Source organism: Oryctolagus cuniculus, chromosome 4 (assembly GCF_051225735.1).
Source record: "Oryctolagus cuniculus isolate XC-2025 breed Fujian yellow rabbit chromosome 4, ASM5122573v1, whole genome shotgun sequence".
NCBI classification, from domain to species: Eukaryota; Metazoa; Chordata; class Mammalia; order Lagomorpha; family Leporidae; genus Oryctolagus; species Oryctolagus cuniculus.
The window spans coordinates 129369986-129505867 of record NC_142870.1 but is presented as its reverse complement, the minus strand read 5'-3'; the positions used below and the strand labels follow the sequence as shown (position 1 = coordinate 129505867).

General features: G+C 38.0%; 3 protein-coding genes across 6 annotated transcripts; all 3 read left to right on the top strand.

Annotated features, from left to right (window-relative positions):
* Positions 1-32176: 32176 nt before the first annotated feature.
* Positions 32177-57873, top strand: LOC100347254 (deacylase AADAC). Its single transcript, XM_002716284.6, has 5 exons — positions 32177-32338; positions 44870-45092; positions 47545-47614; positions 48618-48789; positions 55202-57873. The coding sequence occupies exons 1-5, from the start codon at positions 32201-32203 to the stop codon at positions 55796-55798; spliced, it is 1200 nt and encodes a 399-aa protein (XP_002716330.1). The 5' UTR covers positions 32177-32200; the 3' UTR covers positions 55799-57873.
* Positions 57874-76170: 18297 nt separating this feature from the next.
* LOC100348001 (deacylase AADAC-like) lies at positions 76171-111088 on the top strand. 4 transcript variants are annotated; one of them, XM_089331065.1, is made up of 7 exons: positions 76171-76355; positions 82148-82321; positions 84172-84493; positions 91888-92110; positions 95790-95859; positions 97835-98006; positions 110928-111088. In XM_089331065.1, the coding sequence occupies exons 3-7, from the start codon at positions 84356-84358 to the stop codon at positions 110964-110966; spliced, it is 642 nt and encodes a 213-aa protein (XP_089187191.1). In that variant the 5' UTR covers positions 76171-76355; positions 82148-82321; positions 84172-84355; the 3' UTR covers positions 110967-111088. The 4 variants fall into 4 exon arrangements, with proteins under 4 accessions (XP_089187191.1, XP_089187189.1, XP_002716333.3 ...); XM_089331063.1 differs by lacking the exon at positions 110928-111088 and adding an exon at positions 102108-105120 and having other exon boundaries at positions 76177-76355; XM_002716287.6 differs by lacking the exons at positions 82148-82321; positions 110928-111088 and adding an exon at positions 102108-105120 and having other exon boundaries at positions 76177-76355.
* Positions 110962-129514, top strand: LOC100349258 (deacylase AADAC-like). The gene is made up of 5 exons (XM_089331066.1): positions 110962-111249; positions 117667-117889; positions 120143-120212; positions 122017-122188; positions 128607-129514. The coding sequence occupies exons 1-5, from the start codon at positions 111112-111114 to the stop codon at positions 129201-129203; spliced, it is 1200 nt and encodes a 399-aa protein (XP_089187192.1). The 5' UTR covers positions 110962-111111; the 3' UTR covers positions 129204-129514.
* The last annotated feature ends 6368 nt before the right edge of the window (positions 129515-135882 follow it).

The following is a 135882-nucleotide window of genomic DNA, read 5'->3' as shown; positions in this document are numbered from 1 at the left end:
GACATGATAGATCTATTTTCAGATATATGAGGGCTTCCCATGCTATCTTCCATATGGTTGTACTAGTTTACATTCCATCCAACAGTGCATTATGGTACATTTTTTGCCACATCCTTTCCAGCATTTTTTTTGATAATTATGGTGAGGTGATATCTCATTGTAGTTTTCATTTTCATTTACCTGATGGTTATTGATCCTGAGCATTTTTTCATGTGCCTGTTGGCCATTGTATTTTATGCTTTGAAAAATGCCTCATCATGTCTTTTGCCCCTTTCTTACCTGGATTGTTGTTTTCTGAATGTTGAATTTCCTGAGTGCCTTCTATCCTTTATCATATGTATAGTTCACAAATATTTTATACCATTCTGTCTGTGGCCTCTTCATTTTGTTGAGTGTTTCCTTTGTTGTACAGAGGCTTCTTAGGTTGTTGTAATTACACTTGTCTGTTTTTGTTTTTATTGCCTGGGCTCTGGGGTCTTATCCAAGAAGACTTTGCCTAGTCCAATGTCTTGCAGAGTTCACCTGTTTTTTTTTTTTTTAAATAATAGGATAGTTTCAGGTCTTAGATTTAGATCCCTGATCCATTGTGAATTAATTTTTGAATAGAGTGTAAGGTAATGGGTCTTGTTTCATATTTCTGCATGCAGCGATCATTTTTTGATGAGACATCCTTTCTCCAGGGAGTGATTTTTATCTCATTTTTCAAATATTAGTTCGCTATAGATGTATGGATTTATTTCTGGGGCTTATTATCTGTTCTGGTGTTCTACATGTCTATTTTTTTTTTTGCCAGTACCAGGCTTTTTTGATTATAACTACCTCCAATATGTCTTGAAATCTGGTATTGTGATGGCTCCTGCCTTGCTTTAATTGTTTAAGATTTCTTTAGCTATTCAGGATCTTCTTTGTTTCCATATGAATTTTAAGGTCTTTTTCTAGATCAAAGAAGAATCTCCTTGGTATTTTGATTAGGAATGCATTGAATCTTTATAAATTGTTTCAGGTTGTATGGACATTTTAATTATATTAATTCTTCAATCCATTAATATGGATGGATTTTCCATTTTTTCTATTGTCTATTTCTTTCCATATTGTTTTGTAGTTTCTTTGCAGAGATTTTTCATATCTTTGTTTCAATGTACTCCAATGTATTTGATTTGTTTGTAGCTATTGTAAAGAGGTCTGATATTACAAGTGCTTTTTCAGCCATGGCATTGTTTGTGTATACAAATGCTTTTTATTTTTAGATGTTGATTTTATTTATTTATTTTTATTTTAAAGCTTTTATTTAATGAATGCATTTTTCATAGGTACAACTTTAGGAATGTAGTGGTTCTTTCCCCCATACCCGCCCTCCCACCCTGTCTCCCAGCCCACCTCCTACTCTTTCTCCCATCTCCTTCTTGATTATAGTTCATTATAGTTCATTTATATCCAGAGGACCATCTCTATACTAAGTACAGATTTCTGCAGTTTGCACCCACATACACACACAACATATAAAGTACAGTTTGAGAACAAGTTTTGCAGTTAATTATCATAGTACAACTCATTAAGGACAGAGGTCCTATGTGGGTAGTAAGTGCACAGTGACTTCTGTTGTTTGTAGGACTGTGTGCAGAGCTATACAGCTTTACAGTTATAAAATACCTCCTCCCTCTCTTATTATCCCTCTTATTCTTAACTGTGATCTATTTTCAATTGATTTAATATGCTTATAATTGACTCTATGTTACATAAAGAGTTCAACATATAGTATGAAGAAGAAAAAAGGGAAAAAAAGAAAAAAGGAAATAAAAAATAAAAATAAAAAATTGTCCTTTGAAAATCAGGATTAGGGCTATTCAAGTCATTGTTTCTAAAAGTGTGAATTTCACTTCTATAGCTTTCATTATAGGAACACTACTAATTCTCACAGATCAGGGAGAACATTTGTCCCTTTGCGACTAAGTTATTTCATTAAGTATGAAGTAGATTGATACATTTCTGGTACAAATGACTCGATTTCATTTATTTTTTCTGCTGTGTAGTATTCCATAGTGTACAAATCCCATAATTTCCTTTTTTTAAAGATTATTTATTTATTTCAAAGTCAGAGATACACAGAGAGAGGAGAGTCAGAGAGAGAGAGAGAGAGAGAGAGAGAGAGAGGTCTTCCATCTGCTGGTTCACTCCCCAATTGGCTGCAATGGCAGCTGCACCAATCAGAAGCCAGGAGCCAGGAGAGTCTTCTGGGTCTTCCATGTGGGTGCAGGGGCCCAAGGACTTGGGCCATCTTCTACTGCTTTCCCAGGCCATAGCAGAGAGCTGCATCAGAAGTGGAGCAGCCGGGTCTCTAACCAGCGCCCATATGGGATGCCAGAATGTCAGGCCAGGGCATTAACCCACTGCACCACAGCGCCGACCTCATATCCCATAATTTCTTTATCCAGTCTTCAGTTGATGGGTATTTAGGTTGATTCCATTTCTTAGCTATTGTGAATTGAGCTGCTATAAACATAGAGGTTAAGATAGCTCTCCTGTTTACTGATTTCATTTCCCTTGGGTAAATTCCCAGGAGTGGGATGGCTGGGTAATACGGTAGGTCTATTTTCAGATTTTTGAGGTACCTCCATACTGTCTTCTGTAGCGGCTTTACCAGTGTACATCCCACCAACCGTGGAGTAGGGTGCCTTTTTCCCCACATCCTCTCTAGCATTTGTTTGTTGATTGCTGTATGAAAGCCATTCTAACTGCTGTATGAAAGCTGTTCTAATTGTGATTTTGATTTGCATTTCCCTGAGAGTTAGTGATCCCAAACATTTTTTTATGTGTCTGTTGGCCACTTGGATTTCCTCTTCAGAAAAATGTCTGTTTAAGTCCTTGGCCCATCTTTTAACTGGGTTGTTTGTTTTGTTGTTGTGGAGTTTCTTGATCTCTTTGTAGATTCTGGTTATTAATCCTTTATCAGTTGTATAGTTTGTAAATAATTTCTCCCATTCTGTTGGTTGCTTCTTCACTTTCCTGACTGTTTCTTTTCCTGAACAGAAGCTTCTCAATTTGATGTAATCCCATTTGTTCATTTTGGCTTTGACTGCCTGTGTCTCTGGGGTCTTTTTTTAGGAATTCTTTGCTATGCCAATGTCTTGCAGGGTTTCTCCAATGTTCTCTAATAATTTGGTGGTTTTGGGTTGTAGATTTAGATCTTTAATCCAAGTTGGGTGGATTTTTGTGTAAGGTGTGAGGTTGGGACCTTGCTTCATATTTTTGCATATGAACATCCTGTTTTCCCAGCACCATTTTTGAAGATAATTTCCTCGCTCCAGGGATTGGTTTTAGATTCTTTGTTAAAAATAAGTTGATTGTAGATATTTGATTGCTTTCTGAGCTTTCTATTCTTTTCCACTGGTCCATCTGTTTTTGTACCAGTACCAGGCTGTTTTTATTATAACTGCTCTGTAGTGTGTCTTGAAGTCTGGTATTGTGATAACTCTAGCTTTGTTTTTGTTGTATAAGATTGCTTTAACTATTTGAGGTCTCCTGTTCCTCCATATGAATCTCATCATCATTCTTTCTAGATCTGAGAAGAATGTCTTTGGTATTTTGATTGATACTGCATTGAATCTGTAAATTGCTTTTAGAAGAATGGACATTTTGATGATATTGATTCTTCCAATCCATGAGCATGGAAGATTTTCATTTTTTTTTGTATCTTCTTCTATTTCTTCAGTGTTTTGTAGTTCTCTTTGTAAAGATCTTTATCATCCTTGGTCAAATTTATTCCAAGATACTTGTTTTTGTGGCTGTTGTGAATGGGATTGATCTTAGAAGCTTTTTCTCAGCCGTGGCATTGTCTGTGTCTACAAAGGCTGTTGATTTTTCTGTATTGACTTTATATCCTGCTACTTTACCAAACTCTTCCATGAGTTCCAGTTGTCTGTTTGTTGAGTCTTTTGGACCCCATATATAGAATCATGTGATCTGCAAATAGGGATAGTTTGACTTCCTGCTTCCCAATTTGTATCCCTTAAATTTCTTTTTCTTGTCTAATGGCTCTGGCTAAAACTTCAAGGATTACATTGAATAGCAATGGTGAGAGTGGGCATCCCTGTCTGGTACGGGATCTCAGGGGAATGCCTCCAACTTTTCTGCATTCAATATGATGCTGGCCATGGGTATGTCATAAATTGCCTTGATTCTGTTGAGGAATGTTCCTTCTAAACCCAATTTGCTTTCTCTGCATCTATTGGGATAATCATATATATTTTGTTCTTCAATTTGTTAATGTGATGTATCACGTTGATTGATTTGCAATGTTGAACCATCCCTGCATACCAGGTATACATCTCACTTAGTCTCAGTGAATGATCTTTCTGAGGTGTAACTGTATTCGATTGGCCGGGATTTTGTTGAAGATTTTTGCATCTATGTTCATCAGGGAGATTGGTCTATAGTTTTCTTTCATTGTTGCATCTTTTCTGGGTTTAGGAATTAAGGTGATCTTGGCTTTATATAAAGAATTTGAGAGGATTCCTTTCCTTTCAATTGTTTTGAATAATTTGAGAAGAATTGGGGTTAGTTCTTCTTTAAATATCTGGTAGAATTCAGCATTGAAGCTGTCCAGTCCTGGGCTCTTCTTCCTTGGGAGGGCCTTTATTACTGATTCAGTTTCTGTCTTGGTTATAGTTTTGTTTCGATTTTCTTTATCTTCATGCCTCAATTTAGGTAAGTTTTATGTGTCCAGGAATCTATATATTTCTTCTAGGTTTCCCAGTTTATTGGCATATAGCACTTTGTAGTGGTTTCTGATGATTCTTTTTATTTCTGTGGTGTTTATTGTTGCATTTCCTTTCCCACCTCTGATTTTTATTGATTTGAGTCTTCTCTATCCTTTTTTTGGTTAGTTGGGCCAATGGTGTGTCAATTTTGATTATTTTTTGAAAACTCCAGCTCTTCATTTTGCTGATCTTTTGTACTTTTTTTTTGGTTTCAATTTTGTTGATTTCTCATCTAAATTTAATTATTTATTTTCTTCTACTGGTTTTGGGTTTGGTTTGCTGCTACTTTTCTAGATCATTGAGGTGCATAGATAGTTCATTTATTTGTTGCCTTTCCAGTTTCTTGATGTCAGCACCAATTGCTATAAACTTTCCTCTTAACACTACTTTTGCTGTATCCCACTGATTTTGGTAAGTTGTATTGTCTTCATTTGTTTCCAGAATTTTTTTTTTATTTCTCTTTTAATTTCTTCTATGACCTACTGCTCATTTAGAAACTAGATGTTGATTTTATATCCTGCAGCTTTGCCAAACTCTCTTATGGGTTCCAATGATCTCTTAGTGGAGTGTTTTGATTCCCCTGTTGTGTCTCAGCAATACCCTGATTATAAGGAAGGAAAATGAATAATGTCATTCCTGCATTTGTCTCAGCTTTCTGCCTAGAGGAAACTTCTGGATTACCATTCAGGTAAATATATTACAAAGAAGATGTGATAGTTGTGCAGACTTGAGGAGCTAGAATAACAGTTCAGGGAGGGTGAGGCAGGTAAAAATTATGCCATAAATTTCTAGAGATGGTAAGTTTGGGAAGAAAAATTTTAGTTTGAGAAATCTATCAAGGGGTGTCTTTAAGACAGTGGAACACAAAACTATGAATGTTATACTCTTATTTTAAGTTATAAGAGGCTGACTAACTCCATGAATCCAAGCAAATAGCAACTGGAAGCAGCAAAGTGAGGAAATAAAAGAATTTAACCCATGCAGGTAGATATCTGTGTTCAATATAACCATGGTTTTTTTCCAAATTTGATAATGATTTACAGTCACTGTACAAAAAAATGATACCTCTAAATCAAGATAAATGCAAAGACAATTATACCAATTCATAACTAAATCACTAAAGTAAAAAAAATGAAAGAAAACATTAATAGTAGCAACCATTGAAAAAGATGCATTATATGGATGCATATCTTCTTTGAATGGTATTATTCGTCTCAGAAACTCTATAAGCCAGAAGATAATGGGATTAAAAATGTTTGAGGGTCTGGCACCATGGCACACTAGGTTAATCCTCCTCCTATGGTGCCAGCATCCCATATGGGTGCTGGTTCTAGTCCCGGTTGCTCCTCTTCCAGTCAAGCTCTCTGCTATGGCCTGGGAAAGAGGTGGAGGATAGCCCAAGTGCTTGGGCCCCTGCACCCACATGGGAGACCAGGAGCAGGCTCTGGGCTCCTGGCTATGGATCGGCGCAGCTCCGACCATTGCAGCCATTTGGGGAATGAACCAACTGAGGGAAGACCTTTCTCCGTCTCTCTCTCTCTCACTGTAACTCTACCTGTCAAATAAATAAATAAAACCTTAAAAATGTTTGAAAAAATAACTAGTGAAATGATATATTAAAGATGGCAGCATGGATATGGACACAAAACAGGAACCAATGGCTGAGAGCCTCAGCACCATCTTTTGAGAGTGAGGTGAACCCTGACTATAAAGCTGTGGGAGGATTCTGGTAAGAATCTGGCCTGGAGCCCTGTTGGAAACAGTGTACCTGTGAACCTAGTGAAGAAAAAATTGACGTGTTTCTCTCTTCCCAATACCCAACAATTATGCCCTTTAACTGGGACGGTAGGCACCATTTTGAACATATGTAACAGCTGTGCTAGCTTGTCCCAGTCCAGATGTAAAACAAACCCTAATCCATGTAATGTAACATTACTCATTTTATAACACCAGTATAGCCAAATCAAAGACATCGGGAGAGAAAAATGCAAGCAAATGCTTCTTGTTAAGTATGGAGACTAGAAAGAATCTTAGTTATTAAATCAATAATACATAAAACTTGTGATGCTACTGGTTCTAGTGGCACTTATCTTAGCAACACAATACTTTAGTTTTATACATATAAAAATTTAATAATACACTGAGTCATACTAAAAGACTAGATTAGAAAATCAAGTGTCATCTCCTTGATAGCAGAAAATTGTATCTGAGTAACTTCAAGACAAATTCATACTAAAATATTCTCAGGCACTCTCACTTTGTGAATAGTGTATATGAAAAGTGTTGGGATAACATTGTATGTGAAAACATGCATCTTTCCCCCTAAGAATGAGAAAACAAAGATATCTTGCAAGAATATGAGAAAAAAGCCTTAAAAATTAAAAAGAAAAAGGAAAATCTGCCCTTTTAAATAAAACATGATGATTTATTACAGAAAAAATACCTTTTTTCTGTTTTGTTTATTTATATAAAGGGACCATTCCATGTATTTCATATATACAAATCTAAGAGCATAATGATACTTCTCCCTCCCCTCCCTTCCTCACACCCACCTTCCTCCTCCTTCTTTCTTATTTTATCTTTTAATTTTTGTGGTGATATATTTTCAATTTACTTTATAATCACAAGTTTAATACTCCACTGAATAAAGAATTCAACAAATAGTAATTAGAAAGACCACTGTTCCTCAGGGGTTATAAACAATCATCAAATCTCAACATGTCAATTTCACTCCTATACCTTACCTTTTTTGTACCCTGTATATAAGTTACCACAAATAAGAGAAAAGATATGATATTTTTCTTTTTGGGACTGGCTTATTTCACTAAGCATAGTAGTCCCAATGCATGATTACTCATCAGCCAGATCCTGAATATTTATATTACATACAAATGACAATATCTTGAATCCTTATACTGTAAATATTTGTAGAACCTTGACAAGTTGTTTCATCTCAGTTGCAATCTGCAATATGACATTAGTAAAGGCAAGACAAGTGAGGTTTTTAATGTGTTCTCTTAAGAAACTGGGCTGGGCTTACTTCATACTATTGTCTGAGCTTCTACAACATCAGGGACTTTCCCATATCTCTTTTTCTGTAATACAACCGTACTAGTGAGTTTTACTTGTTTCAGAACACTGCCGTAGTCCAGAATAAGACTCAAAAAATCTGGTTAGCTATCTCCATAGTTATTATGTAATAAGTTCAACACAATGCATTTTATTCACAGATAATTGTAGCATGAGAATAAAAGTAATAAAAATATATGTAACCATGTTCATCTTACTTTGTAAAATCTGTCAATAAAATTAAAACTGTTTGTCTTTCTCTACTCAGATTTGTTATTTGAGGCACTCTATGGGTTTCCCCCTTATTATTGAATGATTTTGAAATTATGTATTCTGCACCTAGCAGTTAGGCAAGAAATGTTTGTTTACTGTCTGCCTAGCAACATAATAGGGCTTTGGATTTGACAGAACTTGCAGACAACTTACAAACATCCAGTTTGTTTGGCAGGTTCTCGTTTGTACTTCTGCTAAGTAGAATTACTTCTTGCAGCTCATGAAATGATAAAGTAAGCCATGGCATTTGCATTCAGAACCATGGATAAAATTTTATGATGACATTTAAAAGAAACTATGAAAATTCACCTTATAAATGTTTCAAACGTTCAAATGCAGTTTTGCCAAAGTAGAGAGAGTAGGAAAACACCTTGGAAAGACTGTTTGCTTCTGACTATATGGGTCTTCTGGGCATGTGATGTTTACCTTTCCCGGGTAATTTTTTAAAATTATTTATTTATTTATTTATTTATTTTTGACAGGCAGAGTGGACAGTGAGAGAGAGACAGGGAGAAAGGTCTTCCTTTGCCATTGGTTCACCCTCCAATGGCCGCCGCAGCTGGTGCGCTGCAGCCGGTGCACCACGCTGCTCAGAAGCCAGGAGCCAGGTGCTTCTCCTGGTCGCCCATGCAGGTACAGGGCCCAAAGACTTGGGCCATCCCCCACTGCACTCGGGGCCACAGCAGAGAGCTGGCCTGGAAGAGAGCAACCAGGACAGAATCTGGCGCCCTGACCAGGACTAGAACCCAGTGTGCCAGCACCACAGGCGGAGGATTAGCCTATTGAGCCACGGCGCCAGCCTCCTTTCCTAGGTAATTTTGAGAGAACTTGGAGACTGGTATGGATGAACAGAGCAGTGAAAGCACTATTTGGTAGGTTCATAATTTTATCCACTCTGTGACTGTTTAACTGTTTAATCAAGAGAAAATGATTACTTGCTTTATTGCTTTGAAAATGTCTACTGTTTTAGGAAATTTTGCTATTAAAGTGTGCCTTTTTTAAAAAAATCATTTTAAAATCTCTTTAAATATTCCTTAATTCAGAAACCTAACAGGATGAATATAGAGGAAGTATTGAAATAGTTTTGAGATTAAAATTTAAAAAAAATATATACACTGTGTGAAAAACACACAAAAAATATTCTATGAGCTCCAAACCATGAATACTGCCCAAATAAAGCATTTTCTAAAACTTTAGTTGTGCATATTTAGGGGACAGTGTGATAATTAGATACATGCAATGAGTGTCCTTTGGGTAAGGCTCTGGCCTACAATGAGATTTACTCACTCTCACAAACTCTTCTCCCCTTTAGCGATCATGTCAGTATTCACCTACTATTTGAAAACCTCAGCATTATTCTCATAAAAAGGAGAACTATTTATCTGACCATGGAACACCCCCAAAGTTCTTTGTACATATGTATCAGATACTCAGTAATTGTTAAAAATTTTTCTTCATGTAAGGTGAACACACTTCATGTATGTCATATACACAGATTTAGGAGCATAGTGATACTTCCACCCTCCCCTCCCTCCTGCCCATGCTCCCACCCTCGCTATTCCATCCTTTCTTATTTTTTCTTTTAATTTTTACAATGAGATGTTTTCAGTTTACTTTATTATCAGAAGTTTAATCACTGAGTTGAGAATACAACAAATAGTAAGTAGGAAAAAAACACTGTACCTCAAAAGTATAGACAAGGGCTGTAAACAATCAACTCTCAAACTGTCAATTTTGCTCATATACATTAAATGTTTTGTATTCTGTATATTAGTTACCAAAAATCAGGGAAAGCATATGATACTTGTCTTTTGGGGATGGGCTTATTTCAGCAGGCATAATGATTTCTAGTTGCATCCTTTTTTTTTTTTTTTTTTTTTTTTGGCTAGGCAGAGTGGACAGTGAGAGAGAGACAGAGAGAAAGATCTTCCTTTTTCTGTTGGTTCACCCCCCAAGTGGCCGCTATGGCCGGCACGTACCTCGCCGATCCGAAGCCAGAAGCCAGGTGCTTCTCCTGGTCTCCCATGGGGTGCAGGGCCCAAGGACTTGGGCCATCCTCCACTGCACTCCCTGGCCACAGCAGAGAGCTGGCCTGGAAGAGGGGCAACCGGGACAGAATCCGGAGTCCCGACCGGGACTAGAACCTGGGGTGCCATCGCCGCAGGTAGAGGATTAATCTAGTGAGCTGGGGTGCTGGCTCTTTTTTGTTTGTTTGTTTGCAAAAGATTGGATTTTATCCTTTTTTATGGCTGAGTGGTAGTCCATAATGTGTGTGTGTATCACATTTTCTTTATCCAGTCATCAGTTGATGGACATCTTGGTTATATATCTATTTCTTCTGCTTGATTCTGAGCTTCTTCAGAGTAGAGCAATTATCTTGTTTGTGTTTGTATTCTGACTACTCAGTGTGGAAAATGCCAAATTATATACACTCTTGATAATTAAAACAAAATTCTTTTAACTTAAGGCAACTATTATAGTAAGGTAGATAAAACTCCAGATTTCTACCTGGCTCGTTCAGAAGCACCTGTGATAATGACACAGGTCATTAGCAGCACACACTCACAGGTCTATATTTATAAACAACATTGACATATTTGTCACTGGTGAGTTTTTCTCCTTTTCTCCTTTTAACTACTATTTGCTGAAACTTTGGGAATCACCTCTACTTCAAACATTGTAATGATATTTATGATCTTTCAAGAAGTCCCAACCATATCTGTTGATAATTTCACTGTTATGGGGGAAACGTTCAGCAATGTCTACATGACAAACCAAATGTCAGAGACTCCAAGAAGATAGTCACAATATTGCTTAGTGTTTGAGCAGTGATGATATGTGCTCCGTGTTCTAAGTTTTGATTTATTGTAAACCAAATCTTGGGCCGGCGCCGCGGCTCACTAGGCTAATCCTCCGCCTAGCGGCGCCGGCACACCGGGTTCTAGTCCCGGTCGGGGCGCCGGATTCTGTCCCGGTTGCCCCTCTTCCAGGCCAGCCCTCTGCTGTGGCCAGGGAGTGCAGTGGAGGATGGCCCGGGTGCTTGGGCCCTGCACCCCATGGGAGACCAGGAAAAGCACCTGGCTCCTGGCTCCTGCCATCGGATCAGCGCGGTGCGCCGGCCGCAGCGCGCCGGCCGCGGCGGCCATTGGAGGGTGAACCAACGGCAAAGGAAGACCTTTCTCTCTGTCTCTCTCTCTCACTGTCCACTCTGCCTGTCAAAAAAAAAAAATAAATAAACCAAATCTTACTGAGTTATTGAATCAACCAAACAAGACACACTTACATATGTCAAATAGCAAACTTCACCTCCCTAAAGGTTCTTAGGAACTACATTATTTTAACTCTCTAATAAAGGAAATACTTAATACTAAAAGCAGTAACAAATTTCAGGTAAGAAGGCAGAGTGTTTCATGAGCTTAGAAATGTATTAATAATTACAGATTTGTTGGAATGTTACAACAGTGAAAACCATAATTAAATGAGTTAACAGTAGGTAAAATATGAAAAAATAGAAATAATGACTCTAATATTTTAATAAGTGTGGATATGAAGAAAATAATAAAGAAGGTCTAAGATGGAGAGGAACCAAGTTGGTTAATGGTACTTTAATTTTTATTTTCTCCTTTATATACTTTATATATATATTCATAAGTATGCATTTTGCCATATATTCATTTTATATGTAATAAAATTTATCTCATTTATATGTAAATTCCATTTATATGTGTTTTATATTATTTATATATAGGAGGCCCATGAACATGTTTACAAGCTGAAATTGTATTTAAAAAAAACAATACATTGCCATAATTTAGTCAACACTACACCACAGAACACCAGGACTTCTTTGTGTTATCTAACTATCACTTAGTATCTGTTGATCAGTCATGCCCCATTCATCCTTTTTGCCCAGACTCCCCAGCCTCTGAGAACCACCATTCTACTCCCAGCTTCTATCAGATCAACTTCTTTAGATTGCACATGTAAGTGACATCGTGTGGTACTTTTCTTTATATATCTGGCTTATTTTATTAATGTATTGGCTGCTAGTTCCATTCATGTTGCAAATGACAGTATTTCATCCTATTTTATAGCTGAAATGTTCTGATAATTTTAAATGATGTATTTATTCATTTTAAATGTCATAATTACAAAGAGAAGGAGAGAGAGACAGAGAGAGCGAGCTTCTATCCTCTGGTTCACTAACTAGATGGCTGCAACTGCCAGTGCCAGGCCAGGCTGAAGCCAAGAGCCAGGAACTTCTTCCAGGTCTCCTACATGGGTGGCAGGGGTCCAAACACTTGAGCCATCTTACATTGCCTTTTCCAGGCCATTAGCAAGGTGCTGGATCAGAAGTGGAGCAGCCAGGACTTGAACTGACTCCCATATGGGATGCAGGCATTACAGGCTGCAGCTTAACCACTATGCCACAATGCTGGCTCCAGTTCCAAGGTTTTGTTGAAGTCTGCAAACAGTGACAATTTGAATTCTCCCTTTCCAAATTAGATTCCTTTTATTTCTTTCTCTTGCCTAATTTCACTGGTTAAGTATTCTAGTACTTTGTTAAAGAAAGTAGTGAAAATGGGAATACCTGTTTTGTTCCAGAGCAGATAGAACAACTGAGAGAAAGTCAGCAATTTCCCCCCATTCAGTATGATAAACTAACTTGTTATATATAGATTTTACTGTGTTGGAGTATAATTGTCCTACACGTAATTAGCTCAGTTGGGATCACATGGCTTCACTGTTGAAGTCTGCACTTAAAGGAGTATCAATACTAGCTCATCTAAGATTATTCCAAAACCCAGAAGGGTAGATAATACGTATAGACTCAATATCTGGGGCCAGCATTACTCAAATATGAAAACAGTATCAAGATACAAGAACAAAAAAAGAGGTACCAGGAAACATTCTTGATCAACACAACTTTCATCATGAAGTGATGTTGAAGTTACCAAATACCTTTATTCACCAATTAAGATGATCATGGAGGTTTTGTCCCTCATTTTGTTTATGTGATGTATTACTTAATTTATTGATTTGTACATGTGGAAACATGGAATCCATGGGTTAATCTCACTTGATCATGATGGATAGTATTTTTTATGGTACTGCCAAATTCTATTTCCTGTATGTTACTGAGGAATTTAGCATCTATGTTGATCAAGCATTTTGGCTGGTAGCTCCCTGCTTTTGTTGTATCTCTGTTTGGTTTCCATATCAGGGTACTGTTGGTTTTCTATAGAAAATATGGAAGAATTTCTTCTTAAGATTTTTGGAATAATTTTGGAAGAATTGGTATGATTTTTTCTTTAAATGTAGAGTTCAGCAGTGAAGTTGTCTGGCACTGAATTTTTCTTTGATGGGAGACTTTTTATTACTAACTAATCTCATTACTCATTATTGGTCTGTGTAAGTACTCTATTTTTTCCTGTTTCTGTTTGGTAATGTGTATGTCCCTAGGGGTTTCTCCATTTCTTCTAGGTTATCAAATTTGTGGGTATCTAATGTACATAATTATCTCTCATGATCCTTTGTATTTATATGGTGTCATTTGTAATGTCTCACTTTTCATCTCTGATTTTATTTAAATCTTTCTTATTTCCTGAGTTAGTCTAGCAAAGGGTTTATTCATTTCGTTTATCTTTTCAAAGAATCAGCTCTTAGCTTCATTCATTTTTTGTGTTTTTTAAAGATTCATTTACTTATTTGAGAGGCAGAATTATAGACAGAGAGAGGCAGAGGCAGAGAGACAGAGTTTTCCATCCACTGGTTCACTCTTTAAATGTCCTCAAAGGCCTGAGCTGGCCCAGGTGGAAGCCAGGACCCAGAAGTTTCATCTGGGTCTTCCACATGGGTACAGGGGCCTAAGTGGTTATACCATTCTCTTCTACTTTCCTAGGTGCATTAACAGGGAGCTGGATTGGAAGTGGAGCAGGCATATTGGAGCACCAATATGGGAATGCCATTGTTGCAAGTTGCAGTTTAACCTTGCATGCCACAACACAGGCTCCCCTTGTATGCCATAACACAGGATGGCTCCCATTCTTCTCTCTCTATGCCTTACAAGTTTCCTTGTGGTCAAGTGATTTTTTTTTCTGGTAGCATCTTTTCATTCCTTGCCATTATTGTGTCTATTCTAGACTTTTCCTCCATAGTTACCATGTGGCTTACAAAAATATATTTAGGTTGTAATAGGATATTTTGAAATAACAGCAAAAGATAGGAATTGAAATGAAAAAATAGAGAAAATGGAAATAAGAATATATATTTGTACTCCATTAACTATACATTTTGAATTTCTGATGTCTCATTTTATATGTTATTATATCATCTATTTCTCTTTGTTAATGTTGATTATCTATTTGAGAGGCATAATGACAGAGAGATATTTCTACTGGCTTGCTCCTCAGATGTCTGCAGCATCCATGTCTGGGCCATATCTAACCCAGAAAATGCATTCAGGTCTCTCACATATTGGCAAGGACTCAAGTACTTGAACCATCATGTGCTGCTTTTCAAGATGAACATTAGCAGGAAGCTGGATCAGAAGTGGAGTAGCCAGGACTTGAACCCACACTCTGATATGGGATTCAGGTATTTGAAGAGGCAGCTTAACCCACTGTGCCACAACACCTGACTCTATATTGTATATTTCTTAACATTTTAATGAAAATATTAGTTTGTTTCATTGACTTTTCAGTCTAAATACTTAAAATATGAATGATTAATGCATCGTGATTACAATAATAATATTCTGAATTGTTATGTACAGTCATTCTTACCAGTGAGTTTTCTACCTTAGAATATTTTCTTCTTTCTTGTTATCATTTTTTCTTTCCATTTGAGAAAATTCCTTTTGCTGTAACACTGATCTTGTGGTGAGAATTTGTCCCAATTGTTGGTCATGTTGTCTTTATTTGTACTTCATAATCTAAAGGATATCTTTTTGGGGTACAGTATCCTTCGATGACATTTTTTTTTTCCTTTAGTGCTGAGGAAGTCTCATGCCACTCTTTCTTGCTTGTAAAAAAGTTGCTGCCTAGAAGTTTGTAGTTAGGTGAATTGGGGCAATCTTGTATGTTAGTTGTTTCTTATCTCTTGTAACTTTCAGACCCTCTCTTTATCTTTAAACTTGGAGAGCCTGATTATAATATATCTTGGGGTAGACTTGGTTGCATCTAATATGACTGATGACTTTTGTCCTGCCTGGACCTCCATACTTACCTTTTTCTATGTACAATAAATTTTATTTTGTGTCTTTGAATATACTTTAAACCCTTTTGGCCTTCTAAAGTCCCTCTTCACCCCAGTAATTCATGCGTTTAATCTTTCAATGCAGTCCCAACGTTCCCATAAGTTTACTTCACTCCTCTTCATTCTTTGTTTCATTTCTCTCCTGTGATTGCTTATTTTTCAAAACCTGCTCCTCAAGCTCACTAAATCTTTCTTCTATTCAATCTATTCATTTAACTTATTCTACTATTCAAAGATTTCTGTTTGAATATTTAAAATTACTTCCATCTTTCTTAAGTTTATCTGTTCTAGTGTTGAATCTTTTGTAGGCGATTTCTTGAAGTTCATTATTGTTTTTGTGTTTCCTTAAAATAGTTATGTTGAGTCCTCTGAGAGTTTGGAGAAATAACTTGCTAAATGGTCAGTTTCTGGCAGCTTATTTATTTATTTATTTATTTATTAGGTGAGGTCATGGCTAACTGAAAGTTCTTGATGCTTGTTCGCATACAATGTCTGCACTTTTAAGATTAGGTTTTTTCCCACAGTCTTTGTAATATGTCTTTGTGCCTGTCCTTCTAGAAACTCTAAGCAATCTGCTTATTTTCTCTGCGATATGGACATTTCTGTTATTTCACTCCAGGTGGCACCCAAAGTCAAGGTTCTAGCAAGAAACTGTTCATGTTTTGTCACTGCTTGAGCACTAGGGGGCGATCCCATCCCATGGTTGTCTTTTTTTTTTTTTTTTTTTTTTTAAGATTTATTTATTTGAAAGTCAGAGTTACACAGAGAATGAGAGGCAGAGAGAGAGAGGGAGAGAGAGAGAGAGATCTTCCGTCTGCTGGTTCACTCCCGAGATGGCTGCAATGGCCAAAGCTACGCCAATCCGAAGCCAGGAGCCAGGAGCCAGGAGCCTCCTCTTGTTTCTCCCATGTGGGTGCAGAGGCCCAAGAACTTGGGCCATCTTCTACTGCTTTCTCAGGCCATAGCAGAGAGCTGGATCAGAAGAGGAGCAGCTGGGTCTCGAACCGGTTCCCATATAGGATGCTGGCACTGCAGGCGGCGGCTTTACCCACTATGGCACAGCACCCCCCGCCCCCATAGTTGTCTTAAATCTATAGTTGCTTTGTTCAGAATGAAATGCCAGAGTTTAAAGCTGGGTTGTCTGTCCTTTTAAGTTTATAGAATTATAAAGGGATTAGGCTCCAAACTGGGAATCAGTCCATACAGCAGACTCATAGAACGACAATCATTTTAAGTAGCACTCCAACTTTGGAATCAGCCCTTACAGCATTCCGGTCTGGCTGAAAAGCTCAGGAGGAATATTTCCAGCATGGAAAGCCAAGACACTCTGGTAAAGAATGTCTTACATAAAGGACCCCTGTGGGTGAGACCCCAGTAGAAAGAAGTGGCCACCAAAGAAGGATGTACTTTTCTTTGAAGGGAGGAGAGAACTTCTACTTTGCTTATGGCTTTGTCAAGCTAGTGGATCCAAAAGGCTTCCATAGCTGAGGCAGCTGGTGTCAAGAGCCTTGGGTGATCACTGATTTCATGCATAAGAGTGTTCCCTGTTAAATAAACAAGAGTCACTGTATAGTAACTTCCCATACAGGACCTCTGTCCCCAAAGAGTTGTATCATGAGACTTAATAGTAAGACTTGTTTTCAAGAATCACTTCCTTTTAGTGTATTAAATGGAGGATATCATTATGTCTCATAAATTATGGTTATGTCTAAGAGCTCAGAAAAGATGTATCATCCTTGGGTTCTTCTTTGAAGAAAATTAAGTTTCTAAAAGGAAAGAAGGAGGAGGAAAGAAGGGAAAAGAAGAATAAGAAAAAAACAAAATCCCCTTTGAGAAGCAGTAACATAGAACAGCCCCTGTCTAGACTGTTGAGGAAAAATTCTGTTAGTTTTTTATTCCATTCTCTCTTTTTTGTTTCTTTCTTTTTCTTTCTCAGGGAGGAGGAAGGGGAGGAGCATGGGTGGGAGGATGGGTAGAGAGGGTAAGAATTACTATGTGCCTAATGTTGTATTTGTGAGATATATACAAATAAAAAAAAAGAGTATGGATAAAAAAATAAGTTTCTACTTGTGGCTGAGGGAGTCCCCAGAGCTTTGGCCACATAATTGTTCGGTGATCAGGCACCATGGGAATCTGCCTGACTTGCCTCGCTGTGGAGGAGGACCCTATGCAGTAATTTGGTACAGATCTCCTTTTTTTTTTTTCTTTCTTTTTTTAAGATTTATTTATAAGTACGAATTATAGAGAAACAGAGAGAGTCAGGGTGAAGAAAGAGAGAGAGAGAGAGAGAGAGAGAAGGAATCTTCCATCTACTGGTTCATTCCCCAAATGTCTGCAATGGCTGGGGCTGGACCTATCCAAAGCCAGGAGGAGCCAGGAGCTTCTTCCATGTGTCCCATGTGATTACAGGAGCCCAAGCACTTTTGTCAGGCACATTAGCAGGGAATTAGACAGGAAATGGAGCAGCCAGGACTCAAACTGATGCCTGTGGCCGGCGCCGCAGCTCACTAGGCTAATCCTCCGCCTTGCGGCGCCGGCACACCGGGTTCTAGTCCCGGTCGGGGTGCCGGATTCTGTCCCGGTTGCCCCTCTTCCAGGCCAGCTCTCTGCTGTGGCCAGGGAGTGCAGTGGAGGATGGCCCAGGTGCTTGGGCCCTGCACCCCATGGGAGACCAGGAAAAGCACCTGGCTCCTGGCTCCTGCCATCGGATCAGCGCGGTGCGCCGGCCGCAGCGCGCCGGCCGCGGTAGCCATTGGAGGGTGAACCAATGGCAAAGGAAGACCTTTCTCTCTGTCTCTCTCTCACCGTCCACTCTGCCTGTCAAAAAATAAAAAAAAAAAATAAAAAATAAATAAAATAAAATAAAAAGTGATGCCTGTATGAGATGCTGGTGCTGCAAATTGATCTCCTTTCTTTCCCTTTTGCAAACAATTATTCTTCCCATGATGCACTGCTTGGAGTGTGGTGAAGGATGAAGTGGGTAGTCCAATGGCCACAATGGCACAATGCTCAATCCGACTTGGAATCCATAGATTTTCAAGACCTGGATGGCACTGTGGTTCATTCAAGGCTTGAGCCTATGCTGCTATGAAATGCCTGCTACTGAAGCGAATTCATAGTTGAAGAACCATCCTGCCAGCCACAGGTAGAGCTCCATGTGATTTAAGTCCTATCGAGGGGGTCATTGGTCTCTGCCTGACATTTAGCTGGGTCCAGAGGTGCTGTTCCCAAGCTCTGGTTTGGGGTCAGGGACTCCTAGGGTATTCTCAATGTTAAGTTTTACCAGTGCTATGGTACTGAATTTCACTCAGTAGGAACGGCAATGAACTCCAAACAAAGCAAAGCCCTGAGCTCACTTTGCTACTGTGCTCCCCTCTGGGTGATGTCTTACTTTGCACTGTTGGTCCAGGCTCTGGGAGGGATAGTTCCTGGCTTCCCAGGAGGACACTAATATGAGTTGCACCTGGTCTCACAGATGCAGGGACCTGTGTGCTTTCAGATGCATGCCAGGCCTGTATGCAACTGCAAGTGATGCAAACAAAAATTTGAGTCTGTTCTATAAGGACAAAGTTTTCCATCCAATACTGGGCTAGGTTCAAAGGCCACAACTTTGAACATTGGCCTTGAGGTAGGGGTTTCCAGGCTGGTTCTGGCACTATGTCTTATCTCGCCATGACTGTGCTGGCAAAGAGCTCCAAGGCAAAGTCCTCTACTCACTTGCCACCCTATTCCCCAGGGGCTGAAATCATATTCCTCACTGTGTGTCCAAGTTTGGAGAAGGGATGGTGGAGGAACTTCCTTGGCTGTATAGCTAAATCAAATATAGAGACTTTGTCTGTGGGTACTGGCACGGGGTAAGGGACCATGAAGACCTTTGTGGCACTGAGCTTTATTGTGGCAGATTGGTGCTGGGTTTCAAGTATGAGATCTGGATTTTTATTTCATCTCCCTCTGTGAAGTTGGTGGTGAGATGTCTCCATGCTGTACTGCTAGGAATAGGATAGTTGCTGACACAGAGAACCCTTCCTTTCCTGCGTTCTTCCATGTGTTTTTTCTTATTTTTACACTAAAATATGACATTGTGGTCTTTTAACTGCTTTGTTTTCTTCTAAACTCCTGTGTATGTGGCTTAGTGTGTGAAAAACTGTTGGCATCTTTGTGTGGAGGTGTCCCTGGAGCATCTCACTCAGTCACCATCTTTGGCCCCTATCATTTTTTGTAGTGCAAGTTTGTTAACAACAATTCTCTTGGCTTCTTTTTCCTGAATAATTTATTTGGTTCTCATTTAATAAAATATTTGTTTGGGCTGGTGCAGTGGTGTGGCTGGTAAAGTTGTTGTCTGTGAGCCAGCATTCCATATGGGCACTGGTTCGAGACCCAGGTGCTCTACTTGCAATCCAGCTCCCTGTTAATGTGCCTGGGAAAGTAGCAGGAGACGGTCCAAGTGCTTTGGTCCCTGCACTCACATAGGAGACCCGAGGAAGCTCCTGGCTCCTGGATTCTGCCTGACCCAGCCTTGGCCATTGCAGCCATTTGGGGAGTGAACCGGAGGATGAAAGATCTCTCTCTCTCTCTCTCTGACTCTTCCTCTCTCCCTATAACTCTGATTTTGTAATACATAGACAAATCTTAAATATATATATTTATTAAAAAGCATTTTTTTTACTTTTATTACCCTACAGATATTGATCTTTTGTTACTTTATAATGGGGAGTTGATCATTCTTATCTGCTCTTTTATATATAATGTTCTTTCATCTTTGATTATTTGAAGATTTCTTTTTATCATAGTATTCTACAATTTGATTATGCTGCGTCTTATGGTTTATACTTTTATTATTTTGTGGAATAGATTGAGCTTCGCAAACCTATTAGATCAGACATTCACACACAAAGTCACCTTCACAAGAGCTGCAGAAGACAGGTGAGAGACCACAGTGCCTTATTTTAATATAAGAAAAGTTGCACTGAATGTAGGAAGGAAAGAGTTGTTGGTACAACCTTTCACCCAGCACCAAGGAGCACAGCATGAATAAGATGTCTGACTATTGAGGGAGGGAAAGGAAACTGAATCCCAGTGCCATCCCCTCTGCAATAAAAGTCAGATTAGAATTGAATCCCATAGCCCCTGACCCCAAATAATGGCAGAATGAGAATTTGGACCTCCCATACCCACACAGCCTTTGCCAATCCTTCCCTACATTCCAGCAGAAGATGAAAAAAGACTCCAGCTCCCATGGTATAGGCCAGGAAATGGAGCATTGGACCCTGCCTTGAAGTTCAGAATCCTATCCATTACTGTGCAGAAACTCTGAACCCAATAAAGACCAAAAGCACTGGGGATCACATATGGGGCACATCGCACACTGGGCAGATGCCTGTAGTCTGATGGGATGGACTCATTCCGACCTGTGTCACTGCCAGCTTCAGGAAGACCCTGCATGCATCCCTGGATCTTTGTGGTGTCTGATGACTATGGGATGCAGTGTGCCATCTGGCTGGCCAGGGGCTGCCTTTATCAGCCTCCTGAAGCCGTGGGAAGTTAACAAAGAACTATACGACTGTGTCTTGGGACTCATACTGGGCAGGTGAAGTCCAACTCTGTGAAGATATCAAAAGTCTTGGTCTGGCCAGCGCCGCGGCTCAATAGGCTAATCCTCCACCTAGGGGCGCCGGCACACCGGGTTCTAGTCCCGGTAGGGGCGCCGGATTCCTTCCCGGTTGCCCCTCTTCCAAGCCAGCTCTCTGCTGTGGCCAGAGAAGGCAGTGGAGGGTGGCCCAAGTCCTTGGGCCCTGCACCCCATGGGAGACCAGGAGAAGCACCTGACTCCTGCCTTCGGATCAGCGCGGTGCGCCGGCCGCAGCGCACCAGCCGTGGCGACCATTGGAGGGTGAACCAACGGCAAAGGAAGACCTTTCTCTCTGTCTCTCTCTCTCTCTCACTATCCACTTTGCCTGTCAAAAAAAAAATGTCTTGGTCTGTAGGCATGTGTCAATAGACGAAGTCTCTACACTTGCCCCAGTATCAAGTGGAGACTGAATCATAATGGGACAGACTTATTTTGGCATCTGTCACTTTGTCTCTATGGAATGATGGGAATCCCCAAGATCTACCATAATATTTAGCAATCCCACTACTGGATGTATATCCCAGGGAAATGAAACTAGTCTATCAAAGAAACATCTGCACTCCCATGTTTATTGGAGCACAATTCATAACAGCCAAGAAATGCAGACAACCTAAGTGTCTATTACTTAATGAATTGATAAGGAAATGTGGTCAGCCATAAACAGGAAGAACATGGGTGGAACTGGAGGTCGTTATGTTCAGTGAAATAAGCTGAGCATAGACAAAATAGCATCACATACCTGGAGTCAAAATGAAATGTGGTCTCATGGAAGTTATTAATGTAATGGTGTAACCAGGGGGTGGAAAGGCAAGTTGGGGGAGAGGGATGGGGATAGTTTGGGTAACAATAATACATAATACATAGACAACTTAAAGAAGTTTTGGGATTCTGTTGTAGGGAGATGGTGGCTACAGATAATGTATTATGCTGTATATTTCTCTATAAAAAGACAGACTAGAAGATAGGATTTTGGATTATTTCACTCTATAGAGTGTTCAGTGTTTGAGGAGATATATATAGTTACCATCACTGGACATTATACAAGGTATGCATATATGAAGCACCACATAGTACCTCACAAATTAAGTACAATTTTTGTGTATTTTGTTTTTTAAAAAATAAAGCCAATTCTTAATTTAAACAATTGATCAAATCTCAAATGAATTATGCCAAACCTCAGGAGCTTCTGTCAATGTATGATTTACTGTCTACTATTATTAAAATTACATTTTCAAATAGAGGAAAACTACCATGAATGGGATTAGTTCAATGATTCCCAGGAGTTAGGAGTGAAGAACTAGTGTAATCACAAAGATAGAGCAAATAGAAATTGTAGAAATTAGTGGAACTCTTCTATATTCTAATTGTATAATAGAATCACAAATCAATTTATATGTTAAAGCCAATAGAATGTCCATCAAAAATTAAGTTTTAATCCATATTCATTTAATACAGAAATTTGACTTTACCTCATGCCTTCATGAAAAAGATTTTTCTTCTCTTTAAGCAACTAGAGAATTGTACAAAATATTTTTATAAAGATTTATTTTATTTATTTGAAAGACAAAGTTACCAAAAGACAGAGGGAGAGACAGAGGGATCTTCCATTTGCTGGTGTACTCCCCAAATGGCCACAATAGCTGGGGCTGTGCCAGGCCAAACCCTGGAGCCAGGAGTTTAATCTGGATTTCCCATGTGGGTGGGTGCAGGGGCCAAAACACTGGAACCATCTTCTGCGGCTTTCTCAGCACAACAGTAGGGAGCTGGATCAGAAGTGGAGCAGCTAGGACTCAAACTAGTGCTCTCCCTCTTGCTCTCTGTCACTTTGACTATCAAATAAATAAATCTTTAAAAGTAAATGTAAAGGATAGAGTGTTTTTACATTTTATAAACTTTGGCCTTTATGTATTGCCTTTTTTTCTTAAAAATATCAACTCAATATTTAATAGAAAGATTATTTTTTAAAAATATTTTTTTATTTATTTTAATGACAGAGTTCCAGAGAGCAAGGGAGAGACAAAATCTTCCATTGACTGGTTCACTCCCCTAAAGGCCAGAATGGCTGGGCCTGGGCCAGGCTTTAGCCAGGTGCCAAGAGCTTCATCTGGGTCTCCCATGTGAGTGAAGGGACCCAAAAACTTGAGCCACCTTCTGTTGCTTTCCCAGGCACAATAGCAGGGAACTAGATAAGATGTGAAGCTGCTGGGACTCATAAAGGATGCTGGCGCTGTAGACACTGACTTAATCCACTATGTCATGGTGTTGTCCCCATAAAATATTGTAAACATCTTTTTAAAATATAGTGGATCTGAGGAATATCCTTACTTGAGAGAATAGTAATGAATAATATTATTTCTCCTAAAGTTTGAATGTGTAAATGAAAAATTCATGGTTTGGAAGCTTAAATCTCAATGCAATGATATTTCTCACAGAAGTGGTATAATTCTTGTGAGAGTCAGACAATTGCAACCTGAGGCTTTTATAAAGCGAGGAGTCCCCCCCCACCGCCCTGCCAAGGTCTACGTTGTTGGCAGGTGCTTGCTGGCCCTTTGATTTTCCCACAGTGAGCTGAAGCAACACAATGCAGTGCCAGTGCCAACTCTTGGTCTTTCCAGCATCCAGAATTATGAGCATATTAAGCTCTTTTTTTTTTTCTTTCCATTTTTGAGTTATCCAGTCTCTAGTATTTATGTTTTGGAATAGAAAATGGACTAGCATAGTCCTATAATTACTCCAGTTTTCGCCTACAGGAAATTCCTAGGCCATAGTTCAGGTAAATTGGTCAGAAGAAGGGTGTAATGGTCGCGCAGAATTGAGGCCAAGGAGCTGGAGTGGGGGAGGCAGCTAGAAGCCATGTTGTAACTGAAATTTATGTTTTCTTTAAAAAAAAGAGAGTTTGAGAAATCTGCTAAGGGGTATTTTTTACACTTAGCTGAACACTAAACCATGAATGTTAAATTATCTTATTTTTTCTTAATCATCTTCTGTATTTCTGCACTATCCTTTTTCATCTTTGATTTATTGAGTCTTCTCTTTTTTATCTTAATTAGTCTAATAGTTTATCAGTTTCGTATACTGTTTCTTATCTCTTCATTTCATTAATTGTGTTTTTTAAACATCTACTTTATTTCTTCCCTAATTTTTATTTTTTGTTTTCTCCTATAAATTTGAATTTGGTTATTCTTGTTTTTCCAGGCCACTGAGATGAATTAGATAGGTAATTTATTTGATATAATTTGATTTCTTTGTTTTTGATTTAGGCACTTATTACCATAAAACTTCTTCTTAGTCCTGCTTTTGATGTATACCATAAGTGATGATAAGTTGTGTTTCTATTTTCATTAGTTTGAAGGAATTTTTAAATTACCCTTTTGATTTCATAAAGAACGCATTTTTATTCAGGAGCATGTTGTTGAATCTCTATGCATCTGTGTAATTCCTAGTTTTTTTTTGTTGTTGTTAGTTTACAAGTTTTATTTCATTGCTCTCATAAAAGATACATGATACATATTTTTTAGAAAAGATTTATTTATTTATTTACTTACTTACTTATTTATTTGAGAAACAGAGCTACACAGAGAGGTCTTCAATCTGCTTGTTCACTCCCCAAATGGCTGCCACAGCCTGAGCTGGGCTGATCTGAAGCCAGGCTCCAGGAGCTTCTTCCTGGTTTCTCCCACTTGGGTTCAGGGGCCCACGCACTTCGGCCATCTTTCTCTGCATTCCCAGACTATTAGCAGAGAACTGGATCAGAAGAGGCGCAGTCCGGACTCCAACAGGCACCCGTATGGGATGTTAGCACTGCAGGCAGAGGGTGAATGTTCTATAAATGTCTATGAGGTCCATTTGGTCTATAATAGGGGTGGGGAATATTTTTTTTGTCAAGGCCACTTGGATATTTATAATATCATTTGTAGACCATACAAAATTATCACCTTAAAAGTTAGCATGACATTTTTCAAAAGGATAAATTCAAATGGCCAATAGACACATGAAAAAATGCTCAATAACCATGAGGGAAATGCAAATCTATACAACAGTGAGGTTTCATCTCACCCCAGTTAGAATTGCTCTCAAACAGAAATCAGCAAACAAATGCTCCTGAGAATGTGGGGAAAAAGGTACCCTAACCCACGGTTGGTGGGAATGTAAACTGGTACAGCCATTGTGGAAGACAGTGTGGAGATACCTCAAAAGTATGAAAATAGATCTACCATATAACCCAGGCATCCACTCTTGGGAATTGGTCATTATCTATCTATCCATCCATCCATTCATCCATCCATCCTTCCATCCATCCAAAAATATGCTTATTGGAGTAAGCCAGTCCCGAAAAGGCAAATACCATATCTTTTCCCTGATCTGTGGTAACTAATAGAGTACCAAAAAATGAAATGCATATGACTGATATTGACTTTTTGAGATCTGATGATTGTTTACAGCTCTTGTCTATACTGTTGAGGAACAGTGTTTCTTTTTACTATTTGTTGAATTTTTTACTTAGTATAGGGTTAATCTTATGATTAGAAAATAGACTGAGAGTAGAGTATTGTAAAAATTAAAGAAAGGAGTTGGAAAGGTAAGATATGAAATCATATCTTTAAAATTCCTTTAAAAAAAGAAATATTAATTCAATCAAAGTCATTATCAATAGCGACCAATGGGAGAATGGGAGTATGGGCAGGAGTTAGGGTAGGGTAGAAAGTATTACCATGCTCCTATATCTGTGTATACAAAATACATGAAATTTTTCATCTTAAAAATAAAATATGAAAATAAAATATAAAAAATAAGGAAACTGACATCTTACTATTCATTATTTATAGCCCTTAAGTATATTACTGTGAGACAGTGATCTTTCTACTTTTTACTTGTTGAACATTGTGGTTAGTGGTATATTAAGTCTGTGATTATAAAGTACATTAGAAGTATTCTATTGCAAAAATTGAAGAAAAAGAAGAAAGGAAGGAGGGGGTTGAGGGAAGAAGAAAAGGAAGTATGGTTATCTTAGAATTGTATTTATAAAATTTGTTCTCTTTATGTTAGTAAAAGTTTTTAAAAATTAAAAACTTGCTAGTTTCCTATAGATTTTTTTTCAAGTATCACTCACCCAATTGTCTTAACAGGGCCAGACAACATGATTTTGTGGCCTTATCTGGCCTGCAGGCTGATGTTTTCCATCTCTGGTCTATAATGTAGCTTAACTCTGTTGTTAATTTATCAACTTTTTTTTCTGGATAATTTGCTGATGAGAGTGTAGTGTTGAACCCTTCAATATTATTGTATTGGAGTTTATGCCTCCCTTTAGATAAAAATTCTTTTAATGAAGGTAGGTGCACTGGGGGAGGAGTATTTGACATGGAAATTATGTCACTGAGTGGGATGCTCCCATTATCTTATCAGAGTACCAGGATTTGCATCATGGCTCTGTTTATGCTTCCAGCTTGTTGGTAATGCATATTCTGTGAGGCAACAGGTGATGGCTCAAGTATTTCAGTTTCTGCCACCCTCATGTGAGACCCAGATTGATTTTTGGGCTCCTGATTTTGGCCTGACTCAGTCTCAGCTATTGCTGGCATTTGGGGAATGAACCAGTGGATCTAAGATTTATTTCTGTCTCTTTCTTCCAAATAAATAAATAAATAAATAAAATATTTTAAAAACTGGGTGCTCTGTCTTTTGTTACATGTACATTTATAATGACATTATTTTCTTGTTTAATTAATCCTTTGATCATTAGGTGTTGATCTCCATTGTCTATGTATACAATTTTTCTTAAATAAATTTTGTCTGATGTAATAATTACTCCCACTTGCTTTTGATTTCCACTTGCAGAGGATGTCTCGCTCTATTGTTTCACTTTGAATATCTCTGTGTGTTTACTAGTGAAGCTAGTTTTGTTGGTTCCCCTTAGGCAGCATATCATACAGTCATTTTTTTAACTTTTATTTTATAAATATAATTTCCAAAGTACAGTTTTGGATTACAATGGCTTTTCCCCCCCATAACTTCCCTCCCACCCATATCCCTCCCATCTCCCGCTCCCTCTCCCATTCCATTCATATCAAGATTCATTTTCAATTATCTTTATATACAGAAGATTGATTTAGTATGTATTAAGTAAAGATTTAATCAGTTTGCACCCACACAGAACATAAAGTGAAAATACTGTTTCAGTACTAGTTATAGCATTACTTCACATTGGACAACACATTAAGGACAGAGATCCCACATGAGGAGTAAGTACACAGTGACTCCTGTTGTTGACTTAACAAGTTGACACTCTTGTTTGTGGCATCAGAAATCTCCCTAGGCTCTAGTCATGAGTTTCCAAAGCTATGGAAGCCTCTTGAGTTTGCTGACTTTGATCTTTTTTCGACAAGGTCATAGTCAAAGTGGAAGTTCTCTCCTCCCTTCAGAGAAGGGTACATCCTTCTTTGATGGCCCCGTTCTTTCTACTGGGATCTCACTTGCAGAGATCTTTCATTTAGGTTTTTTTTTTTTTTTGCCAGAGTGTCTTGGCTTTCCATACCTAAAATACTCTCATGGGCTCTTCAGCCAGATCGGAATGCCTTTAGGGATTCTGAGGCCAGAGTGCTCATACAGTCATTTTTAACACATTTACTCAGTTGGATCTTCTAGTTGGGTAATTTAGCTCATTTACATTCAAGGTTATTACAGATAAGTAATGACTTTTTCCTGTTATTTTCTTTTAACATTTCTTTTTTTTAAACTCTCATTTTTTTTTTTTTTTTGTCTCTTCGGTTTTACACTTTCACTATTTTCTTGATGAAGTTTATCTGTTTCTGACATAGGGCATCCTTAAATGTTACCTGTATGGCTGAGTCAGTGGTGATGAATCCCTCCAATTGTTCCCTGTGTTGAAAAGTTTTTATTTCTCTTTCATTTATGAAAGATAACTTCTCTATGTTCGTAGCTGTTTTCCTTTTGAAACTTGACTTATATCTTTCCTTTCCTTCCTATAAGGCTCCTGTTGAAAAATCTGCTGTCAATCCAATGAGATTCCTTTGAAGTGGCCTAGTGCTTGTCTCTTACTAATTTTAGAATTTTCTCTTTGTTTTGTACTTTTTAAAGTTTTCCTGTAATATGAGATTCTTTTCTGATGTCTAATTGTCTATTTGGGGTCCCATAGGTTTCCTTTATTTGAATATCTGTATCTTTCTCAAATTTGGGGTACTTTTCAGCTACTATTTCATATAGATTTTCTAAACCACTTCTGTGATCCATTCCTTAGGGAATGTACACAGCTAAAATATTGGTTCAGTTGATGGTATCCCAGAAATTGTGAATGAACACTGTTTTCATGATTCTTAATGCTTCCTTTATTTTTTTTTTTTTTGGTCCAAATGAGATATTTCAAAAGACCTGTTGTCAAATTCAAATATTCTTTCTTCTGCTTAATCTAGTCTGCTATTATGGCCTTAAACTGTATTTTTAAAAATTTATTTTCATCAGGACTGGTGCCGTGGTATAGTAGGTTGAACCTCCAGCTGTTGCACTGGTATCCAACATGGGGTACCAGTTCGAGTCCCAGCTGCTCCACTTCCAATCTAGCTCCCTGCTGATGGCCTGTGGAGGCGGTGGAGGATAGCTCTAGTACTTGAGTTCCCGAACCTGTGTTGAAGACCTAGAGGAGAATCCTAGCTCCTGGGGTGGGATTGGCCCAGGTTTGGCTGTTGTGGCCATTTGGGGAATGATCCAATGGATGGAAGACCTCTCTCTGTCGCTCACTCTCTCTGTCTGTAACTCTGCCTCTCAAATAAATAAATAAATATTTTTAAAAAGGAAAGAAACACTAGAATAGTCAAGATTAAGGTCATGAATGATCCTGAATTGAACCAAATTTTATTTCATCTATGTGAAAAGCAGGGTAACACACACACACACACACACAGGAGAGAGAGAGAGAGAGAGAGAGAGAGAGAGAGAGGCCTTCTTTATGCTAGTACACTCTCCAAATGTTCACAATAGCCAGAGCTGGGCCAAGCTATCAGATTCCATCCAGGTTCCCACAAGCACTTGAACCATCTACTGCTGTCTCTTAGGCTGCATCAGTAGGAAGCTGAATCAAGAATAGAGGAGCCAGGGATGTAGGTGTCATAAGCAGAAGTTTAACTCAATGTACCACAATACCCAATGCTCAGATGTAATTCTTATATAATTTACTGAGTTCTTTATTTTTAACATTATAACATTTTTAATATTTGTCAGGTACTTTTTCATTATCTCTATTTATTTGCTAAATTTCTTATTCATATCATGCTTTGATTTCCTAATTTTGTTTAACTAACAGTATTGTCTTATATAACTTTGGGTAACCTTTTATTCATATTGTTGAATTCTTTATCAGGCATTTCATCAATGTCATTTACTACATAGTCTAATAGTCATGAATTATTGTGTTCCTTTTGGGGTATCACATTGCCTTGCTTGTTTTCATGATTCTTATGTTTCTTCATTGATTTTTGTGCATCTGAGGGATCTGCTGTTAACATCACTTTTAAAAAGGGGTTTTCATGGATTGAAGGCTTTTTCCTAAAGATAGATTTTTGCATGTTGGTTTGGTAGGCTACATTGTCTTTAGTTCCAGTTGGATGTTGTAATGCAGTCTCCTTACACCTTCTTACATGGCAGTAGCAGTGGTGGGGGATCTGGGACATTCCTGGGAACTAGACAGTTGCTTATATCCCTGTCACAGAAATCTCCATCTATTTTCCAAAAGAGGGGTGACAGTCAGGATCTTTGCTTGTGTGCTAGGGATAGGTCCCATTGGTGCTGCAAGTAAGCCTGGCACACAGACTCTCAGCCATCACCTAAGGAAAGGCTGGGCTGGCAGCATCAAAAGCAGTCTGGGCTCTGGGATCTCCAGCTACTGCCCATATCCAGAGTCCCAAAAGCAACACTAATGCCATGCAGGGAATGTTACCCCCACCCAGTTGCTGTCTGAGGAAGTGGCTAAATTATTAACTGTGGAAATACATCATGATGTGACCTTGGGTAAGAGATATCCTTTTGGAATATTATTGTTTATCAACATTCTCGTCTTGATAAAAGAACTAAGTGATACTGTATTTCATATGGTAGGAGGACTAAAGTTCTATATTAAATTGAAATTGGCATGAAACTTGCTTGCTACTCAATCAAGTTATTATGGAACTTGACCAACTGAGTTCTTGTGTCTCAGAGAAATTCAAACTACTTCTGTTGTGTGATACCACCATTCAAAAGATAGTGTCCAGATATGATAGATTTTAAATCCTTCTATACAGAAGTGACATACATAACTTTGCAGTGGGTCTCTGGCTAGTATTAGTCCTCTAATCTCAATTAGCTACACAGAGATCTAAAAATTGCAGAAGATTTTATAGGTTGCTCTGACTTCCATAACAAAATATTTTAGATTAATTTATAAACAACCAAAATTTATTATTCACAATTGTGGAGTTGAAGAACCTTAAAAATCAAACCAAGATGGAGTGACTTAAGCTAACACTATTAAAAACAAGAAGTCACCTTTGCCCCAAATAAAATTAAAGTTTAAAAATTATAGCCCTAAACTTTTTCCCCCAAAACTAAAATTAGGTGCAGCTATAAAAATAAGGGACCCTATGCTTAGCTAGCTGCGACACTTGTGCCTGGCTGTGCTAAGACCTAACCCAGTTTGTATGCCTCCTAATACTCAAATAATGGTGTGGGAAGCCGGACGTTGCTCTCCCTCCAGGGGAACGAAGGGAGCGAGACGTCATCCCCCTCAAGGTGAACAAGATGGCGCTGGCAGGGAAAGGAACTGCTAAAGAAGTAAACAACAAAATGGCGACGAGGTGCATGCCTCCCATGTGATCCCATAGCTGATTGGATAGAAGACGCATGCCTTTCACATGATCAGCTCACGGATTGGACTGCTGTGTGCATGGACACTATAGTGCTTCTGATTGGTCGCTGCGGGTATATAAACCATGTGGCTTTGTGCTGGGGGCGCTCTCTGGACTCCTGAGTTCTGGAGGCCCGTCTGCGCAGACGCCGAATAAATCCTCTTGCTTTTTGCATCAGCTGGTCTGGACTCTGAGTCTTTGGGGTGTGCCTCTCGACGTGTTAGCATCCTCACTCAGAGGGTCTAACAGAGTTAGGATGTCTAGGATGAAGTTGTGAAGACAAATGCAATGTCTGGTGAGAGCTAATTCTGCTTCCTAGATAGTTCTTCCAGCTCTTTCCTTTCACGGTGGACAGTGGTAGAAGTGGCAAACAGACTTTTTTACAAGAGTACTAGTCCAGCTCCCAGTGGCAGAGTCCTCTTGATCTGATCACTTCCTAAAGCCCCCCCCCCCACCTTTTAATACCATCACCCCAGGGTTAGGTTTCACCAAACTTAACCAGGTCATAGCAGAGGGGTGCATGCATATTCAGTGAACAGTACACACCTCTGATACTGCATCTTGATTATGTTTGACCTTGGAAAGTTACTTACCTTCTTAGTTTCAATTGCTTATCTGCACTGTGAAATTAAAAATGGGGTCAAGTGGAGTTTTTAATTTGCTCTCAGAAAAGACTTCATTGGCTTCACTCTACATTATTCAACAAGCTTTCTTCAACTTCATGAACTTTCTTCAGTCTCGGTTCCTCTTGTTTTAATACATCTGATTGCAAGGACTAAATATGCTTTAATTGTTTTAGTATACTGCTTGGAATAAGGTCCAAGTGCTCAAAAATGATTAGATGTCTTCATTAATTTTAACATAATATTACTCATATATAGTTTTACTTATGGCAAAAAAATAATAGTAACATATAATACATGTGGCTTGTATTTCCCAGTCGTCTTTTTATTTTGCAGTTAAAGTGTCCTGCAACTAGTAATTAATTTTTCGATAAACGTTTGTTTCCTCTGCCTAGCAACATAGTAAGACTGTAGGTTTGAGACAAATTGCAGACAATAATTGTTGTTGTTTGAGCAGACTTCACCTTTGTTCTTACACTCAGTGTATCTGCACTCTATTACTCACTCTGGACTATGAAACGACTTTATTATTGAGCTTTTTTTCTGGACTGCCTGTAAAAGGAGAAGCTGCACGGCAGACTTTGCATTCAGGAAGTTATGTAACACTTCATGACGCGGGTTAATATCCAGCACCTGGATGTTTGAAAATATCTGTGCTTCCTGTGTTGCAAAAGTAGAGAAAAGCAGAAGCGATACATCATGGGAGTGAAGACTGTTTTGCTTCTGATTGTGGGGGTTCTTGGAGCATATTATGTTTATACTCCTCTCCCAGATAATATTGAGGAGCCTTGGAGGCTGCTGTGTGTGAATGCACAAATGAAAACACTAACAAATTTGGTAAGTTCAGGATTTTATCCACTTTGTGTATATTTAGCATTTAATAAGAAGAAATAACTACTTGCTTTATTATTTTTTCGGAAATAGAAATTTTACCATTTAAGTTTCCTTGCTGACTATAATACTTTTAAAGATAGATGTTAGATTATTGCTTAATTCAGATGTCTAACAGAATGAATATGGGGAAAATATTCAATTAGTTTGGATTTTAAATGTTAAAAAACAATATATGCTGGCTGAAAAAAAATAGAAAAATGTGAATGTGACTCTGATGGATGAGTGCTGCCAGAAAGAAGCGTGTCTGAAGCATGGACTTCAGGAAAGTGGGGTGAGTAGCTCTGTGATTAGAACCCAAATTCAGGCAATAACGTTAGACTCAGCACTGAAAACACATTCTTACTGACATGTGTTGTAACAAGGTCAACTGGTAAAAGTCCAGGGGAAAGTGGACCCCTGGTATTATCCAGTTGTAAGAGAGTGAGCTGTGCAGGTGACAGGGCAGCTGCTTGGGTGCTGCCATGCAGAGTCCACAGCTGGCTCTGTGGCTCATTTATAGTGAGACCAGCTACCTGGGAGTGAAATTCTGCACCATTCCATTAACCTTCTCTTTTAGGGGTTTCCTCCTTATCATAAAACAAGCAAAAAAAAAAAAAAAAAAATCAAGGACACCTAGCCTGGGTATTAGACATTTGGATCACCATCATATCCCTTGCATGTTTTTAAAAGATGTTTCAACACTATCTGATATGAAATATAACTCTGAAGAAGTATGATGTCTGCTTTATTTTCATTTTTAGTTAACTATTTCATATCTTTAATAATATGGCACAATACTGCCCCCCATATGCATTTTATGAACTTTTTTTTTTTTTTTTTTTTTTTGACAGGCAGAGTGGACAGTGAGAGAGAGAGACAGAGAGAAAGGTCTTCCTTTTGCCGTTGGTTCACCCTCCAATGGCTGCCGCTGCAGCCGGCGCACCGCGCTGATCCTGGCAGGAGCCAGGAGCCAGGTGCTTTTCCTGGTCTCCCATGGGGTGCAGGGCCCAAGCACCTGGGCCATCCTCCACTGCACTCCCTGGCCATAGCAGAGAGCTGGCCTGGAAGAGGGGCGACCGGGACAGAATCCGGCGCCCCAACCGGGACTAGAACCCGGTGTGCCGGCGCCGCAAGGTGGAGGATTAGCCTATTGAGCCACGGCGCCGGCCTTTTTTTTTTTTTTTTTTCATTTTATGAACTTTTTGAGGACTCCTCTATTTGAGGATTTCAAAAATGTTTTGTATAAAAATAAGCTTACCTTTTAATTGCATTTTACACAAACTTTTCAAAGTACCCTGGTATATATATAAGTAATTTTATAAATATAAAAGTATATACATAATTTTTACATATATAATTTATATTTATATTTTGTTACTACTCATACATGGATATCTCCAGATATATGGTTAGATATATACAGAGATAGGTTGATGATAGATGATGGATAGTTAATGATAGATAGATGATATAAAATCTTCCTTTATATTCTGAGCTTTACTCTCTCTGGCCCTGTTGTATCTTGCAGTCCATTCCTGGCTGTTGTTAGTATGGGACACTGTCACTCTTTCCCGATGCTATCATCTACTTTAGAAGTTGTTTCAAACTGCCATCAATTACCTTTGTATGCTCACGTGTAATTTCTGAGGCCTTAGCTGCTAGTTCAGTGATCAAGCTTTGTTGTTTCATCCCTGCCTGTGGGAGTCTTTCTCATGGGGAGGCACTTTCATTACTTGAGCAAGTATTTCCTGTTTCTTTCTAGGATCTGCAATCCATAGGGTGTTCTTCACTCCCCTTTTGTCTTTCACACTGCTCTACACAACAAATTCCTAGGCAATTCTACTGGTTTCACTAGTTTGAGACAATACTACACGTAATCTGTAGTTCATGGCTTTTCTCTGATTCTTAGTTTCTTTGATGAAATAGAGTTAACCTTTGTGGTTATTGATGGGTTAATTATCTTCTCATTCCATGTGCTTTCTTGTATAACAAAAGTATATGTTTATAGGGAATTAAAACTCTCATTTCTTTTTGTAAAAAAAAGTGTAACTTATGCCAATGTACATTATATTATTACATAATCTTGCATTTTATCTAAACCTCCATAAGAGCCATCATCTTTTGATGGACTAGTCAACTTTTTTTCCAACAGTTCCTCCCTCATCCATCGTCCCAAAATAAATGCAACTATTTTCTTGAATTAGTTGCCATCTACTCCTACCTTGAGATTTATCAATCAATTTGTTGCATCAAGCTAAAGAACGGCCACTCAGACTTAATGTTCAGTGATGGAAATGAATGGAAGCGGTTGAGTGGAATCCACTGCCAGCTAGTCTGTGATGCAGGGTTATCTTCTGGAGTAGGAGTATTAAATGTGCTTAAGCACAAGGTCAGTTGTGATAGATTACTTGTGTCACTCTGAAAGGACTTAGGTCACACCTAGGCTTGATGAGAAACACCGCCTTCAACTCCATCAGGTCTATTGCCGAGTGAGGATTATCAGCATCTAAGAAAGGAATTTTCCACCCTAGTGCTGGATTGTAAGGTTTTCCTTGTTTACTTGAGACAGTGTCAGACTCTACCTTTGAGGTCATTTTTCAAAATTATTGGTTTTGTGGGGCAAGTTGTGGCTCAGCAGATTAAACTGCACCTAGATATACATGTGAATATAGATTTGGGCATGGATTAATTATGACGTGAATTTAAATAAGATACATAAGTCATTATCAACATATACAGTGTATCATATATATAAATATATATATATATAGATTTTCAGAAGTTATATTTTATCTATCATCTACCTGTTGATTGATTAGTTGTGGTATTTTACAAGTTCATTGACTATAAACTAACTTAGTAACTTCAAGAAAAATCTAATAATTCTTTAAGTATGCCCACATGCTGATAACACTGATTTTGTGCCAAATTAGAGATAATAAACTAAATATGTAGAATAATAACTAGAGGAGACCTCTAAATTTATAAATTAGAAAATTATGGATAGCATATTGTGTCACTGCATTTTTTAAAAAGTAGTTAAATACTTTCTTTTTAGAGAGAGAGTGCACATCCATTAACCAGTTCACTCTTCAGATGGCTGCAATAGCTAGGGCTGGGCCAAGTCGAAGCCAGGAACCAGGAACCAGGAACCAGGAGCTTCAGCTGAGTATCCTACATGACTACAGGGGCTCAAGCACTTAGGCCATTCTCTGCTGCTTTCCCAGGCACATTAGCAAGGAGCTTGATCAGAAGTGGAGCAGCCAGGACTGGAACCAACAAGGGGATGGCAGCATTGCAGCATAACCAGCTGTGCCACAACACTGGCCCCTAAAATGCTTTCTTTAATCATTATATATAAAAATTTAGATAGATAGACAGATAATGCTTTTTGTTGATGTTGATAAGTGTTATAATTTGAAATGACCTGGCTCTGAACTCATTGAAAAATTCAATCCTAAAGTCGTAAATTAATGGTACTAAGAAGATGAAAACTGAATCCAGTTTTGATGTCTGAAGGCGAGGCCTTTGAGAATGGTTTGGCTTGATTAGGTTGTAAGGGGAGACACAGAAAAACGCACTCACTCGCTCTTGCCACGTGATGCTTTGCACTGCCATTAGACTGTGCCAACAAGAACACTACCACTAGATGCCTCCTGATCTTGGACTAAGAACTTCTAAAATCATTATCTAAAATAAACCTTCTTCATCGTAGGTAGCTTGTTTTAGGCATTTAATTCAAACAAATTAGTATGTTTTAACTAGCTGTATTAGTCAGATTTTGTCACCATATAATTTAAAAAGAAAGAGTAGAAAATTGTCTTCTGAAAATAGTTTGTGGCTGTATGTAGGTGAACTCAGCTTCCCAGGATAATTTCGTTCATAAGTATAAGAAGATTAGTTATCTTCCAGTTTATAGTTTTTTGTAAACACCTGTGAAATTCATTTTCTTCATTCAGGATTTCCATCTAATTGCTCTGGGCTTTCTCACTGAATCAAACTCTTACAACATTTTAAGAATTGAAAGATGAAGATCAAATAGAGGATCCATCAGCAACTTTCTCCACTGTTGCAGTCAGAATTGACTCCATGCCTCTTCCTGTCTGAGCGCCTTGTTGAAAGTCTCTCCTCGTTATGTCCAGTACTGGACCTGTTAATGAGTACAGTAGTACCTGCTCATACAGTCTATGAAGAATGGAAACTAGGTCACAGGAATCGTGAATGAATGATCCCTCTAGCACTATTCTTTGATCACAGTGGACAGTCAGGCCATATTGTTAAGTCATAGCTTGTTGGTCTGATTTTAAAGACCAGTTGTCTGCCAGAAGAAACTTGAACTTCAGGGACTCCTCTGAAAAATGGCTTGAATGAGTCTAAACAGAGTTAACTGCCACATACTCCTAAGTTCTCAAAGGGAACCCCTATGCTCTTAAATGGGGAAATCATCAATGAATTTGCCACAACAATGAACACTCAAGAATAGAAAGAAGTAACTTCAGTGTATCTTTTCCTATACAACTTAGGAATGCTGCAGGAAGTACCAGTATAGTTCATGTGAAAGAAAATGAGAAGTCAGGGAGGAATATAAAATAATTAGAAAACTTTCAAATGGAAAAGAAAACCAAAAAGTAAAATGGTAAGATTTACAATAGCAAAGTATACAGATGGGCTATTTTATTGACTATGTTTTCTGATTCTAATTTATTTAGGTGATTCTGTGGCACTTGGAGAGTTACGTAGACAGAAGCTTATGAATGAATGAAGCAATTAGTGATTTAGTTACTGTAATTGGAGTAAAAGTGGGCACATGAAAACACAGAAAAATCTCACATTCTAGGCTATGTCTAATCACAAAAGAAACACTGAATTAAGTGATTTAAACACTGATTAAACACTGATTTAAATATATATTTATATATTCACTTATATTTATAGACTTAAATATATATATTTATATATAAATTATGCCATATATAAATTATACAATTATTCCTCAGTATCTGTGGGGAGTTTGTTCCATTACCTGCTGTCATTCCAAAATTTATAAATACTCGCATCTCTTCTTCCATCCAAGTACTAACCAGGCCTATCCCTGACACCCCTCCTTAAAAACAATTGGTCATTTGTATATTACCTACCACGGTCTCCTATATATTTAAAATTATATCTGGATTACTGATAAAAGCTAATATAATGTAAATGCCATGGAAATATTTGTTATGCAGTATATTTCAAGAAATAATGAGAAGAAAAAGAAGTCTATATATTCAGTACAGAAATACTTTAAAAAAATTTTAGTGCACTATTGATTGAATCCATGTATATGAAACTACAGATATGGAAGGCCAACTGCATTCATAATGTGTGTGTGTGCGTGTGTGTGTGTGTAAACAAGGGTACTTCAAAAAGTTTGTGGAAAAGGAATTAAAAGTTATTTAATTTGGTTCCAAATCTTTTGAAATTCATGTGTAGATGTTTTATAAAATGCATTTTCTATGAACTATTTGAATACCTCTAGTATGTTAACCTACATACATATATATGCATATATATTGTAAATACACATCTAATGATCTTTGTATGTTATATTTATTAACTAGAGATAAATGTGAGGAAGTATAGAAAAAGAAAGTACAGATGACAAATGTAGGAGCAAGACATCTGCATTTTCACTGGGAATTTTTCAAGTGGTACTAGTGCATGACAACAAACTAGAATTTTGTTTGAGAGATGGCATACATATTTGGAGAAGAGGAATTAATTTGTCCAAAACCATAAGTGCACAGATTCCTGATGAGGCATGGCACAAATTTCACAACTCTGCTTATCCCAGGAACACCATCAAATGTGTCTGGGTTAGAGAACAGTTCTGCAGTGCAGCCTGGACCTGATATAAACCTCCCATTGTTCTTGGTTCACGTATGGGATCAGCAGGTTTATCAGGTTTACTTGGCAAATATGTGAGGATGTTTCGATAGCATAATCTGAGTGGGTCACCAAGCCTTGTGCAGTGGACAGTGAGAGAGAGACAGGGAGAAAGGTTTTCCTTTTGCCATTGGTTCACCCCCCAATGGCCGCTGTGACCAGGAGCCAGGTGCTGCTCCTGGTCTCCCATGCGGGTACAGGGCCCAAGGACTTGGGCCATCCTCCACTGAACTCCTGGGCCACAGCAGAGAGCTAGACTGGAAAAGGAGCAACCTGGACAGAATCCGGCACCCTGACCAGGACTAGAACCCGTGTGCCGGCGCTGCAGGTGGAGGATTAGCCTATTGAGCCGCGGCGCCAGCCTACCATCAGGGTTCTTTAGAACAGAGTACATAGAAACAGGCGAGTTCCCAGAGATTTGAATAGGAAAAGCAAAAACCAAATCATAACTGATGCATTCCAGAGGCAATGTTGATTTGCACCATGAACACTTTGTTCCAAGCTTCCAATTCTGCAAATATTTCAGTGATATTGATACAGGTGCCTTAAAATAGTTTGGAAATTTAATACAGACCTTTTTTCTATCTATCCTTTATTATCACATAGAATGAAAACCCAGACTATCCTATAAATAGGACACTAGGATACTGGGAAACATCTTTTGCATACACAAACCATCCTATAAATAGAACCTTGGACAAATATTATATCCTTTCATACATCACACAGAATATGAAGAAATGACTTTTCATGACCTGTTCCACAATTATTTTTGGTGGAAAAAAAGTAAAACCCTTCAAACAAAGGATTACATCACATTTTTGACAAGATGTTTTCAGTTTCCCATGACATGACTTGTTTTAACATTTCAGAATAATGTGGCTTATTACATCACATCTAATATTATCTTGGACAATAGTAAGGCTGGAAATATTACACTTTCTTCCTCATGACGACTTCTTATTGTATTGGTTTAGCTATGTTAGGCAGATGTCTTTTTCTGAAACCCAATAAATTTATGAGATCTTTATTGTCCTTGTTCACAAATTTGTAAATAATTCATGCATTTATGGTATACATATCAATTACTAAGTGAAGAAATGCCAATATAATTTTTTTACCTTTGATAGAAGCTGTAATTGGTGTGCTTTCTGTTTAAGCTTAGAATAACTGCACTGACTTTCTCAAACATTCATCTGCCCTCTTCTGTACTCCTGAGATATAGGAGATACATATTCATCTCAAAGGGACATAAAATAACTGTAAACATAACAACTATTCACTAAGTTTTCTTAGGAAGTACGGCCAAGGTGTTTAGTCTAGTGTTGGCTAGAACACACTTTTTTTTTTTTAAGGTTTGAGCTTTGTCAAGCAGGCACATTAGGATGATAGTCATCCCAGGTATGCAGCCTAGAGCTGTTACAAACTTTGACAGTTTTTTAAGCCTTTAAATATGATTAGAAGTTTGTGGACAAATCACATGCTGAGAGTCCATAGGTTTTGTAGGGTATGCTTGAGAACCAGTTAGTGAGTGGGCTCAGAACAGCCTGACTAGACCTGAATCATCACCAGAATTGTTCAAATATTAGATATGCGAATGATTTCCCAAGAAGCACTTTGGCTTTTCTATTTTTTTAAAGATTTATTTTATTTATTTGAAAGAGTTATAGAGAGAGGTAGAGCCAGAAAGAGAGAGAGGTCTTCTATCTGCTGGTTCACTCCTCAAATGGCCACAACAGCCAGAGCTGAGCTAAAACAATGCCAGGAGCCAGGAGCTTCTCCTAGGTCTCCCATATGGGTACAGGGCCCCAAAAACTGCTTTCCCAAGCCATAGCAGGGAGCTGGAATTGGAGTGTAGCAGTCGAGACTCAAACCAGTGCCCAAATGGGTTGCCAATACTATAAGTCAGGGCTTTAATCTGCTGCACCACAGTGCCAGCCCCAGCTTTTATATTTTACAGGAAGGAGAATTTAGGCTCAGGCCTCTATTATATCTCTTAGTTTATGGAACAAATACTGAATGTGAGGACCCAGGCAGGGGCCACATATATCTATTTCTAGTGTCCATTGAAACAAACTGAGAGATAAACACATCACAGAGTCTCAGACCCACTGGAATCATTTTAATATGGGATCAATTTAAACTATCATTTTTATTGATATCTTCCACTTTTTCTGGTGGATCATTAGTTTATGGTAGAGAAGAACTAATGTCTCATCAGGACCAATTTCCTCTTCCATAGTCTGGGTATTCCCATTTCTCTAAGATAAAGTCGAATTTCCCAGGCCAGCCCTATTAGTTCTGCTTTGGTATGTTGGACACAGATTTATGGTCCAAATGCTTGGCAGTGGTTACATAGGCCTTTTCAGGACAGCTGGATGTCCATTCAAGGGATCTGGATCTGTGAAATTTCTTACTTTGGGACTCGGTTGGGAAATCATGCCTTACTACAGATTAACTCAGACTTTAGTCAGCTGCCCAGCCTTGTCAGTTCTCTGACATTATGATCATGTCATAATCAGAGATCCTTGAGGTTATGCTTTCTCACTGCTGGTCAATTTAATCAATACATCCACCACACATCTCGCAGTTCAACCATGCTAGCTGACGAAACAACACTTGGAGATGTCATCATCCTCGATAAACTAAGAAGGCCCATGTAGGTGCCAGAATTTTCTTCTGTCATCCTTTTTTTTTTTTAAAGATTTATTTATTTTTTAACTTGAAAGTCAGAGTTACACAGAGAGAGGAGAGAGAGTGAGAGAGAGAGAGCGAGAGAGGTCTTCCATCCGATGGTTCACTTCCCAATTGGCCTCAACAGCTGGAACTGCGCTGATCTGAAGCCAGGAGCTTCTTCCAGGTCTCCTACGCGAGTGCAGGGGCCCAACGACTTGGGCCATCTTCCACTGCTTTCCCAGGCCATAGCAGAGAGCTGGATCAGAAGTGGAGCAGCTGCATCTCCACTGGTGCCTATATGGGATGCCGGCGCTTCAGGCCAGGGCATTAACCTGCTGCACCACTATGCTTACTGTCATTCTTGACAGTAGGTGACTGTCTCAGTGGATTTCTTAATATCTTGTTTTACAGAACAACCATTTTATTATTCTGGAATACAGCATGGGGTTACATCATGGGTTACAACAGTAAATAAGAGCCAACATTGCTATCTCCCAGGCCTCTGGATTTCTTCCCATACACTATTAGGGACTTTCTGGCATCTAATCTTCCTTGAATGGTTCTACTGCTGAGAAAGTTTGCTGCTGCTTCTGCTAGGGAGGTCTGGTGAAATATGGAAGTTTAGGGTGTTCTGGATTACAAGAATCCATGCAAACGTTTTTAATATATTTCTCAGAATGTTAATGAGTTATGAACTTCAAGACAACCTTTGCCTTTCAACTAAGACATCTGCCAGGACTGTGAATTTGTCATGCATTGTGATTCCACAGTCTACAAGATCATTCCTTGGTTCTACTTCCAGAAAGACATAGAGGAAAAAGGAAACATCTTTCAGGGAAGGTGTAGCAGTTATCTCTTTTACCAGTTCTGATTTAAGATGGAAACCTAAAACTCTGAGAATCATATTTTTCTTTCTGTAACTTTTCAAGTACAATCACTGCTTGAATTAATCATTTACTCCATTTATTGACCATAGCTGCTCCTTGGTCTCTCAACTTTCTAACTTGATAGGGAATAATGCAAGTGTAAAATATAATAATTGTGTTACTCTTACAGTTCACACGTAACAGAGTTCCATTTTGAATTAACAATAGACATTTCTATTTATGAACCCAACGATGTCATATATCTAATTCCAACACATGACTTATTCTCCTTCCTGAGAACTCCTTCTGCACTGTATTCTCTCTCTTCGTTTTTTAGAAGATTTATTTATTTATTTGAAAGAGTTACACAGAGAGAGAAGGAGAGGCAGATAGATACAGAGAGAGAAAGTCTTCCATTCACTGCTTCACTCCCCAATTGACCACAATGGCCAGAGCTGTGTGTATCTGAAGCCCGATCCAGGAGCTTCTTTCAGTTCTCCCACGTGGGCACAGGGGCCCAAGGACTTGGGCCATCTCCTACTGCTTTCCCAAGCCATAGCAGAAGTGGAAGCATCTGGGACTCAAACCAGCGCCCATATGAGATGCCGGCACTGCAGGCGGCAGCTTCACCTGCCATACCGCACAGCAAACCCTTGAACTATATTCTCTCTAAGTTATGGTTTTGTCAGACACAGACATGAATGTATGTTATCTTCACTTAAAAAGATTTAGAATATAAAAATAGAGCTATAGAATATTTATTTTTAAAAATCAATTTTTTATTTTTATAAAAGATTATTTGAAAGTCAGATTTGCAGAGTGGGATGGGGGGAGACAGAAAAATCTTTCATCTACTGGTTCACTTCTCAAGTGGCTGCAACAGCCAGGGCTGAGCCAAGTCAAAGCCAGGAGCCAGGAGCTTCATCCAGTTCTCCCAGGTGCTTGGTAGGGGCCCAAGCACTTGGACCATCTTCTACTTTTTGCAGGCCATTAGAAGGGAGCTGGATCATAAGTGGGGCCTCTGGGACACTAACTGGAGCCCACTCATATGGGATGCCAGGATTGCAGGCTATGGCATTACCTGTGAAATCACAGCGTGCTAACTCACAATGCCAACCCCACCATGTTTTCAGAAGGAAGAGTGAAAGAAAGTCATGGATAATTATATCTATTTGCTTTACTAACAAAGCAATTCTCAGGAGAATAATTAAAAGCGTGTATGTATGCATGTCCATATGAATTATCATAGTGGTCCAGAGAAAATTACATTTTTTCCTTTTTCTCCCCCAAATCTTACAAGAATGCTTATTGTGGCTTAATTCAAGTTATAATTGTACTGACAAGGAGTTTTGAAAAACACATTATCTGACTTCCCGTTCAAAAGGAACAGAGTGGGTCTGATTCAGCATTGAAAATGAGCAACTTTGCTTATCGCTTTTGTACTTACTTAATATTAATATAATACGTAAGAGACTGGCTGTTACCACTGTCATGTACAGGAGGGAGGTTACTAGAACAAGTTTTGTGAGTTCTTTTCCTTATCTTAGTATATAAATAAAAAGCCAGAGAGCAAGTTGCAAAGAAGCGGATAGTTTTATTGTCTGTGTTGCAAGGTGAGGGAAAAAGTATCTTGTCTGAGAGCAGCCAGGACAGAGTTCCGGAATGGGACACTGGCTTTCAGAAAGTGCACCAGATTTTAAGTTCATGCTGCTTTTTCTCATGGGTTCCTCCTATGTGGAACCTATGGGATAGGGGCATCATCTAATGTATGCTCATTGGCTTGGAGCCCATGGAAATAGTGGGGGATCCCTTGGAGACAGCCAGATTCCCCTTAGAGGACTCAGGCCCCTCCCCTGTTAACTCTGGGTAGAAGATTGTAGCTAGCTTGAAGGTGTGGTTAAAGCTACAGGCTCATGCATACAGAATAGGAAACTATAGTGCTACAGAAGTCAGAGGGGCCCATAAACCCCTAGCCCCACCTGCCGGCCTCACTTCCCCACTGTTCAATCAGCTAGGCCTACACTCCACATGTTTTCATTTTAAGAACAGAAAACAAATTTTTGATTCCCAGAATTCCAACATTATAAGCCATTTAGGATTTGGCTCATTTTCACTTTTTTAGGTACCTTATCTTTCATGCACTTTCATGAACTTGAATAACTTTGTTAAACTACTCCATTTCTCTGGTTGTAAATGGATGTTTCCATTTACATGACTATTGCTTTGGTTTAGAATGAGATTTTTCTATTTTGTTTGGCCAAACTCTATTCACTTTTAGTTCTCATGTCAGAGTCTACCTACTGTGTGAAACTCCTTCTAATCTCATTTCCAGGAAACTATTTTATCTCCTTATGTAAGTCCATTAAAGTTAATGACACATAACCATCAGAAATGTAGTTATGTTGTTTAGTAAACTAGTTGTATACCATTTCTCTAACTCTGGGCTTCTTTAGAGAACTTATCTTGTTTTCCTTGTAATACCTGTCAAGTTATTATTTAACTTCGTTAAACATTTTTGCTTGAATCAACTTTTTTAAAAGAATGATTTATTTATTTTGAAAGTCAGTTACAAAGACAGACAGAGATCTTCATCTGCTGGTTCACTGCCTAGATGACAGCAATGGACAGCACTGGACCGTGCCAAAGCCAGGGCCAGGAGTTTCATCTGAGCCTCCCATATGGGTGACAGGAGCCCTAACACTCAAAATGTCTACCATTGCTTGTCCTTGGTAATTAGCAGGGATCTGGATTGAATGTGGAGCAGCCAGGACATCAACAAACTCCCATATGGGATTCTGGCATAGCAGGTAGCAGCTTTACCTGCTATGTCAGAATACCAGCCCCACTTGAAGCAGCTATTACAGAAACAAAACTAAACTACCAGTATTTTTAACTGTGTCATTATATTCACTTGTGAGAATAAAAAGAACCATTGGGTACAAATATGTATGCTTCCATAGTTACAAATATCAGTGGCATTTGGTATGTGTAACCTAGTGGATTTTTCTTCCTCTCTCTTAAATTTAAGGCTCTGTTTGCTGAATACTTGGGAATCAACGATTTCATGAACACTGTAAAGTTCTTAACAAGCTTTCAAGAAGTTCCACCCACATCTGATGAAAATGTCACTGTGACAGAGACAACTTTCAACAACATTCCTGTCCGTGTGTATGTCCCAAAACGAAAGGCGAAGACGCTCAGAAGGGGCTTATTTTTTATTCACGGTGGTGGTTGGTGTCTAGGGAGTGCTGGTATGTGCCCCTTATTCGAAGTCTTAGTTTATTATTGAGAACACAATTTATTGAGGTGTTGACTTCCACATAGCAAGTCATACTCACATGTAACAGATCATAAAAAGCTTCAGGTGTATGAAATTTATTTTCTTGGAGATAATATTCGTTTAAAGGAACCACTTTAACTCTCTTTCTGAAAAGAGGGAACAATGAAAGCCAAAATTTGTATCAAATCTCAGGTAAGAAGTAGAAGTGCTTCAAGAACCTAGCAAGTTATTTTTAATAATGTAGTTGGTGAACTGTTACAGTGAAAACCATAATGAAGTGAGTTGCACAGTGGGTGAAATATGAGAAAACAACGACTTGTCTTTTGATAAGTTTAGATATGAAGAAAATGAGAAAGAAGGTGGAAGGTGGAAGAGAAGTCGACTAGGATATTTTGTTTTTATTTTAAATTATTTTTATATTTAATTATATCTAACATACATACTAACATGTAATATTTAATGTATAATTGTACTTTGAAGAATATAAATTATAAATTTTATTTCTATACTAATATATGTTTTATGTTCTATACACATTTTTAACATTAGTACATGGAATTTCCCTGAACATGTTAATGACTTTGATAATTTGAATTATGCACGGGGTGGGTGCTGGAGCAAGAAATGGGGTTTTGTCTGACCTTTAAGAAGAGGAGGGTTGGATTCAGCAAAGATTGGGGCGATTGTAATCCCCTGGGGAGATAAGGAGAGGGCATATCTTTGTAACAGGAGAAAAAGAGGTTTTGTTGGTGGGTATTGAAGTAGATCAGGAAAGCAATTTAAAGCAATAAATGAGGTGATCCTGCTTGACATTTCCCTTTTTATTATAATTTATTTATTTTTAATATAAAGAGAACAGATTTCATTTATTTCATAAATAAAATTCTACAAAGTTAGCCAACCCTTTCTCCCTTTCTTTCAACCCTTTCTCTCTCCCTCCCTCCCTCCCTCAATTTCCTCCTTCCTTCTTTTTTATTCTTTTAATTTTTGCAATAATATAATTTCAATTTACTTTCTAATCATAGGCTAAAGCACAGCTAACCATAATTTTAAACAAGTAGAAAGCAGAAAGACCACTGTACCGTGGGAATATAGACAAGGGCTAAAAACAATAACCTAGTCATAAGATATTAATTTAATTCTGATACATTTTTTGTAATCTATATTAATTGCCATATATCAGAGAAAACTATGATATTTGTCTTGTTAGGAGTGGCTTATTTCACTAAGCATACTGATCTCCTGTTGTATCCACTATGTTGTAAAAGAGATTTCATTCTTCATGGCTGAGTATTAGTCCATCATGTATATATACCACCTTTTCATTATCCAGTCATCAGTTGATGGACATTTGGGTTGATTCTATATCTCACAAGTTCCAACAGAAAAATCTGACCCTGAAGTATTGATTTTAACACAAAATCTGACTCTAGCATACTTCAGTTAGTTTCCATGGGTCTCTGTTGTAAAAATCATTTATTTTTAAATGTTTTTAAATTTTATTTAAGATATACAAGTTTCATGTATTTCTTTTATACAGATGAGGGGATATATTGATATTTCCCACCCTACCTTCTCTCCTGGCCATGCCCCAACCTCCTCCCTCCTCCCTCTCCTATTCCCAGTCTTATTTTTTTTACAAAGATCTATTTTCAGTTTCTTTATACTTATAATATTTACCCTATACTAAGTAAAGAGTTCAACAAACAGTACAAAGAAAAAATCACAGTTCCTCAACAGTCAAGACAAAAAAAATCATGACATTTCAAGTGTTGATTTTACTCCTATTTAGAAACTTATCAAAGTGTCCCTGAAGTATAAGCCTGTATTTGTTAGACTAAAGGATCTAAACAATAATGAGCCCTGAAACAACATGACCTTCAACTTTCTGTTTTAAAGTTTTAAACAGATTTTTAATACTTAAGATAAATATGGCTTGTTATTAGAGAAGTTAAAAAAGACTTAAGATTAGTGTGAATATGAGATTTTATAATTTTCCATCAATATTAAGCACTCACTTTGAAAACATTTTGAAATAATCTCTACTATTCATTGCATTGTCGCCTAGAGATGAAACTTGAGACAAGCTCATATCCTGATCCCTCCCCTTAAGCACTCTTTACTAGCAAATTCTGGTTTATCATCTTAACTTCGCATTTTTGATAGAAACCATTCCCCAAGCCTATTGGTAGACATGCGTGGTCCATCCTCAACCCTTTAAACTATATGCATGCCAAACTCTAATTCAAAACAATCTCTCTCTCTCCCACCCCATTCACTTTCAATCAAATAAATGACAACAAAATAATAGAAATATTTTCTGCCAGAATATATTGATGAGCACAGAATTTCACTAATTGGCTTTCTACTGAAGTCAGTGTTAACCGATTTGTCAGTAAATATAGCATTTTATTTTATTTCAGCTTGGTTTAGTTATGACTTGCTGTCAAGACGGACAGCTGATCAACTCGATACTGTCGTCGTCTCAACCAAGTAAGTGTACTGTCACCTTTTTTGTTATTTGGTCAGATGACTTTATCAATTTAGATGTTCTTAGCTTTCTTGGTCATTTTTTGGTAATGCCAGGAGTATTTCACATAAAATTGAGAAAGTAAACACAGAGAAAGTGCACACAAATATGACCAGAACAAAGTCAGACAGAAAAAATAAATTAGATCAAGCGGGAATAAAAAAATAGCAACTCCAAAAATCATTAAAATAAAATTGAATTATTGCATCTCAATAACAAATTACTCCTACTGGTTTATAGATTTATAGATTTCATTAACAATTGAATAAGCACGAGAGCTTCAGATTCAAAGAAATCATTTCAAATCCTGGCTCTAGAATTAAATCTGTGACTATGTGCAAGTGGCATTCTAGCTTTTTAGTTGAATTTCTTCTTATTTAAACTGAGGATATCACACGATTTTCTGACTAATATGATTGTTTTGGGGATTAGATGATAAAAATAGATTTGAAGAAGTTAGTTCCATGTATGACTTAGTAGAATTCTCCATTAAGATTAATCATTCAACAAATTACACATAATAAAATGGGCAAAAATCTCTAGATCAATAATTAATAATAGAAAATAAACCCTACAGGAATGAGTAGAAAAATGAAAAAATTATAAGAAAAACAAAGTAGTGGCCACATTAGATTAAGTTCAAACAGAATAATTCCTACTCTTTGCTATTTATTGGTTACCCCTAATATAATAATTATGGGAAATATCATTCTGGGAAAAGGTTATTGAGGGATACTTGACACCCTCTTTTCCTCTAAGCTTCATCCAGATTCTACATTCAAGAGTTTCTTTGTGCAAAATGAAATTTAAAAAGCTTCTCATCAGGAAGAATTGTGTCTTTGAATTTGTAATTATCCAAGTAATCAAGTTTTCCAGATGAAAACACTGTTTTTTAAAATTTACAGCAAGCCTTGCGCATGTATTATTTATTAAAATAATTGGCTTAAATTATTATTCTTTCCACAGCTACAGACTAGCACCTGAATATCATTTTCCAATTCAGTTTGAAGATGTCTACGATGCACTAAAGTGGTTCTTACGCCAAGATGTTCTTGAAAAATATGGAGTAGATCCTGAGAGAGTTGGTGTTTCTGGAGACAGTGCTGGTGGGAATTTAGCTGCAGCAGTGGCTCAGGAGGTATGATGCTCAGCTTTATTTTATTTTAAAAATCCTCACATAAATATACTTATTTCAGACATAACTATACCAAAGTAAATATGCAGATATTTTGATATATTAGATATTAGGGATACATCAAGTTTGAAATCTCAGAACATTTAAGCCCATAGTGCTTTTATTATTTTCTCACATCAGATTTTTAAAATTATTTTTATAAAGTAATAAAATACAGGCCAGCGCGGTGGCTCACTAGGCTAATCCTCTGCCTGCGGCACCGTCACCCCGGGTTCTACTCCCGGTCGGGGTGCCGGATTCTGTCCCGGTTGCTCCTCTTCCAGTTCAGCTCTCTGCTGTGGCCCAGGAGTGCAGTGGAGAATGGCCCAAGTCCTTGGGTCCTGCACCAGCATGGGAGACCAGGAGAGGCACCTGGCTCCTGGCTTCAGATCAGTGAGGTGTGCTGGCCACAGCACGCTGGCCATGGCAGCCATTGTGGGGTGAACCAATGGAAAAGGAAGACCTTTCTCTCTGTCTCTCTCTCTCACTGTTCACTCTGCCTGTCAAAAAAAAAGTAATAAAATACATTTTTATAACATTGGGTTAAACATGATTATTATGATCCGTTAGTAACCAATCTGTTTTGTGAAATCAGTTACCTTACTAAATTACCATAACTGAAGAACTGGATTATTCCAGTATTTTTCAGTGGAGTATACTAAAACTTGCATGAAGACTTTTGTTTTCAGAATAATCAAATTGTGCACCTAAAAATGATAATAGGTTCATAGATACTATTTATTTGCAGACAGAATTACACTTCTTAGGTGTTAATTATTCATAAATTTCTATCTCTTTTCACTAAAACTATATGTATATTAACTGTCAATTTGAAGTATTACACAGTTTTAATTAGCCTACTAGATTAGGGCTGATGCTGTGGCTCACTTGGTTAATCCTCCACCTGCGGCACCGGCATCCCATATGGGCGCCGGTTCTAGTCCTGGTTGATCCTCTTCCAGTCTAGGTCTCTGCTGTTGCCCGGGAATGCAGTGGAGGATGGCCCAAGTGCTTGGGCCCTGCACCCGCATGGGAGACCAGGAGGAAGCACCTGGCTCCTAGACCTCGGATCGGCATATCTCTGGCCCTAACAATCATCTGGGGGTGAACCAACGGAAGGAAGACCTTTGTGTCTTTATCTCTCACTATCTAACTCTATCTGTAAAAAAAAAAAAAAAATTAACCTACTAGAATATGGGTAAAATTTTTGAAACTAGTTACCTGCTAAAAAAACAAACCCAGCATTAATATTTTAGAAGTGATGCTCCTTTGAAAATTGATTTCTGCAGTTTAATATCTGAGTCTATCATAACTATGGCACATGAAATTTTGTGCCATAAACAAATAGTGATGATTTTAGTATTTATTTTTATTATGAATTTTTAAATCTATAACCTTTTACTATTTTACTATTAAGATAGATTTCTTATTTATAGCCAAAGGCAAGTTACAAATTCTGAGATTTTTTGTAATATACTATAAACAGATATATGCTACCTCCTAAACAATGAGTTCTACATAGTCTACTTATTGTTTCCTTGAGAAGTATCTTTATGCCCGACCAAGAACATATCAGAACACATTGATATTTGGAGCTGAAGCCATGTTCAGCCACAGACTCGGACAAGCCACACAATGTCCTTAAACATTAATTTCTTGTTGCTATGTTGCATAATAAGCCCTTCCTCTTATGTAATTCAGGCTTCTATATAAACAAAAAGGGTGGGTGTTGTGGCCAACAAGTTAATCCACTGCTTGCAACACTCGCACCCCATACCAGAATGTTGTTCCAGGGAGTTCCAGCTCTCGACACGCCTGATCCAGCTTTCTGCTAATGTAATGGGCCAAATACTTGAGAATCTGTCACCCATGTGGGAGACTGGGATGGAGTTCCTGGTTCCTGGCTTTAGCTTTGTCTAGCACTGTTGCAGGCATGTGGGGAGTAAGTTAGCATTTGGGAGAGTCATTCTCTCTCCCTGTTTCTCTCACTCTCTCTCTCTGTCTCCATCTGCATCACCCTAGGTTTCAAATAAATAATTCTTTAAAAACCAGCTAATTCTGACCAATAATTTTAAAACACTTGAACAAAATATCTTATAATAGTCTATAGACTTTGAAGAGTCAACAACATATAGGAAATTTCTAGCACAGAAATTTTAAAAATGACAAACTCCGTCAGTAAAAGATAAGGAAATGGAAACATTTATTTTCTGATTTATCAGTTTGCACTGTTTTTCTGTGTTGAGATATTGTACTGTCCTGCTCAGAAGTGTAAAAGTGGTAAGTGTTAATCAAGAATTCAAAAATAAAGAACATATAGTAGGATCAAGAAAAAAATATACTGTTTGTTATAGTAAAAAAAAGGGAATCATAAAAATAAACCCAGCACTCAATATTCTCTCTCTAACTAATGGTACATGCTAAACAAAAGTAGACTATACAAATAAGGTGAATGTGGAACTTCTTTCAGATAGAAATATGCTTATAACCACGCCTCTCCTTAAATGAGCTCATGAAGGTATAAACTGTCAGATCAGGGTGAAACTGATGTGAAACTAGATTCCTGTGCACAGGAAGTTTTGCTTTATACCATTTGCTTGGTCAGTGAAGCCTCAGACATTGAATTTAAATTAAGATGATTTGGGTTGTTATTATTGCCTTGTGTTTGATCAAAATGTTTAAGCATCTTATCTGGAGAAATAGAGCATTATCACAGATTTTAAATTATTCCTATAGATATTTATTGAAATTCATTGTCTAATACACTGTCAAATAGATGTAGGCAAAATATTGCACAAGAAATGATGAAGAAGAGCAAGAAGAACCAACAGAAATTCCCACAAAATTCATGGATTAAACTTATCACCTACGGAACACAAAATAACTATCCAGCTTGCTTCGATGAATTTACATTCAAGATTATAAATTTCAGCAGAACAATAGAGTTTTGGAAAATAAACAAATATTCTAAAGCTAAGAAATAAAAAAGACTTTTAAGAATGGAGTAAACAATATTACTTAAGAGCTAGATTATTTCTAAATTTAAACATGAGAAGGATGAGTCTTGTTAACTAATACATCAATAGGTAAAATGAAAGACAGAGATCCAAAAAATATGGAAGAGAATATAAGAAGTGTAGAAAACAGATTATAATAATCCAATCATGTCTTAAATTTTATATAAGAACTACACTGGGAGAAAGGGATATTTAATAATTAAGTTGAGTATTTTACATAATCAACAAAATATATCAAACTACAGAAAGCCTGTGAAAACTAAACATCATTTTTGAAAGGCTAAAAATAAGTAATGAAATACACATATAGACTCAGCAAAGCAAAAATGAAGATATACACATAGCAAGCTGAAACAAAGATAAATTCAAAAACTCTTAAAACAATCACAGAGTGAACCACCAGTTATGCTTACAACATACTTTTTAAGAGTAATGTAGGGGCCGGCGCCACGGCACACTAGGCTAATCTTCCGCCATGCGGCACCGGCACACCGAGTTCTAGTCCTGGTCGGGGCTCCAGATTCTGTCCCGGTTGCCCCTCTTCCAGGCCAGCTCTCTGCTGTGGCCCGGGAGTGCAGTGGAGGATGGCCCAAGTCCTTGGGCGCGCTGGCCGCGGTGGCCATTGGAGAGTGAACCAATGGCAAAGGAAGACCTTTCTCTCTCTCTCTCTCTCACTGTCCACTCTGCCTGTCAAAAAAAAAAAAAAAGAGTAATGTAGGGTAGGGGCTAGTGTTGTGGTGTAGTAGGTAAAATGTCACATGTGACACTGGCATTACATCTGGGCACCAGTTCATGTCCCAGCTGCTGCACTTTCAATCCAGGTCTCTGCTAATGGCCTGGGAAAAACAGCAAAAAGATGGCAGAGGTGCTTGGAATCTTGACACCCATTTGCAAACCCAGATGAAGTTCCCGGCCACTTGGGGAGTAAATCAGCTGATAGAAGACCTCTCTCTGTATGTTTTCCTTCTCTCTGTAACTTGTGGGGAGCAACTCGGACTAGACTAAGTTACTGGAATTAAGACTTATTCTATGCATCTGCTCTCCCACAATATGGCGCTGGGAGAGGAGAAAACAGCTTCTACACAGCTGCCTCCAGTTCAACCAATAAACAGCAGGACCTGCTCCTGATTGGAGGAGAGCAGCGTACTCGGCATGTGGGCAGCCGAGTTGGGATTGGCGGAAGAGGACTATAAAGGAGGAGAGAGACAACATGCACCAGGAACATCTATCTGAAGGAACACCTGTGCAGCCCCCGAGAGAGCCGGCCGGCGGTGTGCCGCTCCCCTGCGGAAGTGGGGAAAGTGGCCAGGGGGAACCGCCCTTCCACGGAGGTGGAAGGGACGGTAGCCAACCCGGGAAGAACCAGCAGCAAACCCGGGGAGGGCCGAGCAGACAAAAGAACAGCACAGGGTCCTGTGTCGTTCCTCCACAAAGAGGGGGAGCGACAGTAACTGACTTCCAACTAAATAAAGAGATGTTTTTAGAAAAGAGTGAGAATGTGAGCTGTCAGCTGGTAGAATGATATTTTCAAAATACAGTACAAAAATGATTAGCAACCTAATGTTAAGCCCTGTAAAATATTATTTAAGAATAAAGGAGAGTTAAAGACACACTGAGATAAAATTAAACTAAGAGATCTTATTATTGGAACTCACTAATATGTAATATTTTAAAGTTTTGATTAACATGTAATACTGGTACATTTTCATGAGAACTCTGTGATATTTCAATACATGCATTCATATGAATTGATCAAATCAAATGATTAGCATGTTCATTTCCTTATTTTTTCTCTTTATTTGGAACCCAGGGGTATCTCTCTTCTAGTTCCTCAAATAACACATTCTAGTGAACTAGAGTCACCCCACCATGCTGGCAAACACTATAACTTATTATTTCTTTCTTAATGTGTTGTAGACATTGTCTAATCTCTCTATGTTCCCCCACTCCTACTCTCTAGCCTCTGGTGACCACTTCTAAGTTGAGATTGCCTTTTTCTTTGGAGGACTGTGATACTTGTATTTTTATCTATGGCTTATTTCATGTAACATAATGATATCCAGTTTCATCTATTTTCTGCAAATGACATAATTTCATTCTTTTTATAACTGAATAATATTCTATTGCATTTGCCCATCAAGGGAAACTCAAATCCATATCTTGGCTATTGTGAGCAGCAATGGCAATAAACAGGGGAGTACAGATACCTTTATTTTTTTAAGATTTATTTATTTAATTTGAAAGTCAGAGTTACAGAGAGAGAGAGAGAGAGAATGTCTCCCATCTGCTGGTTCACTCCCCAAATGGCAACTATGGCCAGAGCTGGACTGATCTGAAGCCAGGAGCCAGGAACTTTTTCCTGGTCTCCCTCATGGGTGCAAATGCCCAAAAATTTGGGCCATCTTCCACTGCTTTTCCATGCCATAGCAGAGAGCTGGATCGGAAATGGAGCAGCCCTGTCCTACAGAAAATGTGGAGATATTTCAATAAGTGATGGCAGAACAAAGCAAAAGAATGAACACAAAGTGCATTGCTTAAAGCAAAAATCAATCTGATCAACATATTACCATAGAGAAACTCTTTGGCTCTCCTGGGATTCCTCAGTTCAGTGTGAGAAATTAGAATTCCTAGGTTTGTGTTTCTCCCCTAAATCCAATGTTTTGGATATAATAATATATGTATATGAGGCTGGCACCATGGCTCGCTTGGCTGATCCTCCTCCTGCGGCACCGGCACCCTGGATTCTAGTCCTGGTTGGGGCGCCGGGTACTAGTCCTGGTTGCTGTTCTTCCAGTCCAGCTCTCTGCTGTGGCCCGGAAAGGCAGCGGAGATGGCCCAGGTGCTTGGGTCCCTACCCCTGCATGGGAGACCAGGAGGAAGCACCTGGCTCCTGGCTTCAGATAGACCCAGCGCGCTGGCAGTAGCAGCCATTAAGGGAGTGAACCAACGGAAGCAAGACCTTTCTCTCCGTCTCTCTCTCTCACTGTCTATAACTCTACCTGTCAAAAAAAAATATATATGTATATGTATATTTTTCTTTATAAAAGGAAAACAATATTTCTCTGTGGCTATTCTTAATTTTAAAAATAGAGATTTTTGCTTCCTAATCACAAAGGAATTGGCCTGTCTCCCTACCTATAAGGAAAGTTTTGCAAATCATTTTGCGTGCATTCACAGCATGGGACTACAGACATCTGTGATATTGAAAACTGGAAAGTTTGTTGGAATGTATTTTTGCGATTTCTGGTAACCTTTTTAAGATGGTGAAGTTCATATAAATATATTGAATTTAAATGAAAATATAATTTCTAAATGAAAATTTTTTATTCAACCAGTTTGTTTTAAAATTTGTTTTTCAGCTCATCAAAGACCCAGATGTCAAGATCAAACTCAAGACCCAGTCTTTAATATATCCTGCTCTTCAGACTCTCGATATGGATTTACCATCATATCGGGAAAATGCACAGTTTCCAATTTTGCCCAAATCATTCATGGTCAGGCTCTGGAGTGAATACTTTACCACAGATGGATCATTCGAAAAAGCCATGCTTCTCAATCAGCACGTCCCAGTGGAATCGAGCCACCTGTTCAAATTCACTAATTGGAGCTCCTTGCTCCCTGATAAATTTAAGAAAGGACATGTCTATAACACTCCAACCTATGGTAGTTCTGAACTGGCCAAAAAATATCCCGGGTTCCTGGATGTGAGGGCAGCACCCCTTCTGGCTGATGACGCCCAGTTGCGTGGCTTACCCCTCACCTATATTGTGACCTGTCAGTATGACGTGCTGAGAGATGATGGGGTCATGTATGTCACCCGACTCCGTAATGCTGGTGTGCAAGTGACACATAACCACATAGAGGATGGATTCCATGGGGCTCTTTCCTATAATGGATTTAAAACTGGATATAGAGTAGAAAAGCAGTATTTTAGTTGGCTAAGGGAAAATCTATAGTAAAAACTTAAGCAATGATTTCTTTAAAAGTATACAAGCCTCAGAACAGGAAATTAAATGGGTGAAAATCAAAGAACTAATATTTGAATTGATGTTTATCATCTGTGACTTTCCGAAGACCCTCATAGCTACAGTATTTGGTTTGTTTTGTTCTGTTTGCTTTTACCGTTGGCAACTACTTTCCTATTTTATTCATTGTTTCATGTGCTTTTCAGCCATTTCTATGAAAATAGTTACTTTCCTGTTTTTGGTACTGTTCTTTATATCTATATCTCTGATTTACATTACTCTTCTTTCACTTGCCTGGCAGTGTTTCAGTTGAGAAGACAACAGTTTTTGACAGTCTGGCGTGGTTTTGGAAATGCCAGAGTTTTGATCAGCATAGATGTAGAAACTCAAAATGCTGCCCTCTAGTAACTGATAAGATGTTTCTACCCTTTTTAATAGTCTTGGCCCCTGGGCCAGCGATGAGCTTAGTGGGTAAAGGCACCACATGCAGCGCCAGCATCCCATATAGGCGCCAGTTCAAGTCTTGGCTGCTCCACTTCCAATCCAGCTCTCTGCTATGGCCTGGGAAAGCAGTGGAAGATGGCCCAAGTCCTTGGCCCCTGCACCCACATGGGAGACCCGGAAGAGGCTCCTGACTCCTGGCTTTGTATCAGTGCATCTCTTGCCGTTGCAGCCATCTGGGGAGTGAAGCAGCAAATGGAAGGCTTTCTTTCTGCCTCTGCCTCTCTGTAACTCTGCCTTTCCAATAAAATAAATAAATCTAAAAATAAAAAGTCTTGGCCCCAGTACAGAGCCATTAACTATCATTGTCAAACCATTTCTTAATGCAAAACTCTTCCAGTACTACAATACCACAATTAGTGCCAATGAGATCTTAGGCACTTAAGAAAAAGTCAGCGGTAATCATGTGACAAATTTGGGAGGCTGAGATTGGCAAGGAGTCAACACAAGTCAGTAGCTCCTTGCATGTCAGTGGCTGACAGTGGTGAATGAAGCTAAGACATGGAAGAAATACTACAATCAAGTTGAGGGCCCAGAATTGTGGTACAGAAGCATTAAGCTGCCACCTGTGAGGCTGGCATCCCTTATCTGAGCACTGGTTCCAAACCTGACTACTCTGCTTCTTATCCAGCTCACTGCTTGCTAATGCACCTGGGAAAGCAATGGAAGATGACCCAAGTACTTGGACCCCTGCCACCCACATGGAAAATTAGGATGGAGTTCCTGGCTCCTGGCTTTGGGTCAGCTGTTGCAGCCATTTGGGGAGTAAACTCTGTCTCTCCCTTTCTGTCTGGAATTGTATAATATGAAATGTATAACATACCGTTCTTTGAAAATCTTCACTCACTTTGTTTCTATGCACTCTACTGTGTGTTTCATGTCAGCACTTTTGCTACTTCTTTCATTTCCTCTCTGAACATCTCCTTCCATTCAAGGATGAGGAAGGGCTGAATCCCTAAAATGAGAAGAACGTGGGCACTGGTGTCAGCTCCTTGAATCTGGAAGCACACAGACCAATTCATCATGTACCTGCCCCACAGAAAGCAGTGAACTACATGTGGCTGGAAGCTATTGCAGATTTAGCCAGTGCTTTCTTTTTATATCCAAACTTCAGAATAAATTCTGGCACATTTTTTCATCACTGGGGAAGGACATTCATATATTCAAAAGTTCATGTAATTGAAATTAAAATATCTGTAAAACATTTGAAAACCATGTACTATTTTTCTTTAAAATATATCAAGGGGGCTGGCACTATGGCATAGCAGGTAGAACTGCCACCTGCAGTGCCGGCATCCCATATGGGCGCCAGTTCTAGTCCCGGCTGCTCCACTTCCAATGCAGCTTTCTGCCATGGCCTGGGAGAGCAGTGAAAGATGGCCCAGGTCCTTGGGCCTCTGCACCCATGTGGGAGACCCGGAGGAAGCTCCTGGCTCTTGGCTTCGGATCAGCACAGCTCCAGCCAATGCAGCCAATTAGGGAGTGATCCAGCGGATGGAAGATCTCACTGCCTCTCCTCTTCTGTGTAATTCTGACTTTCAAATAAATGAATTAATCTTAAAAAATGTTTTATGGAATTGATTAATACAATAGATTTTCAGGATCACAGAAAATACATAATTATCACAACACAATTCTCATGAATTCTCATGTTAACATGATATTAATACAAAGACAACAGATTCCATTTAGTTTATAGATACAAGAATATGATTGCTTCCTCCCTCTGTCCCCCTTCCCTCCCTCCCTGCTACCCTCCCTCTCTCCTTCACTATCTCCCTCTTTCTTCCTTCCTCCCTTCCTCCCTCCTTCCCTCCCTCCCTCCCTCCCTCCTTTCCTCACAAAGTGAGATAAGGTGATCAAAGTAGCTGAGATATGAGAACCAAACTCATCAGTAAAATTTCTAAGAATAACTTTCTGTTGCGTTTATATATATATATATATATGTATATATATATATTCCACGGATGTATGGAACAAAGCACGGTTTCTGTTGGATGACTAGCAAATAAGCACCGTGTATGCAGGTGTTTGGATACTGGCAGATGTAGTTACCAATGCAGTAACTCCTCTGCACTGGTTTACTAGAAGTCATTCTGAATTTGATCAGGTTGTACAAAACCACCAGGCATTGACGTATGGTCTGGGGCAGCATCTAGTTGTCAGAAACCTGCCAGTGGAGTTTCTATTAGAGAGGTCAAATACTTTCACCAAAGGTATCTTGACATTTGAGATTAAAAAATTCACTTAATGTAGCAGGAAGGCAATGCTTTTGTTAAATAACCATGGTTAGTCTGTTATTCTTCCCTGGTACAAGTAAGTGGGTGTAGTTAGGACAGCTCAACAGAGCTCTTTGGTCACATGGAGATATATATACAGTTCCATGTGGGGGAAGTGTGGGAATAGGAGTAGATCCTGTTACAATTTTTTTTGCATGACTTATTTAGATTTTTGGTATGTTTTCTTTCCATTTTGAATTAGTTCAATATGTTTGTGATTTAATTTTTTCTGCTATTGAGCCATACACCTCTTGGTTTTGTTGCTTCTAGTGATTCCTCTAGGATTTGAAATATGCATCATAATGTTATCACTTATAACAATAATAGATAGGGCCAGTGCCCTGGCTCACTTGGTTAATCTGCCTGTGGCACTGGCATCCCATATGGGCACCGGGTTTTAGACTCCATTGCTCCTCTTCCAGTCCAGCTCTCTGTTGTGGCCCGGGAGGGCAGTGGAGAATGGCCCAGGTGCTTGGGCCCCTGCACTCATGTGGGAGACCAGGAAGAACCACCTGGCTCCTGGCTTTGGATCAGCACAGCACCAGCCATAGTGGCCATTTGGGAGGGTGAACCAATGGAGGGAAGACCTTTCTCTATGTCTCTCTTTCTCAGTGTCTGTAACTCTACCTGTCAAATAAAAAAATATATAGATAATAGAAAATTATAATGGTAGACTCTTATTTCTTCCATTTCATATATTAGTTTTTTGTTGCCATGTATTTCAATTTTATATATGTAATGTATGCAAGATTATATTAGCAATATGCTGACTGCATATAGTTATTATCTTTCAAGCATCTTAAAATGAAAGAAAACCTTTTATAGATTGACCCAATGATTGCCTTCTTGGAAATCTTTATGCTTTTACATAAGTCAAATTTACCATTTTGTATTATTTGCTCTCTACAGAACTGCTTTTGTCATTTTTTTGTTGTGGAAGTTTCCTCACAATAAATTCTCTCAGCTCTTCATTCCTGAATAAGATTCTTACATCATGTAAGAGAGATATTTATTGAATACGATTATAATTTCATGTACTTTTTCTGTTATTACTTTAAATATGTGAGCTGATGTCTGCTTATAGGTTTTCTAATGAGAATTCTATTGTCATTCTTATCTATCTCTTTTTTAATGTAATGTTTCTTTATATCTCTGACTTGAATTAATACTTTATTTTTATCACTGATTTCAAATAATTTGATTATGATGTGCCTTTATGTGTCTTATGCTTTTACTTTTTAACAGAATTCATTGATGTTCTTGAATCTTGGAGTTTATGAATTTTTTTTCAGATTTGAAATAAAGTAGATCCTTTTTCTTCAAACAATTTATCTTCTCCTCCACAGCAATCTTTTACTGGGAGTCCAATTACATGTAATAAACAGTTTGATATTCTCCTAGAAGTCGTTGAGAGACTTCTGCAATTTGTTTTCTTCATGGATTTAATTGTCAATACTTTCTGCTGCTGTGTCACCAAGATCATCAATCTTTATGATACATTTAAAATCTGATACAGGCATATTTCATCTTTGTTTTACTTAGAAGTTGTATTGGCTATTCAGTAACTTTTGCATTTAAAAAATAAGAATGCCAGCTGTAAATCCAATCTCCAAAATTTCTGAGATTGTAAATCAGATTTATTTGAATTTATGGATTTATTTGGGAGAATTTAGAGGTTCAAAATGTTCCTTCAATCCATGACCATGATTTATGTCTTTATTTTTTTTTTATTTTTAAAATTTTTATTTATTTATTTAAGAGGTAGAGTTACAGACAGAGAGAGGGGGAGACAGAGAGAAAGGTCTTCCATCCACTGGTTCACTCGCACTCCCCAGGTGGCTGCAACAGCCATAGCTGTGCTGATCCAAAGCCAGGAGCCAGGAGCTTCTTCCAGATCTCCCACTCGGGTGCAGAGACCCAAGAACTTGGGCCATCGTCTACTGCTTTCCCAAGCCATAGCAGAGAACTGGATTGGAAGAGGAGAAGCCAGGACTAGAACTGGCACCCATATGGGATGCTGGCACTACAGGCAAATGGGATTACAACACGTTAAGAGATTCTGCACAGCAAACACTCAACAAAGTGAAGAAGCAACCAACAGAATGGGAGAAAATATCTGCAAACCATACAAGTGACAAAGGATCAATATCCAGAATATGTAAGGAGCTCAAGAAATGCAACAACAAAACAATCCAGTTAAGAAAAGGGGAAAGGACATAAACAGGCATTTTTCAAAAGATGACATACAAATGGTCAACAGACACAAGAGAAAATGCTCAGGACCACTAGCCATCAGGGAAATATAAATAAAAACTACCATGAGGTTTTACCTCACTGCAGTCAGAAAGGCTATCATCCAAAAATGAGTAAAATAGCAAATGCTGGTGATGATGTAGAGAAAAAGGTACCCTAATATACTTTTGTTGGTAATGTAAACTGGTACAGCCACCATGGAAGACAGTTGTATGGGAATTCCTCAGGAATTTGAAAACAGATCTACCATATGACTCAGCCATCCTACTCCTGGGAATATACCCAAAGAAATGAAATCAGCATGTGAAAGATTTACCTGTTCCCCCATGTTCAGAGTAACTCAGTTCACAATAGCTAAATATGTAATCAACCCAGATGTCTTTCAACTAATGACTAGGCAAGAAATGTGGTGTACACACACACACACACACACACTGGAATACTACTAAGTCTTAAAAAAGAATAAAAGTCTGTCTTTTGCAACAAAATGGATGCAACTGGAAACCACTATGATCAGTGAAATAAGCAGACCACAAAACACAAGTATAGCATGTTTTTCTGTGATGGTGGAAGCTAAGACAGAATACATTTTAAGATAATGATAAATTGAATTTATGGATTTATTTGGGAGAATTTAGAGGTTCAAAATGTTCCTTCAATCCATGACCATGATTTATGTCTTTAATAAACTTGCAAAAATGTTTCATAGATTTCAGTATTATGTCTTGCAAATTTTTATGGGATATTGTAGAAATTTGGAAATTAGTTTTTTTATTGTTGCTGTTGTGAATGGAATTTTATTTTCCTATATACAGCTAAACTATTATTTATTTAAAGGAATTTATTAATACATTAAATTCTCAAGGTCACAGAAAATGCATGATATTTACTATAACACAATTCTCATGCTAATGTGATATTAATGCAAAGAGAACAGATTCCATATAGTTTTTATATAAATTTCTAAGAATATAATACTTCATTCCTTCCTCTCTCTCTCTTCCCTCTTCCCTCTCTCCCTCCCTTCCTTTCTCTCTTCTCCTCTCTTTCCTTATTCTATTTTTTAAATATTTTAGAGAACACATTTTAAATTTACACTATAGTCAAAGGCTTTATGCCCCAATAAATAAAGAGCTCAACTAGTAAAAAATAGAATAGACAAATCAAAGACTACAAACCACAATCAAATGAAAACATGGCCATTTCACTCATATAAGGTAAATTTTGAAATAATCACAGATCATTGAACTTACAGTAATGTTTAATTCTTAAACATCAGTTTACAAAGATATTAAACAAAGTTTGGAAAAATATATTTGCAGCAATACTGCTATAAAATATAATTTATTAATTTTTGTTTTCTGATTTTTTTTCTTTTTTAATTTTGGCTCCCATATAGAATGGAGAACATGTACCATTTGTGTGTGTCCAGCTCATTTCATTCAAGAAATGTTCTCCAGTGGCATCCATTTTGATGTAAATGGTAAAATTTCATTTTCAAATTGCTGAATAATATTCATATATATTTATATATTTAAATATGCCATACTTTATCCATCCATCTGATGATAGAACTTTGCTCAATTCCATATTTTTTGCTATTTTGAACAGAGTTGTTATAAACATGGTGGAATAGTTATCTATTCATGTCTTTCAGAAGTGGGATTTCTGGATCATATGGCAAGTCTATTTCTAGTTTTTTTAAAAGAAATTTTCAACACTGTCTGCACTAATGTAGACTGTCACATTACTCTGTTTTTTGGATATAGCCATTCTAACAGGGGAGAGGTTATATCTCATTGTGGTTTTGATTTGCATTTCCCTGCATTTTTCCATATATTGGTTGGCCATTTGTAGTTCTTCTTTTGAGAACAGTCTATTGTGGTCTTCTGTCCATTTCTTAGCTGGATCTATTTTTTTTATTGTTGTTTTTTTATTGTTGTTGAGTTTTTTGAGTGCTGATATATTCTGAATACTAATCCCTTGTCAATATGTAGCCTCAATATATTTTAACCATTCTATTGGCTGTATCTTCACTCTATTGATTCTTTTTTTTTTTAAGTTTTCAAGGAGAAATGCACAGGGAAGGGAAGGCTTTATTTAGGGGAGAAAGAGAAGTCTAGAAGCTAAGTCAGGTCCATGCCAAGCAGAGAGCAGGCCAGGTGTCACATGGAGCAAGCATGTAGGCAGGAAATCAGAGAGTGGGTGGCTCAAAGGCCATGTGCTCATGGGCAACAAGGGCAACAAGGAAGCGGCCTACCATGTTCCAGGCCTTTTATTTACTCCCAAAGCAGGACTGGTTTTGTAGTCTGAGTGGCAGGTGGGTGAACAGGTGAGATTAGATAGGGCCATGAGATCACACAGGGGCGTAATGAAGGCATGGTCTTCCATCTCACAAACCTAATCAATTTTGTCCTATTTATCCTATCTGCCTGCCTACATCATGCCCTGCTCAGAGAGATTCCAGACCTTAATCTTAAGGGATGATGAAGGGCGTAGAATCATCATATCTTCTATAACTTCTTCCTGCTTCTGAGGGGCATATCACAAGCCCTGCCTGTCCTGGATCTGGAAGTCTCTGCCTATTTCATCCAAAAAGTTCGCTTTATGAGCTGGAGTAGTCTTGGTCACCACCAATGGCTGTGTTCCCTGCATGGTCTGTTATTCACAGAAGTTGTTGAGTTCTGAAACATATAAATGTTAATTAGCATAAGCAAAACTGGAACAGAATCAATTACAAGTGATGCACCCCTTAAGATGGAAAGAATTTGTGTTACAGACTCCCAGACAGTGAGTGGTGATAGGCTTCCCTTATGTAGATTATAAAACCATTTAGCTTGAGCATAGAGAATTACAATAGAAGTACCTGCGAAGGGTTTTTTTTCAATAACAGTTCCAAGAGAGAATCAAAAGAGGCAGCTATAGCATCTCTGTCTTTAGGTGCAACAGTCTTGATGTGATGAAAGCAGAAGTTTTACTTACCTTTTTGCTTTTGAAGAGGTACTTAAGATCTCTGATTGGCATACAGGAATAATAAGACGTGTCTTTTGAGTTCACCTATGGAGACTTAAGCGGTACAAGTGTAATCCTAATTTCACTGAGGTAGTTGTACTCAGTAGCACTTGGTAAGGTCCATTCCATTTAAGCTGCAACTGATCTGAAGAGGATCTTTCCAAGAATGGCTTGCTCAAGAATTCCTAGTGTTGGAGCTTTTGTTAAAAGCTCTTTAATTCCTTGGAACACCTTTTGTAGCTCCCCTGTCCAGCACAGTGTGTCTGTGTCAGGACCTTTTCACTTTGATATACAGAAGCTTCTAAGTTTTTTATTATCCAATTTGTCTAGTTTTGCTATTGTTGCCTGTGCTTTGAGGGTCTTGCCCAAAAAAGTCATCATCTTACACCAATATCTTGTAATGTTTCCTCTACATGGTCTTCCAGAAACTTCTTAGTCTTAGATCTTAAATTTAGGTCTTTGATTCATCTTGAGTTGACTTTTCTATATACGGAGAGGGAAGGATCAAATTTAATTCTACATATTTCCATCCAGTTTTGTCAGTACCATTTATTGAAGACATAATCCTTTCTCCAATATATGATTTAGGCTCTTTTGTCAAAAATAAACTGGCTGTATACCCATGGATTAAATTCTGGTCTCTCTATTTTGTTCCACTCATCTATGTGTCAGTTTTTATGCCAGTACCATGTTGTTTTAATTACTATGGCTTTTTGGTATGCTTTGAAGTCAGGTGATGTGACTCCTGTAGCTTGAAATACAAAGGATCATAATAGACTACAATGAAAAACTATATACTAACAAACTAAAAAACCTCAAAGAAATGAATGAATTCCTGGATACATATCATCTAACAAGATCAAATCATGAAGATATAGAAAATATAAACAGACTTACAACAATGAATAAGATTAAAGCAAGAATTAAAATTTATTCACCAAGGAATAGCCAAGCAAGGTATGGCTTTACTACAGAATTCTTTCAAGATGAACTAACTATAATAATTTTCACACTATTCCAAAGTATTGAACAGGATGGGACTCTGCCAATTTTTTTATGAGGCCAACATCACTCTGATACCAAAACTCAACAAAGATACAACATGGAAAAAATTAAAATGACAGACTTATATCTTTATGAACATAGATGTAAAAATTTTCACTAAAATACTGTAAAACTGAATCCAAAGCCACATAAAATAGATTGTAAATCATGATCCAATAGGATTTACACCAGAGATGGAAAGGTAAGCCAATATTTGCAAATCTGTAAATGTCATAAATCATATCAATAGAATGAATGAAATAAATGCATCATCATCTCAATAGATGCATAAAAAGCATTTGATAAGATTCAGCATACCTTCATTATAAAAACCCTCCACAAACATGATATAGAGGAAACATACCTCAAAATAATAAAGGCTCTGTTTGATACACCAACACCCAACATACTGAATGGGGAAAAACTGAAAGCATTTCACCTCAGATCTGGGACAAGATGTGGAATTCCACTTTCACCACTCTTTTTTTTTAAGATGTATTTATTTTTTTGAAAATCAGAGTGACAGAGAGAGAAGGAGAGACAGAGAGACAAAAAGATCTCCCATCTGTTGGTTCATTCCCCAGATAGCCACAATGGTCAGAGCTGGGCCAAGTCAAATTCAGGAGCTTCTACCAGGTCTCACAGATGGGTGCAGGGGCCCAAAGACTTGGTTCACCTTCTGCTGCTTTCCCAGGTGCATGAGTAGGGAACTGGATTGAAAGTGGAGCAGGCAAGATTTGAACAGGCACCCAAATGGGATGCTGATATTGCAGGCAGCAGCTTAACCTGGAATGACAAAATGCCTGCCCCAACCATTCTTATTAAATATGCTACTGGAAGTATCAGAAAGAGTAGTTAGGGAGGAGAAAGAAATAAAGGAGAGAGGCAAAATATCCCTGTTCATGGATGACATGATGAACTTGGAAAAATCTAAACACTTCACCAAGATAGTGTTACAATGATAAACCAATTCAGTAATGCTATAGGTTACAAAATAAACATACAAAAAAGTATTTTTATATAATAACGATGAACTTATCAAAAGAGAATCAAGAAAGAAATCCCATTCACAATAGCTACACAAAAATTAAATATTCAGGAAGAAATTTAACCAAAGAAGTGAAAGATCTCTACAATGAAAATTATACATGGATGAAAGTAAACTTCATGAGTTCCCCCAAATGGAAAGATATTCCTTGCTGTCAGATTGTAAGAATCAATATATTTAAACTAGACTGTTGAGGAACAACTTACTATTTTATTCCTTTTAGTATTTTGTTGTTGTTGTTATTGCTCTGTTTGTTCTACATAAGACCACTGGTTGAACTCTGTAATCAATGCACAATCATTCTTAGGTGTTTAAAATGAACAGAAAAGTGATCTCTGTTAAACATAGGAGTGGGAATAAGAGAGGGAGGTGATATATAGGTCGGCACATGCTCACTCAGACTTACCTCCAACGGTGGAACTAGAAATGTGCCAGGGGATTTCAGCTCAATCTTACCAAGGAGGCAGGTACCAATGCCAGTGCACTTGGTAAAGTGATAAGTATAAATACACAACCGATCAAAAAGATAGGATAAGTGTTGAAGAGATTTCACAAATAAGACCAGTGTAAGCAAACAATGAAGGATAGAATTAAAAGGGAGAGTATGATCCTGGGGGGGAAGCAGAACACACAGCAGACTCATAGAATGGCAAATGCCCAAAACAGCACTCCTGCCTCAGAATCAACCCTTGGGACATTCAGATCTGACTAAAAGGTCCATGAGAGTCTCACAGGCATGGGAAGCCATGACACAGTGGCAAAAAACTATCTAAATGAAAGATCCTGGTGAACAACACCCCAGCAGAAGGAACAGGACATCAAGGAGGGAGGTGCCTTTCTCTGAAGGGAGGAAGGAACCTCCACTGTGATATGGCCTTGACTAAACAAGTTCAGAGTTGGTGAACTCAAGGGGCTTCCATAGCCTAGACAGCTCATAGCAAGAGTCTCGGGTGATTGCTGATGTCATAAATAAGAGTGCCAATTGTTAAATCAACAACGGGAGTCACTGAATACAGGCTCCCCACGTAAGATCTCTGTCCTTAATGTGTTTTACTATGAAACTTGAAAACAACACTACTAGTTGAACAATGCCCTATACCTTGTGCGGTTGTGTGAGTGCAGCCTGTTGAAATCCTTGCTTAGTGTATACTAAGTTGATCTTCTGTATATGAAGGTGATTGAAAATGAAACTCGATGAAGGCCGTATGGGAGAGGGAGTGGGAGAGGGGAGGGTCACGGGAGGGAGGGAGGTTGGGGGGGAGCCACAACAATACAAAAGTTGCACTTTGTAAATTCACATTTATTAAATAATAAAAAAGAACTTAAAAAAATAAAGAGTATCTTGGAGTCAGCACAGTTCCTTGCTTGATGGCTTGACTTTGTCATGAGGAAAGGATAGCAGAATGTTCTGTAAAACTAAGCAGCTACAAAATGTTGGTTGGGATCTGAAAGAGGCCAAGTTTTGTACTGAGACTTTCCAGCATTTCATTCATTAGGATAAAGGCCACTCAGCCTAGAGCTCATGCTCACTGTGCCCTTAGTTACTTAGAAAGAAAACAAACAAACAAAAAAAAACAAAAAAAAAAAACAAAAAAAAGTCTATATTACCTTATCAAAATACCAATGATATCTTTACAGATTTAAGAAAAAGAATCCTAAAATTCATATGAAATCACTAAAGACCCAAAATAGCCAAAGTGATACTGAAAAAAAAAAACCAAGTTGTGAATGCAGTTAATATTTAATTTCCTATTTTTACAGTACATAAATATATTTTGTATTTTAATATTAAACTTATGCTTAAGAATTTGCTAAATTTACTGAAGAGCTGTGATTTTGTTTACAAATTACTCAGGGATTTCTTCTTACATAACCATATAATTTCCATAAACTTATATTTATTCTTTTTTCAATATGTGGAACCAAATTATTTTTATGGCGTGTTGAATGAATAATGCCTGAAGCACAAGTAAAACTGAAGAGTGATGGTATTTAACCTTTATCTTGATTGTTTTTCAGATTATAAGATATTTATACTATGGTATGATAGTAGATAGAGGTTTTTAAAACATATCCTTTATCTAGGTTAAGAAATTATTTTCTGCTGCTTCTTTATTGAGAATATTATTAAATTTTATTGAATTATTTCAATGCCTTGTTTGTGTCTACTGAGATTACGATATTTTCTATTTTCAAATTTTGAAACGTGAATTACTCTCACTTCAGATTATATAAAACTAAATTATATAAATAATTTATAATTATACAAATAATTATAATCCTATTTTTGTAAATAACATGCAGTGCAGGGAAGCCAAATAAGCTGGAAGTCATACTGTTAATTCTGGAGATGATATTGTTTAAAAAGGGAGATTGAGGCCAGCACCGTGGCTCACTTGGCTAATCCTCCTCCTGTGGTGCCGGCACCCCAGGTTCTAGTCCCGATTGCTCCTCTTCCAGTCCAGCTCTCTGCTGTGGCCTGGGAGGGCAGTGGAAGATGGCCCAAGTGCTTGTGCCCTGCACCTGCATTGGAGACCAGGAGGAAGTACCCAGCTCCTGGCTTCGGATCAGCACAGTGCCAGCTGTAGCGGCCATTAGGGGAGTGAACCAACGGAAGGAAGACCTTTCTCTCTCTCTCTCTCTCACTATCTATAACTCTCTCTCTCTGTCTCTCTCTCTCACTACCTAACTCTGCCCGGCAAAAAATAAAAAATAATAAAAAATAAAAAAATAAAAATAAAAAAGGGAGTTTGAGATATATGCCACGGGTAGCCTGAAGATTTAGCCAAACATACCATGATTGTTATGCTAGAGCACTAAGCTCTAGTAGATTCCACCTCCACAAGCCAGAGAAACAACAACTGTGAGCTGTACACTGAAAAAAATCCCAGAATTCAAATAAGATGGACAGCTACCTAGGCTCAATACAATGACCATCTTTGTCTAAATTTGGTGTATAATGTAAAATGTAAAATCAGTGGCCCAATGAACCAAAAAAATCTGAACCAAAAGATTACCCCAGAGAAAATCAGAGAAAATGTTAAAAGTAAACATCACTCTGTTCTCAGAATCAGCCCTTAAGTCATTCAGATCTGGCTCAAGAGCCCATGAGAGTATTTTAGGCATGGAAAGCCAAGACACTCTGGCAAAACAAAACAAAACAAAACAAAACAACCTAAATGAAAGATCTCTGTGAGTGAGATCCCAGTGGAAAAGTGGAAAGAACAGGTCATCAAAAAAGGAGGTAGTTTTCTCTGAAGGGAGGAGAGAACTTCCACTTTGACTATGACCTTGTCTAAATATGATTAGAGTTGGTGAACTCAAAAGGCTTCCTCCATAGCCTTGGCAACTTATGACAAGAGCCTAGGGAGATTACTGATGCCATAAACAAGAATGTCAAATTGTTAAGTCAACAACAGGAGTCACTGTGCACTTACTCCTCATGTAGGATCTCTGTCCCTAATGTGCTGTACATCTGATTTAATGCTATAACTAGACTCAAACAATATTTCTCACTTTGTGTTTCTGTGTGGGTGCAAACTGTTGAAATCTTTACTTAATATATACTAAATTGATCTTCTATATATAAAGATAATTGAAAATGAATCTTATCAGGGAGAACAAGTGTTATTTGTCCTTTTGGGTTTGGCTTATTTCACTCAGCATAATGTTTTCCAAATTCCTAACAGGGATCACTTTTCAGTTAAAATTTAAACACCTAAGAATAATTGTGTGTTAATTACAGAGTTCAACCAATGGTACTAGAACAAAAAAATAATATAATGGATAAAGTATTATATTGTACATCAACCGTCAGTTGTTCTCCCTGATAGGTGACAACTAACTGAGCACCAAAAAGGGAACCTGTTAAAGTGAAATGAACACTAGGAGAAACGGTGACTTGATCAGCCCTCACCCTGACTGTTGATGAGCAACTTAATAAGTTATCCCTCTTAGTATTTTTTTTGTTTGTTCTACTAAATACTTTTGGTTGAATACTGTAATCAATACACAATTCTTCTTAAGTGCTGAAACTTAACTGAAAAGTGATCGCTGTTAAATATAAGAGTGGGAATAAGAGAGGGAAGAGATGTGTAATTTGGGACATGCTCAAGCTGACTTACCTCAAACGGTAGAGTTAGAAACATACCAGGGGATTCCAATTCAATTCCATCAAGGTGGCATGTACCAATGCCATCTCACTAGTCCCAGTGATCAATTTCTGTTCACAATTGATCATAATGATAGGACTAAGAACCAAAGGGATCACATAAACAAGAATAGTGTCTGCAAATACTAGCTGATAGAATAAAAAAGGGAGAGAACAATTCAACATGGGAAGTGAGATACACAGCAGACCCATAGAATGGCAGATGTCCTAAACAGCACTCTGGCCTCAGAATCAGCCCTTAAGGCATGTGGATCTGGCTGAAATGCCCATGAGAGTATTTCAGGCATGGAAAGCCAAGACATTCTGGGGAAAAAAAAAAAAACCTAAATGAAATATCTCCGCTAGTGAGATCCAGTTTCTGAAGGGAGGAGATAACTTCCACTTCGACCATGGCCTTGTCTAAATATGATCAGAGTCAGTGAACCCAGGGGGCTTCCATAGCCTTGGCAGCTCATGACAAGAGCCTAGGGTTATTACTGTGGCCATAATCAAGAGTGTCAAATGGTGAAGTCAACAACAGGAGTCACTGTGCACTTATTCCTCATGTAGGATCTCTGTCCTTAGTGTGCTGTACATTGAGATTTAATGCTATAACTAGTACTCAAACAGTATTTTTCACTTTATGTTTCTGTGTGGGAGCAAACTGTTGAAATCTTTACTTAATGTATACTGAACTGATCTTCTGTATATAAAGAGAATCGAAAATGAATCTTGATGTGAAGGGGAGAGGGAGTGGGAAAGGGGAGGGTTGGGGTAGGAGGGACGTTATGTGGGGGAAGCCATTGTAATCCATAAGCTGTACTTTGGAAATTTATATTCATTAAATAAAAGTTAAAAAAAAAGAAAATGAATCTTGATGTGAATGGAAGGGAGAGAGAGCGGGAGAGGGGAGGGTTGCAGGTGGGAGGGAATTTATGGGGTGGGGGAAGCCATTGTTATCCGTAAGCTGTACTTTGGAAATTTATATTCATTAAATAAAAGTTGATAAAAAAAAAAAGGAACCACAAGACAAATACATATAGAATGTACTGGGGTACAAATACAAATCTCTACTGACTGCCAAAATTCTTTTCAGAAATTGTGTAAGCCAGAAAATAATGGAAGTCATACATAAAAATTTGATAAAAGAACAATTAAGATGTTTTCCAATTGAAAAATACAGTATCTGTGATCAGTGGCATATGAATAGCATTAATACCAGATTTAATATCACTCAGCAAAAGATCCATATCCTAGAATGTATGGACACCATATTCAAAGAAATAATGGCCAATTTCCAAACACATATCATGAAAACTATAAACCCATAGAGCCAAGAAGCTCAAAGAATAAAACACCAAGTATCATCAATCAGGTCCAGAATTCCAATGATAATAAATATATTTTATTTATTTATTTATTTATTTATTTATTTATATATTTTTTGACAGGCAGAGTGGACAGTGAGAGAGAGAGACAGAGAGAAAGGCCTTCCTTTTCCGTTGGTTCACCCCCCCAATGGCCGCTGCGGCTGGCGTACCGCACTGATCCAAAGCCAGGAGCCAGGTGCTTCCTCCTGGTCTCCCACACGGCTGCAGGGCCCAAGGACTTGGGCCATCCTCCACTGCACTCCCAGGCCACAGCAGAGAGCTGGACTGGAAGAGAAGCAACTGGGACAGAATCCTGTGCCTGGACCAGGACTAGAACCTTGGGTGCCAGCGCCGCATTAGCCTAATGAGCCGCAGTGCTAGCCAATTATAAATATATTTTAAAAACACAGAGAAAAGTGCACATGACAGAGCTATAAAAATAATAGTTACAGCGCACAGATAATTCAGATATGAAAAGCGATATAGTGACAATGACAGGAAACTGAGTGGAAAATTTTTAAAAACTGTCAATCTTCCCTTCTTTACATAAAGCAATAATTATTTTAAGTGAAGTCAAAAAAAGAAAATATAGATGCTTTCCTCATCAAAATGGGAAATAATGTATTGATAACCAATATGTAATGTAAGAAGAATTAATGGCAGTCTTCAAGTAGAAGAAATATTGTAACAGACAGAAATGTGGATCTCACAAATGATTGAAGACACATGAAAATGGGAAATGTGTATGAACATATAAATTTTTCTTTTAATTTATGATTAATCAAAGTATAATTGAATCTAAAAGGAAATAAAGTATATAGCAATTTTATGACAAAGTATGGGGGTACATCAACAAAGTAGTTAAAAAATGAAATAAAAGAGCAGTACATTTTAAAACAAAATTTTTAATCCATATTTTCCATAATATACATTTTTCATGAAACTCTTGAAAAATCTGTTATGAATTTCAAAATTTTTGTATCAAAATAAATTTATCCTTTAATTCTATTTTACACAATTTAAAATTCTCATATAATGATAAAATAGATCATCTTATGGTCCTTATTTGATATATAATCTATGATATTATTTGAAGGGAGACTGTGACAAAATTAAAATGCATATTGTAATTGCTAATGCCCTCACTAATATATAAAACACAGATATAAGGGTAACAAGCCAATAAAGGGCCCATAAGTAAAACAAGTTGGGGGGGCAAATAAGATAAGCCAATGAAGAAGAGATGACAAACAGAAATATATAGCATGGGAATAGATTTAAACTCAACCATATGCATAATTATATTAAAAATAAATGGTCTAAATATTCTACTTAAGCGGCAGATTTATCAAACTGAATTTAGAAAGAAAAGACACAATTATAGGTAACTCACAAATAAACATTTTATTATGAAGGTGTAAATGGTAGAAACACCAGTGAGACATTAAGTGCATGGACATATTACTATCAGACAATTTGGAATCCTTTTAAGGAAACCATTAACAACCTACACAAAATTCTCAAACTTTTTTTCTTTTTCTTTTTTTTTTTTTTTTTTTTTTTTTGACAGGCAGAGTGGACAGTGAGAGAGATAGAGAGAAAGGTCTTCCTTTGCCGTTGGTTCACCCTCCAATGGCCGCCACGGCTGGCGCGCTGCGGCCGGCGCACCACACTGATCCGATGGCAGGAGCCAGGAGCCAGGTGCTTTTCCTGATCTCCCATGGGGTGCAGGGCCCAAGCACCTGGGCCATCCTCCACTGCACTCCCTGGCCACAGCAGAGAGCTGGCCTGGAAGAGGGGCAACCGGGACAGAATCCGGCGCCCCAACCGGGACTAGAACCCGGTGTGCCGGCGCCGCTAGGCGGAGGATTAGCCTAGTGAGCCGCGGCGCTGGCTCAAACTTTTTTTTCTATGTTAAACAATCCAGACCCAACAAGAGACATACCACAAGAGAAAGTCTTCTCTTAGGTAAACTTAACAACAGAGAGCTGCTCAGTGTTTGCTGAGAGCCAGGACAGAGAGGAGATGATGTTAACTGTGGTGTCCAGAACAGAGGAGATGATGTTAACTGTGGTGTCCAGAACAGGACCATGTATTTCTCTCCACACTCATTTAGCACTACACTTAATATTTGTGAACTTTAATGACTATAAAGCACTACTAAATAAAGATGATTTTTAAAACAGGGAATTGGAAAGTAGAACCTGTGGATATGCAATATTTTTAAGGAAATTTAAGTCAAAAAAAGCAAAAGATTCAATTACTGTAAAATCCTAAGCTACAAACCCATTTAATGCTTTCAATTTATACCTCCCACACAGTCAAAATACTAGACTATGTAATCATGATTAGTGTGATTAAAGAACATTAACATACAGTCATAATATCACCTATGGTAATAAATAGATATGAAAATAAAATCACTATTCTCAATTTCCAAACTTCAGTCCTACTTGAGTTTTTTATGTTCTGCTTCCTTTCTGCTTAATAGTCATTCATTTAAGTCATTTTTCTCTTCTTTTATCTTACTGAAAGTTGTCCAGAACAGCCCAATCATACTTTAGGGTAGGATTATCTCCAACTAAATATACAGTTTACCACACATAAGTTCTACCTATCATAACATTAAAACTCACCCATTAGTTAACATGTTCACCTGTTTATTATAACTATCAGATCTTCTCCATTTTCAACATCATGTTCTTTGCTTCTGAAACCTCATCAGATGGCCTTTAATTTCCATATTTCTACCAGCATTCTATTCATGATTAGCAAACTATTCTCTAAGAAGATAGAACATTTCTCTATTATTCTCTTTGCTTTTGAATTCTGTCCACAGAAATATATACTTTTTCTTGCATGCACTTCAAATCTCTTCCACTCTTTACTGATTAGCAAAAGCTGCTTTCATATTTTTAGAGGTTGGTTACAACACCACTCCACTCTTCATCCCGATTTCTGTCTATGTCTGTTTTGGCTGTGTGATGGTTAATTCTGTGTATCAACATTATTGAGCAAAGGGATGCTCATATACATGGTGAAATATTTGTGTCTGTGGTGTTGTCTCCAGAAGAGACTAACAGTGCAACCAGTAGACTAAAGATGTGCCTTCATCAATGTGGATTGATTTTACAACAGCATTATATCCAACGTGTTGAAGATCTGAATAGAATAAACTGGCAGAGCAAGGCTCTCTCACTTCTTGAGCCAGGATATGAATCTTCACCTGCCCTTGGATTCAGAGCTCCTTGTTCTCAGGCTTCCAGATTCTGGGACGTGGATCAGCAATCCCTCTACTTCTCAGGCCTTCTTACTAGCGTTTACAGACCAGCTGATAGTTACACCATTAGCTACCCTGGGCCCAGGGCTTGAGACTCAGTATTATTCCATTGATGTTCCTGCTTCTCTACTCTGCCGGTGACAGATGTTGGACATATTCAACCTCCATAATTCCATGGGCCTATTCCCATAATAAGTCTTCTGTTCCATATATACACATATCTATGCCTCAGTGTATCTATCTATCTATCTATCTATCTACTTACCAATCTATTTATTGATTCTGTTTCTCTTGAGGACTATGATGAATACAAATTGCTACAACACACATCATAGGCTAGGTGGCTTAAACAATGAACACTTTCTCTCATAGTTCAGAATCCCATGAAATCCAAGATCAAAGTATCAGAAGATTCAATGTCAAGGGAGGGCTATTCCTTGATTCATCCATGACTATGAATCTCACTATGTCCTCACATGGAAGAATGAGTGAAAGGGCTTTCTGTGGTCCTTTGTAAAGGCACCAAGCTTATTCATGAAGAATTCTAATTACTTCTCAAAGTCCCCAACTCTTAAGATCACCAGATTGGGATACAGATTTCAACACATGAATTTTGGGAGGGATATAAGCATTCGAACTATAAAAGAGGAGGACCTGGATATCCAGGGAGCAGTAGAAGTCTCTGATTCTGGTATTGGATTTTGCATCACCTTCATAAATTACTTAAGCTTGAATTTGATTGCTTGTCTTCAGTAGATTAATTAACAAATGGAACAAGTGATGTTTTTGATGTACTCTCATAGAAGACTGTGCTGGCTTCATTTCATACAAATGAAGAAGCTTCTACAACTTGAACTTCCCTCAGTTTCGGGTTTTTTTTTTTTTCTAATGTGACAATAATACTGTTGAGAGGATTAAATATGTTTTAACAATTTATGCCTAAAAGCTGTTAATTATTTATATATTCACTGTAAATTTTTACAAAAATTAGTATTATTTATTGATACTTGTAGCAAGACAATAAAATAATATATAGTACATGTGAACATGACAATCTTAATTAATGAAAATAGGCAGTAAAATTGAAACTGTATGTCTTCCCCTATCTAACATTTGTGATTTGAGGAACACACTGGATTTCCTATATTTTCCAATGGCCCTTATTTTTAACAAAGAATTCTGCACCTAATAATTATACAATGAATGTTTACTATCTGCCTAGCAACACAGTAAAACTGCTGGATTTGACAGAACTTGCAAGAAATAAGTACTGTTTGCTTTGCATAATTCACCTTTGCACCAAGGGTATAATTATATCTGGGCTGACCATGAAAGTACAAACAAAGCCATGCAATTTGTGTTATGTAATACTTCATGATTTAGCTTAAAGCAAACTATGAAAATTAAATATCTGAATGGTTTAAAGGTGCATTTGCAGCTTTGCCAATGTAGAAAGAGAAGACAGGAAGTAACATGGGACAAAAACCTCTTTTGCTTCCAACTATGGGGATTCTTGGGACCTATTATGTTTATACACCTCTCCCTGGTAATACTGAGGAGCCTTGGAGACTGATGTATATGAATATAGCGGTGAAAACTATGACAAATTCGGTAAGTTCAAAATTTTATCAAATTTGAATATTTTTTGGTTCAATGAAATATTTACCTGCTTTTCTTAAAAAATTATACTGCCTTGATAATTTGACTGTTAAAATATATTTGCTGACTTTAAAAGGTTCTAATTTATGCTTAACCATTCCTTAATACAGAATTTTAACAGAATGAATATAGAACAAATTTTCTGATGGTGTTTATTTTAAATACTACAAAATGGCATTGGCTAAAAAAAAATCCAAAAAGCATGACTGTGATTTGACAGCATGAATGCTGCCAGAAAGAACCATTTTTGAAGCATGAGCTTCAGAAAGGGAGGATGAGTAGCACTGTGGTTAACTACAGAAATCTCGTAATAACACTGTATCCAGATATGACAATGCATGCTTAATGAAATATTCTGTATAAGAGTCAGTTAGTAAAAGGCCAAGGGAAAATACACACACATAAATCCCAGTCGTAAGAGGGTGAGCTGTGGAGGTGACAGGGCAGCTGCTGGGTGGCTGTCACCCAGAGTCCATAGCTGGACCTGTGATTCCTTTCTAGGGAGGCCAACTACTTGAAACCACACATCATCTCTTGAATGTTCTCTGCAGGCAATATCTTCCATGCAAGAAAAAAAAATGATAATGTAAGAATACTTGCCCTTAAGTACTTGGCTCACTAACTATCTTCTGACATGTAATGCAGTTTTCAGTAAGTGTGATAAAGTTCCTATTTTGATTTTTTTATTAATTATTTTTCAGTAAATTTATTAGCATGTGAGCATATGTTTTTATTGGACTTTGGTCAGTTTCAGAGGATTATAACAAAAATTCTTTTGAAAGGCAGAGTTAGTGAGAGAGAGAGAAAGGTCTTCCTTCCGTTGGTTCACCCCCTCAAATGGCCACTAAGGCCGGTGCTGTGCCCATCCAAAGCCAGGAGCCAGGTGCTTCTCCTGGTCTCCCATGCGGGTGCAGGGCCCAAGGACTTGGGCCATCCTCCACTGCAATCCCGGGCCACAGCAGACAGCTGGACTGGAAGAGAAGCAACCGGGACAGAACCGGCGTCCCAATCGGGACTAGAACCCAGAGTGCCGGCGCCGCAGGCGGAGGATTAGCCTAGTGAGCCATGGCACCGGCCAACAAAAATTCTTATTTTATTTCTGCACACATGGTTTATGTGTTTTATATTAATATATAGGTAGTCCATGCACGTGTTTATAAGCTGAAGTTGTGACTCCTTATAAATTGAGTTATGTCAGAGAAATGTGTCGAGTGGGGGCTGCAGGCAGGGGGGAAGGTTTGTCTGACCTGCCAGACAAGGAAGGGAGTTTGGATTCTGCAGAGGGGAAGAAGGGGCAGTGCAATAGCAAGAAATGCGTCTTTTTGACAGCAGGAACAGATGTATTGCTCATGGGTACTGATGTATATTGGAGCTGAAACTGGGAGCAATAAATGGGGTGATTCTGCCCAACATGTTCTATAAATTCAGGCAGTAAAGTCTTCAGCTGCCACTGAAGTGGTATTTCTTATACTTGACCATGGCATGTCTCAAGTATTTCCACAACTCTGCATTTCTTAAAAACAATTTTCATGAATGTATTCAATGTATCTTTAAGAATGTTAGTTTTTATTGTTAAAGAAATTAATTAACACTCAGTCTGATACAAAACAGTATTTGCCTGATGCTCTCACAATATTAATAAAACATTTTAATTTATACTAATACAAAATATAAGTATGACTTTTTAAATACAGTGTGCATTTCACATTTTAAGATATTCAGCACTTAATTTTGGAAACATCACAAGATAATATCTAGGATTCTTCTCATGGTATGCCCACACACTTCAGGATTTCTTCTATTTTATTTATCTTCCTGACATTTTTTTACTTTAAGCAGATAGCACTTATCCTAACACAGAGGCAAAGAAGCATGGTCCCTCCCCAGTACACATCCTTGCCAAGAACTCAAAAGAGAACAAGCCAGAAAACAGATTCCCTTTTGTTTACTTAGAAAGTATGGATAAATAAGCCACATCCCAGGTCTCCGTATTTCCTTGCTGCTCTTTAGTGCAGTTTTGGCAATGTCTAATACAGTGCCCTCACACCTCAGCCCCATTGAAACAGAGACTATTTCTGCATTATTGCTTTTGGCTTCTATGCTTGCTCCTCCTTACACCTATCTCCAGGAGACTGTGACTTCCTTCAAGTCGTAAGTTATGAGTTTGTATTTTCAACCATTAACACCTGCATTAGAAACGGGTAGAGAATAGGCTTGAGAAGAATGAAACTGCTTTGCAAAACTCAGTGTGAAAATATAGGGAAGACAAGAAAACAGACAATGAACATACCACCTATCTCAATGCCACATAAGCAATAAGAAAGAGGGTACCCAGAAAACCACGTTGCCATTCTTGCCTTGATCCATAACAACTCCTAGAAATGAGAGGAAGAAATGGCCATTGTTTCACCCCAAAGCAATGCAACAGTATCTGGGAGTTGATTGATCTGTGGTCCATGGGACATTAAGCTGTTGAGTAAATTGTATATATGCTGAATAGGTTTTTTGAAGTGTTGGGAGGAAAAGAGCTCTTCTTGTTCTGTCATGTTGTGTCTGGAATAGCTGTGGTTAATTCAGATGGAATGCAAAGCACATTCCTTTACCAATGTGGAATTCAGGAGAATTACTTAGACTGAGAAAATTGAACATTGTTCAAATTATCCTCTATATTGACCATTAATGAATTATATGCACTAGTAATATAACAGGAAAAAAATACAATAAAAGTAGTCATAGTTTCTTCATTAATTGGACTGTATGAAAAGTGAAGACTAAATATACGCTTTGGAGGGATAAACAAGTAGGCTTACCAGTAACTACTTCTCTGTCAAAGTGCTGTAAGCTCTTGAAGAACATCAGTGAGCTAAAGTGACTGGAGCACTGTTACATATTTCGCTGGTACTTTGTTTCTTCTTTCAATTTCAGAAGAAATCCAGGTCTAATTTGTTTTCAGCTGGGCAGGACTCCAATGTGTATCTCTGCTCCTCCTGGAGGAATCTGTTTCCTAAATTACAGTCACAACATGTCAGGACAATTTTGACTTAAGTACTAGAGGAAGGCAATTCATTATTTTGAGGAGAAAACCCAAGATGATGTTAATGCACATGGCTAGCTGAGAATAGGTAATCAGATTAAGTAAAATATAGAAACTAAATCCATGAATAAAATTTTTAAGAAATACATAATTCAGGACCTCTATATACATTTCACACATATATGAAACAAAAATACTCTCTCTGCTGAATTAAAAGTCAGAGGAACAGTGACTGAAGATTGGTTGGATATTGGTCAACTCAGCTCTACTTTGAACATTAGAAATAATTCTGAACTTGACCTGATCTACTGCTAAACCAGGCAGGCCCAGATACTTTTGGACATTTCACATTTGGACATTTCACACCTTTGCACGTGGATCTAGTAGAAAGTAAATATTGTCTTCCAGTGATGTATTTCAGGACTTCTGAATTAAATTCTACTTCATACAGGAACAATATATACAGATTTTTTGAAGAACCATAGGTAGGGTTCACACCCTGGCCTGAAGCGCCGGCATTCCATATGGGCGCCAGTTCTAGTCCTGGCTGTTCTTCTTCCGATCCAGCTCTATGCTATGGCCTGGGAAAGCAGTAGAGGATGGCCCAAGTCCTTGGGCCCTGCACCCGTGTGGGAGACCTAGAAGAAGCTCCTGGCTCCTGGCTTCGGATTGGCGCAGCTCCAGCTGTTGCGGCCATCTAGGGAGTGAACCATTGGACAGACCTCTCTCTCTTTCTGCATCTCCTCTTTCTGTGTAACTCTGACTTTCAAATAAATAAATAAATCTTTAAAAAAAATGTATTCCAAAGTATTTTTTAAAAAAAGAACCATATTTAGTCATCAGCTTCCATCTTGGAAGTCTATCTTATAATCTTAAATGTTGAGCTTGTGTGTCATGTGTAGTGTCAGAGTCATCCTAATAAACAAGCTTGGGATGCCCTAGGAGAGCCTCATGTCACATGTGGTGATATTAACAGATGTATGTCCAGGAATATGTTCTCTTGCTATCTTTCCAATTTGTTCCAAATTTTCCAGTTTGTTCTTTATTCATCATTTTTTCTGCCCTATTTTGGATTATTTCAGTATTTTTATGATTTATTTTTTTCTGCACTACTGAGTTATGAGTAACATCTCTTGGATTCATTCCTTAAAGTGGTAGAGATAGAGTTTATAGCATGCATATTTATGTTATCGCATATGAAGGTACTTCAAAAAAGTTTGTGGAAAATGCATATTATTACTATTTTGCTACAGATTTAAAATATTTTACATAAAAAATAACTCATCTTTTAATTCCAATATGCATGACATTATTGAAATACCCTCACAGAATTTCAAATAACAAAACTAATTCACATAACTAGTCAGAAATTTGCAACATCACATTGACATTTCTTTCATTCCATCTATTGGATTGTTATTAGAATATATTTCAATTTTGTATGCATAAAGAAAACAAAATTTTGTTTGTAATGTTCTTGTTATGTGTCATCTTTTCAGGAACTTAAATTGAACCAAAATACCTTCTACATCTTCATTTTTAAATTTTTGAAAATTTATTTATTTATTTATTTGAAAGGCAGAGTGACACAGAGAGAAAGGGAGAGAGAGAGACATAGGGAGAGTCAGAGACAGAGAAAGACAGAGACATAACTTCCATCTACTGGTTCACTCTCCAAATGGCTACAACAGCCAGGGTTGGGCCACACTGAAGCTAGAAGCCTGAATTGCATCCAGGTGTCCCATGTTGGTGACAGGGGCCCAATTACTTGGATCATTTTTGGGTGCCTTCCCAGATGCATCAACAGGAAACTGCATCAGAAGTGGAGTAGCAGGGACTCAAACTGGCACTCCAGTAAAGTATGATGGCATCAAGGCTACAGTTTTCACTACTGTGGCACAGCACCCACCCTCAAATACCTTCTGTATTGATCCAGATAATTACCTTTCTGCAAATCTTCATTCTGTCATATAGAGCAAGTTACCACTTTCAATTATTTTCATTCTCCTAAGGAACTGTTTTTTAAAATCATTTTTTGTAGTATAAGCTCTCTCCCAAAAAATTATCTCAATATCTCTGTCTTAGTTTATTTTTCTCTCTTCTTTGAAACTATTTATGAATAATAAATTCTAATTTTTATTTTTTCTTACATTCATTCTTTTAAAGAAGTTGATCTGTTGGCTTCTTATGGATTTCCCCTTTATATGTGTACATACACACACACATATGTATGACTTAGTTAACATATGTTTCAAAGTTTTCATATGTATAAAAAAGCACAAAATAGCATTATATCACATTTATATTCATAAAACTACTAAATATATTGAGTTTTATTCGACAGCATAGTTATCCATATTTATGGGGTGCAAAGTGATTATCTGATACATGTATACATTGTGAAATCATCCAACCAGGGTAGTTAACATTTATTTTTATGGGAATCCCTAGGCTTCCTCTTCTAATTATATTAAGACACATAATAAATGTTATTAACTATTGTCACCCTACTGTGCTATAGAATACAAGTGCTTATGCCTCTTATAGTTTGAATGTAATTTATCACTTGAATGTAATTGATGAAATTGTTCAGAAATATAGGCTCCAAATTCTAATATTAATGGTATTAACAGTATAGAAACTTAATCTCATTGTGGTGTTTATAGAGGTAGGATCTTTGGAATATGACCATATTGAATTATGTCATCAGGAAAAGTCCCCATGACTGAATCCTGGTAACTGTATATAGAGCTACTGACAGACAAGAGCACTCTCTGTCTCTCGCCTTGTGCTGGTCTGTGCCACCTTGGGACTTGAGCATCAAAAACACCACCATCAGTGGCTGCGGTAGGGGTTCTGCCAATCTTTGTGAACCTCCAAAACAGTGAGTCATAAAATATTTTCTCCTTATAAGTTAAATATTTTGGATTTTGTTACAATAGTGAAAGACTTACTAATAAACCTCCTATGTAACTCTTTTATTTTTTGTATTTTGATGACTTATGCAGCTTCTTTCTATGCCCTTTCCCCCTATCCTTCCTGACTTTGAATGATTAATAATCTACCCTCTACTTTTATGAGACCAACTCTTTTCAGTTCAACTGTGAGTGAGAATATGAAATATTTTTCTTTCTGTGCCTGGGTTATTTTATTTAACATACATGTTCCAATTAATTCCATATTGCTGCAAATAGTAGTATTTCATTCGTTCTATGGGTGAATAAAATTTTATTGTGCATATACCACATTTTCCTTATCCATCCATCTGATCATGAGCACTTTGGTTGGTTTTAATCTTGGCTATTGTGAGCAGTGTTGCAAATTCTTTGGACGTTCTTGCTTGATCATGTAATTTTTCAGTGAAGACTGCTTTATAACCTCTTTTCCAACATGTTTGGTTGAATCATTTTCCTGGACCTTATTGCTTTAACTAAGATCTCCATGGCAATGTATTAGAGCAGGTGTTTTAATAAGGGATAAAAATTACAGTACATGCCAGTGAAATCCAGAAAGAAGATGTAGCATATTTATATAATAGAACATGTAATTTAAATCAAGCAGCACTCATCTCAGGAATGTAAGATTTCTTTTACATTCCAGAATTTATAAAAATCCTTCATTATATTGAAACAGTAAGTAAACAATTATGGGGCCGGCGCCGCGGCTCACTAGGCTAATCCTCCGCCTAGCGGCGCCGGCACACCGGGTTCTAGTCCCGGTTGGGGCGCTGGATTCTGTCCAGGTTGCCCCTCTTCCAGGCCAGCTCTCTGCTGTGGCCCGGGAGTGCAGTGGAGGATGGCCCAAGTGCTTGGGCCCTGCACCCCATGGGAGACCAGGAAAAAGCACCTGGCTCCTGGCTCCTGCCATCGGATCAGCGCGGTGCGCCGGCCGCAGCGCGCCGGCCGCGGCGGCCATTGGAGGGTGAACCAACGGCAAAGGAAGACCTTTCTTTCTGTCTCTCTCTCTCACTGTCCACTCTGCCTGTCAAAAAAAATAAAAATTAAAAAAAAAAAAAAAAAAAAAAAAAACAATTATGAACCATCTCTTTGCCTACAGAAAAAAATAGCCAATTTCAAATAAATTTATATGAAAAATTATCTGTGGAAGATGTTTGGTGCAGTGGCTAAATTGCCACTTGAGGCACCCATATTTTATATGGGAGTGCCTGGGTTCAAGTCACTGCTCCATCTCCAATTCCAGCTTCCTGCTCTGGTAGTAATTGGGTTCCTTTTACCCACGTGAGACACCTGGAATTTCCCGTGTCCCGGGTTTAGCCTGGCTTAACCGGTGATGCATATACACGTTGGAGAATATTTATCTAGTATTTCTATTTCTACTTCATTCACAGTAAATGGAGACAATGGAGGAATCAATGAGTGCCAGTAGTTTGGGAAGAGAGAGAGATGGAGGAACAGGAAACCCAGAGACCTTCCCAGCAGTGTAAATGCCCTATAACACTCTGCACTGTGGGAAGGGTCACTGACACATGTCCAAATGCATAAGCTGTCCAACATCACGTGTGGACCCCAATGCATCTGTGGGTTCCAGTGCTAGTAGCAGGTGCATGCTATGTGGTAGGTTGTGCCCCTCTAGGAACTCATTTACACCCGCAGTCTACAATATATGCCTCCTAACGTAGTATAATTTCCCTGTTAATAACTTTGTTGGCAAATGTCCACAGAAACTTTATTTGAAGGGTTATAAACTTGCAGACAACTGCTATTTGTTTCACAGTGCTCTTTGGACTTCACTAAGAATTTCTGGACTGCCTAGGAGATGACAAACTGAACTGTGGAATTTGTATTCAGGAAATTATACAACAGTGTATGTGGAAGCTTAAGACATACAATCACAAATCAACATATTCAGAAGTGCATTTGTAGCATTGCTGAAGTACAAAGACCCAAAGAGAACCACCATGAGAAAAAAGACAATTTTGCTTCTGACTGCGGGGATTTTGGGAGCCTATTATGTTTATACTCCTCTCCCCGATAATATTGAGGAACCGTGGAGACTGATGGGCGTGATTGCAGTATCCAACACAATAACAAATTTGGTAAGTTCAGATTTTCTCTACTCATTCAGTGGTCATTTAACAGGAAATAATTATCGGCCTTGTCTGGTTTTAATTTCTACTCTTGAAAATTTTGCTGTTAAATTTTGCTTGGCAAATTTATTTCATTGATTTAGTTTTTAGATTTTTCATTTGTTTTATTTGTTTGAAAGGCTTAGATGCAGGGAGACATTTGCTAGTTCACTGCCCACAGCCAGTGCTGGATCAGGCTGAAACCAGGAGCTGGGAACTCAATGCAGGTTTCCTACATGAGTGGCAGGGACCCAGCTCCTTGATCCATCACTTGTGGTCTCCCAGGGTGTGCATTAGCAGGAAGCAGAAATTGAGAGAGCAGTCAGGACTCAGATCCAGTCAATCCAATGTTGGATAGGAGCTTTCCAATTTAACTGCTATGCTATATAACCAACACATTAGCTCATATTGAAACACTTTATATTATTAACTACTCCTTAATGCAGAAGCCTAACTGAATGAATATAGAGAACATACTTTGTTAGCTTTGATTTTAAATATCAAAAAACAATACACTCCAGGTGAGTACCAATTTTTATTTTTTTAATTTTTTTTTGACAGGCAGAGTGGACAGTGAGCGAGAGAGAGACAGAGAGAAAGGTCTTCCTTTGCCGTTGGTTCACCCTCCAATGGCCGCCGTGGCCGGCGCGCTGCGGCCGGCGCACCGCACTGATCCGATGGCAGGAGCCAGGAGCCAGGTGCTTTTCCTGGTCTCCCATGGGGTGCAGGGCCCAAGCACCTGGGCCATCCTCCACTGCACTCCCGGGCCACAGCAGAGAGCTGGCCTGGAAGAGGGGCAACCGGGACAGAATCCGGCGCCCCAACCGGGACTAGAACCCAGTGTGCCGGCACCGCAAGACGGAGGATTAGCCTAGTGAGCCGCGGCGCCAGCCGAGTACCAATTTTTTAAAATCTTATTGTGAGTTTCATGGAATAAAAGCAAACAAACAAAATCTTAGTGTGAGTCTGATGGCGTGAATACTGAGGAATGCTGCCAGAAAGAAGCAAATTGGAAGCATGGGCTTCAGAAAGGCAGGATGATTAGCATTGTGATTAGTCACAAAATTCTTGCAATAATTTTTTTTGAGCAGCAACATATTTTTAAATTTTTTAAAACAACTATTAGTCAATTTATTAAAGTAGTAGTTTGGCTTAGACATCTGCAATGGTGATTCAGTTTCTACTCCTAGCTCAATTCTGATGGAAATAATCTGTTAAACAATCTCAGAGGTAGTATGCAAGTCAATGGGCCGCTTGTGGATTCTCATCTGGAACCGATCCAGTCTTAGAACCTTCACCACAAGGTGTTTTTCTCCTAGTGATCGCTCTGCTGTGTCTTATGCTCCAGATGCAGGGTTGTTATGTAGTTTAATCATTTTCCCCTTATTTTCTGGTAGACTATGAGGACATGTCCATAAATAATTGTTGAATTGAGAATTTGATTGCTTTGAGGTTTCCTTGCAATAATTTTTTAAGTCAGAGATGAAAATGCACTCTTATTGAAATTGTTTGTTTAAAGGGAAAGGGGCAGCAGGCTAATGGAATATGGAAGTGTGATTCCCCGTGGTGGGAGGTGAGCTATGGAAGTAATGGGGCAGCTGCCTGGCTGGCTGCCACTGAGAGCCCACAGCTGTTCCTGTGATTCTTTTCTAATGAGGCTACTTGGAAATGTAATCACATTTCTTTAACCTCCTCTGCAAGTTATGGCCTCCCTGTAATTAAAAAAAATATTTGATTTTTCATGGTTACTTAGCCTGAGTGTTAGATAGCTAGCTCACTATCTCTTTCATAACATATGTTATGAAAACATATTCTTTTTAGGAATTTCAACACTCTCTTTAGACTTTTATCGTGGCTCTGAACCAGTATGATAGATGGTTTATTTTAATTTTATTTGTTAGTTATTTGATTATTTTTATTAAGTTTACTAGCATAACAGTTGTTAATTTGGGTGAATTTCATAAGAATATAACTTAAAGTCTCTTTTTAAAGTTATTTTTGAATTATGTATAACAGCATTTTGTGTCATTTTGCAGTACTTTATTATTCAGATTAATTATCTATGTATATATATTTGTATACAGTCTTCATGATATGCCTTCTAGGATGTCATTTCTTTCATTCTTTTAAATCTTTACTTTTCTCTTCCCTTTCATTTAATTTTCTGATTTCTATCTCCCATGATATGCTGAGATTCTTTGAATTTACTTATGAAATTATTTTGTCTTTCATTGCTTTTGTGAGTTTATCAATACTAGTACCCATACCAAATTTTATTCACTCCTTCTTTTAACTAGCAATCATCTTTAAATACCTATTTTTTGAATTATTTTTTCTGTCAGCTCCCCTGCCCATATCTGACCTTTGCTGGCATTGTTAGTAAAGGATTTTGCCACTCTTTCCTGCTGTGGATGTTGGCTTATAAAAGGATCCTCCTGGGTAGTTTGAAGGTGTTTTGCTACTTATCACAGTAATCAAACTCTGATTGGTTATCTCATTTCTTGGAACAATACTTTCTATCTTTATTTGTATATGGCACCTTTAGAGCCCTCTTACCTCCATTTTAGTTTTGCACACTGCCCTACCAACATGGATCTCTATACTGGTCTGCTGATTTTGTTTGACTTTCTATATTTATGGGTCATGGGTGTTCTGTGGCCTTTAGCCTATTTAAAGAATTAATTCATCATTGTGGTTACTGATTTGTTATTTACTTTGTCGTGTTGTTTCCTGAAAAAGGAAAGTGCAGATTATGGGAAATTTGTTGTCATTGTTGCTTTCTTTCAAAAAATTAAATTTATTTGATTAAGTATATTTGATAACCATATAATCTTAATTATGAAGTAGTTATTTTTTCCATTTTCCCCCATCCTCTCTCTTCCAATGTAAATCTAATAACTTCCTTGAATGTGTTGCCTGCTGATCTTTTAAAGGGCTGTACCAATTAATTTTAGCAAGGGTAAGGAATGGTGGGAACTCCGAGTTTTAATAATTCAGTGATGATAAATGAGTCATTGGATGGAATGAGCGCTGAACTAGTTTGAGATGTAGCATTGTCTCCTAGACAGGAATGACAAATATCTTTAACTAAGAGATGAGCTGTGAAGGATTACTCAGCATGATCTTAAAGGGACTCTGAGGTTGCATTTGGACTTGATGAGAAACATGGCTCTCAACACTAACTGACCTATCACGGATGAGGGATTCTTGGACTTTGAAAATTGCTTTCTTTCCATTTTCTTACTATAAGTAGAAGCTTGTAATTTTTAAGTCATTTTCAAAAAAATATTTCATTATCATCTGTTTTCATCACTGATTGCCATAGCCCTGCTCAGCTTTTCTTGCTGCTATGGGTTCTCAGAGATAAACCAGTGGGCCTCAATATGTGAGAATCTTGAATCTGAATGATCATTCAGTCTCCAAATTGCTGAATAACCACAATTATGTGAAAATTCCAGAATGGGTGTCATTAGTGTTTCTCAGCATTTTATCATCAGAAATTCGGTTATGTCATTTTTCCCTGGGGTAATTCACTCTTGTGTGACCCTTTAAGATTAATGAATATACAAATTTGCATAAACATTGAGGAATATAAATTCAAATTGGTCATACATTTTTGTTTTTCATTTGATCTTTCAAACTTACATCAAAAATTGCCTTTTGTTGGGCATCATAGCACAGCATGTTAAGCCACTCCTTAACATGCCCATGTCCCATGTCAGAGTATTGTTCAAGTCTTAGCTGCTCTGATACTGGTACAGCTTCCAGCTAATCACCTGGGAGACAGAAATATTTGGATGCAGTCCAATTTACTTATATATTTAGTGTCCATACATATTATTTCTTTTGCTGTTGGCTAGCAGAACACATTAGTTTTCTTGCTAATATTCTTATAAAGAAGGACTGAACAACTATTTTCTGAAAATAGTTCTGACTGTATATAGTCTGAACTTAGATTTCCAAGATAATTGCATTCATAAAACCAAAAAGAAGTTAGTTATATTCTGTGAAATTCTTTTCCTTAATTCAGGACTTCAATCAAATTATTGTGGATGCTCTTACATATTGAGACTGAATTATGTGCTTCTGAGTGACCACTGGATCATAGAAATCAAAAAGGAAAAAAAAGTCCTAGAAATGAATGAAGATAACAGCACAACATATCAAAATTTATGGGATATAGCAATAGTAGTGTTTAGAGGGAAGTTTATAGCAAGTTGTGCCTATATCAAGAAATCAGAAAGGCAACAAATATATGATCTAACAATACATATCAAAGACCTAGAGAAAAAAGAACAAGGCACATCTGAAGTTAGTAGGGGAAAAGAAATAATTAAAATGAGAGAAGAAATAAGCAAAATTGAAACTAAAAGTGATACAAATCATCAGTCAAATGAAGCACTGTTTTTTGAAAAAATAAACAGAACTGATACATCATTGACCGAAAAAAATGAAAAGAAAATCCAAGAAGATACAAATTAATAAAATAAGAAGTGAAAAAGGAAATGTTACCACAGATACCACAGAAATTAAAAAAAATCATCAAGAATTACTACAAACAGATTTTTGTCAAAAATTATAAAAACTAGAAATGGATAGATTTCTGGACACAAATGATCTATCAAACTGAGTTATGAAGCTATAGAAACCTACACAAACGAGATTAAAGCAGTAATAAAAACCCTCACCATGAAGAAAGGACCACAAGGCTTCACTGCTGAATTCTACCAAATGTTTTAAAGAACTAATTATAATTCTCAAAATATTCAAAACAATGGAACAGAGGGAAACTCTTTTTTTAAAAAAATTATTTATTTGAAAGTCGGAGTTACACAAAGAGAGGAAAGGCAGAGAGAGAGAGAGAAACCATCCGATGGTTCACTACCCAGTTGGCCGCAATGGCCAGAGCTGTGTCGATCTGAAGCCAGGAGCCAGGAGCTTCTTCTGGCTCTCCCATGTGGGTGCAGGAGCCCAAGGTCTTTGGCCATCTTCCACTGCTTTCCCAGGCCACAGCAGAGAGCTGGATTGGAAGTGGAACAGCTGGGTCTCGAACCAGTGTCCATATGGGATGCCAGCGCTTCAGGCCAGGGTGTTAACCCACTGCACACAGCGCCAGCCCCATGAAACTCTTGTATAAGGCCAGCAACACATTAATTCCAAATCCAGAAAAAGATAACAAAGAGAACTAGACTAATATCGCCTGTGAACATGCATGAAAAAATTCTCAACAAAATACTAGCTAATCAAATCCAGCAACATTTCAGAAAGTTCATTGAACCAGACCAAGTGGGATTTATTCCTGATATGCAGGGATGTTTCAACATATGCAAATCAATAAATCTGATACATCACATTAACAAATTAATGAATAATAACTATATGATTATCTCAATACATGCAGAGAATCATTTAATAAAATACAACATCCATTCATGATAAAAAAATCTTAAGCAAATTGGGTATAGAAGGTTTAGATTCCTCAACACAATTAAGGTAAACCCACAATCAGCATCGTATTCAATGGGGAAAAGTTGGAAGCATTTGCACTAAGATCTGTTATCAAACAGGGATGCCCAGTTTCACCACTGCTATGTAATTCTGGATGTTTTAGCCAGAATCATTAGACAAGAAAAAGAAATCAAGGGGATACAAATTGGAAAGGAGGGAATCAAACTTACTGGATATAAATATTTTAAAAATTCACAGCTTTCCAGAGCAGACAGGTTAAGATCAAACAGAGCATCCTGGGTTCTCAGGACTCTTCCTGCCTGAGCATCCTGTTAAAGGTCCTCATCATTCTGCTTTGTATTGGAGCTCATTTGTGAGTAGGGGTGAGCTTATTCATAGAGTCTATGAAGATTGGAGCTACATTGCAGGCACTGTAAGTTTATCACAGCTGCCAGTGCTGGGCTCTGCAGTAGTGGACCATCAGGTCATGGTAACTGGTAACATTGTCATTTGCATGGAAGACCTGCTATCTTCCTGAAGAAATTAACACTTCAGAGAATCCTCTGAGATTGACCCAAAGTGTCAATGCAGAAGTTTTATTTCTGGTGGCTCCTCTTTCAGTGCTCACTAGCAAGCTAGGGATTGTATTTCCCAGTACTCTTTTTTTTTTTTTTCTTTTTGACAGGCAGAGTGGACAGTGAGTGAGAGAGAGACAGACAGAAAAGTCTTCCTTTGCTGTTGGTTCACCCTCCAATGGCCGCTGCAGCCAGTGCGCTGCGGCCGGTGCATTGCTCTGATCCGAAGCCAGGAGCCAGGTGCTTCTCCTGGGTCTCCCATGCGGGTGCAGGGCCAAAGTACTTGGGCCATCCTCCGCTGCACTCCTGGGCCATAGCAGAGAGCTGGCCTGGAAGAGGGGCAACCGAGACAAAATCCAGCGCCCCAACCGGGACTAGAACCCAATGTGCCTGCTGGTGGAGGATTAGCCTATTGAGCCGTGGTGCCGGCCCCCCAGTACCCTTAAAGGAATGCTTTTAAGTGAACGTGTCAAGCTAACTATCACTCAGGTTTGGAACGCTTAACTTAGTGGATCTTATTCTTTAGATTGGTCTGACAACACAAAGACAACTTAAGTAAGAGTAACAGAATTCATTGAGGAAACTGAAAATATAATAGGAAATTTTAAATTTGAACTATAATAAAACAGTAAATAAAATTGCATGTTATCGTAGCTGAAATGTCAAGATGTAATTATTTTTTACTATGTCTCTGACTCCAATATTGTTTACTGAATTTCAGATGCAACCCTGGAGGTGACTTTTCCTTCATAGCTCCCTTTGTAGAGCTGACTTTAGAGTTGTTCCAGACAACTTGCATTTCTCTGGTTTTAGTAGAAGTTATGAATATGCCTATGGCTTAATCCTAAAATGAAATTCTTTGCTTGGACACTGTTTACACTACTTCCAGTATTGATATCAAAGTTCAGCTGCTATTTCAACATGCTACCAGATAATGATGTCAAGAATACAGTTTATTTCCCCAGTGAAAGTGGCCAAAGTGTTTTATGCATACCTATGAAAGACGAAGTTGTATAATGTTGTTAGTGTGCACCCACTTTTCTACCTGACTCTGAGCTTCTTTACAGTAGAGGACTTTTCTTTTTACTTATTTATTTTGTAATCAAACTATGTAGTGTGCAGTCTGTCAAGTTACAATTTAAATTCTTTACGTCTCTTTGTTTACCTGTGATAGGTATTATGGAAAGGCAGCAAAAACCCAGTATTTCTGTTTCATGTAGATTTGGCTGTCAGAATATGGATGCAAGATGACCATAAGGAGCACATATGTATACTTCTATGTTCATAAACAACAGGGGCATCTGTTGTCTGTAACCTATTTTCCCCTTTCTCTTTTTGTAGTTTCTGTTTGCTGAATTCTTAGGAATCAACCATTTAATGAACATTGCAATGTTTTTCATTTTCCTTATGGAAGTCCCACCCACATCTGATGAAAATGTCACTGTAACAGAGACAACATTTGACGGCATTCCCGTCCGCGTGTATGTGCCTAGAAGAAAGTCTGAGACGCTGAGAAGGGGCTTGTTTTACATTCACGGTGGCGGCTGGTGTTTGGGGAGTGCTGGTATGTGACCCTTGGTTGAACAGTAACAACATCCTTCAGCTCTCTGACAGTTTTTCCTTTGGGCTTACATTAATTTGAGAAACATATTCCATATCTATAACAAATGCAAAAAGTTGTATCAAATCTCAGGTAAGAAGAGAAAGTGTTTCATGAGCTTAGAAATTTGTTATTAACTACTTTTGATGGAATGTAGCAGTGAAGATTAAAATGAAATGAGTCAAACAGTGAATAAAATAAGTGGAGATGGCGAAACTAGTCCTTCAGTGAACTTTGATATGCAGGAAATGATGAAGAAGGAATTACATGAGGAAGCACAGTGTTGAGTAAGTGTATTTGTGTTTGTTAGAATGCAACTGATTATATTCAATGCATATGATATTTCTATATAAGCATATATTTACTATTTTATGAATGTTATTTATAACTTACTTCATTATATTTATTTATATATATTATATGTTTCATATTACAAATGTATTGATATGTGGGAATTTTATGAACAAATTTAAAATTGAAATTGACAAATGTTGGAAAAACATTACCACTGATGGCTAGCTGAGCGGCTGGGGGCTTTTCTGACTCTGGGGATAGGAAAAGGAATTGGAGGATGAGGACTACATGGGGTACTAGAACTACTTTTTCTGTGACAAGAGCAAATGAGGTATTGCTTATGGGTGTTGATGTAGATCAAGGATGAGAATTGGAGGAATAGGTGGGGATGATTGTCTCATATTTTATAAACTCTGTCAGTGAAGCCTTTAGTTGACACCCAAGTGATGTTTCTAACACAAAACGTGACCACAGCGTACCACAGCTTATTCCCATGAGTCTCACTGCCTAAGTACTTGTTTAAAATTTTTTTGCATTGAGTATTCTTGAATAATGGGCATTTGTTTATGAAGGTAAAGTAACAAAAGAAAGATAAGCTCTGATATATAGGAGTATTTGGTGGATGCTCTTCCAGCATTAATGAAAAGTGTTATAAATTGGTATCCAAAATATAAATGTGACTTGTATAATCATGGTTAAAGTATAAAGAGTTAGTGCATAATTGAAATTAAGAATTTTCAGTACTATGGGGTCAGCATCATGACATATCAGGTTAAGCCACTACATGCAATGCTGGCATCCCTTACAAACTTTGTTGTAGTCTTGACCGCTCCACTTCCATTCCAGCTCCGTGCTAATGTGCCTGGGAAAGCAGCAGAAGATGGCCCAAATCCTTGGGTGCCTGCTTCTACCTGAGAAATCTTGATAAAGCTCCTGGCCACTGACTTTAACCTGGCTCCAGCCCCTGTTTTTTCAGGCATTTGAGGAGTGAACCAGCAGGTGGAAGTTCTCTCTCTTTCTCTCTCTCTGTCTCTCTCTCTGTGTATCTCTCTCTCTCTCTCTCTCTCTCTCTCTGTGTATGTGTGTGTCTCTTTCACTGTAGCTTTGTCTTTCAAATAAATATATCTTGAAAAAATGAATTTTCAGGACTCAATTTTGGAAACATAAGATAATATTTACTGTGTTTAAAGAATTTGTATGTATTATTAATTTTAGAATTAGAAAACAATTGTGAGTAATAATATGAATTCCATTATGCCTTCACTTCATGCCCCCTATTAACACCTCATATTAATGTCTCTGTCACAATTAGTGAACCATGCCTAACTTCCCCTATTACTATTTAAAATACAAGCTTTTGTCAGTCCTCTCATACCTACTAGCATCTAGTAATAATCAATTCTGTGTTTAAATTGAAGTTTTTGTTCTTTTCTTTCTTAACTGTCATAAGGGAGACATTCAGTATTTGTCTTTCTCTGTCTGGCTTATTTCTCTCAATATGATGTCCTTCAGTTACATTCATTTTGCTGCGAATGTCGAGATTTCAATGAATGCTATCCCACTGCATTGTATATTCCATATTCTTTGCAATTCATCTGATGATTGACATCTTGGTTGATTCCACGTTTTGACTGTTGAGAACAGTGCTGCTATAAACATGGTGGGGCATTATCTCTTAGAGTCAGCAGGTTCATATCTTCTGGGAATATACCCAGTAGTGAGACAAACTATTCCATGTATAGTTTTAAAAGATCCCCATAATGTTTTCCACAGTGGCTGGATTTATTTAAAATCCCAGCAACAAGGTGTAAGACTTTCTCCTTCTCCACATCATCTTCAGCAACCGTTTTGACAAAGGTGACTGGATATCTCACTGTGGCATTGATTTCAACATTCCTGATGGCTAGTTATATCGAGCCTTTTTTCCTGGATTGGCCATTTCTATTTCTTCTTTAGAGAATTGTCTCTTCAGGTCTTTTCCCATTTCTTTACTGGATTAGGGTTTTTGTTGTTGTTGCTGTTGTTTTTGAAATACTGATATTCTGGAAATTAATCCTTTGTCAAATCATTAGCCTGGGAATATTTTCTCCCATTCTGTCAGATATCTCTTAACTCTATTGACTGTTTCCTTTGCTACACAGACACTTCTGAGTTTGTCATAAAACCATTTGTTTAGTTTTGCTTTTGTTGCTTACACTTTGGGAACTTATCCAAGAAATCATCACCTACACTAATCTCTTGACCTGTTTCTCCCATGTTTTCTTCTACTAATTTCTTTAAAAAATTATTTTATTCACTTGAAAGGCAGATTTACCAAGAGGGAAGAGGGAGAGGGAGAGAGAGAGAGAAGAGAGAGGTCTTCCATTCTCTTGTTCACTTCCCAAATGGCTGCAATGGCTTGGGATAGACCAGGCTGAAGCCAAGAGCCAGGAATTCCTTCCTGGTCTCCCATGTGGGTTCAGGAGGCCCAAGCACTTTGGCCATCTTCTGCTATTTACTCAGGTGTATTAGCAGAGAGCTGGATCCGCAGTGGAGCAGCTAGGACTTGAACTGGCATCCATTTGGGATACAAGCACTGCAGGCAGTGACTTAACCCACTATACTACAGTACCTGCCTTTTCTTCAAGTAATTTCAGTTTCACATCTTACATTTCTATCTTTGATCAATCTGGAGTTGATATTTTTTAATATGGTGTGAGGTAAGGTTCTAATTTCATTCTTCTACTTATATGTTTGCTTTTGACAGCATCATTTATTAAAAAGACCTTCCTTTCAGCAATGACTATTCTTGTCACCTTTGTCAAAGCTCAGTTGGCTGTAGATGCATGGTTTAATTTCTGGGCTCCATCTCTCCCTACTTCCCTCCCTCCCTCTTTCTCTTATTCATTCTCTCTCTCTCTCTCTCTCTCTCTCTCTCTGCTGGAAGAGTTCATGAAATCTAATACTGTTTCCCTACAGCAGTCTTTGTACTCTTCCATTAGGCAAATGTTATTTTACATTATTGCCCTTGATTTATATGCCTGCCATTCCCACCACTATTTCCCGTACACTGTGGCTTTCTTAAATTCAGATATTATGTTTTGTAATTTCAACACAGAACACCTGCTAAATGCAAGAAGTGGAGATTAATCTTGAGTAGTCACAATTATTAATTGTGAAGATGTGAGAAGACAAGAAAATAGACCCCACATCTCACTGAGCAAAATTCATGTTCTATAGTGATGAGGAAATATTGCAAATATATTTTTCAGAATACATGAATTAGGAATAAGGCATGCCAGTAAACTTCTATTGACAAAGACATGTTAACTCATTTGAACATCTCTGAATTTGTTTTCTTTTATTGCAGCTATGCTTTCTTATGACTTTCTCTCAAGAAACACAGCAAATAGGCTTGATGCTGTTGTCGTTTCAACCAAGTAAGAGCGCTGGTCAGTTTCTTTAGTATTTGGGCAGGTGTATTATCTAGTAAGACACTATCAGCTTTTCTGGTTATTTCTTTCTTTAGATTAGGAGTGCTTAAAATGAAATTGAGAAGGTGTTCATAGAGAAGGTGGACTAGATCATGACCAGGACAAAGTCCAAAGGAAATAAGAACTTAGAAAATAATAAGAAACCAAAGTGGTAAATTTAGAAATTATTCAATGAAATTGAGCTATTACATCATTGGGACAAATTAACTGCTGATTTCCTTAGCCAGCTTCCTTAGCAGAGTGATTAAGAATGAAGGCTTCCGAATTAGAGAATAAGGTTCAAATCCCAGCTCAGCAATCCATTGTTTGGTCTGGGGCACACCATTACCTCATCACCTCAGGTCCTTCTTCTGTGGACTGGAAATTATGTCATATTATTCACATAATTGAGCTGTTTTGAGCATTAGAAAACAAAACACTTTCAAAGCAATGAGTTCAAAATGTCACAGTAGGGGCCAGTGTTGTGGCATAACAGGTTAAGCCTCTGCCTGGGTCTCTGGCATCACACATGGATGCCAGTTCAAGTCCCAGTTGCTCCACTTCCAATCTAAATCCCTGCTAGCATGCCTGGGAAGGTAGCAAAAGATGGCCCAAATGCTTCAGCCCCTACACTTATATAGGGAATCCATAAGAAGCTTTGGGCTCTTGGTTCTGGCCTGGTCCTGGCCTGGCTCTGTACTCTGTTTTTCAAATAATATAAAAAATTAGTCTTTAAAATTAAATTGCAGTAGAATCTTTCATTAAGTAGCTAATTGAGGCTGGTGTTGTGGCATAGCACTTTAAGCTGCCACTTGCAACACTAGCATCTCATGGGAGTGCAAGTTCCTGTCCCAGGCAGGCCATTTCCAATTCCTTTTATTGGGCCAGGGAAAGCAGGAGAAGATGACCAAAATGCTTGGGATACTGCACTCATGTGGGAGACCCAAATGAACCTGCAGGCTCCTGGCTTATGGCTCCTGGCTATTGTGGCCCAGCTCAGGCCATTGCAGCCATTGGGATATGAACCAGTGTATAGAATTTCTTTCCTTTCTATCTCTTCTCTCTCTGTACCACTGCCTTTCAAATAAATAAGTAAATATTTAAAACAAAAAAAAAGTAGCCAGTCATCAAATTGCAAGAGAGAACACAGGCAAATCTATGCTTAAAAGGCGTTCTAGATTAATGACAATATAAAATAAAGCTATAGGAATAAGTAAAAAATGAAGAAATTATGCCAAAAACCAAGTAGAAACTACATGCCAATTTGAACATTAGATTGACATAGAGTGGTATAATTTCTAAGATCTTTTTCCCATTTATTGCTTATCAGTAAAGTGTAATGATTACAAAAAAGCATTCTGGAAGAAGGTTAGCTGGGAACTTACTGCATATTCTTATTTTTTTAGCTTAATACTACTTTCAGTTTTGTTTTTGTGTGTGGATGTGTAGGTGTGCAATTTTGTGACATTTTATTTTATTTCTTACTTTCTATTTTTGTCATTTTTTATTATATAAAGAGGACAGTTTCATGCATTTTATACATTCAATTTAAACCCATAATGATACCATATGCCCTTCCTCTCTCCTGCATCCTGTTTTTATTTCTTTTAATTTTTGCAATAATATATATTCAATTTACTTTATAGTCACAGGCTTAATCCTCCAGTAAATAAAAATTAAACAAATAGAAAGACCACTGTTCTGCAGGAATATAGATAAAGACTGTAAACAGCATACTTTCATCAGAATAAAAATTGTGAAAACTTCCGTATTTTGCATCATTATTAGGATGAGGTTTGTCTATTATCATTTTATAACTATCGAAGTATCAAATTTAAAGAGAATTTGTTCTATTTTAAATTAAGCTAAGTGAAGTTGGTTTAATTTTTTTTTCTATTTTAAACTAAGAGAAGTTGGTTTAAAATTGTTCTTCTGCCAACAGCTACAGACTAGCACCTAAATACCATTTTCCCATTCAATTTGAGGATGTCTATGGTGCATTAAGCTGGTTTTTACGCAAAGATATTCTTGAAAAATACGGTGTGGATCCTGAGAGAGTTGGTGTTTCTGGCGACAGTGCTGGTGGGAATTTAGCCGCAGCCGTGACTCAGCAGGTAATATGTTCAGTTTTGCTTTATTCTTAAAAGTATCCTGCATGCCAACATTCATTTCAGATATATGTAAATATGTTATATTATTAATATATTTCACAATAGTGATGCATGTACACATTGGAAGATATTTATCTAGTATTTCTATTTCTACTTCATTCACAATTCTTTTCTTTTTAAAAATATATAAAATATCCCTAATAGATCATTGATTTAAATGTGATTATTGTTTGTGACACTGGGGAATAATATTCATGAAGTCAATTAGTGACATCAAAAATCAAAACTGGCTAACCCCACAGTTCCAATTATCATCAGTGTCATATGCTGAAACTTGTATAAAAACTTTCACTCTTACAATAACCAAACTATGCATAGCAAAATATGAACAGACTCTTATATACATTTTTATTGTGAAAGAGACTGTAACTTAGAGATTGTTTACAAATTTCTATAACATTTATTTAGCTAAATCTGTACACTTATTTGCTATCAATTTAAACTATTACATAATTTAATTATCAGATTGTGGGTAACATTATTTTGTTACTGACTTTCTCACCTAAGAACTAAATTTTGTATTGATGTTTTAGAAGCAGTGTTTTTTGGGAAAAAATCCATACAGTCTTGCAAATTAATTTCTGCAATTTAATCACATGCTCAATTTGAAAGTTGTACTCAAACTTATTTTTACGTAAGGAAATATAAGTGTATATTTTTGGCCATTTTATGCTATGATAATGTATTCCTAATTTCCGGCTACAGCAGAAACACAAAATCTGTGATTTTTTCTGATATAATACAAATATATACATATATATATATTACTTTCCAAAAATTGATACACATTTTCTAGTGGAGACTACAGTATCGAGTCACTGTTGCTCTGAGAGACATCTTGATGTTGTAGCTCAAAGAACATATTAGGAAACATTGATTTTTTGAAACTGCACCAATGTTCCCTGGTGACCTTGAATGAGTCACCTAATCTTTCTTAACATCACTTTCTTTTTACCGTGGTGATTAATAAACCATTCCTCTTATATGGTTCAGAATCCTATAGGGATAAATTAGATAAAATGTTTCTAGCGTGAATCTATATAAAATATTTTATAGTATTCTTTAGAGAGTCAAAAAGCAAATTAAGTTGTAGCAGATTACTAGGCCAAAGTACAAGACAAAACAATATAAAACCCATAAAAATAGCTTCTGCACTCAATATATTTTCTGCCTGAAATGTCTGTGGTAGCCAGTAGGAAACTTTCCACCTCAGGTAAGTTTGGGAGTCTCTCAGGGTTATAGACTTGCATTCAGGTTCATGATCTCTGCATATAGGAGGATGTTAATAAACCACTCCTTTGCATGTGTAGGCGAGGCCTTAAAGACAGAGGCTCTCAGGGTCCAGGTGCAGTGACTGTAAAACAAGCTTCAGGTGCCTCTGAACTTTGCTTTGCACCAGCTTGGTCAGTGGAAACTCAGGCCATGACCTTAAAATAACGTGGAGGGGGTGTTTAATACTCCTATGTGGTTGACCCAAAAGGGTACAAGTTCTCCCTGGAAAATAAGCTCTTATAATCAACTTTACATTATTGCTGCAGCTCTTTTTTGAAATTCAATGTCCAATACACAGTCACATATACCTAGGAAAATGAAACATGAAACTCTGAAAGGAAGTAAATGAACTCAGCAGATATAGAAAGATACTACACAAAATTCAGATGTTTGTTTTTAGCCAATAAAATAAAATAACCATTGTTTTTTCCAAAATGAATTCACAACAAAATTATAAATTTCTACAGAAGAGTTGAGTTTTGGAAAGCAATGAAAAATGTAACCCTAAAAATGAAATGATTAAAATTAATTTTTATGCATGACTTAGAACACTGAGGAGATGATAATGTAAGTGGAAAATTATGCAATATGGGTCCTATTAACTCATATGGTATGAGACACTTTGCAAAATTGAGATGGAGAGCCAAAAAGATAAAAATACAGAGTAGAAGATAAAAAATGGCAGATATAGTCTGGGAATATTCAATATTGTTTAAGTGTTCTATGAGAAAACGGGAGGGAATTGGAAAATGAAGTATTTTAAAATTTAATGTTCAATATTGTGTCAGAATGATGAAAGGTTTTAAAATTACAGATGAAAGAAATCCCATGAATCCTGAACATCATTTTTGAAAAGGTTAAAAAGAAATAAATAGGAATTACGTCTATCAATGGAAAAAGAAAAATGAAAGTGAGGAAAATGAGGAAACAATGTAGTGGGGAACATCCTAGAAACCAGAGAAAATTGCTTTCACTAAAGAACAGCGAGACTGACAACTTCCTTCTCAGTGAAAGCTCTCAGCTGTGAAATGGTATTGCCAAAATGCAGAATGAAAATACCTGCCAATCTAACTTGATGCCCCATAATATTATTATGCAAGAGTAAAGGAGAAATAGAAACTATTCAGATAGTTCAAAACTACAAGAACTTTCCATCAATGGAACTCACTAAAATCTATTTTAAGTGAAGGGTTTCAGGGACAAGGAAATGCAAAACAAAACAAAAAAAAGATAAGATGCATGAAGAAGTAAAGACCAAGGTTGTGTTAAGATGTGGCAAAGTTTACTAAAATTGGATAATTTAAAATCATAAAACATATTGATTTAGAATGATTTAAAAGGAGCTATACGTTAAGAGATGAGAGGATGATAGCTATGAGTGTTATTGATCCATTTTATTGTCTTAGTGGAGATAAAGTAATAGAATTGTTCTTAGATGAGTTCATTAGTCTTTGAGAAATTGAAAACACACACTGTAATCCTTATGGAAACCATTTAAAAGCCAGAAACCAGGTATAAACTCCTAAACTAGTACAGAAACAATTGAAACATGCAGGTCTAAATGATCTGATTGTAATATCAATACTAGGATATCAGGTTTATATAAGATACATTAAAAACACAAGTAAACAGAAAATTTGAATGCAAATTGGCAGAAAAAGCATATAATGAAACAGAAATTTAAAGTATTAATAGATAAAGAAGGACAGCTAATTTTTTAAAAACTATCAAAAAAACTTAACAATTCTTAATCTGCATGAATTTAATAAAATGGACATAAATAGATGGAGATACTATGAACAGAACTACAGGCAAAACATACCAGTTCATAATCAGAGTGAGAGACTGAAAAATGCCTAATCATGGTTCCCAACAATCTACTATCTTGGGAGAACTATTTCTTGTGTAGGTGTTGCAGAGATGATTATATAGATGTTTTATCATGAACCAAAATAACAAACCTGAAATTCACTTTTTAAAAAATTAAACAGTGGCAGGCATATAATGCAGTTGTTAAGATGCAATTGGGATTCCTGCATCCCAGATCAGAGTGTCTGGGTTCAAGTCCAGGCTCTATTTTCAATTCCAGCTTCCTGCTCATATACACTCTGGAAGGCTGCAGGTGATGGCTGAAGACCTTAGTCTGACACCCAGTAGGAGACTCAGATTGAGTTCTAGGCCCTGGCTTCAGCTTGGCCCAGCCCCAGCTAGTGTGGACGTTTGGGGAGTGAGCCAGGGAATGGAAGATCTCTCTCTCTCTCTCTCTCTCTCCTCTCCCTCTCTCTTTGCTCTGTATCTTTTTGCTTTTCAAAAATTTTTTTTTTTAAATAATAAAATCACTCTACCAAAATGTATCACAGACTCTAGGGTTTACTTGGGATCCATCTCTTTAGTGTCAGATCCTAATTGTAATTTCTGGTTATCTGATTCTTCCCTTAGGTGATTGTTGACATCAATATGGACAAGCATTTTTAACTTATAGAAAAAGAGATAAAAGTCCACTTGAATTTCAAGGGTAGAGATTTTGCTTTTAATCAGATTTTATGGCCTCTTTTTGCACCTGTGAGTTATGTAGTACAATTCCTTTAGCTTACAGGGACAACATTAAATTGCAAACATTGTAATACTGATAATTGGAAAATCTTTGAGATATTTTGAATTTTTTGATCTTAATGAGATTCTTATATTATAGGTATATATGGTATTTGAATGAAAATAAGATTTTAAATAAAAATTTTTCATTCAAATGGCTCACTTTAAATTGCTTTTCAGCTCCTTGGGGATCCAAATGCCAAGGTCAAACTCAAGACCCAGTCTTTAATATATCCTGCACTTCAGAATCTGGATCTGGATTTACCATCGTATCGAGAAAATTCCAATTTTCCAATTCTGCCCAAATCACTGGCAGCCAGGTACTGGAGTGAATACTTCACCACAGACAGATCACTTGAAAAGGCCTTGCTCCTCAATCAGCACGTCCCAGTGGACTCAAGTCACCTGTTCAAATATGTTAATTGGAGCTCCTTGCTCCCTGAGAAGTTTAAGAAAGGACATGTCTATAACACTCCAACCTATGGTAGTTCTGAACTGGCCCAAAAATACCCAGGGTTCCTAGATGTGAGGGCTGCACCCCTGCTGGCTGAGGACACCCAAATGCGTGGCTTACCCCGGACCCATGTCATGACCTGTCAGTATGACGTCTTAAGAGATGACGGAGTCATGTATGTTACCCGACTCAGGAACAATGGTGTTCACGTGACTCACACTCACATAGAGGATGGATTCCACAGAGCCTTTTCACTTCTGAATTTAAAAATTTGTTACAGGATGATAAATCAATATATTGATTGGCTAAGGGAAAATCTATAGTAGCAATCTAAGCAATGGATTATTAAAATATGTAATTCTTGGATCAGAGAATATATTAATGAAAATTAGAGGTTTTATATTTGAATTGCTGTTTACTATCTGTGACCTATGATTCTAGTCCTTACAACGTGGTGTGTGTATGTGTGTGTGTGTATGTGTGTGTCTTTTAGTGGTATCTTGCTTTCTGTTTTATTCCTTAGATGTTGTTCATTCACACTGGGGCAAATACTTAGTTTACTATTTGTTTTTACGTTACTTCACTCCTAAACTTACAACTGTAGCTTTTTGATTGTCTAATGTTATTTATTAGATATGGCACTTTCAGTTTTTTAAATGTTAGAGTTTTGATTGGCATGGATTTAGAGTCTTGGCATTGTGTCCTGTGAAACTCCTATGAATCATGAGCCAACTGCTTTAAAGTCTTGGCACAACACACTGCCATTTGCCTATAATGGTACCATCACTTCTTAATACATAACTATTCATGTCCTGGGATACTAAAATTAATGCCAGTGGTTTCTCACTTTCCAAAAACCCAGCTCTCATCTAGCGATAGTTTGGAGATATTCAGGTTGGGAAGAAGCCAGCAAAAGGCAATAGCCACTCATTTGACTGGCCTGACAGTATTGAGTACAGCTAGCACATGCAAGAAATATTGTAATCAGTGTGAAAAATCAGAATCTGCACAATGGAGGGAAAACAGAATTAAAGTTCCTCAATATTAGACCTCAGATATTAAGCTGTGCTGACCATACTTTAAGTAATATTTGATCATTTTGGTGGTACACGGAGGAAGGCAGCCCAATGCTGGTGAAGGACTCCTCTCAATCTCCAGAAATCAGGGTTTCTTTTTCCTTTCTGTCCAGCTGTTGTCAGCTGGAAACAATTGTGAGCAGATATTTCATTTTTCACTATTTTAGCTAGAAAAATGGTAGCAACCATAGAAGTCCAGTCCTATCCTTAACTACTTATTGTAATTGTAAAGAACCATAGCCATGTGACACATCAGATGGTATGTTTACCTGAAGAGTGATTTTTTTTATCTGAAAACATATGTTAAAAAAACACTACCAATATTTTCTTAAGTAAAATTATAAGGGAGTAAAACATTGATAACTAACAAACAGGCTGCAGATCCTATAGGAATAGTTGGTTTAAAATGACATGTGCAAAATAAATAGGAATGTTTGGGGGCAAACACTATGGGATGAATGTATAAATGACTCACACCTGTGGGACATCACTCTAATATTTATTTATTCAACAAGTTATAGAAAGCCTTTGTTTTTTTCTTTGTTGCTTCCACTTGTATGCCCTGCCCCTATGCCTCCTTTAAAGAACTTACACACTAAAATAATCGATGTTGAATATTTGGGAATATATTCTTATTTGGAATGGGAAGATACATTTAAATATGAACATGAATAATGACCTAAACTACATGATTGAAGAATCAAACAATGTTGAAGAAATGAACTGAGATCAACTATACCAGGCATCCTCGGACTCCTGTAGAAGATACAGTAGAGTATGGGAATGATGACAAACCAAGAACCAGCAACAAAAGTTCTCTAGTTTTTATCTAAAATTCAAATCTGATACAAAAGTAAATCTTGATCTCTGATTGATACTATTACATAGTAAAATAATATGGGTCATTATGGGTGTCCTCTACATTACCAAATGCTTTCTTGAATTCTAAGTCACCAGAACTGGCTATTCCTAATTGCTATTTCTCCTGTCTTCATCAAACAATTTCTTAATTTATTTTTATATTGCATACACTAATCTTGCAGGTCATTGTGTGTACCTTACTCTAACCTTTCTATAGCTCCTCCTGAATCCCTGTAGTCTTTCTACCACACTCTCTGAAACTCATGGTTTGTCATAATGACACCCCCAAGCTTTGATCTGTGACTTCTATCAACATTCATCTGAGACTAGTACTTAATTAAACTCAATAGATGATTAAAATCCAAAGACATAAATTGATGATACTAAGAGAGTAGAAACTCTCTTATGGGACCAGTGGGAGGTCCTTAGGTCAGAAAATATGTCTTGTGAGAGGTGTGGTTATAAACTGACTTGTGCCCACCTGGTGTCTCTCTGTTCCCTAGCTCACCTGTGATTCTTCCTCTACCTTTGGTCCATGTTCCACTCCCTGCCATTGCTAACTTCATTAGTGGCCAGACCAATGGGGCTTACTCAGTATGGACTTGAACCCACAAAGCTGTGAGCTAAATAAATGTCTTCTTTTTATAAGAACTTATTTCAGCTATTTCCTTATAGAGAGCAAAAGTTGACTAAGTGCTTGCCTAACTCTTTTCTCCATCTGCTAGAACATTTCTATCAGAGTACAAATATGATGAAATTTCACCTTTTTAAATAAAAAAATCCCATTTCCCTAATAACTCTATTTTCTCTTCCACGTTCCACCCTATTTATTTATTTCTCTTTATATGGCTTCATTCATGTTTAAAGTTACCTAACTACTCCTGCTTCCCTCAGTTCATCCATATATTGGAATGTTCCTACCTCATCATAGAGATTTTTCCAATTGGTATCCCTATATCTTTAGGTCCTTCCCTGGGATACCCATGTGACTAATTTCTCTTCCTTCCAAAATATTATTTTGTGAGCTCAAACAAACCCACAAAAATAATAAATCAAACAGATATTGATAATTGGCCTGGATGATGGATGATGGCCCAACTTCTTGGGTTCCTGCCACTCATGTGGGAAACCAAGATGGTGTTCCTAGTTCCTGACCTCAAACTGGCCCAACTATAGCTGTTGTGAGCATTTGGTGAGTGTATCAGTGAATGGACTCTCTCTCAATCTCTCACACACACTCACACTCATTCTCTCCATATCTATGTCACTCTGACCATCAAATAAATAAATAAATCTTTAAAATTTTAAGGAAATAGTATCATCAATATGTCCATGATACTCAAAGCAATTTATAGATTCAATGCAATCTTGAATCAAAATATCAAAAATGTTCTCCTCAGATCTAGAAAAAAAGACCCTAAAATTCATATAGAATCATAAGAGATCCCGAATAGCTAAAGCAAACCTAAATATTAAAAATAAAGCTGGATATATCACAATACCTGATTTCTATTTATTTATTTATTTAACAGAAAAAAATTATAGACAGAGAGAGCTAGTTCACTCCCCAAATGGCCACTAAGGCCAGAGTTGGGCTGATCCAAAGCCAGGAGCCATGAGCTTCTTGCGGACCTCTCACAGGGTCCAGGATCCCAAGCACTAAGGCCACCTTCCATTGCTTTCCCAGGTCATTAGCAGGGAGCTGGATTGGAAGTGGAGCAGCTGGAACTTGAACCAGCACCCATATGGGATACCAGCATTGCAGGCAGAGGCTTAACCTACTATGTCACAGCACCAGCCCCACAATATCTGATTTCAAATGTATTACAAGCACTTATAATCAAAACTCCTTGATACTGGCACAAGAATAGATATGTCAAGCAATGGAAAAGACTAAGGACCCCAGACATTAAACCACACATCTATAATCCACTAATGTTTGTCAAACGAACTAAAACCACTCTCCAGAGAAAGGACCATTTCTTCAACAAATAGTGTTGTAAAACTTGGATCTCTGCATGCAGAGGTATGAAACAGGACCCCTTTCTTATACCCTGTACAAAACTGAATTCACAATAGATGAGGGATCTAAATGTAAGATCTGAAAACATTGATACAGGAAAACATAAAGGAAACACTGCAAGATATATTGTCCACGGAAAGATTTATTGGGTAGGATCCCAGAAGCACAGGCATTAAGGCAAAAATACAAAAAATGGGATTACATCAAGATTTCCAGTTCATATGCTTTCCTTTGAAATCTTGAGGTACACTCTCATAACCCCATAATCTGTGCGTCCCTCATACTGGCAGAATTAGTGCCATGTGAACACCACCAAGGTCTATCACTTCCTTCCTGCTGAGTGGTATCACAAGCCACTCCTGGATTTGTTAGAGACCCCAGCACGGTAGGTTGATGAGGCACTGGATGCTTGGAGCAGGGAAGCCCTGAACAGTGACCCTCAGAGCATGGCAAGTGTTCACTTTCTTTTAAAAAATTGTCAAAATATCTTTACTTAGTAAACAATGTCTGTCAAGTTATTGGATTAATATTATTTGTAATTGTGAATAATTTATTGTTTTCCAATAATTTGGGAAAACAAATATGCCTGCCCTCAACACCTTCATGCAACATTATAGTTGCGAACATAGTAAATGCCAAAATGATGAGAAAAATACAAAAAACTTACGTATTGGGAAGGACAATCTAGAACTGTTTTTCAGATATTTAGTGTAAATCATCATAAGGCTAAAACTCTAGATTTTTTTTTTTTTCCCCATTCTCTTTTGGGGATCTGGAGGAATGGCGCCACATCCAAATCTGTGCAGCGCTGCATACACCCAGCTGGTCCCTACAAAGGAGCTTCACCGTGTAGCAGGGACTCCACTCTAGGCTTTAGTTCACAGAAGATGGAAACAGCACAGGGCCAGGAGGAAGTTGCAGATGTGAACCAGGCTCCACCCACTGGCAGGAGGAAGGAAGCAGTGTCTCCAGGAGAAGTCAAAGATGTTGAGCAGGAAGAGTAAGTCTGGGACATAATCACCCACATCACTTTCCACCTGTGCAGCAGGTACCTCATGGACGTTACCATGGGAACCAGGTTTCTGTATGTGTCCTGTAGAAGCTCCTTGACAAAGACCTGGAGAACAACCCACACCGCACATGCAGGATTGCAATCCACCAGAGCCCAGTTCATCAGTCATGCCAGAAACATGCGGGGTGTCATTGACAAATTGGTGCCAAGCCTCCAAGAAGGGACATTAGGAGCCAGAAGTAATTCCATCACACACTGGGCATGGAAGTACAAGAAGACATGCACTTAGGTCCAACTTGAAAAGTAAAGCAAAGCAGAGGTCACGTCAACCAAGAGGAAAGCAGAAGGGAAGCAGGGAGAAGACAAGGGTTTGCACAGAAGCTGGAGTAGGTGAACAACTCTGGGTGTGCAATAGCAGCAAACCTCAGGTTTCTAACACAAGTGGATTACTGCCCTCCCAGGCCAGTGGTTTTTCACCTGAAGGAGCCAAGAAGCTGAACACTTCCTCCATCAAGGATCTGATTTTACAACCACAGAAATCACAGCAAACCATTTTGAATAGTAAACAAGATACTTTGATTCTCACCCTATTCCACCACCTCCTCCTTGTTTTCAGCCACTTTGTGGAGATTTTAGTTTAAAAAAAAAAACTCTATTTGTTCTGGCAAGTAGTGTGATAAGAGCAGCATGGAGGATGGTTGAGGCCAGAGATGGTAAACACAGAAACTCATTTTCAAATTTTGTTAAAATAGGTTGAAGGATTTAATCAGAGAGGAATGGTATACTCTGACTTCACAAATCGGTGGGTGAGGAAGGGAATGAGTAGTTGGATGGTAGATCAGACACCTGCAAGTTGAGAAAAACATGCAGAATCAAACAGAAGCTGGTAATCTGTGGTAGCAGGTGGGTTGGTGGGCAGGGTGGTGAGCACAGAGTTCAGAGGCAGTGCCTGTGTGAAGATGTACCTGGGCAGCAAGGAAAGGCTCTGCACACAGTAGGCCTTGGAGCCTTATCTGGGAGAGTGGTTTGATGTAGAGCTTTAAATACACATCAAGTTGGGCTCGTTGGATTCTGAACAGCAGAAATGGAAGCAGCAGGTAGCAGATGTCACAAGAGAGAACAGTTACTGTAGCAAAGACGGAAGAGTGGGCAAAATGGGACCCTCAAAAAAGGGAAGCCAGATTTTGTGACTGGAACATGTGGCTTGTCCTTATTTGAGAAAAATATTTTTGATGGCTTAACTAGGTTACAGACCTTGAGATGTATGGACCCTAACTAAACCCAATGACAACAGCTCTTTTGAGGGTGAGAAGGAAGGTCGGACACACAGAGAACTATGTGGGCTCCAAGGACAGACTGCAGGAGCCACCAGAAGCTAGCATGGGCAGCCAGGGCCACCCTCCTTTGGTATGAATGTTTCTCCCAAAGTGAATGGATAGAAACTCGGACCCCAACATGGTGGCGTCAGGAGGAGCCTTGACTGGACTTGCATCCTGGAGAAAAGGGCCTGCAGGAGCCTCCGCAAGTCCTTGAGGACATCCTCGGTTCTGAACGCATGGATTTCTGCTCTTTCTCAATGTTGCCATCAATTTTGTGTTGTAGCAGCACAGAAGGACACAGCACTCCTCAGGGGTGTTGGTGAAGCCATCAAGGGACCCGATTTCAGCCTTGAGACATCCTTAGGTAGGGACAGAGAAGGATAAGAGATGTGCTCGTGTATAGCTCCAGGAGACACCAAGACAGGATGTGCAATGAGGGGAAAGAGGAGACAATGGGAAAAGGCTTTCTGCTGAGTTTCTGGGCAGGGCAGCAGAATGGTTCTGGCTCCCTGAGGAGGTGGGGGTGCTCATCTGTTGGTGAGGGAGATTGTGTTTTTAGGCACAGGGTAATCACCTACGGCAGGAGGGGGGTTGTTTCTGTTCTATGTAGCCATCAAAACTCACCAGTACAGAGGGTACAGCTCACTGCTAGGGCTCATGTTGTGTCCCAGGTCCCCAAGTCCCAGGAAGCTTTTGTGGGGAGGGGGTGAACACCTCATTGGCTGACATTAGGCAGCAGATGGGGGGACAGTGGTACTGAGGACACAGTCACTGAGACCAATGGTTTGAAGACCTCACCCAGCCCTGTGGGTGGACTTGGAGCACTGAAGAGGGCCTCTCCACCAAGAGTTGCTAGGACCAATGGGGCTTCCAAGGTGGTCTCACAGGCTGAATATCTCAGCCAGCCTCACTCCCAGCTCCTGGTGCCAATTTGAGAAACCATCTGGGTAAACACCATATGCTATCAGGTAATTATCCGTAAAAACAATGGGAAACCCTACACCCCTGGTAGCATGGCCAGAATCTAAAACCCTGGAAAGATCAAGTGTGGTGAGGATGTGGGCAGCAGGAGTCCCACTCACTGGTTCTGGGGATGCAGAAAGATGTGGTCCCTCTGCAGAGAATACAGAACCATTTGGCCTCTGCTGGGTGTACAGAACTGTACAGCCCTCTGGAAGACCACTTTGCATTCTTCCAATAATTCCCATTCAGTCCCCAAACCAAATATGCACACAGATCTTCCTGGCTGTTTTACTCACACTTGTCCAGACATGGAAGGACCAAGGTGTTCTTCTACAAACAACTGGATAAACAAACTGTGGTCCCTGCAGACAATGACATTTCATTCCATAATAGAAAGACGAGGTGTCAGCTAGGCAAAGACACAGGGAACCCTTATCTACAGGTTGCTGAATTAAGAATCAGTCTGAAGGGCCACCCACTGTTTGATTCCAACTCTGAAAAAAACCATGGAGATAGTGGAAAAATCAGTGGGTACTAGGTGTTTGGGACAAGAGAGAGATGGAGAGAGGCCCGCACTGTGGTGTAGCCAGTAGGCCGCCACCTGCAATGCTGGCATCCCATATGGGCACCAGTTCGTGTCCCAGCTGCTCCACTTCCAATCCAGCTCTCTACTATGGCCTGGGAAAACTGTAGAAGATGGCGCAAATCCTTGGGTCCCTGCACCTGCATGGGAGACCCAGAGGAAGCTCCTGGATCTTGGCTTTGGATTGGCACGGCTCCAGCCATTTCAGCCATCTGGGGAGTGAACCAGCATATGGAAGATCTCTCTCTCTCTCTGTGTGTGTCTCTTTCTCTGTCTCTCTCTCTCTCTCTTTGCCTCTCCTTCTCTCTCTGTGTAACTCTGACTTTCAAGTAAATAAATAAATTTTTAAAAGAGAGAGAGAGAGTGATGAAAAGAGAGGAATACCAGAATCATTTACAGCAATGAAAATGCCCTGTAACATCCTCTACTGTGGGCAGAGTCCCAGGTGTATGACCATGTTCAACATCACATGTAGACCACAGAGCACCTGAGGGCCCTGATGGTAGTGGGTCTGGGACCTCTTCAGCAGAAACAGGTGCATGCTCTGTGGGAGGCTGTGCCCATCTAAGCACTCATTTATATCCACAGTCTACAATATATGCCTTCTAAGGTGAAATTATTTCTCTCCTTAGGCTTTTGTTGGCAAATGTTCACAGAACCTTTATTTCAAGGGTCATAAACTTGCAGATAACTTCTATTTGTTTCACAGTGCTCTTTGGACTTCACTAAGAATTTCCGGACTGCCTAGGAAATGACAAACTGAACTGTGGAATTTGTATTCAGGAAATTATACAACAGTGTATGTGGAAGCTTAAGACATACAATCACAAGTCAACATATTCAGAAGTGCATTTGTAGCATTGCTGAAGTAGAAAGACCCAAAGAGAACCACCATGAGAAAAAAGACCATTTTGCTTCTGACTGCGGGGATTTTGGGAGCCTATTATGTTTATACTCCTCTCCCTGATAATATTGAGGAACCATGGAGACTGATGGGTGTGATTACAGTATCCAATACAATAACAAATTTGGTGAGTTCAGATTTTCTCTACTCATTCAATGGCCATTTAATAGGAAATAATTAGTCTAGCTTTGTCTAGCTTTGTCTAGCTTTAATTTCTACTCTTGAAAATTTTGCTGTTAAAATTTGCTTGGCAAATTTATTTCATTGATTTAGTTTTTAGATTTTTCATTTGTTCTATTTGTTTGAAAGGCTTAGATGCAGAGAGACATTTGCTAGTTTGCTGCCCACAACATTCAGTGCTGGACCAGGCTGAAACCAGGAGCTGGGAACTCAATGCAGGTTTCCTACATGAGTGGCAGGGACCCAGCTCCTTGATCCATCACTTGTTGTCCACCAGGGTGTGCATTAGCAGGAAGCAGGAACTGGAAGAGCAGTCGGGACTCAGATCCAGGCAATCCAATGTTGGATAGGAGCTTTCCAATGGGAGTTTTTACTGCTATGCTATATAACCAACCCATTAGCTTATATAAAAACACTTAATATTCTTAACTTCTTTAATGCAGAAACTTAATTGAATGAATATAGAGCGCATATTCTGGTGGGTTTGATTTTAAATATTAAAAAACTAATACACTCTGGGTGAGAAAAAATTTTTAAATCCAATTATGAGTCTGATGGAATAAAAACAAACAAATCTTGGTGTGGGTCTGATGGTGTGAATTCTGGGGCATGCTTCCACAAAGGGGCTTGTTGGAAGTGTGGACATCAGAAGGTAGGATGAGTAGCACTGTGAGTAGTCACAGAAACATTGCAATAACGCTGGATTCAGACATGAAAATGCAGTCTTACTGAAATATTTAGTAAAAAAGGTCATGTGGCAAAAAGCCACAGGAAAATGGATAACATGGTGATTTCCAGTGGTGAAGGTGAGCTATGGAGGTAACAGGGCAGCTGTCTGACTGAATGCCACCCGAGCTCACAGCTATCCCCCTGGGTCTCTTCTAATGAGGCCAACTGCTTTTAAATGAAACCATGCGTAGTCCCTTTAACCTCCTCTACAATCTATAGTTATAGCTTCCCTGTTACTAAAAAAGGTTTTTCAATATCACTTAGCTTGGGAAAGAAAACTAAATTATTTTTAATCCCTTGCATGTTTTTTCTAGGAATTTCTTTTTTTTCTTTTTTCTTTTTTTTTTTTTTTTTTTTTTTTGACAGGCTGAGTGGACAGTGAGAGAGAGAGAGACAGAGAGAAAGGTCTTCCTTTGCCGTTGGTTCACCCTCCAATGGCTGCTGCAGCCGGCGCACTGCGCTGATCCGATGGAATTTCAACACTCCTTTTTGCCTTTTAGTGTGGCTCTGAAAAAGTTTTATAGGTGCTTTATTATAATTTATTCTCAGTTATTTGATCATATTTATTAAATTTATTAGTATAACTCTTGTAACATATCGGTCAATTTCATGGGACTATGGCTTAAAGTTTCTTTTTAAAGTTATTTTTGAGTTATATATAAAACAGCATTTTTTTGTCATTTTGTTGTATCTGACATATTATATATATATACATGCACACATATATAGTCAGAGTCTTCACTATATTTTTCTAATGTGATGTCATTCTTTTAAATCTCTTTCTACTTTTTTCTTTCTCTAATTTTCTCATTTCTGTGTTCTATATTGCTTTGATATTATTTGAATTTACTTAGGAAATTATTTTGTCTGTTTTTATTCCTTGAGTTCTACTAATGTTAGTATTCATACCAAATTTTAGTCATCACTCCTTCTTTTAACTAGCAATCATCTTCAAATATCTACCTTCTGAACTATTTTTTCGGCCTCTGCCAAACCTTTACTGGCATTGTTGATAAAGGATGCTGCCACTCTTGCCACTCTTTCCTGCTGTTGTCTTCCACTGATGATGTTGGCTTACCAAGGGGACCTCCTTGGTAGTTTGAATGCATTTTGCTACATGTCACAGTACTGAAATTCTATTTGGTTCTTTCATTTTTGGAGAAATGCTTCCTATCTTTACTTGTATATGGCACCTTTAGAGCCCTCTTCTCTCCATTTTAGTTTGCACATGGTCTTCCCGCAGTGGATCTCCACACAGGTCTGCTGATTTCAGTTGCTTTTGTACATTATAGCACATGAGTTTCTGTGGTTCTCAGTTGCTTTGAAGAAATAATTCATCATTGTGATTACTGATGTATTATGTACTCTCTTGTTTTGTGTATTTTCCTGCAAAGGAAAAGTGCAGATTTATGGGGACTTAAAGTCCTCACTATCGTTTTTGTTAAAAATCAAATTTATTGATCACGTATATTTGATTATCATATAATATTAATCTTGAAGAAGTTATTCTTTCAGTTTGTCTCCCTACCCTCCCTCTCTCAACATAAATCTAACAACTTGCTTGACTGTATTGCCTGCTGATCCTTTAAAGGGCTATACCAATCAATTAGAGCAATGGTAAGGAATGGTGGAAACTCCAAATGTTAGTAATTCAGTGATGATTAATGAGTCATTGATGGAAAAAACTCTGAACTAGCTTGTGATGTAACATTGTGTCCTAGAACAGGAATGGCAAATATCTTTAAGAGATGAGTTCCAATAGATTACTTAGAAATAGATCTTGAAGGCTGGCACCGCAGCTCACTTGGCTAATCTTCCAACTGCGGTGCCGGCACCCTGGTTCTAGTCCAGTTGGGGTGCTGGATTCTGTCCCTGTTGCTCCTCTTCCAGTCCAGCTCTCTGCTGTGGCCTGGGAAGGCAGTGGAGGATGGCCCAAGTGCTGGCTGTAGTGGCCATTTGGGGGGTGAACAAATGGAAGGAAGACCTCTCTCTCTCTCTCTCTCTCTCTCTCACTGTTTAAATATGCTTGTCAAAAAATACATATCTTGAAGGCACTGTGAGGTTGCATTTGGGCTGGATGAGAAATATGGCGCTCAGCACTAACAGATCTATCCCAGATGAGGGATTCTTAAAATTATTCTGAAAATAGCGTACGACTCATTTTTCTGATTGTACAGTTTTCTTTAGTTCCTTGAGGAGTTTGAAGATTGTAAGTTTTAGGTCATTTTCAAAAAAGATGTTTTGGCCGGCGCCGCGGCTCACTAGGCTAATCCTCCGCCTAGCGGCGCCGGCACACCGGGTTCTAGTCCCGGTCGGGGCGCCGGATTCTGTCCCGGTTGCCCCTCTTCCAGGCCAGCCCTCTGCTGTGGCCAGGGAGTGCAGTGGAGGATGGCCCAGGTGCTTGGGCCCTGCACCCCATGGGAGACCAGGAAAGGCACCTGGCTCCTGGCTCCTGCCATCGGATCAGCGCGGTGCGCCGGCCGCAGCGCGCCGGCCGCGGCGGCCATTGGAGGGTGAACCAACGGCAAAGGAAGACCTTTCTCTCTGTCTCTCTCTCTCACTGTCCACTCTGCCTGTCAAAAAAAAAATAAAATAAAATAAAATAATAATAAAAAAAAAAAAGATGTTTTATTCTCATCTGCTTTTCGTCTTTGTCATTGATTCACCCAGCCCTGCTCAGCTTTTCCTGGGGCTCTGGGTTCTCAGAGATGCACTGGTTGGCGCCAGTGTGTGAGAATCCTGAATCCGAATGATTATTCATGTCTCCAATTGCTGAATAACCACAATTAATATGCAAATCTTGAAAATGAGTGTCATTAATGTTTCTCAACTCTTTATCACCAGGCATTCAATTATCTCATTTTTGTCTTGGAGTGATTCTTGTGTGACTACTTAAGTTTATGAAGAATCAAATTTGCATGCAAATTGAGGTATATAAATTCAAGTTGGTCATAAATTTTCTTTTTTTAATTTGATTTTTCAAACTAACACCAAAAACTACTTTTGGATGGGTGGGTCTTGTAGCATGGTTTGTTAGGCCACTGTTTGAGACATCCATGTCCCATGTAGGAATGCTGGTCAAGTCTCAGCTACTCACCTTCTGATCCAGCCTTCTGATAACACATCTGGAGACACAAGATGACAACCAAAGTACTTGAATGCTTGCCATTTAGATTAAATTTAATTATATGTTTTGTTTGCTGCTTGCTAGAGGGAATACATTGATTTCCTTGCTAATATCTTACAGAGGAGGACTGAACTACTGTCATCTGAAAACATTTACTGACTTTATAGCCTGAACTCAGCTTTCCAGGATGATTTCATCTATATGCTCAAACTTGTTACTTACCTTGCAGGTTATATGTAAAATTCCTTCCCTTGATACAGAATTTGAGATTGCTATGGTCTTCCTTACAGAATCTAAATATTTTAAACATTCACAGCTTTTCAGAGCCGACAGGTTAAGATCAAACAGAGCATCCATCACCAAGTATCTCTACACTGGTCAGTCAGAATGGGTGCTCAGGACTCTTCCTGCCTGAGCATCCTATTAAAGGTCCTCATTATTCTGCTTTGTACTTGAGCTAGTTTGTGAGTAGGGGAGAACTTAGTCATAGAGTCAGTGAAGATTGGGAACTACATTACGTGTAAGTTTATCACAGCTTCCAGTGCTGGGCTCTGCAGTAGTGGACCATCAGCCCATGGTAACTGGTAACATCGTCATCTGCACAAAAGACCTGCTATCTTCCAGAAGAAATTAACACTCCAGGGAATCCTCTGAGATTGACCCAAAGTGTCCATGCAAAGGTTTTATTTCTGGTGGCTCCCCTCTGAGTGCTCCCAGGCAAGCCAGGATTGAGTCCCCAGTACTCTTAAAGGGAACTCTTGTGAGTGAATTTGTCGACCCAAGTATAGCCAAATATCACTCAGGTTTGGAACACTTAATTTCAGTGGATCTTATTCTTCAGATCAGTCAGACAACATGAAGTACAACTGAAGTAAGAGTAACTGAGAATTCATTAAGGAAACAAAATAAAATAGGAAACTTTCAAATTGAACAATAGAACAGTAAATAAAATTGCACTTCATCATAGCTGAAATGTAAATATGTGATTGTTTTGTTGACTGTGTCTCTGCCTCCAATACTGTTTTCAGATGCACTCCTGGAAGTGACTTTTCCTTCATGCCTCCTTGTGTGGAGCTGACTTTAGAACTGTGCCAGACAATTTGCAGGCATCTCTCTGTTTTAACTAGAAGCTATGGATATGCCTATGGCTTTCCCTTTAATGAAAAATCTTTGCTTATACATTCTTTACTCCAGTTTCAATACTGATATCAAAGTTCAACTCCTATTTCAAAGTTGCTCCCCAGGAAGCTAGTTTATCTCCACAGTGAAACTGGCCAAAGTTCCTTGTGCATACCTATGAAATACGAAGTTATTCTTCTTTTAAGTGTTCGTGTACCCGTTTCTTCTTCTTGTCTCTGAGTTTCTTTATAGTAGAGGACTTTTCTTTTTATTTATTTATTTATTTTTTAATTTTCAATTATCTTTATATACAGAAGATCGATTTAGTATATATTAAGTAAAGATTTCATCAGTTTGCACCCACACAGAAATAAAGTGTAAAATACTGTTTGAGTACTAGTTATAGCATGAATTCACATTGGACAACACATTAAGAACAGAGATTCCACATGAGGAGTAAGTACACAGTGACTCCTGTTGTTGACTTCACAATTTGACACTCTTGTTTATGGCATCAGTATCTCCCTAGGCTCTAGTCATGAGTTGCCAAGGCTATGAAAGCCTTTTGAGTTTGCCAACTTCGATCTTATTCCGACAGGGTCATAGTCAAAGTGGAAGTTCTCTCCTCCCTTCAGAGAAAGGTACCTCCTTCTTTGATGGCCTGTTCTTTCTACTGGGATCTCATTCGCAGTGATCTCTCATTTAGGTTTTTCTTTTTTTTTCCGCAGAGTGTCTTGGCTTTCCATGCCTAAAATACTCTCATGGGCTCTTCAGCCAGATTTGAATGCCTTAAGGGCTGATTCTGAGGCCAGAGTGCTGTTTAGGACACCTGCAATTCTATCAGTCTACTGTGTATCCCACTTGCCATGTTGGATCGTTCTCTCCCTTTTTTATTCTATCAGTTAGTACTAGCAGACACTAGTCTTGTTTGTGTGATCCCTTTGACTCTTAGACCTATCAGTGTGATCAATTGTGAACTGAAATTGATCACTTAGACTAGTGAGATGGCATTGGTACATGCAATCTTGATGGTATTGTGTTGGAATCCCCTGGCACATTTCTAACTCCACCAATTGGGGCAAGTCCAATTGAGCATGTCCCAAATTATACACTCCTCCCTCTCTTATACTTATTTATTTTTTAATCAAACTATATAGTGTGCACTCTGTCAAGTTACAATTTAAATTATTTAAATATGTTTTTTAACCTGTGACAGCTATTATGGTAAGGCAGCAAAAACCAAGTATTTCTGTTTTATTCTGTTTTATTCTTTATTATTTCTGTCAGAATATGAGAAGACCATGAGGAGCACATATGCATACGTCTATGTTCACAAACAGCAGGGGCACCTGTTATCTCTAACCTATTTTCCCCTTTCTCTTTTTGTAGTTTCTGTTTGCTGAATTCTTAGGAATCAACCATTTTATGAACATTGCAATGTTTTTCGTTTTCCTTATGGAAGTCCCACCCACATCTGATGAAAATGTCACTGTGACAGAGACAACATTCAACGGCATTCCTGTTCGCGTGTATGTGCCTAGAAGAAAGTCTGAGACGCTGAGAAGGGGCTTGTTTTACATTCACGGTGGCGGCTGGTGTTTGGGGAGTGCTGGTATGTGATCCTTGGTTGAACAGTAACAACATCCTTCAGCTCTCTGACAGTTTTTCCTTTGGGCTTACATTAATTTGAGAAAAATATTCCATATCTGTAACAAATACAAAAAGTTGTATCAAATCTCAGGTAAGAAGAGAAAGTGTTTCATGAGCTTAGAAATTTGTTATTAACTACTTTTCATGGAATGTAGCAGTGAAAATCAAAATGAAATGAGTCAAACTGAATAAAATAAGTGGAGACGATGAGACTAGTTTTTCAGTGAGCTTAGATATGCAGGAATTGAGGAATAAGGTCTTAGAGAAGCACAGGGTTGAGTAACAATATTTTGTGCTATTTGTTATGCAATTTATTATATTTAATGCACATGATATTTGTATATAAGCATATATTTACTGCATTTTAATATTATTTATAATTTATTTCATTATATTTATATGTATCATATTTTATGTTTCATATTATAAATGTACTAATATGTGGGAATTCTATGAACAACTTTAACTTTATTGAGGTTATTATTGTGTTTTTTTTTTGAAATTGACAAATGTTAGAAAAACTTTACACTGGCAGCAGGCAAGGGGATTGGGTTTTATCTGACTCTGTGGATAGGGAAAGGAATTGGAGGATGAGGGAGGGGAGCTATTTTCTGTGACAGGAGCAAAAGAAGTATTGCTGATGGGCATTGATATATATCAGGAATTAGAGTTGGAGCATTAAGTAACGTGATTTTGTCATTGTCTATAAACTTCATCTGTAGAGGCTTCAGCTGATACTAAAGTGATATTTCTAACACAATATATGACCACAGCAAACCACAGCTTATGTCCATGGACCTCCACTGCTCGAGCATTTGTTTAAAAATTTTTGCATTAAGATATTCTCAAAAAATGGGCATATGTTTAGGGAGGTAAAGGAAAAAGGAATGACAAGCCCTGATACGTAAGAGTATTTACTTGATGCTCTTCCAATATAAATGCAAAAATGCAATGAGTTAGAATCCAAAATATAGGTGTTAGTTTTATAATGATAAAGTTTAAGACCTAGTGCATATTGGTTTTCACTGCTACATTCCATCAAATGTACCTACTAATAATAAATTTCTAAGCTATGAAGCACTTTCTCTTCTTACCTGAGATATGCTACAACTTTTTTCACTCTCTCTACTGGCCTCCAGAGTCATTGCACTGTTCACAGATTTGCCCACTTCCTTACAGGAATATCCCCTCAGTCTTCTCGCTTCTAACAGATTATAAATCAAACACTTTTCCTGGCAAGGTGGTGACCAGGTGGGGAACCAAGGTAGGAGCTGTGGACTGCAGCACTGACAGGCTTTGTTCCTCTCTATCTCTGCTGGGTTTCAGAGTCACTGTTTGCAGTTCTGTCACCTCTTTACTGAAGTGTACCTTCAGTCAGTGGCCTTGGTTCCAATATTTTATACATGGAACTTTTTCTCCAGCAAGATGGTGTCCCCAGTGTTTACTATTCTTTCCATGTTTCCCCGAGAATGGTTCTGTGACAATCTCACATCCTAATACTTTTCCTTTAACATTATAGACGTATCTACCTCTTATTTCTGCTACATCTATTTTTCTTTTCTTTTCATTATCTTATTTGGAAAAAGAGCCTTGCTCACTACAGTGACAAATAAGTATGCTCTATATACAACCTGTACTCATGCCAAAAACAAGCAAAAACTAGTAAACACCAAAATTCACTCCTGCCTAGAAACATGCATATACATAAATCAGATCTCATTTACCTCTACCGCTTCTTTCATTCTCTATCTCCCTGCTCCCTCCCTCCCTCCCTTCCTCTCTCTTTCTGAATTGCTAAAATGTAATATAATTTTCTATCAGCACTATCTTTACTCTTCCATTAAAGCACAGATTATTTTACATTATTGCTATTAGTTTATATAACCTGCCACTCCCACCACTACTTCCAGTAGACTGTGGCTTCCTTAAACTCAGATGTTATGTGTTTGCAATCTCAACATCTAACATCTGCTAAAGTAAAAAAGTTGAGATTATTCTTGAGTATTCACAATTATCAAGTAGGAAGATGTGGGAAGACAAGAAAACTGACCGCTCATCACTGAGCAGAATTTATGTTATATAGTGATGAAGAAATATTGCAAATATGTTACAGAATACATCCGTTAGGAACAAAGTATTCCAGTAAACCTTCTGTTCACGAAAAATACATATTAACTCATTTGAATGTCTCTGAATTTGTTTTCTTTTCTTGCAGCCGTGTTTTCTCACGACTTTCTCTCAAGACACACAGCCAATAGACTTGATGCTGTTGTCATTTCAACCAAGTAAGAGCACTGGTCAATTGCTTTGGTATTTGGGCAAGTGCCTTATTTAGTAAGGCATTATCAGCTTTTCTGATCATTTCTCTTTTTTACATAAATTAAAGTGTTACATCTTTTAATTTAATTACCTCTGCTGGTTTCCTTGGCTAGCTTCCTTAGCAGAGTAATTATGAATAAAGGCTTCAGAAGTAGAAAATAATGTTCAAATCTTAGTTAACATTCCTCTGTGTGGCCTTGTGCACATTGAGTATTATCTCGTTAGTTCAAGTTCTATTATGATTCATATAATTGAATTGTTTTGAGGAGTAGAAAGATACAATTCCATTAAAGCAGTGAGTTCCATATATAACGGTAGGGGCCAGTGTTGTGACATAGCATGTTAAGCCTCCTCCTAAGATGCTGGGAACCCATATAGATGCTGGTTCAAGATCTGGCTGCCCTACTTCTATAGTGCCCCTGCTAGTGCCCCTGGGAAGGCTGTGGAAAATGGCCCAAGTGTTCGGCCCTTACACTCCTAAGGGAGACCCAGAAGAAGCTCTGGAGTCCTGGCTTTTGCCTGACCCAGCTCCAGCTGTTGCAGATATTGGTGGAGTAAACCTGTGGATGAAGATCTCTTTTTCTTGCTTTCTCTCTCTGTAAGAGTCCTTTTCAAATAAGTAAGTAAATCTTCAAAACAAAAAAGGAGCTTGTCATCTAATTGCAAGTTAGAACAGGCAAATCTATTCTCAAAAGGCCTTCTAGATTAATAATATAAAACAAAGCTATAGGAAGAAATAAAGAAATTATGCCAAATGTAGTAGAAAGCATGTGCCAAATTGATCATTAAGTGAACATAGAGTAGAATAATTTCTAAGATCTTTTTCCCAGAGCTAGTGCTGTGGTTTACTGAGTCAGGTGTCCTCCTGGCACAGGCAATCCCTGTGGGTCCCAATTCCTGTCCTGGCTGCTCTCCTTCCAATACAGTTCTCGACATGGCCTGGAAAAGCAGTGGAGGATGGCCTAAGTGCTTTGGACCCCTGCATTCACTTGGGAGACCCAGGGGAAGCTTCTGGCTCTTGGCTTCAGATCTGCCAAACTCCAGCCATTGTAGCTGTTTGTGGAATGGACCAGCGGATAGAAGACCTTTCTCTTTGCTCTCCCTCTCACTGTCTGTAACTCTGCCTCTCAAATAAGTTGATAAATCTTTTACAAAAATACCCTTTTCCAATTTTTTGCTTCTCAGTAAAATATAATGATTACAAAGCAGCTTTCTGGAAAAAGATTAGCAGGGGAATTTATTGCATATTCCTATTTTTTTAGCTTAATCCTAATCTAAGTTTGTGTGTATGTACATGCAGGTAATTTGTGAACGTGTTACATTGTTTCTTACTTTCTATTTTTTGCCTTTTTTATTTATATAAAGAAAACAATTTAATGTATTGCATACATACAATTTAAAGCCCATAATGATACTCCCTGCCCTCCTTCTTGCCTTTATTCTCTGTTTTTTTCCTTTTAATTTTTGCAATAACATAGTTTCAATTCTCCAGTAAATAAAGAATTCAACAAATAGAAAGTAGAAAGAAAAACACTGTTCTTCAAGAGTATAGATTAAGGCTATAAACAATATTTTTTATCAGAATAAAAATTGTGAAAGCGTCTATTTTTTGCATCATTATAATGATGATGTCTGTCTGCTATCACTTTATAACTATCAAAGCATGAAACTTAATGGAGAATTATTTTCTCTTGATTTAAGAGTTAGAACAAACACACAAATGCTTTTAAATTAAGAAAATTTGGTTTGAAATTATTCTTCTGCCCACAGCTACAGACTAGCTCCTAAATACCATTTTCCCATTCAATTTGAGGATGTCTATGGTGCATTAAGCTGGTTTTTACGCAAAGATATTCTTGAAAAATATGGTGTGGATCCTGAGAGAGTTGGTGTTTCTGGCGGCAGTGCTGGTGGGAATTTAGCTGCAGCCGTGACTCAGCAGGTAATATGCTCAGTTTTGCTTTATTTTTAAAAGTATCTTAAAAGTCAACATTTATTTCAGATATTACAATGTCATGTAATTGTGTCACATTATCACTATATTACACAGCAGATATGCATAGAGATACATATTGGAGGGTATTTGTCTAGATTTCCTATTCCTACCTCATTCACTATTCTTTTCTTTTTAAAAAATATAAAATGCTCTAATAGATCATTGATTAAAGTGTGATTATTTTTAAGCAGTATCCTCTTTCGTGATATTGTGGGATGTATTTGTGAAATCATTCAATGTCAGATCTTCAAAACTAGTGAACTACATCCATCCAATTACCACCAATGTCATATGCTAAAACTTGTGTAAAGACTTACTCTCCCAACAACTAAATGGTGCATAGAAAAAATGTGACAAGAGATACACACATTTTTATTGTGGAAGAATGTATAATTTAGAGATTGTCTATAAATTTATTTAACAATTATTTAGCTAAATCTTTAAACTTATTAGCTACCAATTCAAACTATGACATAACTATTAGATTATGGGTAACATTGTTTTTGTTACTGGCATTCTCAGCTAAGAATTAAATTTGGTATTGATGTTTTAGAAGTAGTGTTCCTAGAGGAAAAAAATCATAGAATTAATATAGACTTGCAAATTAATTTTTGTAATTTAATGACTAACTCTCTTTAAAAATTGCACTCAAATTCACAGTTAAGTAAAGAAATAAACATTTTGCAAGTGTATATTTTTGGCCATTCTATGATTACAATAACATTTTTCTGATTCCTAACTGAAGCAAAACCAAAAAATCTGTGATTTTTTTCTAATATACTGTAAAACAAATATATACTACATTGCATAAATTGATGTATATTGTCTAGGAGAGACTACAATAGGGAGCCTGGTGCTCTAAGAGGCAGCTTGATTGCTGAAACTGGATTAATGTTAATGGGTGACCTTGGAAAAGTCACCTTATCTGCTCAAACAAGTTTATTTTCACTGTGGTGCATAATAAACCATCCCTCTTATGTAGTTCAGTTTCCTATGGGGTGAATTAATCTCTAGTGTGAATCTAGGTAAAATATTTTATAATATTCTGTGGAGTATATAAAAACAAATAAGTTGTAGCAGATTCCTAGCAGAAGAATTGAGATTTGGAAAACAAGTAAAAATAAAATTATTAAAATTGATCTGTTTATGAATGGCTTATGTACTCTTATACAGCAGAAAATATGATTCATATATAGAACGATAGGAGATATGGACCCTTTTTGATTCAGACACTATGCAAAATTCAGCAAAATGAAACATAAAGAGCCAAAAAGATGGAAAATATAGAATAGAAGATAAGCAAAACAGATAAAATCAGGGAATTCAATATTGTTTTAAGTATTATATGGGAAAAGAATGGAGGATAGGGTACCCACTGACACGATGGGAGAAAAAGGGGGCATGTTTCTCTTTTTCCATTCCCTCCAACAATGGCACTAGGCAACCGGCTGAGAGAGTGCACCATGTTGGGCATAAGCAGCAGCTGTGGAAATTCTTCTGCATGTGTCCAACAACTGGCTAGTGCAGGATACCATCTTGTTCATTGTAGTGGTGGCAGCAGTACCTCAGGAGCACTCACTTAGCAACTGGCGAGGAGAAGGCAACAACATTGTGAAGCAAGTGGGGATTGCAACAGGAGGCTCTTATGCACCCATGTGATCCAGAGATTCTACCAGAGGGAAGACTTTCACGTTCTCCACTGACTTTGAGTTTGGATGGGAGAATTAACAGGAGGATGGGCACTCATGTAGGACTGTGAGGTGCCTCCAGCTCTTAGACTCAAACCAACTAGGTGGAGCACCCACAGACAGCTGGCTCTGGGAATGTCTCTACATCTCTGTGGACAGGACAAGCTAGTAGGGAGGAGAAGATCCTCTGTACTCTATGAATATGGGTGCCTTATGTGCTTAAACTGTGAGAACTCTTGACTGCATGAGAGGGTGAAGAGTGTAGCTTGGTCTCTGGGCAATTGATGTGAGTGGCCCCACATGCTCAGAGCTTCCTGGTTTCTTGGGGTGGGTCATTACAATTGGGTCCATGCTCATACTGAGGATTGAGCAGATCTTTTGTGTAGCTCATACAGCAGCTTGGATGAGTGTTGTAGCCACTGTGGACAAACACCTGGGCATTGATCACCTTGGAAGAGAGGAGATGAGGGTGTGACCATACCAAAAGAGGTGATCTTACCCTCGTTGCTGCTAAAAGGAAGAAATCTAATACATTCAATTTGGGTGTCACCCTAGATACTCGTGTAACCCTGGAGCACCAATCAAATTCCCCAGGCCACACAGCACATACCTCTGGGAATTCACTGAAACAGCAGAAACTCCACTAAGCCACAGCAGCATAATTCAAACACAAAAGCAGTCAGAGGACAAAAATCAACAACTATTTCAACAAATTCCTAAAAATAAAGGCAGAAATTCAAGAAGCAAGAAGAAAGAAGAAAACATGAACCCTGTCCAAAGGAACACAACAATACTTCAATATTAGAATGTGAAGATGAAGAAATTGATGAAATGTCTGAAACAAAATTCAAAGGATTAATCATATGATTACTCAGAAGCAATGAGGAGTAGATTTACAAAGTAAAAAAAATCATCCATGACATGAAAGAAAATTTTCACATGAAATTGAGATTTTAAAGAGAAATCAATATAAAATATTAGAAGTGAAAAATTTAATATGCCAAATAAAAATACAGTGGAAAGCCTTAACAATAGACTTGGTGAGGCAGAAGAAGGAATATCTGAGCTAGAAGACAAGTCTTTGCAAATATTTCAGCCAGACCAAAAAAAAAAAAAAAGAAGAAATTAAAGAAATTAGAAAACAGTGTTGGAGATTTATAGGATACTATCAAATGACTCAACATATGGTTCTTAGGAAGTACTGAGGTGGGGAAAGAGAGAATGGATTGGAAGGTCCATATACTTAAATAATTACAGAAAACTTCCCTAAAAAAATGGCATGCCCAAGTCGTTAATTATCAGTAGAAACCTTGAATGTAGGCCGGCGCCGCGGCTCACTAGGCTAATCCTCCGCCTAGCGGAGCCGGCACACCGGGTTCTAGTCCCGGTCGGGGCGCCGGATTCTGTCCCGGTTGCCCCTCTTCCAGGCCAGCCCTCTGCTGTGGCCAGGGAGTGCAGTGGAGGATGGCCCAGGTGCTTGGGCCCTGCACCCCATGGGAGACCAGGAAAAGCACCTGGCTCCTGGCTCCTGCCATCGGATCAGCGCGGTGCGCCGGCCACAGCGCGCCGGCCGCGGCGGCCATTGGAGGGTGAACCAACGGCAAAAGGAAGACCTTTCTCTCTGTCTCTCTCTCTCACTGTCCACTCTGCCTGTCAAAAAAAAAAAAAAAAAAAAGAAAAGAAACCTTGAATGTAAATGGCCGAAAGTCTCCAATTAAAAGATACAGGTTGGTTGAATGGATTAAAAATCAAGACCCATCTATTTACTTCCTAGAAGAAATACATCTCACCAACAAAGATACACACAGACTGAAAGGAAAGGATAGAAAAGATATTCAATGCTAACAGAAAGCAGAAAAGAGGCTGGCGCCATGGCTCACTAGGCTAATCCTCTGCCTGCAGTGCCAGCACCCCAGGTTCTAGTTCCAACTGGGGCACTGGATTCTGTCCTGGTTGCTCTTCTTCCAGTCCAGCTCTCTGCTGTGGCCCGGGAAGGCAGTGGAGGATGGTCCAAGTCCTTGGGTCCTACACCCACATGGGAGACCAGGAGGAAGCACCCAGCTCTTGGCTTTGGATCGGCGTGAACCAATGAAAGGAAGACCTTTCTCTGTCTCTCTCTCTCTCTCACTGTCTAACTCTGCCTGTCTGAAAAAAAAAAAGAAAGAAAGAAAAAGAAAAGAAAAGAAAGAAAGCAGAAAAGAGCAGATGTAGCCATCATAATACTAGACAAAAGCACTTTAACAAAAAAAAGCCTGTTAAAAGCGACAAAGAAAGGTACTATGTAATGATTAAGGGATCAACTCAACAGGAAGATTTGACTATAATAAATGAATGTGCATCCAATTCCAAGACATCTGGTTATTTAAAACAATAATACTATATCTAAAGGAGACATAGACTCCAATACAATAGTAATACAAAGCATCAGCATTACACTTTCATCATCAAAGAAACAGGGGCCAGCACAGTGGCATAGTAGGCTAAGCCTCTCTTTGACACATCAGCATCCCATATGGGCACCAGTTCATGTCTTAACTACTCCTCTTCAGATCCAGCTTTCTGATATGGCCTAGGAAATTAGTGGAGGAAGACTCAAGTTCTTGGGCCCCTATACATGTGTGGGAGACCAGGAGGAAGCTCCTGGCTCCTAGCTTCAGATCTGTTCAGCTTCGACTGTTGAGGCCATTTGAGGAATGAATCAGCAAATGGGAGAACTCCCTCCCTGTCTCTCCCTCTCTTTCTCTGTAACTCTACCTTTCAAATAAATAAATAAAATATTTTTTAAAAGAAACACGAGAACTAATCTACACTATGGACCAAATAGACCTAACTGATATCTGCAAAACATTTCATCCCACAATTATAGGATGCATATTCTTTTCATCGATGCATGGAACATTTTCTACGATAGACCATACACTAGGTCGTAAAGTAAGTCACAGATAAATCAAAAATTGAAATCATACAATGTATATTTTCTGAACACAATGGAATGAAGGTGGAAATTAACAACTTAGGAATCTCTAGAAATACGCAACACATGGAGACGGTACAGCATGCTCCTGAATGAACAATGAGTCATAGAATAAATAAAAATAGAAATCGAAAAATTGCTATAAATGAATGAATATGACAAGACAAATGTCAAAACTTATGAGATACAACAAAAGCAATGATGAGAGAATTTTATAGCAATTGGTGACTACAGCAAGAATTTGGAAAGGTATCAATAAAATAAGCAATCAATATATCTTAGGGAAAAAAAAAACAACAAACAAAACCCCAAATTAGGAAGAAAGAAATAATTAATATTAGAGAAAAAATAAATAACTTTGAAACAGAAAATACAAAATATCAGTGAAATGAAGAGCTGTTTTTTAACAAAATAAACAAAACTGATACACCACTGCTCCAACTAAACAAAATAAGGAGAAGATCCAAATCAATAAAATCAGAAATGAAAGAGGAAATCTAACAACATATACCACAAAAATTCTTCATTTCATTGATTTTTTTGTGTTTTTTTTTGGGGGGGGTTCAATTTTGTTTATTTCTTCTATAATTTTAATTATAGCTTTTCTCCTACTAATTTTGGTTTGGGGTTGTTGTTTTTCTGGGCCTTTTAAGATGCATTGAAAGTTCACTTATTTGGTGCATTTCCAATTTCTGGATGAAGGCACCAATTGCAATAAACAATGCTCTTAACACTGCAATTGCTGTAGTCCATGAGTTTTGATATGTTTTATTGTTCTCTTCATTCATGTCTAGAATTTTTTTAATTTTTCTTTTGATTTCTTCTATGACCCACTGTTCATTCAGGAGCATGTTGTTCAGCCTCTGTATGTTTGCATATGTTCTAAATAATCTTGATTTATTGATTTCCTGCTTTGTTCCATTATGGTCAGAGATGATGCCATAGTGTGATTTCAATATTTTGAATTTGCTGAGACTTGCTTTGTGGCCTGGAATGTGGCCTATCCTAGAGAAGGTTCCATGCACTAGTGAGAAAAATGTGTTTTCTGCAACTGTGGGGTGAAAAGTTCAGCAGATATAAGTTAGAACTATTTGGTCTAAAGTGTTGATTAACACTGCTGTTTCTTTGCTGATTTTCTGTCTGGTTGATCTGTCCATTGCTCAAAGTGGGATATTGAAGTCCCTGAATATTATTGCATTAGATTCTATGTCTCCCCTTAGTTACATTAATATTTCTTTTAAAAAGCCAGGTGCCCTGTGATTGGGTGCATATACCTTTTTTATAGTCATATGTCCCTTTTGAATTGACCCCTTAATCATTACATAGTGTCTCTTATCAGTTTTTGTGTTAAAGTCTATTTTGATTGTTACGCATTTTTAACTTATAGAAAAAGAGACAAAATTCCACTGGTGGCCATTTTTCATTTCCAAAGGTAGCGATTTTGTTTTTAAATCAGATTACATCTCATCTTTTTGCACCCACGAGCTATGTAGTACAATTCCTTAAGCTTACATGGACAACATTAAAATATAAACAATGCATGCAATATTGAGAATTGGAAAATCTTTGAGATATTTTTGTTTTTTTTTCTATTACTTGTAAGATTCTAAGTTACTTCATACAGATACATCGTGTTTTAATGAAAACATATTTTTAAATGAAAATTTTTTATTCAAGCAACTAACTTTAAATTGTTTTTCAGCTCCTTGGGGATCCAAATGCCAAGGTCAAACTCAAGACCCAGTCTTTAATATATCCTGCACTTCAGAATCTGGATCTGGATTTACCATCATATCGGGAAAATGCAGAGTTTCCAATTTTGTCCAAATCACTGGCAGCCAGGTACTGGAGTGAATACTTTACCACAGACAGATCACTTGAAAAGGCCTTGCTCCTCAATCAGCACGTCCCAGTGGACTCAAGTCACCTGTTCAAATATGTTAATTGGAGCTCCTTGCTCCCTGAGAAGTTTAAGAAAGGACATGTCTATAACACTCCAACCTATGGTAGTTCTGAACTGGCCCAAAAATACCCAGGGTTCCTAGATGTGAGGGCTGCACCCCTGCTGGCTGAGGACACCCAAATGCGTGGCTTACCCCGGACCCATGTCATGACCTGTCAGTATGACGTCTTAAGAGATGACGGAGTCATGTATGTTACCCGACTCAGGAACAATGGTGTTCACGTGACTCACACTCACATAGAGGATGGATTTCATGGAGCCATTTCATTTCTGAATTTTAAAATTAGTAATAGGATGGCAAATCAATATATTGATTGGCTAAGAGAAAATCTATAGTAACAATCTAAAATTAAAATATGCAGTTATCAAAATATGCAAATATTAAATCGAATTAGTGAAATTAAATTGAATTAACTATATTAAATTAAAATATGCAATCTGTGGGACAGGACATGTATTAATGAATATTAAAAGTTTTATGTTTGAATTGCTGTGACCTGTGTAAGATGCTAAGAGCAGAAGGATGAGGAAGATTGGGAGCCTGGGCATGAGTGAGGTTGGAGTGGGATATATTACTATGTTCCTAAATTTGTACAAATGAAATATACAAAATGTGTATACTTTTAAATAAAATTTTTTAAAAAATATTCTACATATAGTGGAATGTGTATGTGTGTGCATGTATGTGTGCATGTGTGCTTGTCTTTTAGTAGAAGCATGTTTTCTGTTTTATTTCTTAGATGCTATTCACTCACATCTATGCAAATACCTACTTTACTATTTGTTCTGTTACTTATTTCACTCCCTAACTTATAATTATAGCTTTTTATTTGCTTGATGCTATTTATTAACAATGGAAACTTGTAGTTTCTGAAATGCCAGTGATTTGATTGGCATGCATTTAGAGTCTTGGCATTCTGTCCTGCGGAAATTCCTATGAATCTTGGAGCCAACTACTTTAAAATTCTTTGTTCAACACACTGCCATTTGCCTATCATGGTAAAATCATTTCTTAATACATAACTGTTTATGTCCCGGGATACAAAAATTAATGCCAATGACATCTCACTTTACAAAATACTAACTCTCATCTAGTGACAAGTTGGAGATGTTGAGGTTGGGACAGAGACACCAAAAAGCAACAGCTCCCCATTTGATTAAGCCCTGACATTATTGAGTGAATCTAGTACATGTAAGAAGTATTGTAACCAATGTGAAAAATCATAATCTCTGCAGAATAAAGGGAAAACAAAATTAACTTTTTGTATAATTAGACCGCAGAGATTAAGCTGATAATATGTAAGTAATAGTCGATCTTTTTGGTGGTACACTGAGGAAGGCAGCCCAGGGTTAGCAAAGAACTCCTCCAAATTGTCAGAAACTAATAATGTTTCCTTTCTACTCAGCTATTGTCAGATGGAAAGGGATGATGGACAGATACTAGGAAAAATACAACCTTCATTTTTCATGTTTTAACAAGAAAAATGGTAGCATTCATAGAAACCCAGTCTTACCATTATCTACTTATATGTAATTAAAGAGAACCATACTTCACGTGAACCACATCAGATGGTAGTGTTGCTTGAAGAGTCATTTTTTTTTTAACCTGAGCACATTATGTTAAAAAAAAAATATCGACCTAGGGTTGGCGCTATCGCCTAGCAGGTAAACCGCCGCCTGCAGTGCCAGCATCCCATATGGGCACTGGTTCAAGTCTCAGCTGCTTGACTTACTATCCAGCTCTCTGCTGTGTCCTGGGAAAGCAGTAGAAGTAGATGTCCCAAGTCCTTTGGTCCCTGACCCCTGTGGGAGACCTTGGCTCCTGACTTTGAATCGGTGCCGTTCTGGCCGTTGTGGCCAACTGGGGAGTGAACCAGCAGATGGAAGACCTTTCTCTCTCTCTGCTTCTCCTTCTCTCTGTGTAACTGTTTCAAATAAATAAATAAATCTTTGACTAATATTTAAGTAAAATGATAAGGGAGCAAAACATTGTCAATTAATAATCAGGCCACAGATTCTATAGGAAAAATTGGTTAAAATGATATGTGCAAAATAAACAGGAATGTTTAGGGACAAACATTATGGGACGAATGGGTAAATGACTCATACCTATGGAACATCACGTTAATATTTGTTTACTCAACAAGTTGGAGAAAGCCTTTTTACTTTTTCTTTTTTTGCTTCCATCTGTATGTCTCCTTTAAAGAACCTACACATTAGAATAATCATTGTTGAATACTTAATAACGTGGTTTTAATTTGGAATAGGAAGATACACTTTTTTTTTTTTGACAGGCAGAGTGGACAGTGAGAGAGACATAGAGAAAGGTCTTCCTTTGCCATTGGTTCACCCTCCAATGGCCGCAGTGGCCAGCGTGCTGTGGCCGGCACACCGCACTGATCCGATGGCAGGAGCCAGGTACTTATCCTAGTCTCCCATGGGGTGCAGGGCCCAAGCACTTGGGCCATCCTCCACTGCACCCCCTGGCCACAGCAGAGAGCTGGCCTGGAAGAGGGGCAACCGGGACAGAATCCGGCGCCCCGACCGGGACTAGAACCCAGTGTGCAGGCGCTGCAAGGCGGAGGATTAGCCTAGTGAGCCACGGCGCCGGCAATGGAAGATACACTTTTAAAGATTTATTTATTTGAAAGGCAGAGTTACAGAGAGGCAGAGTGAGAGAGAGACAGAGGTTTCCATCCTTTGGTTCACTCTTCATATGGCTGCAACATCTGTAGCTGTGCTGATCTGAAGCCAGGAGCTAGGGGCTTCTTCTGGGTCTCCCACTTGGGAGATCTAAATAAATCTGTCATAGTTTTACAGAAAGCTTCTTTTAGGTATTTTCTTATGGGGAGGAAAATCTAACAAAATGCTGCCTATCTCTTCTCCACACGCTACAACATTTCTACCAGAATACAAATATGACAAAATTTCTCACACATATAATAAATGTACATATGCTTTACCAGAAACAAATACTGTTCATCACCAAAGGACAGTACGATCTTAAGTTTCAAGTTATCCCTAAAAAGAATTTTTGTTATAATAATCAATAGAGAGTTGAAGGTGATCAACAAGTACATGGACATAGAAACAAGAACTAGGTATCAGAAAAACAATCACTCCAATTCAGGCAATATAATCATTTGAAAATGTAACAGAATATGCTTAACAAGAACAAAAAATAGGGTTCAAACTTGAAAATAAAAGGAGAGCTATAATAATTTATATAGAATATTTGAAAAATAAATAAAATAAATTAAGCATAAATATTTAGAGCTCAATATGGGGGTCTGTTAGTATATTGACCACAATACAAATATGGCAAATGGGAAGACAGATCAGAAAAATTATTCAAAATATGGAACAGAGAGGTTGAAAAATGAAAATAAGGTGTGTTAACCATGGTTTCATTATTCTTCAGTAAACCAGGTTTTCATGTGGTTTTATGAAAAATTTGGTAGCATTTCAGAAAGTGAAAAGTTTATGGGAGTGGGCATTTGCCATTGCGGTTAGGGCATTCCTTGAGACACTTACATTCTATATCAGAAGACCTAGGTATTGACTCTGCTCCCAATTCCAATTTTCTGCTAGAACCTGAGAGGCAACATTGATGACCCAGGTAGGTGGGTCCCGGCACCCATATGATAGAGTTCCCAGCTCCTGGCTTGGGCCTGACACAGGACCTGCCATGTGGGCATTTGGCATCGTAGGAATCTATCTCTCCTCACCCCTGCCTTTTAAATAAATTTAAAATACAATTGTAGTAAATTTATGTAGGTGTTAATATACCCCAAAATTAAATTAATAAAAGAAATGGCTAGTATATATTTGTATTTTCTGAGTGATAAAATGATCACATTTGCCCAGTGTCAGAAGCAAATTGCAGGAAAATTAGCTTAGAAGAAAATTGTGACTCCTATTCTAGAAAAAGAAAAGGATTAGACCTAGAATCAACACAGCAATGCTTACAATTTTTTTAAATTTATTTGACAAGTAGAGTTATAGACAGTGAGAGGGAGAGACAGAGAAGGGTCTTCCTTCTTTTGGTTCACCCCCCAAATGGCTGCTAAGGCCGAAGCTATGCCGATCCAAAGCCAGGAGCCAGGTGCTTCTCCTGGTCTCCCATGGGTGCAGGGCCCAAGCACTTGGGCTATCCTCCACTGCACTCCTGGGCCACAACAGAGAGCTGGACTGGAAGAGGGGCAACCGGGACTAGAACCTGGCACCCATATGGGATGCCAGCACTGCAGGCAGAAGATTAACCAAGTAAGTCACGGCGCCGGTCCCAACTTACAAAAATTTTTAAAATTAACATTTACACAATTAAATTTGTTTAAGTTCTAACATCTCCTTAGTATTAGAGCTAAGAAAGAAAGAAATGCATTACATTATATCTCAATGTTTGCTTATAAAGTGTTTAAAATATTTTAATAAAGATATAAAGAGTCAAATATTTGCAATGCCTCAGATTATAAGTGTAGATTATACAAACAAGATATTCACATTGTAATAAAATATCTTATTCCATATTCCATGAGAACAATGATTTTTTAAAAAACTAAAACCTACACTCTTTGGACATCTAGTACTACAGTTACTTTAACATTGAGATTTTCTGAAGATTTGCATATGTCATTTTTTAGGGATTTCAAAGTTAAGGACAAATTTTTAAATTGTGATTAATTTGTTCTATTTTTTTTTTTTTTTTTTTTTTTTTGCAGCTCATCCAGAATCCAGATGTCAAGCTCAAACTCAGGATCCAGTCTTTAATAAGTCCTGCCGTTCAGACTCTTGATATGGATTTGCCATCTCTTAGAGAAAATTCACATTTTTCACTACTGTCAAACCACTCTTAGTCAGATCGTGGAGTGAATATTTTACAACAGATCATTTGAGAAAGCCATGCTCTCCAACCAACATTTACCAGTGAAATCACACCATCTGTTCCAATCCACTAATGGGAGTTATTTGGCCTAGAGAAATATAAGACAGGCCATCTTTTAAAAATCCTACTTATAGTAGTTCTGAGTTAAATAAAAACACCCAAGATTCCTAGGCGTAGGGACAGCACTGCTGATAGCTGATGACAACCAATTGTGTGGGTTATCCCAACCTATGCTGTGACCTGTCATTATGACATCTTAGGAGATGAAAGACTGTAGGAGATGTCACCTGACTGTAGAATGCTGGAATTCAGGTGATCCATAACCACATAGAAGAGGCATTTCATGGGATAATTTATTTCCCAATACTTAGTCTCCATTATAGAGCAGTAAGTCAGTTTATTAGCTAGCTACATGGAAATCTGTAATAAAAGTTTAATCATTTGGTATTAGAAACATGCAAGCCTCAGTATTCCAAGATAAAGAATGACTCAGTTAATGTTAATAATGGGCTTTTGCTGGGGCTGGCACTGTGGCATAAGTGGGTGAAGCCTCAGTCTGTGGTGCCTGCATCCTATATGGGCGCGGATTTGAGGCTTGGCTGCTCTACTTCCGATCCAGCTCTCTAACATTGCCTGGGAAAGCAGTGGAAGATGACTCAAGTCCTTAGGCCCCTGTGCCCATGGGGACACTTTGAAGAAGCTCCAGGCTCCTAGTTTTGGATCAGCACTGGGGGAGTGAACCAGCGGATGGAAGATCTTTCTCTTTCTCTCTTTCTCTCCCCTCCCCCTCTGCCTCTCTCTAACTCTGCCTTCAAATAAATAAATCTTTAAAAAAATCTCTCTCTCTGCCTTTCAAAAAAAAAAAAAAACAAATCTTTTAAAAATGGGATTTTGTCAACAATTATCTCCACAAATTCATGCATACATAACAATTGTTATTGTCATTGGGTGCTCTTCATACATTAGTGATACTTTATGCATCCCCAAAATAACATTTAATATTTTTTAGTCTGCATCCTTGAGATTGTCAAGAAGCCACAAAAGGTTCAATACTAGTGCTCCTATGAGAAGCACAATTAAAAAAATATTTTTATAATTATGTGTGTATAGAAATAGGGACACACAGGGAGTTCTTCCATACACTGGTTCATTCCTGGTTGCATAATTCTGAAACCAGGAGTCTAGAACTCAATCCATTTCGCCTATATGGTGACAAGGATTCAACTACTTGAGCAATTATATACTGCATTTCCAGGGTATGTGTTAACAGAAGGCTGGATTGGAAGTGGAGCCAGGATCCAAACCAGGTTGAGATGTAGGATATGAGATGTAGGCATCCCAAGTGGCATCTTAACTGCTGCACCAAAGGTCCACAACCTAAAAATATGTTGTATGAGTATTTTTGAACAATCATAAATGCAGGAACTGACAAGACAATGATGAGGAATGTGCAGGTAGATTACACTTCAAATACTGTGGCAACTCTGGTTAAGAAATGATGCAAATTCATGATACTAATGCTTCCAGATGAAGAATTTTTTTAAGGTATAAAAATATTTTAAAGCATGAAATTTAGGCATTACAAATTGAGCAGACTGGTTAGTTATATTTTATGAGGTTATCTTATATTCAGAAATACGAAGAATCACTCATAAAAGTAGACAGTAAACAGGCTGACTGTTAAAATCCCAAGGGCAAACTTCTCAGGCCTGCTTTATAGCCGTACAAAGTATAAACCTATGTAGTGATAGGGCCCCTGGCTGCCTGCCAATCGGTGAACTCTGAAGGCCTTCGAGATCATGACTCTTTCTCTTGTAAGGCTACCTATTTAGAAAAGAAGACATAGTGCATCAAACGCCAGACTCAAGGATGCCATATCTTTCTGTAACAAAGCAGAGAAATATTGATAGTAAATTTTAAAGATGGTGGATGGCCATCAGGAGTGGAAAACTGATTGCTGTAATTATAGGAAGACTACTCATTTTTTGTCCGTACTAAGGCTTGGTAAGTAATAATACTGTGATTAATTTATATCATCTATCTTTGGCACAGTTATGGGAATAACAGTACTTCTAAAGAGTATGTTCCACACTATCTCAGGGTATATGGATGCCCTTCATATTATTTGGA

Excerpts from the sequence above, each read along its gene's own strand:
- LOC100349258 (XM_089331066.1), top strand. The coding sequence starts at position 111,112 with ATGAGAAAAAAGACCATTTTGCTTCTGACTGCGGGGATTTTGGGAGCC. Across the intron at positions 111,250-117,666 it reads CCAATACAATAACAAATTTG|TTTCTGTTTGCTGAATTCTT; the intron begins GTGAGTTCAGAT and ends CTCTTTTTGTAG. Across the intron at positions 120,213-122,016 it reads GCTGTTGTCATTTCAACCAA|CTACAGACTAGCTCCTAAAT; the intron begins GTAAGAGCACTG and ends TTCTGCCCACAG.
- LOC100347254 (XM_002716284.6), top strand. The coding sequence starts at position 32,201 with ATGGGAGTGAAGACTGTTTTGCTTCTGATTGTGGGGGTTCTTGGAGCA. Across the intron at positions 45,093-47,544 it reads TTGGTGTCTAGGGAGTGCTG|CTTGGTTTAGTTATGACTTG; the intron begins GTATGTGCCCCT and ends ATTTTATTTCAG. Across the intron at positions 48,790-55,201 it reads CTGCAGCAGTGGCTCAGGAG|CTCATCAAAGACCCAGATGT; the intron begins GTATGATGCTCA and ends TTTGTTTTTCAG.
- LOC100348001 (XM_002716287.6), top strand. The coding sequence starts at position 84,356 with ATGAGAAAAAAGACAATTTTGCTTCTGACTGCGGGGATTTTGGGAGCC. Across the intron at positions 92,111-95,789 it reads CTGGTGTTTGGGGAGTGCTG|CTATGCTTTCTTATGACTTT; the intron begins GTATGTGACCCT and ends CTTTTATTGCAG. Across the intron at positions 95,860-97,834 it reads GCTGTTGTCGTTTCAACCAA|CTACAGACTAGCACCTAAAT; the intron begins GTAAGAGCGCTG and ends TTCTGCCAACAG.